Genomic DNA, 121,896 nt, shown 5'->3' with positions numbered 1-121,896 from the left:
CATGCTCGGAGGATGAGAAGCGTATGCGAGAAGTTTTCGCGGTTGCATGAGTCTCAAACGGATCTATACAGCTGCCTCCTACTTCCTACAACTCCCATCACATCAGCCGTCATCGAGCTGAGTGCCACTGTGTACAGAGTCTAAGCTGCGTCACTCGGCTGACGTCACCTAGGGCAGTAACCTATCAAGGGTTTGCCCATCTAACCAAGACTTAAGAGGGAAGAAAGGGATCATCACATATTTTGTCCAAGTTCTCACTTCTTGTATTATCATTGTCTAGCCAAGAAATATATTCAATCTTGGAAATCATATTGTTGCTATATTATTGCTTCCTATTTACATTGCTAATTCAGATTATTATTATTATTATTATTATTATTATTATTATTATTATTATTATTATTATTATTATTATTTGTATCCGTAACAAGCCAATCAACCTAATCCCGAGCTCGTTCGAGAGAGTCCCCGGGTCGAATACAACTTACTTGCCTTTAAACTTGTAAAAACAAATCTCTAACTTCGTTTTTTGATAGCTAACGATTTTACCGGAAAACAATTATATAATTAAGATTCCGAATTGATAATATGTCAACCTGTCAACTGTCATCAATATAAATTAGTTATTGGAAATCAAATAGTAACACCTAAGTAGGCGTTTGAACATGCGATTTCATCTCATGAGATGAAATCATGTCCAAACAGCTCCTAAGGAAACTCAGACTCCAACATCAGTGCGCCATTTTTTCCTAGTTCTTGAAAATTGAAATTAAAAGTCAATGGTCTAAAAATAAAATTTTAAAAATTCAATGGTTTTCTCAACGATTTTCTGAAATGTGAACTGGAAATTATATAAGCATGACTCTCGGATATTCCACTACTACAAATTAAGGGAAGTCATTAATTTCTTAATTATCCAGAGGTGATCTAGTGAATTTAGTGGTAAGTGCAATTTACTAATTAAGTAAATCAAGATAATAGGAATACAAAGGAAAAGAAATAACTATAACATATGAAATGATCATAAAAGGTAACTTATTTAACTCAAGGTCTAGATATTACTATACATATCGGCAATATTCACATGATCTCTCTATATATAGTATATGTAAATGATCTTAAACTAAATTGTCAGTACTAAAAATTTCGTGGCTATCTTGTCATCATGATTTTGCTTCTTCCAGTGACATTAGCTTTATTATTTGGTACTGTAATTTTGGTTTTAATCTTTCACCAATTTTTCTTAGTTAAACATCATGAACCTAAAGGCTTACCCAGTGGGACTATGGGCTTGCCCTTTGTTGGAGAGACATTTGGCTTTTTTACCCCTCATAAATCATTCTCCATAGGCAACTTCTTGCAAGAACATCGATCTAGGTACTTCATATTTACTTCTATTTTTTTTTTTTCAACTTCTCTTATGCTGTCAATTCTGCTCAGATGTAGCAAATGTTGGTGTTGGATTAAACCTGAGGAGGGTTAAAATGGTCAAATTAATAAACAAATTAACAACCTAACTTGTTCCACGTTTGTTTGGGTCAAAATGGACCAAATAACGAGTCATGACCCAAAATAACAGGTCAAAACATAATTATACAGTACAACATTACCCCATCTACCCTCTTTTTTCTTTTAAGATTTTTTTTTTTGGGTATTTGGAAAAAAACATATGTGAAAGCCAGTGTATTTTCCTTAAATTATTTGTTTTAAGTTCTTACCCAAATTTGATTTGGTATGTATGTGGATTTGAATTGCATTTTGATCCGTTACGAGCGAAGTTTAAGTTCTTAGGGGTCGTTTGGTAAGTAGACTAAATTATCGCGAGATTATAATCCTGAGATTATAGTCTTGAGACTAATTTATCCTACTTGGGAGGTGAGATAAATAATCTCAAATTTGATGGGATAAGACCGGATATTCTAGAGTTAAATTTGGGCTTCATTTTATACTTTGTTTGGTAGAAGCTATGAATTTATCCTACCTTCTACCAAACATAATATAAAATTAATCTCAAACTTAATCCTGAGATATCACACCTTATCCCGCATACCAAACGACTCTTACGGTTTGTCCCAATAATTTGAACCTGTTGGGTTGTGCAACGAATGGGTCAGAAGCCAACCTGTTTAAACTTGGGTGGCTTAGACATGTTACTAAAAAATAAGTTAGATTTTCTGTAACTCTAACGTACGATGCTCAAGATATATATATCTTCTTGTTTGTATTTCAGATATGGAGAAGTATTCAAATCCTATCTTTTAGGGTCTCCAACAATTGTTTCGTGTGACTTAGAGCTCAGTAGATTTGTCCTCCAGAATGAAGGCAAGTTGTTCCAAAGCTGCTATCCAAAATCAGTTAGTGACATTCTTGGTAAGTACTCTTTAATGATTGTCACTGGTGACCTTCACAAAAAGTACCGAAACATTGAAGTTGGCCTCATCAATAAATTCAAGTGCACACCGGATTCTCTCAGTAATATTGATAAACTGTGCGTCTCGTTAATGAAGTCATGGAGAGGAAATCCACTTGTTCTCTTGTCAAAAGAAGCTAAACAGGTCCGTCCCGAAGAAAATATCAGCTTATAATAATTTTTAGTTTCAACAAGATATTTAATCTTGTATCCTTGAATTTCTACTTCTCAAAAATATTTTTTTTCAAAATTAAATTCCTAATTAGCTTCCCCTCTATATCTGTCATTCGTAATTTTCTATACAAATGATCATTATACGTAGAAAATAATTTATCAACAAATATTTTACCAAAAACATCAACGACTTATTATCAGTTTAATTCAACACTTTGATCCAAAAAATACGTAATTGTTTATTTATAAAATTAATTTCAACACGTAAAGGTGCGTTTATCAGCACATAATTCTCATCAGCACACAATGCTGATCAACTATTTATAATCAGTGAACCCAAACAGGCTCTCAGTACGTAATTTGAATCTGTATTTGCAGTTTAGCTTTAATCTCATGTTGATGAATTTGTTTGACATGAAACCGGGAGAGCCACTTGGTTTGCAGTTATTAGAAGATTTCCACACCTTCATGAAAGGTTTTGTCTCCATTCCTATTAACCTTCCTTGGACACCCTATGCCAAGGCCATGAAGGTACTTTTTCTTACATAACGTTCTTTAATAAGAGATTTCAGGTTCGAATTCCCCTTTTAACGATTCTTTCTGCTGGCAGGCTCGTACGAGGATTTCATCAACCTTGAAACAAGTATTAAAAGACAGGGAAAATAGAAAAGATGTGGAAGTACTAAATGGGCCAGCCAAAGTGGACCCTTCTGATGACAATTTATTGAAAGAACACTTAAGGGACGTTCTATTTGCAGGTTATGAAACAACCTCAGGACTATTGTCCCTACTCGTCTATTTTCTTGCCCAATCACCACAAGCTCTTCAAAATTTGAAGGTAAAGCCAACTTTACCACTTATATAAATTAATAGTAGCAACTTCTGAAGTTTTTGATATATAGTTTAACAACTTATCATATGATCAGGATGAACACCGTGCTTTAAGGAGAAAGAAAAAGGAGTGGGAACCTCTAAACTGGGAAGATTATAAGCAAATGGAATTCACCATTATGGTAATTCCTAAATCTTGTACTCTTTCAATTCAACCTAATCAATTGGGCCATATATTAGAGTACTATTATTATCTATAGTTATTTTCTTTTATATCGTTATTAATATTTAAAATTTACCATTATAATTCAGGTTATAAATGAGACTCTACGTTGTGGCAACTTGGTGAAGTTTGTTCACAGGGAAGCTATCAATGATGTCGATTTCAAAGGTTTGTTAACAAGAAATCATTAAAGAGATCATATTGTTCATATGTATAATCATTTGGAGATTCTATATATCGCAACATGAAAAGAAAGAAAAAAGGGATTTAGGACGGCGTTGTGATGAATTCTTATTTTCGTCACATATTTGTGACAAATCTTCATCTCCGTCATAAATTGTGTCCATATTAATGATTTATGTCATAAGACTTGTCTGTCATAACTTTTTCATCACACATATGTGATTTAATTTATTTTTTATTTTTTTGTATTGTACTTAACACATATATATAATATAATTTTCTTTTAATCATTGTGCTCTGGATTCTAGGATATCATATTCCAGCGGGCTGGAAAGTACTTCCTATTTTGTCTGCAGTACATCTTGATCCATCGTTGCATGAAAATCCATCGGAGTTTAACCCTTGGAGATGGAGCGTAAGTTTCTCTATTTTTTTCTTTTCCCCATGAAGCATATTAATTTCAATGGACAATCATTAAGATTTTTAGAAAATATCTTTTAATTTTTCCAAACAAATTTCAGGAACCGGCCACAAGCAAGAAGGTGATTCCATTCGGAGGTGGATCACGGTTGTGTCCCGGGTGGGAGCTTGCTAAATTAGAAGCAGCTTTCTTCCTACACCATCTCGTCCTCAATTACAGGTATTTAATAGATGTGTTAAATGGGCGAATTATACATTTCAGTGGGTTAAAAGGGGTCAAAATAATAACGAATGTAACCATAACTCGTTCGTCATTTGCTTAGGTCAATTTGAACTAAATAATGAGTTATAATTCAAATCACCCACCTTACAATCATATTTTCATTTGTTTGTTTGTTCTTTTATGATTTGCTTAATTACCATTCAAACTAATAAAAATGGAACACTTTATATGTGAACATATAATTTCAGACATAGCAAACTGAACTTGGCCTAAAGTTCTAAACCTATTAACTTTAAATCCTGATGATTTGTTTTCTTTTTATATTAAAATAAAACATTATTCATCTATTGTGTAGGTGGACAATGAAAGAAGATGATTATCCAATGTTGTACCCTTATATGGAGTTCCCAAGAGGATTGCTAATATCTTTGGAGGCAGAAACTAGCGAATTTTAAGGATTGGATTGTTTGACAACATTAAAATTATAGATTTACCAAGTTGAGCGCCTATTGGATTAAGAAATATATATGATATTCATTTCTCCAATTTTTTGACGACTCTCTCAAATTCTCTTTCTAATATAGGGGGCAATTGTTAGCTATATTAAATAATACTATACGTTTTAAGTTATGCAGAATAAAATGTGGAATAAGAATATATTTACGTATTAACAGACATAAAATAATTCTCACGTAACTAGTAATTAAGTAAACCGAACAATCCCCTTCAAGATTTGCATGTATTTTGAAAGGTTAAGAAAATTATGTCACAGAATTAAAAATTGGCCTTTCCATTATCGCTACAAACATTGGACAAAAGAAAAGTCAAACCAGTCACATTTCTTACCTAAAAAGTAAGGAGTAGTCCAAAGACGAGTAATTTCTATCTTGGTAGGTCTATAAATCACATAGCATCAATATCCAACTCTAGTTGTTTCGAAAAAGATTGAACGGTGGAGATTAAGTTTGAATTCTAAATGACAAGAATATAAACGTAGTTAAATGCCATCATGTGTAAATTGTCTAAAAAATGTCTATGATATGAATAAATTTGTAAGTTATGTGCAAAATTGTTCAGACGTCAGAATAGGATAATAGGATAAAAATATTTTTTCTATGTATGAACTATTTCAATTTTACCATATGTGATACTTTCTACAATCACCCTTTCAATTAGCAAATTATCTCATATTTGTCCTTGACTTAAAAAGAGTTCCAACCTAAAATATAGCAGCGGAACTAAAATATAGACAAAAGTAAGATGAATTTGAACTTTGTTCGCAAAATATTCGGCGCATGAAATCTACTTTCAATATTAAAGGTTTCTTAAAAATAAAACAAAAGCAAGACGATTTGTTAAAGGAATGCATAATAAAAAAACAACAAATAATTGGAAAAAAAAAGTAGCGCGGTACACTAAGCTCCTGCTATTCGCAGGGTTCGAGGAAAGACCAGATCACAAGGGTCTATTTATGTAGCCTTACATTAGACTTCTGCAAGCATTATTTCCACGACTCGCACGCTTCACTTTTTGATCACATGACATAAACTTTATCAATAATAATATTTACGTATTTCGTATAATGGAGAGGTGTTTTATACGTTTACCTTACAAAACAAAAAGTGATAAAAAATGTAGGAAAAAACCAAGGGGTATATAACAAGGGGGGAAGTTCTTGTCTTGAAAGAAGATGCCTTGCTTATATAAATGTGTCTTCTCCAGAAATCTCTATACAAAATTAGGACGTCACCTCATACATTTCATTATTTTAGTTTTGTCCCTTTCCCCCTTACTCTATCATTTCTGCTTTCTTCCTTTCTTCATACTTTCGTGTCTCCTATTACGATGGATTGACTAGAAAGTGAAAAATTATGGCTCGAGAAGTTCTTATTAGTTCATAGCTAATCTATATACTAGAAGTTGCTTGAAAGATGGTGTAATCAATAGCCTACGTAAGATTTTTCGTAAGCAACGCCGGTATTCATAGAAGATACAACAAAAATATGAATATCACATAATTAAGAGATAGCCTTGACCCAATGGTTAAGTTATGCTTTAAGCTACAAGAAGTCGTGAATTCGATACTACATAACCACAATTTTTAGCCACATTGGTCATATTTGCCAAAAATACGCTTGAGTTAAGGTTCAACTCTGCAACCTCAAACAAGAAAATCATGCATCGAACCAACGCTCCAAGCGAGTCTCAATGTTAAGGGTGTCATTTTATTTCTATATATCGGGTGTCGCGTGACACCTCTCGGGTGAACATGGGTCCACCCTGGGCGTAATAGTTCCGTGATCGGCCTTATGTCCCACACATCTATCCAAAAAGTAGATATAGTTTACCCGAATACTCTTATTTCTTAGCAACGATGGTGTGAGTATCTAGTTATGCCAATGAATCCAAGTGATCTACTAAAATTGTTGGATTTCATAATCCTTATTTACTGTCTCTAGTATTTCTGGAAAAAAAATTCACCAACTATTCCTTTTTGGACACTTGTTTAGTATATAATCATCTTTTTATTTTCTTACAATTTATGGACCTTTTAGATTACGGTCTAAAGATTTCTTTTGAACAAACTAAAATTGTATGAGAAAATATTAGATCATGGTCTACATTTTGTAAGTTATTCACTAGACTACACTCTAAATTTTGTCTGTAAGATTAATAAACATATGAGCAAATATTAAACCTGAGTCTAATGTTATTTGAAGGGTAATTTTCTAAGGACTATATTGTACAACTTCCAAATTTGGGACAAAATCTAAATGATAACCTAAACAATAGACATTTGTGTAAATTGACCAAAGCTTCCCCACCAAACCCAAAGAGAAAAGCACAAAATTTTCCCTTTTGTCCCTATTTTGTACTGGTCTTAATTTTTATCCCTCAATTCAAAAACTTTTTTGTGGGACAAAATTTATATTTTCGCATCATAATATCTCACAACTTATGCCCACGCACGCCATTAAAGAACTTATGCCCCGCTAGACATAAGTTCAATCACAGTTAAAAAATTAAAGACCAACTCCTTTGAAGGCCAAAAATTAAAACAAACCCATTTGAAAGGAAAATCCTGCAATTTCTTCAGTTTTGTCCACGAGGCAAATGGGGTCTCAAACCCCCACCTCCAATGCCATTTGTGTAGATCACCCAATTTTCTGCTCCACCAAACCCAAATAGAAAAAAGCCCAAAAATGAGATTGGTAATCCTATTCCAAAGGCCCAAATAAAGAAAGCCTTGCCCCTCTTTGTTTTTTAATTCTTATTCTTGAAATTTTAGCTTTTAGCTTCAAACTAAGCAAATCGATTTATAGCTTGTTTGGTCCAAAGGTTTATCAAAGCCAAAAGTACTTTCTGTTGTAAGTGTTTATTTTAGAAAGTTGAGATGTTTGATTAAGCTTTCAGGAATAACATAAGTGGTTTTGAGCAGTATCATAAACTATTTTTTATAAGCTGGAAAAATAATAATTCAAAACCACTTTTGGAACATATTGGTCAGACACAAATTGTCGCTCTAATATTACTTTTCCAGATAAATAAATTTTAAAAGCTTAGCCAAACAGATCGCTTGTTTGTTGTCATCTCACGTCATAAAGTAAACTAAAAAACTTGTATGTATTTAATTAAAAAAAAAAAAAAGTGCAAATTTGGTCTCTTGCGCCTTTCCTAGTATTAGACTTCTCTTGTTCTTGAACATTTAGCTTCCAGTCTCAAACTTAGCAAAATTGATTTAATCGCTTGTCTATTTGACATTAACGTCCTCCCTAGCCTCCAACTGACTTGTCCATGTTGTTTGCCAAGAGACATAGCATGTGAAGGTTAATTAATAAGGAGATAGACACAGACAATAGTCCAATTTGTCCATGCATCTAAGTAAAGATTAGCCGAGTTCGTAAGGTTCAAAAGTATAAATAATAAATCACCAAGTGATGTATTTTAGACATTTTATATCGTACTGTTTTCCAGTTAATAATTGTTTATCATTTCTCAGTTTCCCGTCATTTGCTTTTTGCGTAGCTTCATTTTAGATTGTTGATTTGAAAATCTAACTAACCACCTTAAAATGATTTTTTGTAGGTAATATGTTCAAAGAAAAGGAAGAATGCAATCTAAGGCTAAATCTAACTTAGACAACTTAAGGTAGATAATAATCTACCTTTTGATTAATGTAATATAAGCTATATCTTTCCTACCAAAAAATAAAAAAGGCAGATAACAATCTCATTTAAGAATAAGAGACTAGGAACATTATAGAACTTAGGAGGTATCTAATCTAATGCAAGTAATAGTCACTTTTTGTACCACAAAGGGTTGTAATAGGATGCACATGATCCTTTCACCCTTAATCCGAGATATTGGGTTCGGGTTGAGATTAAAAGAAATCCTTTGACAAGAGTGTTTCTCTCTTTAATAAATTTTATTCAGCACAAATACAAATTAGTTGGGACCCAAAACAATACCGAACGCTGAATAAAAACATTTTCTGTTGGTCAATATTTCAACATGTAAATTATCATTAAAATTATAAATGTGATCTTAACTTTTTGGTCCTAGCTAGTAATATTTTTGTTTCTCTCTGAGCAGTAGGTAAAGAGTAACATCAATTAAAACAAACTACTGTTGATACAAAGGAGTGGATGAATGGAATTGCACCAATCAAAGTCGTCTCTTTGCTAAATATACCCCATCATTCCAAAATTACTCTGTTCATCTTCTTTTTAACTACCAGACGTTGATTTTACGGAAAAGGTTCTCTTGACTTTGCTCTTGAGATTTAGAATCGAAGAAAAGATTAACTAAAACTAACTAATAAGTGTCAAATAGTGTTGTCGGTTATAGTAGTGCTGCAGATACACTGTTGTTCGAATTTTTGCAAGGAAAAAAATAACACAAGCAAAGTTTAAGATTGTCGGATATATGGGGGTCACACAGTCTTAAATTTTTCTTTTCCAGTTAAGAAAAAAGTTCAGCTAGTTTTGTTAAATGAGAAAAAAATGTTTGAGAGCCCGCCTTAATATTATGGGAAAAGGTGCAAATATACCCCTCAACTTTGCGATATAAAATAGATATACCTCCATTATAAAAGTGGTATAAATATACACTTACTATTACAAAATGGTGCAAATACACCCTTTTTGCTGGCAGATTTTTTTTTTCAATCATTTAGTTTATTTTTAATTAAAAAAAATCACGTGGCTTTAAAAAAAGTCTACCATTTTTTTGAGTATGACATATTTTTCTAAAGTCGCATAATAATTATTTTTTGGAGGGTCGGGTCTGGTTCATATAAAAAATGGATAGAAAGTCACGAAGATATTTATTTAAACGAACCAGACCTTACTAGGGGTGGGTGTTCGGTTCTTTGGTTCGGCTATTTCGGTTTCGATTTTTCGAAGGTGGACACCGAACACCGAATCAAGCTAGTTCAGTTCGGTTCTTTCGATTTCGATTTTTTGAAGTTCAGTTCGGTTCAGTTTCGATTTTTTTAATATGATATTAGAAGAGATTCCATTTACACTAATTCATATTCTCAAAAACAATAAAACATAAAACTGATAAATTAAAATTAAAATCAAACAAACAGAATACACAAGAACAAAAAATTATAACTATGATATAGAATTACTAGGTGTTATATACATACCGTAAGAATAATTAGAAAAACACATAAAAGCCATGTTATAGTCTGAGCCCATGCAATAGTCTCATATTTTTGTATTTTTTTTATTTATTTTTTAAGCACGAGATGTCCAGTTTTGCTCATGTGAGACTGTGTTAAGTGCCCTACATTGGTTGAGGGAACTGACTGTTGTCTCTTTATATGGTCTTTGCCGATCCCTCACCTCACAAACTAGTCTTTGGGGTTGAATTAGGCCTAGAGTTCATTTTCTTAGCATGATTCTTTTATAACCGTGATGTCCGGATTGGTTGCACACACCTCGACTAATTCTACAGGGTACTCTCTACCTCCCACCAACACAGGTATTTGATAACTCTATCCACCCAGACTTGGATAGATGGGAAGAAATCACCAAATGTTTTTGCCTCCAATGGTATTAGAGCCAGAATCATCTCTATTATAGGTTTCCAAATGTTATATGCCCCCATGTAATATTCTCCACACACTAAATGTCTAGCCTTGGCCGTGCAAAGTATCCTCCATTGGCAGAGGAAATGGGAATGGACTGTTGTCTCTGGTCTTGGACAATCTTCACTCCATGAAGTAGCTCTTGGGATTAAGGCCCAACATCCAATGTCCCCTTATATGCTCTTGGACAATCCTCACCTCATGAGGTAGCTCTTGTGATTGGGTTCATTTTTTTCCAGCCAACAATCAAAGCAAAGAAAATTTTAATTTGACTAGTCAAAAGAATGGCAAAAATAAACATATTATTGGATTTTGTATGTTCCATGACATAGGTATTAGTCTAAACAAAGACATAAGCAAAGATTTTTTTTTTATAAGAACTTTCATGCAACTGCTGAAAATATAAATCTGAAAACATCAGGCAGTAGGTACTTTTCAAAAGTTGAAAATAAAAAGTGGCTAGGAGAACAACAGCTGTACTTAAACATGGAAAAATACTTCACAAGAAGGCAAATGGAAATAATCGATGTCTACAACAACGGCAAAGGCATCACTATTTCTTTTATCTTTTTCTTCATTTTGGGAAAGATGCACCTTGCTTACAGAAGGTCCAGAGATTAAATTCACTATCTAATAACAATGATAAATAGGAAATAGCTCGGCCAATAGCAACATGGAAAGAGGAGAAGGTAAAAACAGACAGATCTAAGGCATAGACCAGCTCATAAAAAAAGAACATGTAGTCAATTATCTTCAAAATGGCATTGCAGATCTCCTAACTCACTTCAGGTTATATCGCTGGCCAATACTGTTAAATAAAGGTTAAACAGAAAATAAGGTGTGTAATCAATTAAAGGCAAACGACGCGCACTGTTAATTTGGACAACAATGCAACCAAAGAATGTTGTAGTTTCATCAGTGAACTTAACAGTATGCAAATAATAGCTATTCCATGCTTGCTTAATCAAAAATAAAAGAGGTCATCGCTATGACATGACCATTCTTACTTCACTTCACCTTGTTAACATGCGATAAGGCTCTCGAAGATCTTTGGTTACAAGATCATCGATCAAAGTCCCTATAAAACTACTCTCTCTCAAGAACAATAAGTTGCTTGCCATCTGAGTGTCTAGCTGCATTAATTTCAGATATAATCCCCTACATCAGGAAAAATTTACCGAAAGAGGCTTAGAAGAACTTATCAGATAATAATCATAACGGCCTAGTTAAAAAGTAGGAACTAGTCTAAACACTTCCTATATCTATTGGATGCATAGGTAAAAATACATAAGCAAAAGTGAGCATATTGGAAGATAAAAACCTGGGCAACAGCTTCTTCATAGCCTGTTGTCCCATTGATCTGGCCAGAAAAGAAAAGACCCTCGATCCTTTTAGTCATTAGGGAGCTGGAGCACTGATAAGCAGGCAAGTAATCATACTCTACGGCATAGGCTGGCCTGAGCATTGTACAATTCTCAAGTCGGGTAATGTTCGTAAAAGTGACAACCGTAGTCTCTCTGGCAAACCAGTAGAGAATCCCTACAGATGAACGAATCATTACACTATGCAAATAGCATTGGAGTATTTACTCAGCAATACAGTGATATATAGCATCAGAGTATTTCATTTCCAAGAGAGAGCGTACTAAGAAAATGAAATTTTAACTATAAGAAATTAGTCAACAGAGAGCTTTAAGTAGGCTACATATCTTCCTACCAGCACATCTCCATTGGTTCTTTGGAAATGACCAAGTCATAGCAAATTAAAATCAATTTTATGGATATCACTAACCGGCAAAACCTTAGCACATTATACTCGGGAATAGGTGACAGACTTGAATACATTATTCTAAAAAGAGAACCACAAAAAGCCGACAAGATCCTAAGAGTGTACACTTCTTCGAAGTTCGAAGTAAAGCACCCAATCCTCCGGAAATACAAAAATTAGCTATATGTATGGATTTAGTACTTGTAACATCAAATTACAATAAATATTACTAATTTCAGCATCTAAGATATAATAAATGACAATGTTACTCCAACAACTCATATTAAACATCAGTAAGGGTGTGATTGGTATGACCAAAGATGCTTTTCTTAAAATGTTTTCTTGATGAATTGTTTTTGAGTATTCGGTTACTTTGACCCCTTTTTTTTTTTTGGATAAGCTAAGTGGTATTATTAACAATGGGAACGAAAACTCCCTTATACAGGAGGTATACCAAAAAGTAGAGAATCTACATGAAAACATGATACTCTAAAAAGACACCCAATCATCTATACAAGAAGAAATCATGAGGGTGCACCAAAATGCAATCAAAGAGAAAAGGCTATTTTTTAAGTGTGCAAACTCATTTTCGACCCCCTCAAAAGCTCTCATATTTATCTCTTTCCATATGACCCACATAAAAGCTAATGGAGCAACCTTCCATGCCTTTTGCCTTCTACATCTACGTCTTACAGCCCAACTGTGCAGAACATCTCTAACGGTACCCACCATTGCCTGTTGTACACCAAAATCATTCAGAAGCACCCTCTACAAACTCGACGCTACTTTGCAATGCGCCAATAGATATTTTTACCCCAACAAAAATATTTTTTCTTGATAGGTTATTGAAGGAAAATATTTTCCTCAAACGGGAGAAACCAAAGTCATTCATTTATAGGGAAAAGTCATTTTTCTTTGCAGTATATCATTTGCTTCAATTGCACAGTTCGAAACTCGGCGGATAACAGTTTAACATGTTATTTTTGCTTCTATCGTTCCTTTTTTCCGTTCTAATATTGTTATTAACCTTTAGTACTAAAATATTACCCAAACACAGTCATCATACACACTCCTCCACCTTCATGCCTATCATACTTTACCTAGTACACAATACGGGAACATGATGTGGGAAATGATTTCCCAAGATAAAACATTTTCACAATAAACATTCCCTTCAATACCAAAAGCACCCTATTAAGTAATTCAACAAGGTCACATAAAGATAGCTCCATCGCAAAATTAAATTTTCGATTTTCAGTTAATAAATTATAAAAAGAATCAATTTGCAACATTCAACTCATATTCAATTACTCTAGTAAGTGAAAGGGTTGAAGAGGAGTTGCACAATAAAAAAGAAAGAATCCTCACTTGAAGAAGAAAATAAGAAGTAAATTCAAAGTAGGCAAAAGGTACCAGTAGGAAAGGCGTTGTAAGGCTGAGAAGAATAAGAAAACAACGAAAAATAGAGTGCTACAGCTGAAGTGTATGCGGGGAGGAGTCCGAGGACCAAGAACTCAAAAGACAAAGGCCCTTTTTTTACTCCTTTAAAAAAAAAAAAAAAATACAACTTTTAAAGTCAAAATCGAAATATTTGCTGCTTCTAGCTGGGATCACTTTGCGCCTGACAGTTCGAAGAGCTCACCCATGAGGCGATAACCCCTAGTCGATCAATTAATACACTGCTTGAATGTAAAGGATTTATACCATAAACACTGCAGATTGTCAGCAAGATGACAATCAACGAAAAGCTGTTTTCCTCGTGTAAGGCAGTAATTAAATTAACTCAAAGAGTCAGCAAACCTGCACGTAGAGCTCAGGAACACTTCGACCGTCAGGTTCAAGGAATATTTGATGAGACTCTTTCTCTTGAAATCTTACAATCTGAAATAGTCAAAAAGATAATCATACTTCACATGGGAGAAATAAAAAGAAAATAAGAACAAATAAGTTTTCAAATCTGGAGCCATGATATTTGAACGAGGGAGTTGGTTACTAAATTTACGTCAACTAATACTCGTCACATACTTTGTTACGAGCAAGGATTCACCCTCCACTCACTAGATGAACTATAATAACATTAGCAGATTCTAGTATCAGATGGAATTAAATCTTCCCTCCACTTACTTTCTTTTCCCTCCAATAGCACAAGGAGCTTCCAAGTTACACAATAACTACTAAGAAATTTCAGTGGGTATAAATTTCCTCTTGTTGAAATATCAGGATATAAATTTTTGGAAGGGACAACATTAACACTTCATTGGAATCATGATCATTAACATTTCATCGAGATAGTGATCATTAATAGTTTCAAAACATAGCTAAGGTGTATATGATTCCAAGCTTGGGAAATAGTATAATAGTAGCCTCCTTTAACAATTGCACCATCTTAACAGAGCATTCGACAACATAGAATAACACCCTTCTGAGTAAGTGGTAACTAATTTGCACAATCCATGATGGATATCCACTTTAAGAATTTAAAATGTGAGGGGATTTTATCACCAACCATATCAATCAACTTTCAACTATGCCTCAGAATCACTCTAACCCACTATTGAACTGCACATTGATATGATCCTCACAAAATAGTAGACAAGCAACTTTGAAATGCTATACGCCTAAATGTAATAATCCAAATAATTACCCTTTTCTGTTGCCATTTGAGTTGAATCAAAGAAACATGAATATCAGGAAAAATAAGATGGAGATAAAAAATCCAAAGTTACAATTTATCCGTACTTCATTTGAAATTCTCTGTAACTCGAAATAAAGATATGCTGATATAAATTTGTCTCGGCAAAGTAAAGTTCGAAGGAAGATTAATCCTTTCCATTTCACATTTTTGGCTAAGAAATGTGCAGCATTCTCACATCAGTAAACGCAAGCATTCCGCGCATTAGGTGATATTAACAAGAAAATAAGAGCTAGAACGGAGAATTTAGTATGAGATGCCTCAAAACCAGAGAGAAGCTACATGGTCTGCAACATCATATAATACCTTATCCTCAATGGAGGGGCAGTATCGAGGGCCCTTAGCTTCCACCCACCCTCCATAAGTAGGAGTTTCGTGCAAATTATCTTTAATTAGCTGATGAGTGCTCTTTGTGGTACGTATAAGGTAGCAGCACATTTGTTCCCTTTCTATATGGTAATTAGCATCAAAACTGAACCAGCTTACCTGAGGATCAACGATAAATGTTGGAGCATATGAATGTAGACCCATGAGCATGTATATATATAAATTACAAATGAAAAAAAAAAAAAAATTAAGTGAACCTTACCAACAAATATATCGCACACTCTAAAGGGAATTTCAAGCCTCCAGATCTTAAACCCTCATGAGATAAAATGAAGGCCAGAAGCAAAATAAAAGCTCTACAAGTAGCTACCTATCAATAACGCAAGCCCCCTCACAATGTATATACTATTCTCTACGGTCTATCCCACAGGAGAGGGGAGCTGGACATCGTGTAACTTGTATTATATAGCACATAGCACTCAGAAACACATGCTTGCAGTTTTGTATTAGATATAAAATTGCTTATAATAAATTGGTTTTTGATCAGACAAACTTAACATCTATTATTATCAGTAAAAATCAAGAAATAACTGTTGGACTAGGGGAAAAGAGTATTAGATATCGCCTATCAGAGTACATTTGGAGGAAATCCTAAACCGGATCTAGGTTCAGAGAGATCCAGAGCATTTAAAGTGACAAGTAAGTTTATCCAGAGACAACTCAAATAAAAATCACATGCACTTCCAAGTGAAACTAGCTTATACTGTTATACAACATACTTAATAAATGAAACTCATCCAGAAGCATGCAATATTTGCAACTCACTCACAAAATACATTGTCGTAAGTAATATGCTATTGGATTGCACAAGTAGTTCAGCATGGTTAGAGATCATAGATGACAGTTAAGTCTACAGAACCTACATATTAAGAATAAGCAGAAGGACCTCTTCATCTCCATGTTGGGGTTCCAGTCCTGCGAAATCTACAGTACGACAGTCTACACGTGCAGGGGTTCCTGTTTTTAGCCTATCAGTCTCAAAGCCAAGGCGCTGCAAGTTTTCTGTTAGACCAACGGAAGCTGATTCACCAGCTCTTCCTGCAGGCATTGAAGTTCTACCAATCCATATTTTCCCACTCATAACGGTCCCTGTCGTCAGAATCACCGAAGGTGCATAGAAGTTCATTCCAAAGAAAGTACAGACCCCCTCAATGTTGTCATTTTTCCCCAACAAAATATCTGTTACCATTGCCTCTCTGATAAAGAGGTTTGGGGTGCTGGAAATGGGAGCGACAAGTTAGGCTCAAAAGATATAAAGGCCACCAATATGTTTGAGATATATAATTTGAACACAATGGAATAACTTGCAAAATCATGCACCGATGTGCAAGGAATTAATTGAATTTCTCCATACTTCTCAGTTTTCTGGTAAGTAAATAGATGTTTATAGCTCAGCCCTTTTTCCTTTTTATACCCAAAAAAGAAAAAGGAGGCGAGAGAAATGGATTAGTTCGCCTCGTAATAAAAGGTGAAAATTACATCAGCACAGCAATCGTCCCAGAAACCCTGAGGTGAATATTTTCATAGCACTTTGTAACGCAAGAAGATGACATTGTACAGGTACAGGTTTATATATTTCCAATAGTTTGTTAAATGAAGACATTGTACAACTTTAGCTGAGAAGTATATGAGATACTGCTAGAAAGAGCATCCAAGATGCCAGTCTAGTATAAGCGGTCCATGAACCTCTATAGTGCAGACCAGAATTACTAAGCTGGAGATATGACCACCACTCTAAGCATCTTCTTTCCTCTCCTTCACCAAGGCTTTCATGTTCTGGCTTCATGCTGCTCTGAACCTTTTTGATAAATCATGATAGTATCCTATTTGCTGCATCCACAAACAGAAACAGAAACAGAATAATAAGAGACCATGATCGGATTTAGCACACAATGATAAATACCTTAACTGTAAATGATACCAGGTCCCCGAATCAGAGGTACCTTGTCGGAGACAGATGGAGAAATTTTCTCCAAAGCACGTTTGAAATGCGACTCCTTGATGGTCGATGATATGTCACCACAACTTGTATCTATGGCTCTCAATTTATCTTCAAGTGCAACCATTGCAGCTTCATTCATCTAGCACATTTAAGCAACTGGGAAAAGTCAATAAAGGAAACACGCCTTTGATAAAAGTACCAACCATGAAAAAAAGAGATGTGACAAGTTCCATTGTTTTCAAGGTTTTTTTTTTTTTTGTGTGTGTGTGTGTGTGTGTGGGGGGGGGGGGGGGGGGGTTAAAGGCAGGTAAAACTAGTGGGTTAGAACAAAAGCTGAACAAACCAGTGCAGCTAGGTCCGCTCCACTTAAACTTTTACAGGCATCATCTCTTCCAATAGCCATCAAGTCGACACTAGAATCTATAGGTTTTTTCCGGGCAAGAGCTTTTAAAATTAGACCACGCTCATCTGGAGTAGGTAGAGGGACATATAGGAGTCTCCCTAACCTTCCAGGTCGAAGAATAGCTTGGTCCATGACTTCAGGCCTGCAAACATAATAACATGAATAAGAACCAAAACAGGAAGTGAATCATTTACTTCCAATGTTCATTCCAAAAACAAAAGGCACAAATATCCAGAAGAACAAAATATACCTATTTGTGGCACCAATCACATAAACACCTTTTCTCTGATCTGCACCGTCTAGTTCTATTAGTAGCTGCAATAATTAGAAAAATTTAACATTTGCAAAGGTTAAGAAGAATATAATATCCACCTTTATCAAGAAAACATGCTCCATCATACAAACCTGATTCAAAGCCTTTCCACAACCCAACCTCCTTCCTTACCACGCTTAGTTGTCAATGCATCCATCTGTAAAAACATGAAAAAATAAAAACGAATGTAAAAGAAAATAAACAAGAAGGTTGACAATCATGTGTTTTTCACAGAAGTTCTATTTTCTTTTTCTATTATTCCCTTATTTTTTTGTGTAATAAAACCATCAGTACAAAACTTAGCACTCGTGTCTGCACACTGTACTATGTATTAGACTTTGTGGCAATCATCTTATAAGTGCACAAGAATTTCGAAAGTTTCTTTTTTTGTCTTATTCTATTACTAATTTTGGGTACTGAAGCAACAGTGCAAAACATACTCTAATATCTGAACACTGTACTGTGTATTAGTCTTTGCAGCAAGCATCTTACAGGTGCACCTAAGTTTTCGAAGGAAATAAAAATGAGTAAAAGCTTTCTGCAGTACTATTGAAGGTGAGTGGATTATTAAACAAAATTAAAAGTGTTTAAGTTGTAAAGAGTGACAAGCACCTCATCGAAGAATAGAATGCATGGAGCACATGTTCTTGCACGGGTAAATAATGTCCTTATAGCTAACTCACTTTCACCAACATACTTGTTCAGAATTTCAGGTCCCTGGAGGAGATCAGTAAATGAGAAAACATGTCATGTTCAGTAGTGCAAAACTTTATGAAAAGCAGTCATTAGGAAAATAGAAATTTGCAGGAACCTTAATGTGTATAAAATTTGCTCCAGCTTCATTAGCAACAGCCTTGGCAATTAATGTTTTACCGCATCCTGGGGGACCATAAAGCAAGAATCCTGTTTCCAAGTCCACTCCAAAACCCTGAAATATAAAACAACTTCTAGAAGTTCTATACTTGGTGTACTCATAAGAAAAATTAACAAAAAAGTTGAGGTTAAGGCACTAAAAAGCCACACAGAACTGGTACTAACTTTGGACTTTTGCATTCATCAACTGATAGCTTACTAAACTTGTAACACAAAGGATGCTTGCTAAAGGAAATGCATGAATTTTACAACCAAAGGGCAAGCATTCATTTGATGGTGAATCCTCCCAACCTAGTAGCAGTGTTCCCGGTGAACATAAGTCCCACCGGACACTTGCAACTACAGTTGTGACAAAGTTGGACGCATTGGTAGGACCAAGGACACAATTATAAAGTTAAAGAAAATACAAGTGATCACACCAAAAAGAACACATAGTCTTCCAAGCACATTAAGATGCTCAAGAAAGTGGGAGAAGAATTACTCAAAAAAGATACGTAACAGTACAACTCTGGTATTCCCCATGCAAAGTTCAATAAAGATGGCAAGAAAACTCCACCTTAACATTGATAATTTAAAGATCCTCTGCAATGGAATAAACAGACAGCTTAAACTTGGGCAAAGAAAGAGATAAATGCCCAACGAAAGATCATGGACGAAATAAATAAAAGCGCCCAACATGAGATAAAGGGAAAGGAAAAGAAACATAACATAATGAGGTCTTAAATGAAAGTTATCAGCTCAGTCAGCTGACACACCAGTGCGGTATTTCTATCTGAATATTCTATCTGAATATTCAATATAATTTAAGAGAATTACTGACCATGTAATCATTAGGATTCTTTATACGCCTGACGATGTACCGGTCAAAGTCATGTCTTAATGAATCAAGGCCTCCAACATCTTCCCACTTTACATTTGGGATAGCGGAGAAACCTTCTCTTCTAGATGAGGGTTGAATCAGTTTAGCTGCTTCCTGCAGATTATCATAAGATTATTAGCAGGCTATATGAAACAGCTTGTTTCAGATTTTACATGGAAGATAATCCCATGCCAGAAAGAGAGTATCAGATACTAGATCACTAAAAAATAAAATATCTAATAATCATGCCAAACTTAATCCACTTTTTTATAAAGGCAGTGTTCGAGCCAACTTTCGTGCACCTTATTAATTCACTAGTTACCTGCTACTTCCACAAGAAAAGTTCCAGGGTAACTCTGTACACCAAAGACGAAATCAACTAACTTTTTTGTGCTTTTGTTGGAATTTGAACCCTGGTCTCCCATGGTCCACTCTATCTTCATTGATCGTTTTACCCATATATGTATTGTTCAATTCTTCTTAACACGTATAAACTTCATGTGATAATGCTCTTAAAGGATGATGCACCCTCCTCCTTTTAGACTGCCAAACTTGATCTTAAATTTCACAGTCTAAATGGAGTGTGCATTATCCTTTAAGAGAATTATCATGCAAAGCTTATAAACATTAAGAGAATTTAAAACACGGGTAAAGCAATCTATTATACATATTAAACTGTGAAACTCAAAATCAACCACTACAATTTTGAGACAATAGAAAAGCTGATTTTTGAATATGCATGTAAATGAAAGTCATGGTTCTTCTACTTGCATAGGCTGGTGTAGGGGAGGAGCATCTATAGTCTCAGCGACAGGGTATAAAATGCCAAATGCCAATTAGATCCAGCAATTATGGGTCAAAACCAAAAGAATATTTCTCATAAAGGTAAATCAAGATTCTCTGCATCATAGCGTGCACCCGAAGGGTAGCGGCTGCGGGTTCCCTCGTCATCAAAAAGATTCTCTGCATCATACCTCAAAATCAGCCATATTAATGCTGAGCTTTGCCATCTCTTCAGGTGACCATGGCTTTTTCCACCATTCTTCGGCATCTTCCCCTTCTGCCAATTCGCTTGAAAGCTCAACCTTCCTCACGTCTATTATCCTCTTCATTGCCAAGTTAACCTGCCTTGTTAGTTAGAGCAGCCAAGTCTGCTCCAACAAATCCTGGAGTTGAGCTAGCTATCTTCATGAGATCAAATGCACCCTCAACTCTTAGGTTACGTGTAAGCACAGACAAAATTTGCACCCTTGCATTTTCATCTGGAATACCCAAGGCGATTTCACGGTCGAATCGTCCAGGCCTCCTCAATGCTGGGTCAATAGCATCAGGTCTATTTGTGGCCCCAATTACTAGGACATAACCAGGTTCACCATTAGATCCGTCTGATTTTGCTTCACTATTTCTTTTATCAGTAGGTAGAGTAGTTCCCTCTTCATCATCGGGTTTTACAACTCTATGTGACTCGTCCATGCACGTCATCAGCTGTGTTACAATGCGCCGCTCCATTTCTCTCTGTAAATTTTCTCTTTTGGAAGCAATTGCATCAATCTCATCAATAAACACAATAGATGGTGCTGTCCGGTATGCTTTTGAGAACAGTTCCCTTATGTTCTCTTCTGATGCACCTGAAAAGGAGAACTACCCAATTAAATCCACCCAGAGAACAATTAAAAAACATACAAAAGACCCTAAACTAACAGCAACAAGAAAATAAACACCCACTCCTCCTCAGAACACTCAAAACTATCATTTTTTTTATTAAGCACCGGGTGTCCGAGGCTCTTAGAGCCCCGACTAATCCCGGGGGTGCACAGGCCCTCGGCAAGGAGTTTCCCGCAAGTGCACCACGGGTAATTCAGGGTTTTACCCAATCCAATGGCCCTCAGAAATTGTTTGCACCCACTGGATTTCGAACTTGAGACCTTGAAAGGGAGCACCCCAAGGCTCAAGCCAATTGCCCACAGGCCAACCCCTGAGGGTTCACTCAAAACTATCATAATACTGAATGATGCACCATAATTGCTGCTAAAATAGCAGGCTTACGGATCCCCAAGAATATGATACTCCACCGTGGACATTGGGAGCATATTCATTGTCTAAGGGCGGACACACTTCAAATATAATTAGTAACTCTATGCTACAAAATTTCCTTGAGTCGAGGGTCTATTGGAAACAACCTCTCTACCTCGCAAGGTAGGGGTAAGGTTTGTGTACACACTACCCACCCCAGACCCCACTTTATGGGATTACACTGGGTATTATGTTGTTGTCGTTGTCTATGCTACAAAATGCCAGCTAATAGGAAATAGTAACAGGAATGAAATCAAACATGAAACAGTTAGTTTCACCCAGATACCAATTCTATCATGACGTAAACGAATCAAAAAGATGAAAGAATGAGTTATTCACCTGAAACTCCAGAGACCAACTCAGTAGCAGAAAGTTTGTAAAAGGGAACTCGAGTCTCATTGGCAATAGCATGAGCTAACTTTGTCTTGCCACAGCCTGGTGGGCCATGAAAGAGTATCCCTGACATGGGCCTTACTCCAAGATGCTTAGTCAGCTGAGGAATACACTTGAAACATACATCAGTAACTCTAATACCTGCTAATATAGAAAATAGTAAGGCGAACGAAATCAAACATCACCTGAGGATGGTACAATGGAACAATAACCTCCATCTTCAATTCCTCTAAGACTGCATCCATTCCACCTAAATCCTTAAACTTTGGCCCATCATTAATATCACCAAACTTCTGTCCTAAATCCCTGGTGGCAGCTCCGTTCCTTTTTTGATCATTATTATTGTTGTGAACCACCTCGTATTCAATTTTTTTTGACTTAATATTGGGTTGTTGTTGATTGTAGGTATGTCGAAGCATAGACTTCATTAAATCAGGCTTCTCTTCAGAGTAAATAGCATCGGAATCCTCAGAGTCACTGCTGCTTTCTGCGATAGTAGACGAGTCTCCATCACCATCGCGACGATTCCAACGGCGTTCAGTGCTGTTAGTTTTGAGCTTCTTTCTGGGAGGAGGATTTAAAACATCTGGATTGGGGTTAGGGTTTTGGAGAATATTTTGGACCTGTTTGGTGAAGGGAAGTAGCTTTTGGCGGTTATAGTCAGAATAAGAAGAACGGAGGTGGTCGATGATATCTTCAACGGAGAGGTATTCCTTCTTACACGACTCAATGCGCCGCTGAAGCTCTCTATCCAACGCCGATGAAAGTCGCCGTCTCCTTCCCATCGTCTTTATAACATAAAGTGATTCTTTCCCTTGGGTTTTTGGGATGTGGTGTCGTTGTGGTTGTGATTTGGAGTTCACCGGAGCTCGGAGCTCCGGCGTGGAGGGGCTGGCGGCGGCTGTGGGTTGGAGAGGAAGAGAGAGATGTGGGTTTTGTTTGAAGAAGAGAGAGAGAGAGTGTGTGTAAAAAAATCTGAAAAATTAAGGGCCTGTTTGGAAAGCCACCCAGGTAATTGGAATTGGGTGTAATTACACAGTTTGGCCTGTTTGTTTGACCAAGTAATTACACAGTTATGTGGGAATTCGGTGTAATTGACAGGGTGTAATTAAACTCTCCAATTCTCAAGGGGGGCTGAGAATTGGGTGTAATTACACCTTGTAATTACAGGATTACTTTTTAGTTTGTTTATTTTTTTACTTTAATTTATTTTTATTTTTAATTTATTTTATTTTTTGATTTTTAATATTTTTTTATTTCTATTATTTTAATTTCTTTTTTATTTTTACTTTTTTATTTTTTTTTTAAATGTATTTTTTTATTTTTTTTTCATTTTCTTTCTTTTCATTCCCAACCTTTATTTCTTGTGATTCCATGTAATTGCTCCTTTTTTTTAATTTTTTAATTTTATTCATTTAGCATAACCGTGTTATTATTCTAATATTTGAAACTACACCTCTTAATATTGGAAAGAATGAGTTATTAATAAACTTGACATATAACGGGTGTCGTTGTTAAAGTAGAATTTCATTGTGAATGAGGTTATAGACTTATATTTTTCCTTTCTTTTGAATTATTTACTTAAGTTACGTTGGAACTTACTTATGTAATGTTGGAATTTGACATAAGAGTATTATGTTGAACTTTTTCTTTTGGATTTTGAATTTAGATTATATTTTCAATTTTAAGTTATTTGCTTTCACATTGCACGTTGTTTATTTTTCACTTACATTTGACGGATTTTTTGTGTCAAACATTTGAATAATGTTATGGCATTATATTTATTAATATTATTTTTTGTCAAACATCCAATCCATGACGTTCTCACAAAAAAAGTCTTCTTTTAAGTTTTATAATTAATTAAAATTAAATATTAATTTAAAAAATATATATCAATTATTTTTGTTACAATATTAGTTACAAATATATGATTATTAATTAATATATTTTCAAGAAACAATGTGTTATTAAATAACTAATTTAATATCATTTATAGAGGCAATATTTTTTAAATATTAATTTTAAATTTTTTATAATTAAATTTTATTTTTAAACTAAACTGACTGTGTAATTACACTTGTGCAACCAAACAGCACGCTTGTAATTACACTGTAATTACGTTATGACAAACAAACAGGTCGTTGTAATTACACTACTGTGTAATTACTAGGCTGTGTAATTACTACCCTAGTAATTACACCAATTCCAATTACCAGTTATGTGTGTATGTTAAGGGTGTTAACCGGTTGGAACCGGAACCGGTTATGGAACCGGTTAGGAAACCGGCCGGTTCCGGTTCCAAAACCGGAACCGCCTAACCGGTTCCGGTTTAACCGGTTCCGGTTTACCGGTTTTAAACCTCAAACCGGAACCGGTCCGGTTTGGAGTGATTAAAATCTATTTTTTTTTTGTTTTTTGTATTATATATATATATTATAGTATTTATTTGTATATTGTAGCTATATTTTCATATGTTATACAACTTTATAATTAAAGTTTAAATATTTACTGACTAACAGCCTAACAGCAAGTCAACAATACAGAATAGTGTTTTTCGTATACATATATATGTATAACTTACATATACTTATATATATGTATAACTTAATATACTATATATACTTATATATATGTATAACTTAATATATATACTATATATATATATACATATCTACTATATATACTATATATACTTAATATATATACATATCTACTATATATACTATATATACTTAATATATATGTACTATATACTCTATATACTTATATATATGTATAACTTAATATATATACTATACATACTTATATATATGTACTATATACTATATATACATATATATACTTATATATATGTATATACTTAATATATATGTACTATATACTCTATATACTTATATATATGTATAACTTAATATATATACTATATGTATAACTTAATATATATACTATATATACATATCTACTATATATACTATATATACTTAATATGTACTATATACTATATATACTTAATATATATACTATATATACTATATATACTTATATACTATATATACTTATATATGTGTATAACTTAATATATATACTATATATACTATATATACTTATATACTATATATACTTATATATGTGTATAACTTAATATATATACTATATATACTTATATATATGTACTATATACTATATATACTTACTTATATACTTTAGTTTTTTTTTTTTTTTTAATTTTTTACCGGTTTAACCGGTTTAACCGGTTCCGGTTCCGGTTTTACCGGTTTAACCGGTTCCGGTTTCCAAAATATTGGAACCGGACCGGTAAACCATTAAACGGTTAACCGGAACCGGTTAACCGGTGCTACCGGTTCCGGTTCCGGTTCCGGTTTAACCGGTCCGGTTACCGGTTAAAACCGGTAAGACCAAACCGGTTACCACCCTTAGTGTATGTATGTAAATGAAGATGTGTAGTAGCGTGTGTGTTGTGTAAATATGTGTGGAATGAAAAATAAAATTAAACCCTTCCCCTTCTTTTATAACATAAAATTATACCTATTTTCTTTTGGCTAAAGCTTTAATTCTTTCCCTTGGGTTTGTGGGCTGACATTGACCAGACTGTTTTGTGGGTGAAGAGGAGAAATTATATGTTTGGGTTTTTTTAGAGGAGAAAAAAAAAATCTGAAATGTGCTTGTGTGTGTTGTGTGTAAGTGAAGATGAAAAATAAAATTAAACCCCCCAACTTCTACGTTTATTTTAAGCACTTTAAATTAGTCAATTAAACACTCAAAAAAACTCAAAACAGTAGAAGCCAATCCAAATGGGCTCCTAACTATTTTCTGTTTTTCTTTTTGGCTGAATTTAGATCGGGGCTTAAACTATTTTTTCTCAGATTTTCAGCCTTTTTTTTCATTTTTTTATTTATTTCAAAAGATATAAATATTGAAGCATGTTTCGTCAAACTTCTAAAACTAGCTTATTTTGAAAAATATTTTTGGTGAAAATCAAATTGTATTTGTTCAATTAATTTTTTTTAAAAAAACTTTTAAGCAGTAACCAGTGTTTGATCAAGCTTTTAAAAAGTGTTTCTAAGAGTATTTTTCTCAAAAGTGTTTTGTGCAAAAGCTATTTCACTTAGCTTCTTAAGAATTGTTTATGCGGCTCACCACAAACACTTATTTTTTCTCAAAAACTTAGTCAGACACCTCACTATTTTAAAATAAGCATTTTTTAGGACAATTAAACTTGGCCAAATAAGCTAGAAGTTTGCGCTTCATGTGAATTTCATGTCGACTAAAATATTTTATATGTAATTACAAATAATTTATAATAAGGGTGTGCATGTTGTTTTTTGAGTACGGAACAGAGTCAAAAATGCTCATAAAGTATTAAAAATTACTCAAAAATGACCTCCTTTCATTTACTGGATCAAATTTACCCCTTTTTCCACTTAATGCCCTTAACGTTTTAGAAATGGATCAAAACGCCTCTTTCCCCCTACATTGTGGTTGGGATCCCCTCCGGTAGATTTGTCAAAACACCTCTCTCCCCCTACATTGTGGTTGGGATCCCTTCCAGTAGATTTTTGTCCAGTTTTTCTCAATAGGGGGTTAGATGGTTGCCAATTGTGCAATAGAAATTTAATGATGTTGATTTATTTTACAAAACCAAGAGTCCGATTGGATTAGTAGAATAAAAGTAGCTTTAAAGCACTTGGACTTAAAAGCACTTTTGAAGTGCTGGAGCTTAATTTAAAAAAAAAAAAAAAGTTAGGTGTTTAGCTAAAAGTGTTGAAGCTTAAAATAAGCAGTTAATGTCTTTGATAAAAAAGTGCTGGCAAGCACTGTTTTTGTTAAAATGACTAAGATGTCATTAAATCTATTAACACTTTATAAACTGATTATTGCTAGATTTTAATTCTAAAGTTATTTTAGTACAAGTTAATTTATGTTTTAATTTATTTTAAGTTATATATTTATTAGATAAAACTAATTTTATTTATTAGAAGTACTTTTCCCTTCACCAGACTGTTAACCCACATTATATATTGTATTCATCGTTAAAGAAAAATCATATAAACTTGTCATAAGCATAGTTGTAGAAATTGGTAATAAGGTAAATCCTAGTTTATAGTTCCTCTTTTAATATAATCATTTATTATATATATTATGTTACTAGTGTGCCCATGTAAAATTTGACTAATGAACTACCGTACTTCGGAATTCATTTTTTAATTGAGACGGAAGGACTATAATTTGTATGTTTGATACATTTTAAAAGTATTTAACAATGATATAAGTTATTTGTGTTTATTGTTTTAATTTAAAACTTAATCCTACTTGAAGTGAAATCTTTGTTAATCACTTATGTTTACTTGCATGTATGACATAAAATTACTGGAAATAAAAAAACATATGTTTAATCGGATGAATGGAAATTTAAAATAGAAAATGATAAAGGGTAAATAACATCAACAAATTATATATAATATTATAAGAATAATATTTTAATTCAATAATTAAGCCTATATTAAGATATAATTTAAATGACATGATAATTCTTTACATGTCTATAATAATGTTTTAAGGAAAAATATTATTGAAAATAAATTAATAATATTTCCACAAAAAAGACTCAAATATGTATGAGTGTGGGGACCACTATAATCTTATCCATGCCATCATCATTTTATTAGCATGAAAAAGGCCCTTAAAGTTCTTAAAAATTACAAAAATGTGTGAACATTCACAAAGGTATAAAAACTTCAAATAGGGGTAAAAAAGAGTCAATAAAAAATTATGCAAGGACTACAAAAAATGGGGAGTCAAGAAAGTTTGTTGGATAATGATCACAGTACTCAACTATACCTAAAAGGCTAAAATAAGAAAGTAACGAGATTTGACAATGATATATGCGAATTTTGGGCATAAACTAAATAGGTGAAGGGTAAAAAATGATTATAGACTGTGCGAATTAAATGGAATGATTTTGTCCACCTTTTTTTTTTTTATAATTTTAAATGTCTCGTTCTTACCTCTGTTCACTATCAAAGTGGCTCAATTGTGCTCTTATGGACTAACGACAACAGTTTAAGAGAAAATTTAGATCATTCGTAAGTTTAGGGCCAAATTTGAGTTTTTTTTTTTTCACACCTAGTATTCACTGCCGATGACTACAAATGTTTACCGCTAAGAGTACTTTATTTTTAGCCGTCATGCCAAAAATGTGAAAGACCCCTTTATTGATTGAGCTATTGATGTTGAAAATGATTAGGTAAATGAGTTATGACGCCTACGTAACGCAAGTACCGATATCAGCTCCTAGTTGAATCGTGATATATAGAATAATTTTTCAAAATTGTTGCCTAATACCATCAAACTCTTTGAAATTTTAAATGGCAATGGAGATCAGCCAGTACTTTTGTAGATTAGCATAAAGCATGAGTTAGTTAAACACTTGGAATATACTAGTGATGGTTGTTGCAACTTGGGATCAAAACCCAGAATCTAAGAATCAATACCATTTTCCGCACTTGGATTCTCTCAAAAATTGTTTTCGTGGAATGATTTACTAATTACGTATAGTCATCCACTAATTGCTGCCTTTTCTTGACTACTAATGCTTTATGATGTGTTAATATTTGTTTTAAATTCATCATTACCAACAGCATTGCGGAGAACACAACATTATATTTCATCCATCAATTTGAAGAAATAAGATTTTATATTTGTTTCACAAAAAGAACGGCTAGCATAATTCGGATAGAAATGCATGTCTTAGAAAGAAGTGATGAATTGGGTGGTCCAATTTGCAAATTTAATTGTACATTTGTGGTATCTTATGATGCTACAGCTGAATTCACAAAACCATTTGCGTGTTAGCTAATTAAAAGTAGTTGGTAAGCATCAAATGGTTTGGAAAAAAATACTTTTAAGTGAAATAATTTTATATAAAAACAGTTAGGTGCTTAAATAGAAGAGTTGAAGATGAAAATAATCAGTTAATGCGCTTGTAAAAAAGTGTGTGATAAATAATTTTTCTGTAAAAGTGATTGAAATGCACTTAAAACAATTTACAAAAGATATAATTTTAAAAGTTTTTATATAACAAAGGATGAATAACAGAAATAGAATATAGAGAATATTAATATTTTTAGGATGAGTATTTGGAGATCCAAAAGATATTAGGGTAAAAATGGTAAGCTTTTGGTCAAATTAAAGTGCTTAATTATAAGTTGTAAAATCATAAGTTAGGTGAAAAACTTATAATTTTTGGCTGATTTTGACTCATGCACTTTTAATAATTGTCAAAAGCATAAAATAAATCAAAAAAGGCTTATAACTAGTTTTACCAGCTTGTAAATTTAACCAAACATCGTACAAATTTAAAACATATGAAAACTAGTCAAATGATTGGTTCGCATCAGGCCCTATTTTTATGGACTCATGGTCTAAAAATCATGGAAATAACTTAAAAGTTTAGGCTGATGAAACATTAATTAATCACTGTACTCTTAGATCTAGTGTGAATGTTTACTAGATCGCGCAATACATATGCATAACAAAAACGAGGGTGCAAAAAAGAAAAGAAACAGAAATTAAGCATGACAACGATAGGTTTTGCCATATTGGTACTAGAATCTGTGATCTTTTAAGAGCCCGTTTGGATTGGTTTATAAGTTGCTTATAAGCTGTTTTCAGTTTTTTTTTTAGTGTTTGGCTGGCTAGCTTAAAGTCATTTTGTGCTTAAAATAAGCTCAAAAAAATAATTTGGTCCATTTGACTTAGTTTATCTAAAGCAGTTTATAAGTCAAAAAAATAAGTTAGACTACCCCAACTTATTTTTTTTAGCTTATGAGCCCGTTTGGATTGACTTATAAGTTGCTTATAAGGTGTTTTCAGCTTTTTTGAGTGTTTGGCTGACCAGCTTAAAGTCATTTTGTGTTTAAAATAAGCTCAAAAAAATAATTTGGCCCATTTGACTTAGCTTATCTAAAGCAGCTTATAAGCTGTTTTCAGCTTATAAGCCAAAAAAAATAAGTTAGACTACCCCAACTTATTTTTTTTAGCTTATAAGCTGCAAACAGCTTATAGGCATAAGCCCATCCAAACAGGCTCTATAAGCTGTTTGCAGCTTATAGGCATAAGCCCATCCAAACAGGCTCTAAATCAAATGATCATTTGATTTTGAAGGTAAGTCTGTATTGGTTCATATATCATATTACTTTGAGCACATATCTTTAATTTTGCATAATTTCCGCATTTTTGTCCAATTAACGGGACTTTAATTTTGATGGGATATTTCCAACACTAATGAAAATGTCATGTATTTTTGTACGTGACGTCGAAGCTAAATAATGATCGCAATCGAGGTGATCTAGCTCAAATTCAAACCTCCCCCTCTCCCTCCCCCCACAATTATAGTTTAATTTTGTTGATGAAACCTTCTTTTTTTTTAATAAGAAAAGTGACACAAAATTTGTGATGATTTTAATGTCAAACTTTTACTTTTATTTCCTGAGTTCTAATCTTTGTGGTAGTCAATGATTTAAGGGAGCTAGCAGTGCAACGAGTCACTAGCTTGCTTGTCACTTGCGTCATCTATCTTGATTCTGCACTTCGAGTGAGCATAACTTGCAACTAGTTTGCGTCTTTGCTAATTGCGCTCGAAAAAAAAAACATTACACAGCTTTTATGTGGTTTCTATTACTTGTGTGCATAAGCCCTATATTATAGAGTATATAACTTTGGCTTCTCAAATATGCATCTTCGAGTGTTTCATCGATCCCCAATCTCCCAATATCAAATTTCAATTGCTCTAGCCGGACAAGAAATATAAAATGAAATATTTTCATAAGGCAAGAAAGCCGACTAAGATAAGTAGAGTCTATGCACACTAATCAAATCTTTGGGAAAGGAAGTTCGTGCAAATTGGGTTGTTGTTATTGTCACTAGAGGTGAATTTGGAGGAAAAAAATGAAATTGGTTAACAAGATATTTGTCGAGATCATTTTCTTAAATTAGTTACATGATGTTTTCGCTAGATATAATGGCTCGTTGGAATTAATGTTCCACGGGGGCGGACTCACGTTGACCCGAGGAGTGTGAAGTGACACACCTTAGTCGGATTTTTTTTTTTAATATATATTAATATTTTGTATAGACTAACATATACTAAGGAAATGACACCTATTAGCGTTGAAACTCCCTTAGAGTGTTGGTTGGACGCATAATTTTCTTGTCCGAGATTGCATGTTCGAACCTCAAATTAAGCATATTTTTGGCAAATATGACCTCTGTGGCTAAAAATTGTGGTTACGTAGTATTGAACCCAAGATTGATATTTTTTTTTTTATCTTCTACGAACATCGACACTGCTTATGAAAAATTCTGCTTACGCTACTAGACTTCCACTTGAATCAAAAGTGCTTAGTTCTTGCAAACCTTAAAGCCATATGTGCTCAGAGTAATATAATATGGACTAAAATATACCTACGTTCAAACTTAAGAGACTATTTGACTTTAAAACTCCAAACTTTTCTCTATATATACCCATGAAACACCCACTAATAATCGACACACATACAAAATCACAAAAGCTTCACGCATTCTCATATATAGAACAAAAAAATATGATAGGTTTGGACGATATTTACAAGGTGAGGGTGGCCATGGTGCCACTCTATGTGGCACTTATTTTAGGCTATGGGTCAGTGAAATGATGGCATATGTTCAAGCCGGAACAATGTGATGCCATCAATAGATTCAATTGCTTCTTCATTCTCCCATTTTTCAATTTCCAATTTCCAATTCATAGCAAATATCAACCCATACAAGCTCAACTACCTCTTTTTAACCGGAGACCTAATCGGCAAAGCCTTGGTAATTTTAATTCTCATCCTATGGGCTAACTTTTACAAAAAAAGGGAGCTTTTCTTGGTCCATAACTAGTTTTTCTTTGGCCACTTTGAACAACACACTTGTTGTTGGTGTCCCATTGATGAAGGCCATGTATGGGGATTTAGGGGTTGATCTTGTTGTTCAAGCTGCTGTGATTCAAGCTTTGTTATGGCTTTCTTCTTTGCTATTTGAGTTTTGGAGAACAAAAATGCATAATAGTGAAAATGTAATTGGTAGTTCTGTTGAATCGGGGACTATTAGTGACTGAAGGAAATACTACTACTACTCAAGTGAGGAATAATAATAATAATAATAATAATAATAATAATAATAATAATAATAATAATGCGCTGGCGTTTTGGCCTTTGATGAAGACTGCCTCCCAATTCTTATGCTTGTTTTCTTGGTCTCTTTTTAGCTAGTATGTGTGTATGGACACACTTTTATTTATTTAATTATTTTCTTTAACATAATTTTTAATTATACGTGTGAGATTAAATGAATTCTTGTTATTTATTTATTTATAATAGGGGTGACGATCGTGATGTTGGAGTTCAAAACCTTTACTTGCTCTGATAACATGATGAAATGTTTAACCATTTTATTTAAAAGTTTAATATATTATTAGGAAGAACATATTTAACTGTTTGACGCTATGTTCAACAGCTCATTTTATTTTACTTTTTCCACGTAACTGACTAGTTGTTTCTAGTAAATTTCATCTACTAATTTTTTAGCAAAAAATATTTTCTCCGTCTCAAAATATTTGTCGCATTTATTATTTACATGCTAATTAAGAAAACATTTATAAAGATAACATTTTAACTGTTTTACCCTCTTAACATATTTTATCATGTTGTCTCTCCTCAATAAACATTTACTCTATTAATAATGAAACTTCTTAAATGTTGGTATGTGAATTCACAAAATTAGTCCATTGATGTAATTAATATAAGGGTAAAATGGGAAAAACTACTTAATTTTATCTTGGGTAAATAAAATGATAAATATTTTGAGACAAGTATTTTTAGTAAGGACGACAAATATTTTGAGACAGATGGAGTATATCTTTCACTAGTAACGTGTTTGGTCGTATTGAAGTGTTTTTCTTTTCAGTTTCTTATTATTTGTATGTTTTGGGTTTTTGGTTACAGGTGGAATTTTGAAATGCCAAGCATAATAGAGGGATCCATCTTGATAATGTCAAAGGCTGGTAGTGGTGTTGCAATGTTTAGTATGGGTAAGTGTTTTTAAACAGTTGGAACAACAATAAGGGTTCTTCCTTTTAATGTAAGCATTTAATAACTTTTGATCCTTAATTTAATGAAACAGCTAGCTTTAGATAACTCCTGATATTTTGTTTAACCAACAATCACTTTCGTTCTTTTATGAACTGTTTTTTATTAGTACTACTACTGAAGATGACTTTTCATTAAAAAACATCAAATTTAATGCAATTCTTTTTGCTAAACAACAGTGTTTTTTGAATTTTATTTTTCGGACTATTCATGGCTTTGCAAGGGAAGATAATTGCATGTGGAGCTGCATTGACAATTTATGCAATGATTTTGAGGTTTGTTGTTGGACCAGCAACAATGGCACTCGGCTGTATTGTATTGGGCTTACATGGAAATGTTTTACGCATTGCTATCCTCCAGGTAATTAACCACAAAACTAATGTCTATAATTTGGGATCTTAAAGCTGTGTAGAGATTTATCAGTAAGAGCCCGTTTGGATTGGCTTATAAGTTGCTGATAAGTTGTTTATAAGCTGTTTTCATTTTTTTTGAGTGTTTGACTGGCCAGCTTAAAGTCATTTTGTGCTTAAAATAAGCTAAAAAAATAATTGGGCCAATTTGACTTAACTTATCTAAAACAGCTTATAAGTTTGAAAAGCCAAAAAAAATAAGTTAGACTACCCCAACTTATTTTTTTTAACTTATAGTTGTTTGCAGCTTATAGGCATAAACCCATCCAAACAGACTCTAATTATCTTATACATCGTATGACAATGTAAATATTTTTTGTTCTGTCAGCGCATAAAATAAAAGGCTCGGGATTTCGTACTCGTGTTGTCGACCTCTATAGTTGTATAAAACTCCCTCCATTCTCTTTCAGTACTTGTCCTGCTTGCATTTTGCACTTCATAATTTTTTTTAATTAAATAGTTATTTTTCTACGTCACCCTCGTTAACTATGCGTTGGCTATCAAAATCTGACTATTCACATTCGCACTCCAATAAGTTTTAGACATGGAAGAGAAAAAGACCGGCGTCCTCCCGGGGGTCTAGCCGGTGAAGGCCAACTTAAGTACCTCATTCCTTTTATCGAACATAATGATGTGAATCGAGCTTAATGAGTTCTAATATGCAACGTCAAGCAGTTCCTCTTTCTCGCTCCGAGAAATGCATTGTTGGAACTGGGTTGGAACGACAAGCAGCTGTAGATTCGGGGGCTCTTGCTATAGCCGAACGCGAGGGAAGGGTCATTTATACCAATACTGACAAGATTCTTTTAGCAAGGAATGGAGTATTCCTCTATAGCCATTCATTTTCTTTCTTGTTCAACTAGTTTACTTCAAAGAAAGGCTTTGCAGGAGATAAGTCTTTCTTTTCTGTTAGCACAAGTGAACGAATCAGCTTCTTTCGGGTGCAGATGAATAGGATTGATTAGGATGACAGTTTCTCCTTTCGAGTCTGTAAAATCAGAATTTCTTTATCCACTATGAATTTTGCACATCCCTTAAGAAATACTCTCTTTGGATAAAAAAAGAGTATCCACTTATTAGCCATTAACTCTTAAAAAAAAAGGTAATTTGACTAAATTGCCACTAATTAAATATGTATTGGGATTTGATCACATAACACTTAATAGGAGCAAATCTGAAATAATAAAGTTAATTTTTTCTTAATTTAATTAGTGAACACTCTTTTTTACTAAAAAAAAAAAAGATTATGTGGACACTCTTTTTAAAAAATCAATACATACCTTAATACAGATAGGACACACATACAAGGATTAAGTTCCTATAAAGTACATGTTGGCACTGAATTGCTGCACTTCATGAATTCTTATCCATTTTTCGCACATACCATAAAAATTACTACGTGTCAACCCAAAGAAAGTTTGGTTCACCTTTTTTTTTTTTTTTTTTACATATGCTAGCAAAATACCTGATTTGCCTTTCTTTCTTGGTGGTTGTTCTTTTTATTGTCTAAAGTATGACTGCTTTGATGAGACTCAGAACTTCTTGAAAGTTTGACACCTTGATGAAACCGTCAATTGTAATGTTGACCCTGAGCGGTTACCAAAACAATTATATCTTCATGCTTCTTCTAGTTGTGATATTTTGAAATGCTTGTGAAGTACACGTTTCAACAAATAGTAGTTTAATTATTTTAAATTTTTTGAATATTGAAATAGCTGGAAAGGAGACATAGGATTCATATAACTGAAACAATTATCTGGATTGAGGCGCTTTTGATTGGTTGATTGATTTTCTTCTCGACCACTTGACATCAAAGTCACCTAAGTTAATTCAGCACGATCATTCTGCGATTTGTAAATTCTCAACGACAATCATTCTCAACGATGTCGATTTCACAGGGAAGCTATCAATGATGTCGATTTCAAAGGTTTGTTAACAAGAAATCATTAAAGAGATCATATTGTTCATATGTATAATCATTTGGAGATTCTATAATCGCTACATGAAAAGAAAGAAAAAAAGGGATTTAGGACGGCGTTGTGATGGATTCTTATTTTCGTCACATATTTGTGACAAATCTTCATCTCCATCATAAATTGCGTCCATATTAATGATTTATGTCATAAGACTTGTCTGTCATAACTTTTTCATCACACGTATGTGATTTAATTTATTTTTTATTTTTTGTATTGTACTTGACACGTATAGGTAATATAATTTTCTTTTAATCATTGTGCTTTGGATTCTAGGATATCATATTCCAGCAGGCTGGAAAGTACTTCCTATATTGTCTGCAGTACATCTTGATCCATCGTTGCATGAAAATCCATCGGAGTTTAACCCTTGGAGATGGAGCGTAAGTTTCTCTATTTTTTTCTTTTCCCCATGAAGCATATTAATTTCAATGGACAATCATTAAGATTTTTAGAAAATATCTTTTAATTTTTCCAAACAAATTTCAGGAACCAGCCACAAGCAAGAAGGTGATTCCATTCGGAGGTGGATCACGGTTGTGTCCCGGGTGGGAGCTTGCTAAATTAGAGCAGCTTTCTTCCTACACCATCTCGTCCTCAATTACAGGTATTTAATAGATGTGTTAAATGGGCGAATTATACATTTCAGTGGGCTAAAAGGGGTCAAAATAATAACGAATGTAACCATAACTCGCTCGTAATTTGCTTAGGTCAATTTGAACTAAATAATGAGTTATAATTCAAACCACCCACCTTACAATCATATTTTCATTTGTGTGTTTGTTCTTTTATGATTTGCTTAATTACCATTCAAACTAATAAAAATGGTACACTTTATATGTGAACATTATAATTTCAGACATAGCAAACTGAACTTGGCCTAAAGTTCTAAACCTATTAACTTTAAATCCTGATGATTTGTTTTCTTTTTTATATTAAAATAAAACATTATTCATCTATTGTGTAGGTGGACAATGAAAGAAGATGATTATCCAATGTTGTACCCTTATATGGAGTTCCCAAGAGGACTGCTAATATCTTTGGAGGCAGAAACTAGTGAATTTTAAGGATTGGATTGTTTGACAACATTAAAATTATAGATTTACCAAGTTGAGTTGCATATTGGATTAAGACATATATATGATATTCATTTCTTCAATTTTTTGACGACTCTCTCAAATTCTCTTTCTAATATGGGGGCAATTGTTAGCTATATTAAATAATACTATACGTTTTAAGTTATGCAGAATAAAATGTGGAATAAGAATATATCTACGTATTAACAGACATAAAATAGTTCTCACGTAACTAGTAATTAAGTAAACCGAACAATCCCCTTCAAGATTTTCATATATTTTGAAAGGTTAAGAAAATTATGTCACAGAATTAAAAATTGGCCTTTCGATTATCGCTACAAACATTGGACAAAAGAAAAGTCAAACCAATCACATTTCTTACCTAAAAAGTAAGGAGTAGTCCAAAGACGAGTAATTTCTATCTTGGTAGGTCTATAAATCACATAACATTAATATCCAACTCTAGTTGTTTCGAAAAAGATTGAACGGTGGAGATTAAGTTTGAATTCTAAATGACAAGAATATGAACGTAGTTAAAGGCCATCATGTGTAAATTGTCTAAAAAATGTCTATGATATGAATAAATTTTTAAGTTATGTGCAAAATTGTTCAGACGTCAAAAAAGGATAATAGGATAAAAATATCTTTTCTATGTATGAACTATTTCAATTTTACCACATGTGATACTTTCTACAATCACCCTTTCAATTAGCAAATTATCTCATATTTGTCCTTGACTTAAAAAGAGTTCCAACCTAAAATATAGCAGCGGAAATAATATTTAGACAAAAGTAGGATGAATTTGAAATTTGTTCGCAAAATATTCGGCGCATGAAATATGCTTTCAATATTAAAGGTTTCTTAAAAATAAAACAAAAGCAAGACGATTTGTTAATGGAATGCATAATAAAAAAACAATAAATAATTAAAAAAGGCCGCTATGCGCGGGGTTCGAGAAAAAACCAGATCACAAGGGTCTATTTACGCAGCCTTACATTAGATTTCTGCGAGCATTATTTCCACGACTCGCACGTTTCACCTTTTGATCACATGACATAAACTTTACCAATAATATTATTTAAGTATTTCGTATAATGGAGAGGTGTTTTAAACGTTTACCTTACAAAACAAAAAGTGATAAAAAAAATGCAGGAAAAAACCAAGGGGTATATAACCGGGGGGGGGGGGGGAGGGGGGAGTTCTTGTCTTGAAAGAAGATGCCTTGCTTATATATATATATGCGTCTTCTCCAGAAATCTCTATACAAAATTAGGACGTCACCTCATACATTTCATTATTATAGTTTTGTCCCTTCCCCCTTATGACTCGAGAAGTTCTTATTAGTTCATAGCAAATCTATATACTAGAAGTTGCTTGAAAGATGGTGTAATCAATAGCCTACGTAAGATTTTTTGTAAGCGATGTCGGTATTCATAGAAGATACAACAAAAATATGAATATCACATAATTAAGAGATAACCTTGACCCAATGGTTAAGTTATGCTTTAAGCTACAAGAGGTCATGAATTCGATACTACATAACCACAATTTTTAGCCACATAGGTCATTTTTGCCAAAAATATGCTTGAGTTAAGGTTCAACTCTGCAACCTCAGACAAGAAAATCATGCGCCGAACCAAAGCTCCAAGCGAGTCTCAATGTTAAGGGTGTCATTCTCTTTATATATATCGGGTGTCGCTTGACACTACTCAGGCCAACGTGGGTCCGCCCTGGGCGTAATAGTTTTGTGATCGGCCTTATGTCCCACACATCTATCCAAAAAGCAGATATAGTTTATAATTTTATCCGAATACTCTTATTTCTTGGCAAAGATTGTGTGAGTATCTAGTTATGCTAATGAGCCAAGTGATCTACTAAAATTGTTGGATTTCATAATCCTTATTTAATGTCTCTAGTATTTCTGGAAAAAAATTCACCAACTATTCCTTTTTGGACACTTGTTTAGTATTAAAACAAACCCATTTGAAAGGAAAATCCCGCAATTTCTTCAGTTTTGTCCACGAGGCAAACAGGGTCGCAAACCCCCACCTCCAATGCCATTTTTGTAGATCACCCAATTTCCTGCTCCACCAAACCCAAATAGAAAAAAGCCCAAAAATGAAATTGGCAATCCTATTCCAAAGGCCCAAATAAAGAAAACCCATATAGAAAGCCCAATTCAACTAATAGAATTAAAGATATTTAAATACCTAGCCACTCACTCATTTCTGTCCACTTGGTTGACATTCCTAGGTTTGTTCACACACACACACAGTGAGCCCACTAACCACCACCACCACACCTTAAACCCTAGCCCTTTCTCCTCCTCTTCTTCTATATAAACCTCTCAGTTTTTGGCTGTACCTGAAAATAACAATGGAGCTGTGCACACCTACAGCCTTCTCAAACCTTCCAAATCACAAACTTATCAATTCAAACCAATGGAGACCCTCTCTTTTAATCAAGAAACCCTCTAAATCTCGCTTCAATCCAGGTTCTTGTTTGTATTGTGTTATGTTGTTAGTTTTTATAGTACAATGTTTGTTTTGGTTGTTAAGTGTGCTCGCGTCGTTACCTTATTCTTTTTTTTTTTTCTCATTTTGTCTATACTTATTACTATCTAATAGTCTTATTTTATTCTTTACCCAAGCTTTACCTTTTTCTCGTAGGTTTATCTTTCAAATTGCTTATGTGTAACATTATGTATTGATACAACACAACACAATACGATAAATATGTATTGTTTTACCTACATTATGAAACAATCAGATTCTTATATGATTTTAAAGTTCAAAACTCTGGCGAAATTTTTATAGAATTCCCGAACACTTTAACATTCGAGGACGAATGTTCTTAAGGGGCGAGAATGTTACCCCTCGGAAAATTTTCCGTTGGTACGCAAGTGAACGATCTAGTAAGGAATAGCATCTGATGACCCTAGTTGAGATTTTAAAGATGTTAGAGATGAGGGAAGAGGATTTGCCAAGAGAAGGCAAAAGTATTTGATAAGTATCGGAAAAAGAGTGTATTGTCTGTAAAAAATCTGTTTTTTTTTTTGTGTTTCTGTATGTTCAGCATTTACCTTTTGTTTCTTCTGTATATTTACGTATTTTCTTGATTTCTAGAAGTCCATTGTTCTTTTTAAATTAAATTGTGTTAAATTTAAATACTTTGTTGCTGCTTTTGTGCTCCAATGCTAATTAGGACTGTCTAATTTACTGTTACATAGTTTATATAAATTGGATGTAAGATTGGATTTTTTTTTTCATTTCTAAGAATTGGGTGTAAGATGTTGTGCTATATTCCTAGCTTTGTGGGTCAATTTTTTTTTTTTTTTTTCGTTTTTTTTTGTTTTTTGTTTCTGTAGCGGCTGCGGGTTCCCATGTCATAAAAAAAAAGCAGTGTTAAAGTTAAGATTGGATTTTTTTCTTTCTAAAATAAGTTTTTTAAGTTCTAATTTATGATACTTGATACACTGAATGACACCAATGCAAAAATAATTACAATTGCGTAGTTAATATTTTCATTAGTTTTATGTAATACCGATATGCTCATAAATGTTTTCAAGTTGTGTTTTTGTTTTCTGGGTTAATGACAGAATTCAATATTTCTACCTTATAAAAAATAAAATAGTATATTGGTTCTTGTTAAGAGCTGCTCAGATTTGTCGTAATATATGGCTATGTTTTGTAATTTGTCTGAGAGCTCTAATAGTGACTTTGTCAAGCGTTTAGTTCTGTGGTATTGATTTTCTTGACTTGTTATATACTTTTACTGATTATGGAGGTGGAAGAGTGTTTGTTTGACATATTACGCTTGCGGTTATATTTCAGGGTTGTTTTACCGGAAAAGCTCAGCTATTAGATCAAAATCAGAGACAGAGGCTTATGAGTTATATGTACCTCCTACGGTTGAGGAGAAAGATGACAGAGCTTTTAAGAATGAAGCGCCAATAGAAGAATCTAGGAAAGACAAAGAGATAGATGATTATACGTCTATGATATATGAACCTTCTAAGTTCGAAAATACAGACGATGGAGCTGTTCAGAATGAAGCACCGATAGAAGATTCTAGTAAAGACAAAGACACTTTGACATATGAACCTCCCAAAGTTGAAGAGAAAGATGATGCAGCTGTTCAAACTGAAGCACCAATAGAAGATTCTGCTCTGGACTTTGATTCACAATTGTCCAAGTTATTTGACAAGCTAAATATTAAGGTATCTTCCATTTTATTGGAGTTTTCTGTCTCAATAGGAGATGCTGAAATTAGAATTTGCTGTGTTTTAGCTCTTTGAGTAGTCATTCTGGTGTACCAAGTAATTATACATTTAAACACCAGATCATAAAGTCGAAAGAATGAGAACAAAGAGGTTAAAATTGCAATATCTGGAGAAAGAGAGAAAATGATCTATACAGAAACAAAAAATAAACCGGTATATGTCTTACAAGTATGATACCAGAAAACTACCTTTTTGGGACATCATTTCCTTCAAATCAAAGTATTAAGGAAAAATCAATACATACCTTAATACAGATAGGACACACATACAAGGATTAAGTTCCTATAAAGTACATGTTTGCACTGAATTGCTGCACTTCATGAATTCTTATCCATTTTTTCGTACATACCATAAAACTTACTATGTGTCAACCCAAAGAAAGTTTGGTTCACCTTTTTTTTTTTTTTTACATATGCTAGCAAAATACCTGATTTGTCTCTCTTTCTTGGTGGTTGTTCTTTTTATTGTCTAAAGTATGACTGCTTTGATGAGACTCAGAACTTCTTGAAAGTTTGACACCTTGATGAAACCGTCTACTGTAATGTTGACCCTGAGCGGTTACCTGAACAATTATATCTTCATGCTTCTTCTAGTTGTGATATTTTGAAAAGCTTGTGAAGTACACGTTTCAACAAATAGTAGTTTAATTATTTTAAATTTTTTGAATATTGAAATAGCTGGAAAGGAGACATAGGATTCATATAACTGAAACACCTATCTGGATTGAGGCGCTTTTGAGTGGTTGATTGATTTTCTTCTCGACCACTTGACATCAAAGCCACCTAAGTTAATTCAGCACGATCATTCTGCAATTTGTAAATTCTTATCCAATCTCTTTACATATGCAAGAAAAACACTTAATTTTTCTCTTTTGTAGTCGATTGCTGTGATGAGACTCAGAACTTGTTGAAAGTCTTGGTACTTGATGAAACCGTCAACAGTGATGTTGATGCGGTTACCTGAGCAGTCATATCTTAATTACTCTTTTTTTTTTTCCTAGTATTCATTTAATGAAGAAGTGGACTGCTGTGATGAGACTCAAAACTTGTTGAAAGTCTTGGTACTTGATGAAACCATCAACAATGATGTTGATGCGGTTACCTGAGCTGTCATATCTTAATTACCTTTTTTTGCTAGTATTCATTTAATGAAAAAGTGGACTGCTGTGATGAGACTCAAATCTTGTTGAAAGTCTTGGTACTTGATGAAACCATCAACAGTGATGTTGATGCGGTTACCTGAGCAGTCACATCTTAATTACTTTCTTTTTCTAGTATTCATTTTCATTTGGATCCAAATGATTTTGCAGTTTAAATTCTGATTGTGAACATGTCCACCTTGTGACCATTTCCCTGTGTGTGTCATCATGCAAAATTTCATCTTTTTCTTCTATTTTTCACTGAATTATTCCCCATCAGATGTAATAATTAGTGATTAAATCTGGTTGCTGTGATGAAAATTCAGTTTTTGAAAGTCGCAAGGCTTTTAAGATACATCGGCGATCATGTCGATTCTGAGCGGTTACCTGAGCGACCTCACCTTCCATGCTATTCTTTAAGTATTATACTGTCCTGTCTCCTGTCCCTTCTCATAATTCACCCTTTTTCTGTGATATGTGATATGGTTGTGGCTCCTTGAAGTATGCAATGCTCCTTTCTTCCCCCTCCATTATGCAATGTACTTGGTGCATTTTGTAGTGCTCCTTTTTGTTTTCTCAAATTTGTTTGTGTATGGCCCTCTAGTGCTTGCTTTAGGGAGGGCTAAACGTAATAAAGATAGATGTCCTCAAGCTACGTTGTATATGATACTCATCTTGTAACAACTTGGAAACTTTAAAGATGCTAACCATCATTGCTATCATTTCGCTTTTTCGTACTGTTGAATATAAATTTTCTTGCCTTGTCTACATCTGAGGTTTCCTTCCAATTGTTGACACAAAAGATTTCCTACTTTCCAGTATGATCCTGAAGATTCCTCTTCAATTATCCTATTTGGTGGTGCTGCTGTCACTGCTCTTTGGTTGACAACTGCTATTGTTGGAGCCATAGATTCTATTCCTTTGGTTCGTACTTTCCTCTCTATCAAGATTGTTTCTTTCTGTTGTCTTTTAAAATATGTTTTCTTCGTTGCTGACAGTTCTGTGTTGTATGACTTTCAGTTTCCTAAATTACTTGAAGTGGTGGGTCTTGGGTACACTCTCTGGTTTAGTACCCGTTATTTGCTTTTCAAGGTAATGTCTGCTACTATTGCTCAAGTTGCTGCCTAAGCAAATTTACAACATTTTCTATAAGATGAATCAGAATTTTTGAAATTTTAATTCCAGTGGGCTCATCGACATGTTTTTACCTACATGTCAATGCAGCTCATTATCCCTCGTGCATCCCATACGCTGTAGTGGAATGATTCCTTGAATTTGGATTTCGAAAATACTGATTCATCGCTTAGAAATAATCTGCGTAAATTTTATCTCTATTATCGTTCTAACTGTTTCAAATGATATTGTATCTGCAGAAAAATAGGGATGAGCTAGCTGCTAAGATTGAAGAGCTTAAGCAGGAGGTATTAGGTTCAAGCGATGATTAATTTACTTCGAAAGAACTTAACGTTCCTTTTAGTTTTGTGCATGAGGGAGCGATATCTTAGTAGAAGAGATTTATGCATAGCAAGTCAATGGCAGTCTTTCATGCTAATGTGAATAATAGAAACTTTAGTGTATATGATTCTCTTTTCTTTAAAAGAACGAAGTCCTTTTTGTTGTTGAGATAGTTCAAGGTTTTTCACTTTGAGAAGTCAAATTCAATGATTCAGCTTTGAATGGGATGGATAACAAACTTCACTTTCAGTCAGAGGTCTCGTGTTTGAGCCCTTGAATGGAGAAACCCGGCTTTTCTCCTTACATTTCATCTAAGTACAACTTCTTTTTGAAAGGGAAAAAAACATCATAAGGTTTAACAATCAGAATATTGAAAATATTTAATTCTAGAGATTGCTATCTTTTTCATGGCGTGGACTGTTGGATAAGGTCTGAGTTAAGGTAGAAAGTGGAGCTATGTATGCATTGTTAGAAATGTTACATGAACAAAAATGATAATTGAAAAATCATTCTTCCTTAATTTCCCTTGATAAAAGAGGCTATGGTACTAGGGTAAAAAGAAGCAGAAATAAAACGAGCATTAATTTTCAAAGTACCTGGTGTACATGTTTTAAGTTAATTGGACTAATACTGTTTCTAGAAATTGTTTCATTAGTCCTATTATTTTTTCAAGATCTGAGACATTCTTTCTCTGAAATAGTAGTAGTAGAAAATAATTTTTGACGATTATTATATACTTGTCCAGTTGTCGGGATAGGCCGCACATTTTGACCTCTGCATTATTTCCAATTGTCATGTTTCTTTTAGTTTGGAAGTGTTGCAAAAAGGTATAAAAATACAAATATTATTCCCTTAAGTTTCTAGTTTTATGCGGATCAAATATGAAAAACGATCAAATTAAGTGAAATTACCGATACTTTCTTTTTAGAAATTTGTAAATGTTCATATGTGAGTATACATCAGGTTACCCGCAAGGGTGACTTAGTTGGTTAAGCATGGAATTTTCATAATAGAGGTCTCAGGTTCGAAATCCCCTACCTACAACAGCAGGGAATTTGCCTTCTGAGTCGAGCTCGTTGCACGGGGCTTGCCTAGGGATTATCTCTCCTGTGTGGTTTGTGAGCTATTACACAGGAGCTGGGTTTACCCTGTGCGCACTCGAAGGGTAGCGGCTGTGGGTTCCCATGTTATTAAAAAAAAGAAAAAAAGTATACAACAGGTTAATATCCACGAACAGGGAGAAAAAACTCTTATTCAAATAGGACCCTGTAAGTCTCTAACTATGAAGGGGCAGTACCACTTTGCTTAGGTTACATGAATGGTAAAGAAGCATGAAAGCAAAAAAGACGGATGTCCAAATTCCAAAAAGGAACAAAAATTGAAAGGACGAAATGGCGCATGAAACATCTACATTCACATAGGGTTCGGTAAAAGGCCACATCTCAAGGGATCGTAATATAGGCAGTCTATCATGATGCAAATATTAGTGACTGATTTCGCAGCTCGAACCAGTGATCGATATGCATGGACAGAGCTACATTGCCACAAAGGAGATTCGAGCCCCCCTTTGTTAGAAAACTATATATATATATATATATATATAATAATAATAATGATATGAAGAGCTCTGGTGGGCTCATTAACAGAGAAATTAGAGAAAGAAGGAAGAAAAGAGGTAGAGAGAGATAGAGAGCAAAAGATGATACTTTCCATTCTAGATATCCCCTGGCTACGATTTACAGAGGTTTTTTGAAACGACTTAAATGAAAATTAATCCCAATTATGGACTAAACCGTAAAGATAACAACTCCTAACTTCTCAACACAAATGTGTCACTCCTTTTGCTTGCTGCAAACATCATATTGACTAATATATATAAGGTTAAAATTATTGTATATATATTATAGATGTTGACTCCTTTAACTTCATCGTATGTTTACTTTTTTATATTTTGAACTTCTTTAGCTGAAATTTAGAACCTTTTTAGATGAAAGTCTAGCTCCGCCACTACTTATATGTTATATGGAAATAAATTTACCATCATTCCAAGGCTCCATTCAGGCAGGGGTGGAGCGAGCTCATCGTGAGGGGGTTCGGCCGAACCCAGTAGCTTTAGTCCAAACCTTATGTTTGTATTAAAAAATCTATTGAACATATACAAATTATTATAATTAAGAATCCAATAACTTTAAAAAACTAAAATTACGAACTCATAAACGTCAAATTCTGGCTCCGCCTCTACATTCAAAAGGGGTAATATAAGCAACCTATTCTGACACAAGTATTGATGACTGATTCCATGCTTCAAACCCGTAACATATCAATAATACGCAACAAAGATATAAAAGGGTACAAAATCTAACGCGAAAACAGGGCTTTTCCGATCGTATAGTGCATCATTTTTTTATTGCACTCTATCAGCAGTTTTAACTAAATAAACAATTGTCACCAACGCTTAATAAGTTCTCAACTGACTCATTAAATTCCCAACTAAAGATGACTGTGTAAATAACTTCATTAATAAGGTAAGCATTTATTAGCTCAATTCTTTGCACTTAATGTTCATTTGACTTGTTTAATGCATTGAATACAGAACCTATATTAATTTGGACTGGCATTATACCAGTACTAATTTGGACTATTGATTTCTTAAAAAATCAACACACTTAATATTTTGAACTTTTATGCATATGAATGTAAATGACTGTATGTCACGTATATATTGGACTGGAAGAATATACGACTTAGGGAAGTGCAAACTTAAAAATTTCATCTCTCATTCTTTGGACCAATCTATAATTCGTATAAAAGTAATAAATTATAATTATCACTCTTTCTTGCAAATACAATGAAAAAAATGATACAATAGCGAGATTTCCTTCACCGAAATAGCTTCTACGACAAGTAGATTACAACCAGCCATTTATTCTTGCAAGTTAGCTAATTAAACTCGCTCTAGCAATGCAACAAATACTAAAAGCTTCATCCAAAAAATATTTTTGACATCCTTGTGTGTTAGGGATATAGCTGATATGCCCTAGATCCAATCTCACATATGATGATTTGAACATATTTTTGTGATTTTGGATTCGAGATTTTCCATAGAAAATTCCATAAAGTTAATTTTGGTAAATAAACCTTAACCAAATAGGAAAAAAGGTGCATAAGTGATGCTATATAAGAGGTGATGAAAAATGAGATACTAAAGTGAGGGAATACTACACCAAACCAAGAGAGAAAAATCATTCACAAGAAAATTATTTTTTTGTGCCATTTATTGTATTCTAAATTCAATTTTTTTCGCGCATCTTGTTGATCAAGGAGTTGATAGCAAAGATCGGTCTTGGTGTTGATTTGCATAAAATCTTAGTAATCGAAGAAATTTTAAATTACGACTCTCGTTACTAAGTTTATCTTGAAATATATTCATTGAGATGTAAATAAATTTTAAACACAATTAGATCTGTCTATCTTCCGCTATGTGTTGTACACCGTGCGATCCGACATCGTGTATTTAATTACTCTTTTTCTAGTAGGCATGCAAAGGAAATGTTAACTTCTTGTGGGGTGATTCTCCTATTTCTAAGAAGTTAATAGATGCAAGTAAAGTAATAAAAAACATTAGTCCTTAAAGACTACTTTAGTACTCAAAAGGAATCTACATTTAGATCTTTCCAATCACATAACATTTTAATAGTTTTATTCCTTTTTGTGAATCCTTTCTTAGTCAAATAAGATAAAGCACCGAATACTCTAATGTTCTGTCCAGTCATACGTTCTTTCACTCTTTTTTGTCGACTTGAAAGTAGAAAATATAAAGAAAAAGAATTGCACTAACGTCTGTACCAAACTAGTAATATGACATTATTCTCTATATTATTTATTATTTAACTATAACTAATTACTTCACTATCTCATTTTTACGTGTCACACGCTATTGTTTAGTCAGTTGAGAAAAGGTCATCTTTTATATCATCTCTGATTCAATTTATGTGAATCTATTTTTTTATTAGTCCGTATAAAAAAGAATGACCTCTTTCTATATTTGGAAACAATTTATCTTTATGCAATGATTTATAGCCACACAACATATATGTGATTCATTTTACAACACAAATTTAAACGTCTCATCTACTTTCTTAAACTCCGTGCCCAATTAAATGGGTTCACATAAATTGAAACGGAGGGAGTATTTAAAGTATTCTTACTTTAAAGCTTTCATTTTATGTTTGATAAGATAATTTCCGATGAAGACGTTAGAAGTTTCACTAAGAATGTTTAAAATTTAATATAAATACGACATAATTTTTTAATGTCCTCAACTATGGCTACTCGCAATGTACTCACCTATGACTTTTCACTATTATTTTTAAAAACAATAAAAAGTAAAAGAAAAAAATTATCCATCGAAAGTTGAATTTTCTAGTAGTAGTGATTTTTGTGTGTAAGGTGTAACTTTTATATTTTTTCCGCTACAAAATATAGTTATATGCTTTGCTTAAAACAAAAACACAATTTCTTGACCATATGTCAATTTACCCGTTCAACTTCACTTTGCATTCTATGGCCCTCTTTGTCGCTAAATATCTATACTTAGCCATAATTTTCTTTTATTGATTTGACATAAACCTGGCGTATTTTTTATTTTTTTTATTATTATTATTTTATTTTTTTGTAAAAAATAATTAGCACCAAACATACAAACTTTGTGCACTCAAGTGTAACTAACACCGCTCCTCCTGCGGCAAAAAACGCGCCACTAAACGACCAGTCGTTATTACAAGACAAACATGCCCTTGCCACGTCACACTCACGTTACTTTTCTGACATCCCCGTCAATCTCTTTTTTTCATTTTTTATTTATTTTTCTTTTCGGCGTCAATCTCTGCTTTTTGTTTTTCTTTGTAAATAAAATTATTAGAAAAGACTAAAAAAAGGAATCTAAAGTGAAAAGAAAAAGGGGACAAAAGATTGACTTAGACTGGACTACTTGTGAAATACATTATTATTTAAAAATTGTATTAACATAATTTAACCTTTTTTAGTATAATATATTACTTACCATTTATTGTAAGTACTACTCCCTTCGTTTCAACTTATGTGATACTTTTTGCTTCTCAGAAATCAAACGGTATGAAATTTGATTAACTTTTTAAGATGTATTTTTTCGCCAAATTGACATGAGAAAACTTACAACTCATAATACATTTCATGCAGTTTTCAAATATATAAATTTTATTCTTAAAATATTAAGTTAATCTAATTCAACTTAACTTCAAAATTTAATCAAAATAACACTCAATAAGCGAAAACTACCACATAAATTGAACAAAAAGAATAATAAGGTATTGTAAATAAAATAGTTTATAATTTTTCTCAAATGACTCAATTGTTTAAATATTTCTATAGGTTATAATTTATATACTTTAAACTCTTTTTATTTCCATTTTCTCATTCCAACTTATTATTTATTTGTTGAAGTGGGAAAAAAAAAAGAAACACAATTATGGTTTATGCTTAGAGTGAGAAAAGGTTTTTCTTCTAACTTTCTGTCACTTTTACACTACAAGTGCATTATAATCTGTCTATGACTGTGTAAATACAATTATATACATGCACATAAAGTGAAAAGTTCCAAGCTTTTGCTTATTTTACTTATTTTTCCTGTCTTTTTCTATGCCCTTTTTTATAATTTTTTTTTTTGCTTTGCTCTATTTTCCACTTGCTGTGTATTTATGGGAAGTGAACTTTATGTGTACACTTAAATCTTGTTTTTCTTAGGAAAGATTGGAAAATTGGGTTTTCCTTTCTTAATTCTTTGTTTAAACTGTGATTTGCTCATCTTTCTCATTAAAGAACTGGTCTTTCTTTGCTCATTGTAAGTTCTATATACTTATATTGGTTATTTCTGCAAACCCCATTTTATTTTCTCACATTGTTTATGTATTTATGTGTGGTTATGTTAATGGAAAATCCCTAATGATAATGTTAACAGTAACCCCTTAATTGGATTTGGTTGATTTGATTAATGTCATATGTTATGATTGTCTTTTTGTTTGTTGGAATAGAAAAAAGACTGTCTTTTGTTTGTGGGGATAGAAAAAAGACTGTCTTTTGTTTGTGGGGATAGAAAAAAGATTGTGTTTTGTTTGTGGGGATAGAATAAAGATTGTGTTTTTCTTTGTTTTGTGCTTGTTGTGTTTGAGTTTTTTGTGTTAAATTGAGTACTCTTTGATTTGAATTAGGTAGGAGATAGTGTGAATACAATGTATACTCAGAGGATGCAATCTGATCCTGTTTTTGGTCGAAGAAACGATGGATTAGGCTTTGGAATACTATGTGGTTCTAAGTTTCAAGCTGGGCATTTGCCATCTGGTGTTATTTCTGGTTCAAGAACTATACCTGTGAGAAGTAGCGGTGGCAATGATAATGGGTGGGGTTCTGATATGGATACTGGTTTTGATTCGGATGATGAGGTTTATGCAGTTGAGAGTCCATCAAATTCTATTGCAAGTTCTAAAACTACAGATTCGGTGCCATTTTCGTTCAGTAATAAGAGCGCCTCATCCTGGGAGCCGAATGGGAGGTCATCTAGGCAGGTTAGGAGTTATACTTTTGCCTCTTGGTAAACAATGTAGGACTAATGAGTAGAAGCTTGAGATGGTAAACTACTTGTTGAGTCGGTGGTGGAGCAAGAAATTTTAGTTAATGGGTTTTGAACCACAATCTTTTTTGTTTAATGAGTTCTGGATAGATTATTTATACATATTAAATAATTTTCCTAAAGCTAAAGTTACTGGGATTGTAAGGCTGGCTCCGCCCCTGCGTTAAGTATAAAGAACTGAAGCACTGTGAAATCTTCTAGGAGATTACTTTAATGCTCAAACTGATATTGCTGTGAATGAATAAGACTTGAGATTTATGAATTTCCTATTTTGAGGCAAAATTTATGTTTGGCCTGTTTATGCTTCTGCTTCACATGAAAAACAACAGTTATAGTCTCTTACATCTAGCTAAGATTGCTATGTGAATGTGTAGAGGAATCCCATTATTTTTTCTGAACTTATTTTCCTTCATGAGTAAGCTGCTAATTGCCACTACCTTTATGATACCAAGTATCTTGGGTTTCTTTTTGGCATAAGTTGCCCAAGAAGGTGGACTGAAAGTTTAAGCCTTTAAAACCATTTGTAAGAAGGTCGACTGGAACTTCAAGCCTTAAAAACGGTTGTCCATACTGAATGAGGTATTTGTAGTGAATCAGGAATATCAGTAATTTTTGGAAACCTGAGGGACTAGATGAAAACAAAAAGTGGGTGTAGATGCAGCAGCTATGTGAGCATCTATCATTGATTAAAAACCAGAGCTTCTGTCCATCCTTCTTGAGGCTAAGTAGTTTGTGCTGACTGCTGATAGTTAAGGGATTGAGATTCCTTATTAGATCGTTGTTTGAGTATAAAATCTGATCATCTGTGCCTCCACAACTACGTGTCTGCATAACTATTACAACGAGGATCGAGCACTCTGTTCTTTTTTCTAGTCATCTTTCATATACGAAGATGCACTACAAAAGAAACTGAAATTGGCTACGAACTTTGTCGCTAATCTTAGCTAACAAAATTTTATGATAATCCGGCGCTAAATAGGATTAGAGACGGATTTTGCTGCTTAGCTACGAAATTTGTCTGTCACTAATTCCTGTTATTTTGGTAGTGATGTTATTCTTATTTTCTTTACTGATTATGTTCTGTTATGAAGCAGAGCCTGAAGTTGTCCAATGGTGGGATTCCGAGTGCACCCCCGTTAGGTGATTCATTACAAGAACGCGATCAAGTTGCTAAGCAGCGTAAATTTTTTTTGTCAGATGACATATCAGGTTGTTCTGTAGCAATGGATGAAGCTAAAGCATATAAAACTGCAACCACAGGTTCTGCAAAAGACGGACAGTCTGCTCCGTCTGGAAGGTATGCATCATAACATTTTCTTATTGAATAATCCTCAAGGGATTTGAAGACATAAATGACAACCTAGTTATCATTTTCAGGGCCAGTGATGTACCTTCTAATTCTTCATCTGCCCTCTTTCCAACATATCATGCAAGGTATTTCACTCAGCAGTGGTCTAAATTGGTCTATCGTAAAGTTTCTGTTAAGATTATAGTACTTGATTTATTCATCATCTTCTTTTGTAATTTGAGTTGGATACAGTGGACGAGGTAGTTGGCAAGGTTTCGTTGCTTATGAGGCATGTGTTCGACTATGTCTTCATTCATGGGCGAAGGGTTGCCACGAGGCTCCAGCTTTCTTGGAAAACGAATGTGCCTCATTACGAGATGCTTTTGGGTGCGTTTTGTTCCACTACTCGCGCTCTATTTCTTTTTCCATGTTCTATACATCCTACTCGGTGGAAAAATACTGTCTTTTAAAGAAAACAGTAGTATGCTGCCAGAAATTGCAGAAATTGCCTGTTGGATTACGAAAAATGGTATCATAGACTGTTCAATTTAGGAGGTTCAGAAGCTGAGACTTATCTGATACCAATTTGTTCTCAACTTATAACAGAAAGCTTGAATTGGCTTTTGTTTTAATAATGATTTTGTCGCTGGTGCTCATACTGAGTCTATGTGGTGTACGATTTTGCTTTGTAATATTTTTGCATATTATAATATCATTTCAGTTCATCCTGTGCATTTTATTTATATGTAATTCTCTACCTCTTATGTTAAAATATTTCAGCGCAAGGCAAGTGCTGTTACAATCGGAGGAAGAACTCTTGAGGAAAAAGTCCTTGGAACTTGTCGGTGAGGGAGCCTCGATGAAGCCGAAGAAAACTTTTGGCAAGCTGAAAGTACAAGGTGCGCTTTAGTGGTTTCATTTTAAAGTTTTGATGACTTCTCACAGACAAATCGGTTGTCAAACTGAACTGTATGACTTTCTTGTAGTGCGTAAAGTGAAAATGGCATTGGACCCACCCACAGGCTGCAGTTTTTCCACTCTGAAACCACCAAAAGTGAAACTGGAGGCCATACGTGCTCAGTTGTCCAATGTGAAATCAACTGTCAGTTCTGAATGGGGAGCCATACGAAAAGTACGTATCACTCCAAGGGTACCTTCAAATGGTTCTTTATCACATCAAAGCTTGGCATACCTTCATGCCGGTACTCGTTATGTTAAAGACATTTCTGGGATTTTGAAACTTGGTGTAACTAATTTACGAAGCAGTTCAGCATCGTATGATGTAGTTCCTGGTATGCAATTCTTAGCTGAGTTCTTGGAGTGATGTTTATTAGCACATTTGCTTCCCTTTTCCTCTATTCAATTGTCCTCGGTAATGATTTTTCGTCTTGATGCAGAGACATACTTTTGTTCGTTGAGGTTGAAAAGTTTACCTGAAGGTGATACAGTGAAAATGCTAGCTGGATCCGCTGAAACACATCTATTGTACGTGGAATTGTTTGCTCAAATTTTTGGTTATTTCATATTTTTCATCTTCTCGAAATTGATGGTTATATTACCGATAATACAATGCAGCTTACCGGAGGGTCTGGGGGATGACTTAATTGTTGAAGTACATGACTCAAAGGGAAACTATTGTGGCCGTGCAGTAGCTCAGGTTGCTGATATTGCTGATGATCCGGTATACTTTCTGTGGATCTCATATGTAATTTCTGTTATTGAGGTTTAACTTATATGGAGGAAAACTTATTTTTGATTGCGAAAATGCAGGGAGACAAACTCCGTTGGTGGTCCATATATCACGAACCAGAGCATGAACTTGTTGGAAGAGTACAACTATACATAACTTATTCTACTAGTCTTGATGAAAGTAGCAACACTAAGGTATCAAACTCCTGCAAGGACCTTATTTTCTGAATTAACACACACAAAATTTCACTTGAGAAAGCTCAAGTATCGTAGCTTTCTCTCAAGGATATCTTGATTCATACTGTATGCATCTCTAAGTTGCTTTGTTTGAATACTTTTATACTACTCATGCTTATATATAACCGTATGTGTGGTTGTTATGCACATGTTATTGGTGAATGTCAAATTGTTGTTATTAGGAGTTAGTTTTAAGAAAATGTTTGCTGTTATGTTCTCCCTGTAAGTAGTCCAAATAATTGAGCATTTTATTAATTAGATCATCCCCTGGAGAATATTGTCGTTAGAGAAACATCTTTCCACTGTTTGGCCAAGCTTCTCCAAGGCTTTTTTGTTTTTTGTTTTGAAAAGTGCTTGTGTTTGGCCAATCTTTTAGGAGAAGAAAAAGTGCAGTAAGCAGAAGCTGTTTTTGAGAAGCTGAAAAAGTACTCTTTTGATAAGCACTTTTGAGAAAATACACTTAGAACTACTTCAAACGCTTTGGCCAAACACTAACAGCTGCTCGAAAGTGCTTTTCAAATTGATTAGCCAAACATGAACTGCTTCTCACCAAAAGTCTTTTTTGGCCAAACAGGCTATTCGTTTCATAAAAATGCCACTGCAATATCTGTTCTAGATATATTGTGCCACAAGCTAAACATGGAATATATTTATTTATTCAATTTTTCTCTGTATGTTCACAATTATGTGGTATGATAGATGACCAGAAGTTAGGTTTCTGAAGTTGATTTGTTGCCTATTCTTGTGCCAGTGTGGTCCTGTCGCAGAAACCATTGCATATGATTCTGTTTTGGAAGCAGCGATGAAAGTTCAACAGTTTCAGCAGAGAAATTTGTTGCTCCATGGTGCTTGGAGGTGGTTAGTAACTGAATTTGCATCATACTATGGAGTCTCAGATGCATACACAAAATTAAGGTGAGTAGATTATTTTGGATTTTTTTTTGTTACTTAGCATCACTCAGATATTTGCTAAATGAAAAAAAATTGGGGGTTCTCCTAAAAAATTCAATTTGTGTGTTTAGATATCTTACTTATGTCATGGATGTTGCGACGCCTACAGCGGACTGTCTGAACTTGGTATATGATTTGCTGCTACCTGTGGTCTCTAAACCTAAGAATAGCCTAAGTCATCAAGAGGTAAGAGGATTTGGTTTGAACTTCTTTTTTTCTCTTAATCAGTAATTCTTTTGGTTTGAACTTTTTTCTGGGAGATTTGCTTTCTTTCCTTTACTTAATTGTCATATGTATAGAATCTTTAATCAACTCCACTTTCTATGACTTTATGTCCTATATTTTAGTTTTTTTTTTTTTTTTTCCAAATTCACATTTCTTTCAGTTTCTTTAACATTTATTTCTTTCCAGAGTATTTTTAACATGTTATGCACACTCAAGTTTGTGGTCCAGAGTCTAGTGTTATCTTGTTACTTCTCAGTGTCTCCGGGACTACAGAACGTGCTTATATTCACTGCAATCCTTTTTTATCATGAACCAGAATCGTATTTTAGGAGAAGTTTCTGAGAAGATCGAGCAGATCGTTGCTCTAGTTTTCGAGAACTACAAGTCCTTAGATGAATCGTTACCATCGGGGATAGAGAATATGTTCAAACCTGCTACTAGAGTTGCAGCTCCTGCACTCTCTCCTGCTTTGAAGCTGTATAGTCTTCTTAACGATATACTTTCTCCAGAGGTCCAGTTGAAATTATGCAGATATTTCCAGGTTTGGGAAAAAACTATCTTCAAACTTATTTTATCTTATTAAAAGGAATGGAAGATGTGAAACCTTCACACTTCTGCACATTTTTTATATGTAGACTGCTGCGAAGAAAAGATCGAGAAGGCACTTGGCAGAAACAGATGAATTTGTCTCCAACAACAATGATAACGTATTAATGGATCCTATGGCTCGGTCCACAGCTTACCAGAAGATGGTATCACTTTGTTTGAATATCAGCAATGAAGTTCGTACCGACATAAAGATCAATAATCAAAATATACTTCCGAGGTACCCTACCGTCCCTCCCCCGCTCTCCTGGAGTCAGTCTATTTAATACTTTTATTGGTTTTAATCAGGGTTGAATGTGCATATCTTTTGATTATGATTTTTTGCATATGTTATCACGAACTCGCCAACTGCTCCACTCTAATATTGCATGCTCAATGCCTTTATTCAAAGCATGATAAATTTGTAATGAAAGGTGTGAACTATTTCCTTCCATATATTTTTTGGAGCTTGGCAGCCTGCTTAGGAAATTAGACACTTTGTTGTTTGTGGTCCGTGTGAGGAAATAAAAAATTATTGCCACTCACCTTCTTTATGATCTGTTTTTTTGTTCTTATGGATAAATGTTGACCTAGTCTTGTTAGTAGAGATTAATTTAGGAAGACATTAGAGAAAGACAGGGAAAGATACTTCTGATAGCATGTAGATATGTTATTAGGCAATTACTAAATGGAATGCCATTACTCATAGCTATTTCTGCGTTAATCTTGTGTAGTTTCCTGGACCTCCCAAATCTTTCGTCATCCATATACTCCACGGAGCTATGTAGCAGATTGCGTGCATTTCTTGTTGCATGTCCTCCCACTGGTCCCTCATCTCCTGTAGCAGAACTTATTGTCGCAACAGCTGATCTTCAGAAGGATTTTAGTGCCTGGAGCATCAGGTAATAATTCATGTTCGTTAGTTCAGTTTAAACTGCTGGTCCTGTGTGTATGATTTTGACAGAAGTGAAAATTCTTTCTCAGTCCTGTCAAAGGCGGAGTTGATGCAAAAGAGTTGTTTCATCCGTATATTACCCTGTGGATCAAGGAGAAGCGTCTTGCTTTGCTCGAATTCTGTAAACCTGACAAGGTATGTCAATCCTCACATTGTTGTATGCAGATGTGTTTGTTCTGAACTTCTTTTTAGAATTCTGTATTTGACTCTATTTGTATTATCTGCAGATAAAGTGGCCGTGTGTAGATACACAGCATTCAACAACTCCTTTTATTGATGATATCTATGACCGACTAAAGGAGACATTAGCTGAATATGATGCTGTCATAAGACGCTGGCCTGAATACCTTTTCTCGTTGGAAACTGTATGTACAAACTTTGCTCTTCAAATTCTTCATCTTCAATTCCTTTGTGCACTTCACTTGTTTTTTTAAGTTGACAGCGATAACTACTTTTTGGAGGGGGAAAAAGTTCGTGATCTTGTCTTTTCCCTTCCCTTTGTGCTGTGGTTTCTCTTGTTAGATATGTGTAATGTCTAAAAACCTAAGATTAGATGTGTGTATTGTCACTTATTACTCACTAAAGTTCAATTAGTTTCTCGTATGTTTGATGGCTTTTTACTGACTAATGCCACTTACACTTTCAACATCTTTTCAAAAGGCTATTGCAGATGTAGAAAAGGCAGTTATTGAAACTCTGGACAAGAAGTATGCAGATGTTTTATCTCCATTAAAGGAGAATATAATGCCTATTAAATTAGGTCTCAAGTATGTCCAGAAAATTACCAAAGGCACAGTATGTCCGTTTGCAGTCTGCAAAGAGGTGAGTTCCATGGTTTTTCTGCAATAATGTACAAATCGATTTTTCTTTTTTCTTTTTTTACTTCCAAGAAAACAACCGTTTGAGTTATTTTTCAGCTGGGAATTCTTTTGAATTCCATGAAGAGAATGCTGGACGTTCTACGGCCGCAGATAGAACTGCAATTCAAGTCATGGGGTTCTTGCCTGCCAGATGGTGGACAGGTCACTCCAGGAGAGCGAATCAGTGAAATTACAGTCATGTTGCGAACCAAATTCAGAGGTTATATGCAAGCAATCATGGATAAACTGGTGGAAAATGTAGGTATTCTATCAGAACGCATTATAGTTTCACAGTTTGGGATAATTACATTTCTGGACTGCTCAAAAAAATAATAGCCTGCAAATGTATAGGTTTTCTATATTAAGTATATATACATAATATACATATTGTATTACATACATATACATATAATATACATAATCAGTGTATATGTTTTGTATAATTTGGCTAGCGCCCGTAAATATTTCAGCCAGTGGTCCAAATTTATCGGTGTTTGCAAGAGTTGTGATGATTGTTTCTGTATACAGACAAGATTGCACAGTCCCACTAAACTGAAGAAAATTATCCAAGATGCTAAGGAAGGTACACAGGATTCTGATCTACAAATTAGGATTCAGCCGTTGAAGGATCTGCTGGATAATACAATCGAGCAACTTCATATGGTATTTGAGACGCAAGTTTTCATTATTATTTGCCGAGGCTTCTGGGATCGGATTGGGCAGGTTGGTAAATAGCTTTCTAGTCAAACAGCTAATAATGACTTTATCCAATAAATATTTCCTACTTTTTCACACTTTTCAAATGAGTCACACTTGTTTAATTTCAGGATGTGCTGAAGTTTTTGGAAGAGAGGAAAGACAATAGGTCTTCGTACAAAGCATCGCGAGTTGCCGTATCTGTGAGTTTGATGCTACTCCTTCTCCACTCGTAAAGTCTGTTTTGTATTCTAGGATCATCACGTAATTAGAAACTCTTGAGTTGCATGCAACTTATTCCACCAGGAAAAACTAAATTGTACGTAATCTAGAATCTTCATGTGATAGTAAAATAAAGGGGATGCTGATCTTCTGGTCTTTTATGGGTTCATAACTTTCATATCATAATTCAGATTTGTGAATGAATGACTGTAGAGGAGCTAATTAGATGATTCATATCTGTGCAATTTTCTTTATATAGATACAGTGTTCTAACCAGTAAATAATGGACCTTAATTGATGTGTTTCGACATGTTTGGACTCTTATGCTATTCTTCCTCGGTGATGCCAGCTCGGCTTTTTTACCTTTGTGGTTTTCTTCATACCTCAACAAAATTGTATGACGTATCTGACATTTCCCTTTTGCATCCTGAAATAGAAGCCTCCTGTTGTAAATTGTTTTTGCTACTTTATCCAACTTTTCTACAGAGAATAAAGGTTCTATCAATTCCTGTGGAAGAAAAAAGAAAAAAAAAACAAAGATAAAAGAAGAGGCGATCAGCTTAATTTATTTGTATGCCGTTTACATTTCCCTTGATGGTTTTGTTTTCAACTTGCAGATATTAGACGACATATTTGCATCGGGAATGCAAAAATATCTAGGCAATGTACTTCAAGAGAAAGACTTGGAACCGCCTAGATCAATTGCAGATGTTCGAGCCATGCTTTGTAAAGACGCTGTGAATGACAACGACAACAACTACTTCTATTAGTGTATTAATAACTTGTACATAGCATATACCAAGTACTTATAATTTCTTAAGAAGCATAGAGATGAAGAGAGGGTTCTGTCCAATTTTGTTAGGTACTATCTTTTGGTTCTTCTTAATGGCTGCTGTTGAGCAACTGATCATTTTTTATTCATTTAGAAATTTGTACTACTAGTAGTAGTTTACTGAGCTTGTAGTACTCTTGTATATTTCTGAATTTATGATTAAATAGTTCTCTTGAAATTTCTTTGAGAACAATGTATAACAATATATATAGAGGCAATATGTTTATATCCAAGCAATCATATTCTAATTTGCCTTTACTTTGCAAAAGGTAAGTAACTGCCAATTTATTCATTGCTTATAAGCTATTGTGTAGCTATTTTCCCCACAAAAACTTCCCAAGTGGTTTTTTTTAATATACATAAGTTTTGGTGGGTGGAGTTATCTAAGGTTATTGGTATCTCGTGAAATGGTTGTGTTGCACACATGTAAATGACGATTGAATGAGTGTTTTCGGAGGGGTACGCGTTTAATCTCTTTTTTGGTTTCTTATCCGGTGTCTGGTACTCATATTTGGGGTCTGACTAATTCGAATTTTGCGTCAGAAAGTTTCACATTGAGGGCAAAGCGCTTTTAATAAAGATGGTTTTATGCTATGACTCAAATTCGAGACATCTGATTAACAATGAAGAAATATTTATTACTACCGGCTACACTACAATCTTTGTTGGTTACGTGTTCAATATTAGTAGGTTATTTGATCTTTTTTTTTTCTCTCCTCCAGATAGATGGATAAACAATATTCCTATTAATGATTGTGACAGCTTTTATAGGATATGTACTACCTTGGGGTCAAATGAGCTTTTGGGGAGCTACAGTAATTACAAGCTTAGCTTGAACACATTGTCCACCCAAGATTTTAGGATTGTTGATGACCCTTCCATTAGACGCTTGAACATATAGACACAGCATGGTTAATATTAAAAGAAATTCCGGTTTAATGATCTGGTATTCTAAGTAGACTAGTATAGATTTGTGTCGAGTAGGTCTACAAATGGGATAAGACGCTCTCTGCTGAAAAATTCTCCATTCTCAGGCTCGAACATGGAATAAGAGCATGATTTCGTACAAGTAATACAACTTAAAAGAGTTGCATCATTTTCATGTTAGTTTTTATTACTGTTATCAATATGTATCCAAGTGTTTAATGGAGATTAATGTGAGATAATGAAGTAACTAATTTGTTGGAAGCTGACGGTGACTGCTAAATTATGCACTAGATGGTAGCTGTCCTAGTAATTAATATAATGTTGTTTCCTCTGTCCTGGTTCAAGAGAAAAAGTATTACCAGTTGGGACCCTGATCTTTTATTGTTAGTATAATTATTGTGCTAGGCTTAATTCAAGTGGTCAATTTTCTAGTCTGTGAATCTAACCGTTTGGATTGTGACAACTATATAGTAATAAAATAATAATAATAATAATAATAATAATAATAATAATAATAATAATAATAATAATAATACTGTTAGGTCATTTAAATGAACAACTGCGTATTTACCCCTACAAATGAGATTAGTAAACTAAAGAATAAGGTAAATTGTCTGGTTAAATGCACTGATAATGTCAAAAATAAGTTGTTAGTTATAAATGTTAAATGATAAATTATCACTTCTAATCCCACAAATATTGTTAAATTCTGATTTTGGCCATTGAAATTTATAGTTAAGCACATCAACCTTAATTTAATTGAAGTGGTAAACATTTCAATTATCGATGTCTAATGTTAAGTTTGTAATGTGAATCATCACAAATTTAATGCAAGAAGATTAAGTGCTAAACCATTCAATTATCGATGTCTTATGTTAAGTTTGTACCGTGAATCTTCACAGCTTTAACGAATTATTAAGTGTTAAATCATTCAATTATCAATGTCTTATATTAAGTTTGTACTTTTTATCTCATACTCTAAATGTAATTTTCCTAAAAATAATCTAAACATCACATATTCCCTATATAAAAGGAACAAAAAACATACATGTAGCTAATTATAAAAGTTATACATGCTCAACCAAATATTACAGGGATTAAAATAAAAAATCTACTAATAACTGAGTCAACAGAAATGAAATTATCCCAAATTAAATCATTTTCCTACTTAGTCGCACATAAATGACCTGGCAGATAATCATAGGACTCATTAAAAATCAGACAATACCTACCATTCAACACGTTTTGTTTTTTAAATTAATACTCTCCGTAGAAAAAATGCTTTCTTCTATAATAGGCTGTCCCTAAGAATCTAGTTTCTCAAATAAAAATAATACAAGTGATGTTACTATATGCTAGTGGCAAACAGAATAACAAATTATTTTTCGATCCACAGGAACAATCTATGTGGAATGACATGATCTAAAAAGTTGTAGAAAGAACTCATGTAATTTTTTGTTTTGTTATAATATTTTTTCATCCAACCATTAACATTAAAGTAACCAATAAGGGTTGTGGAGGGATAAAAAGGATCTCTAAACCAAAAGTTTCGAGTTTGAACTATGGATATGAAAAAAAAAAAAAAAAAAACAGTTATCCCCTTATATGGGTCTTAGGCTGCGCGAATTTGAATTAGTACTGGGGGCCCTAACGTGGACACTGGAATAAGAAAATCATTAAAATACGTTATATGACATTAGTGAAGATTTTAATTAATACAAAATGTGTTAAGTCACCATGTATGAATTTCATATATCATCCCTTTTCAGGTATATATAGATGGATATATTACAAAGTTTTTATTTTACTTTTCTGATTTTCTTATTGATATTTTCAAAAAAGGAACCAAGAGAATATTTCATTAAAAAATAGAATGAAAAAAGAATAGGATTCAATGGATGTATAGTCGATGAGGGCCTCCAATTATAAAAGTATCATAGCATGTGAATAAGTATATGTTCAATGATTCATCGAGATCTCTTAGGATTTGAGGCACATTCTAAGGAATGGAAACCAATCTTCATGACAAGTCTTTAATTTATAAAGAACCAAATACCATTATGCCAAGATGCAATGGAGTCCGGAGCCAAAATGACATGTTTTTGGAGCTAATACCCCAAAATAGGATGTTTTTTTTTTTTTATACCAAAATGAGTATTTCGTTGGATAACCAACGAAATACCCGCAAGTAGCACTATTCTGGTCCGGTATTTGTTGCATTTCGCTACACTTGTAGCGAAATGTAACAAATAATTTTTTTTTTTTGCATTTCGTTGGTATATGAACGAAATATGATTTTATTTTTTATTTTTTTGTATTTCGTTTTTTAAAAAACGAAATATGATTTTTTTTTTTGTATTTCGTTTATTAAAAAACGAAATATGATTTTTTTTTTTGTATTTCGTTATTAGAAAACGAAATATGAATTTTATTTTTTTGTATTTCATTTATTAAAAAACGAAATATGATTTTTTTTTTGTATTTCGTTTATTAAAAAATGAAATATGATTTTTTTTTTATTTCGTTTATATAAAAACTAAATAGGAAATATAATTTTTTTTTTTTTTTTGCATTTCGTTGGTATATGAACGAAATAGGATAATTTTTTTTTTTTTGCATTTCGTTTATATTCCAACAAAATAGGAAATTATAATTTTTTTTATTTCGTTTATATAAAAACGAAATAGGAATTTTTTTATTTTTTTTTGCATTTCGTTTATATTCCAACGAAATAGGATTTTTTTTTTTATTTCGTTCATACCTTTTTTCTGCTCTCCACTTTTACTCTAAATTATTTTACCTTATCCTCTCCATTCTCCATTTTCCATTTTCCCTTCTCCATTCTCCATTTTCCATTTTCCTTTCTCCATTCTCCCTTCTCCCTTCTCCCTTCTCCATTCTCTGTTCTTCCTCTACCTCCATGGAGAGCAGAAAAACGGTAAAAAAAAAAAGGGTTTTTCGTTATATACCTGTGAAATGGAACAAAACATTTCGTTGGTATATAAACAAAAAAAAAATTATTCTCCTATTTCGCTTTTATATAAATGAAATACAAAAAAAAAAAAAAATATTCATTGGTATATAAATGAAATACAAAAAAGAAAATATATATATATATATATACTCCTATTTCGTTTTTATACAAACGGAAAAAAAATTATAATTTCCTATTTCGTTGGAATATAAACGAAATGCAAAAAAAAAAAAAATATCCTATTTCGTTCATATACCAACGAAATGCAAAAAAAAATAAAAAATTATATTTTCCTATTTCGTTTTTATATAAACGAAATAAAAAAAAATCATATTTCGTTTTTTAATAAACGAAATACAAAAAAATAATAATTCATATTTCGTTTTTAATAAACGAAATACAAAAAAATAAATAAATCATATTTCGTTACAAAAAAAAAATCATATTTCGTTCATATACCAACGAAATACAAAAAAAAAAAAAAAAATTATGTGTTACATTTCGCTACAAGTGTAGCGAAATGCAACGAATACCGGACCGGAACAGTGCTACTTGCGGGTATTTCGTTGGTTATCCAACGAAATACCCATTTTGGTATATAAAAAAAAAGGCATCCTATTTTGAGGTATTAGCTCCAAAAACATACAATTTTGGCTCCGGACTCAGATGCAATGCATGAGGAAACATCACAAGTAACATAGAATTATGCCTTGCCTGAAGAACCCCCTCACCCCTACCCACTCACCTTTTTTGCGCCCTACTTTCAATTATTTAAAAAAAATAGGATTGTGTTCGCTAGAAGGAGAGATGGTTGCCATTTCGCTCAACGGAAATGAGAACAATCTTCGAATTTTATCTGCTATTATGGTGAATTTACTTATCTTTTTAGAAATGCAATTGCGCCAACAAGTAATCCTTAGAATTTACATGACGCTTGTTTTAAAAAAATAGGTAAAAAAAAAAATCATTTTTTTTTAATTTTCTTTCAGGAAAATTTTCTTCAAGAGTTTTTTCAACAAAAAGCCACATTGAAAAAGTAGAAGCTTTAGGGCATATATGCATGTGCCTTGCACACGTTCTCGTACTTACTAGGTGACAACCAATGAACCCATGCAATTAGAACCTTATCTCAAATTGAATTGATTATTTGGGTAAAAAATTGGATGATTTAAGGGAAATATTAATGTTAACCATTAGAGTGGAGCCCATCAATTAACCAGATGTCCCTTGCTTTTTGTTTTTCTCTCTCTTTCGGGCCTCCACTTTTTTTTTTTTTTTTTACTCGACCAGTATAGATTTGTATCATAGCGAGTCTATTAACGAGGAAATGCTTTCTTCCAGGAGGTTTTTATTTCCGGAGCTCGAACCTGAAACCTCTGGTATAAGATGGAGAGATCATATAGAGGTGGACACAAAATATCATTATGAGTTAATCTAAATTTAAATAACTTTAGCTGATAAACACTGCATATGAAATAAAACTTCACTAAAGAAATACAACTAATAGAGTTGAAACACAATAAATTGAATATATTGTAGTAGGATTTTGAATTTAATCCCATAAGATTCAAATCATGAATCGGCCTATGTTCTTCTTCACATACATCCCATCACACTTTTAGTTGATTTTCCTTGCTTTCATATTTAAAAGCTGGCTTTGTTGTTTAAGCCCATAACCATTAAGTGATAAAACAAGGAATATTATTTATTAAATTAGCGTTGACAATGGGATTTGATGAGATGAGACTGAAATGGGCAAACTTTGGTGAACATTACCTCTTAACAAATCCTGAAAGTTGCACCCCCACCCCCACACCCCCAGGTTATTTCTAGTTACTTCTTGACCTTTATTCTTCTTTGTTTTTTTTTTTTTGTTTTTTTTTTTTTTTTATCAAAGAGATCATACCATTTGGGAGTAACATATAAACATTGAAATGATCCTTTAGGAACTGCTTTTTAGTTATTTTTTTTGGGGTATTTTCTAACGAATAAAAAATTATTCAGGTGACATATCAATCATTACTAAATGTAAAATTGAAAAAAGAAAATGTGAAATTGGATTCAACACCGTTGAACATTTACAAGAATGACCAGAACTTTTTCAAAATTTCTTAGCTCAAAGCGTCGTCTTCTACTTCTACTATCCATCTACTACTAATATATAAGGGGGATAACCAGGCCTCAGGGTCAACATGCCTGCCTGGTCATCTAGATAATTGTTGAAAATTAGATGAAATGTCATTTATGCCGGCTTTTAGCTTATAAACTACTTCTAAAAAGCCAATCCAACACTCACTTAATAGGCATTTGGAAATAATATATGATATTTGAAATTAAAAGAACCAGTATTTGAAGTTAAGTTGAAAGAGGATATCTTGAAGTTGAAATTGTATTTGGACATGCATTGAAAAGAAGTAGTATTTAGAGTTAAGTTGAAAAATGATATCTTGAAATTGAAATTGTATTTGGACATACATTTAACTTTCAAAGAAAATTGAAATTAGATTCTTCACATGAAAAAATCACCTTCAAAAATACTTCAAAAAATCAATCCAATGTGTATAACCAAACATTATTTTGAAAAAAAGTTTTTAAAAAACAAGACATTCTATAGACAAACGGCTCCTAATGATCAAAACTTAATAAAGTAAAGCAACACTCTTTTTATACTCATTGCCGAAGAGAATGGGAATTTATAAATTGTTCATTCCCCAATATACTATAGCCTAAACTTTCAGGAAATTTAGAGAAAGTTTGGATAAGCTATTACACTAGAATGCATTTTATTTTTAGGTAAAATCTAATCAATTTGAGTTAATACTGTACGAATCATATCAATATATTATATATTTAAAAAGTAGATCAGATTTAATCTCATGTGTAAAGGTTACTAACTAAAGAACCTGAGAAATTTATTGTGAATAGAAAAATTTACAAATTAAGAAATTTTGAAGTTGGGCCCGTGCACAGCACGGGCAATTCCTTACTAGTATATACTTACACTATACATATTCCGGACAATATTGTAATTTATGAGAAAAATAGGGTATTAAGTTATATGTGCACGGTCTCAACGATCATACCGTCAAATTATTGTTTAAAAAAAACCAAAGCCAAAGTGGCGTTGATGCAGGATTTCGATTCTGTCAGATATTAAACCCTGGTTTTTGTCCTTAATTACTTATATTAATCCTTTTTTATTGAGTTATTAATGGTTAAAAACATATACGAACAATTACTTCCGGGTTTAGGTTTTTCAGGTATGAGAGGCGTGCTATAATACATAGATGGTGATAATTCAGGTAGGAAAAGGAAATAGCTGATAGTTGAGATGTGAAACTTGCGAAAAAAGCAATAGTTTAGATGTGTTTTAGAAAATTATCTCTTTTTCGTTTCTTCAAAATAAAAGTGGTCCTGACACCATTTATATCAATTTATATGACACGCTTTCCGTTTATATTAAGAAAATATTTCTGAAATACTTACAACCTTTGAAAAGGAATACCACTTTCATCTCGTTGTCATGTTTAACGTGTGTACCTCGTATTAACAAGAACAAAATTTTAAAAATAACATAGATGATATTTAAAGTGTTTGCCTAATAATATAAAGTTTAGTAAGAAAATATATAAATTGGTAAATGTTAAGTTTAAAGGTTTAATCCACTTCACTGGTTCTTCCTCCAGTTTGCTCTAATACATATTTCATTTTGTGCAAAGGTGTCGTGGAAATAGCATTTTATTGAAAGGTAAAAAAATCTTCCACCTTTATTTGAATACGTGTATTGCTAAAAATCTTCCACCTTTATTTGAATACGTGTATTGCATGAAAATTTCGTGTTAGTTACATAAAATTTGTATCTAATAGTTTCCAAACAATTGAAAAATCTTTATCCACATTGTACTCGTTTTATGAGGGTGCTGAAACTTCTATCCTTGTTCTATTCGTACATTAGTAATTGCGCGGGCATCCAAATTCCAAAGTCGACAAGTATTAATTGTTCTTTTTCGGCTTGATCATTATATTATTCACTCTACATTTCCCCCCCTAAAATACTTTATTGACAGACAATCAATTACATAAACATGTCATTTTTCTAATTTCTCGGCACGTGCGTCGCACGTGATACCAAGTCATGTAGTATATATTTGTGTAAAATAACATTAGTATCATTACAAAAAATTAAATACATAATTATACATGAAAGGAAAATGTAAGTTCCTATCAACGTGGATCATCGTATAATGATTTGTTTGTTTGTATCAAAATGATTGAATATCGTCTGAAGCTACAAAAATGAACAATATAAATTTGATTAGGTCCATGTTTTTTCTTATATTTGTTTTATGAGGTACAAACATGTGATTGAACGTATCCTACATAATACTTCTGTATAGGCGATATTCCTTGTGTATGTTCATTTCAGTCTTTTTAATTTCTAGGTTGGTATAATGGCTTTATAAGGTAGTGTATGTTTTAATATTTTAAAACTCTAACTTCACAAAAGCCTAGGATTGATTCATCATCTTTCATTTTCTTTTCAAGAAAATCATCTTAAATCTCCCCATAAAGTAACAATTGTATGATCACATTTATGTTTTAGAATCATAAATTGTACGTGTGTTGCACGCATATGCCGATTCACGTAGTATAAGATTTTGTAAAATAGTTCATTAAAGATGATAGCAATTTGTCCTCTTCCACTCTACTTTTATTTTGATTTTCCACGGAGTTTCTTATATTTGTAGTGGAGCTCGATTAAATGTGAATACGAGTCAAGAATAGAAGCAGAGTCAAAATTTTCACTAAGAAGATTTAAAATATAATGAAGTAAATATAGGAAGAAGGGGAGTCAACATCTATTATATATATATATATATATATATATATATATATATATATATATATATATATATATAAAATAATTTTGATCTTGTACATATTCTATATTGAGGGTAAAACAATCCCTGGTCTAAAATTTTAAGATTATTGATGCTCTACTACTATTAAATTAAATTCAAATTTACTACAACAAAAAAAAAATATTCGCACTCAATATTTCATAGAAAATTGATGTAAGTACTTAATTAAGGTAAAATACAATTAATAATGGATGTTCAAGCACCCACGAGTTACTACATGGGTTCGTCCCCGACCAGACCCTCACAAAAAACATAAACATACATGTAGGCAATAAACTGAATTATTAAGATTTATCATTACTTTCCTCAATTTCGAAAAGTAAATTTAAATAAACTTCCTCCACATTCTTTTTTCTTTTTGCGAACTTGAAAAAAGTGATCTTGCATATATTCATATCGAGAATAAAACACTCCCTGATAAAGGCAAATTTTTTATGTAAGGTTTAAATTTGACATCTCTAATTAAAAATGATGATATACGTACGACTCCACACAATCATGACAAGTATACCTCTAATAATTGCTTTTACCCCATTTCCATTTTGAATGCCTTTTATGTTTTTTTTTTTTTTCCTTCTTCTTTCTTCGTTTCTGTTTTTGAAGAAACTACTTATTTCTTGTAAAAATATTTGAATATAATTTTAGTGTTTGATTTAGTTTGCGTGCATCTAAAACTACCTCTGATCAATACATGTACCGAATAATGCTACCTACCAAACTTAGATAGATAAGAAAAAATCATGTGAAATTCATCAACCTCATACTACTAGGTATGATTTAATAGTCGGAGAGTTTTAAAATCTTTTACAATTTTTTATTTTATTTTATGTCTTTTTTGTAAGAGATATTTTTATGTATAAGAAGTTTGAAATTAACACACAAGAAATCTTTGCAAAGTCATTCTTTATTTGAATTAGTTTCTCGACACGTGGGTTGCACGTGATACCGAGTATCAAATTTGTAGCTTGTTGTATCCTGAAGAAGATTGTCAGTATTTTCCCTAAATCTATGTACGTGCAATATCTTCTTTAAGGAAAGTCGTTCTCATGCCTCAAGCCTTCTTTGTTTTCTGTTTTCTTCTTATAGTTTTCTAACAGATTCAAGTGCAACATTAATATCAATAATTAGGGGAGCGCATCAATTCGCTAGATATCGCTTGTTTTTTTCTCACTATCATGCTACAAATATTTGAAATCCATTGATTCACTAATATAAATTTGTATTGTATAAAGCCTATTAACGGGGAAGTGCTCTCCCCAGGGAAATTTTTCATTTCAAAGAGTTTGAATCAGAGTCCTTTGACATGGGACGGAGAGATCACACAGAGGCGGATTTGAAACATCAATTCATATGAATTCAGTAACTTTAGCTCGCACATTGTATATACATTAAAATTTTCACTAAATAAATATTAATAATATATTTCTAACACAATAAATGAAGTGAATTGTAGTAGAATTTCAAATTCAATATGTAATATTCAAATTTTGGATTTGCGTCCGATCTTCACACTCTTCATTGATTTTCCCTGCTTCATGTTTGCAAGTTGGCTTTGCTGTTTATTAAGCCCATAAGTGATAAAATAAGGAATATTAGTATAAAAAAATAAGTAGGGTTGACAATGGATTTGATGAGGTGAGACTGAAACGTGCAATATTTAGTGAAGTTAGCTTAATTATATAAAAATCAAGTTATAGTCTAACAATGGACAAAGCTTTTCTCTATCATAAAACATTAGATTTGACTATTTGTTATTGTAAGGAACACTAATCGCCTCTTAGCAAAATCTGAAAGTTATATTTGAAAAATAAATAAATAGAAGAGAAGAGAAGAATAAAGGTCAAGAGGTAACTAATAATAACCTTTTCATTTTATCAAAGAGACCACCCCTTTTGGGACTAAAATATATATATATTGAAATGATCCTTAAGTAACTCCTTTTTTATTATTTTTTGGGTATTCTCTAACGAATTAAATTTTTTATTTCAGGTGACATGACATATCAATCATTACTAAATGTGAAATTGAAAAATAATGTGAAATTGGTTTCAACACCTTTTGACTTTACAAATATGACTACGACTTTTTCAAATTTCTCAGGTCCAAGCGTGTGAAAACAACAGAGAAAATATAGACTCTTATTTGGCGGCCAAAGAGCCATTTTGACATTATTTTTGTTGTGTTGTCCTTTGAAGGTGCGCATGATATATTGTTCCCACATACGTAACATGGTGTTACTTGTTCTTCCTCATTAATTAAATAAACTAATGAATCCATAATTTCGGAATTAATTTACTTTTATCTATATTTGCTCCATTCCAAAATATTCGTGATGTTTGACTTTTGAAGAATCAAACTACATAAACTTTGGCCAACATTTAAGATGTATTTTTTACCATATTGATATGAGAAGAATTGCAACTTATATTACTTTTCGTATAGTTTTTGAAGATCTAAATTTTAATTTTAAAATATTGAATTAATCTAATTCAATTTAGCTCCAAAAGTTCGTCAAATTAATTTTGGAGAAGCGAAACGTGACAATTATTTGAAATTGAGGGAGTAAATGTCTAGAAGCATTACATCAGAAAGACGGGGTTGAAAAATAAAGTAAAAATCTTATCACTAAAAAAGGAAAAAAATCTTTATAATTTGTACAGACAACAATTTTGAAAGTTAGTGCTACTCCAATTATCCCATAAATGGAACTTTGGGATGTAAAGCATGCGGTTTACATATTATGAGCCCGTTTGGATTGACTTATAAGTTGCTTATAAGCTGTTTTCAGCTTTTTTGAGTGTTTGGCTGGTCAGCTTAAAGTCATTTTATGCTTAAAATAAGCTCAAAAAAATAATTGGGCCTATTTAACTTAGCTTATCTAAGCAGTTTATAAGCTGAAAATAGCTTATAAGCCAAAAAAAAAAGTTAGACTACCCCAACTTATTTTTTTTAGCTTATAAGCTGCAAACAGCTTATAGGCATAAGCCCATCCAAACAGGCTCTATATCGCGTCTACTTGGTGAATTGGGGTGCTATACAATTGGGCCAAAGTAGTCTTATGTATAAATTAGGGTAAGTGATATGCACATTTTATACAGCTGACTTGTGCATACTTTTGTTAATGAGTCATACCATATACCCCTTTCGTTCACTTTTACTTGTCCACTATAGATTTTGTACCTCTTAAAAAATTATAAATTAAGTACATAATTTATCATAATACCTATATTAATTGGTGTATAGTGTTAATGATTTTGAAAAAATGATTTGAAATTAGTGATTAATGCTAAGGGTAAAACAGGAAAAATAAATTATTGTGCTCTTGATATGCGAAAGTGGACAGGTAAAAGTGAAAATATAGTTTTGGAATAGTGGACAAGTAAAAATGAACGGAGGGAGTATAATACTCTCTCTGTTCACTTTTACTTGTCCACTATGGACTTTGCACACCCCTTAAGAAATAATAAATGAAGTGCATAATTTATCATGATATCCATATTAATTGATGCATTTTTAATGAACTTGAAAAATGATTTGAAGTGAGTAATTAATACTATGAGTAAAATAGGCAAAAAGAAATTATCTTTTCTTGATATGCTAAAAGTGACAAGTAAAAGTGAAATTGTATTTTTAGAATATTAGACAAGTAAAAGTGAACAGATTTTTTTGGCCCAACGGACAGTTTTCAATTTGCTCTTTGATCTATGCCACATCAGGCTCGAGCTCCTACATAGCATATGAACTTTTTTTTTTTGGTCATGTATAGTTCGGGGATTTTTCGAATGGAGAATTCGCTTAAGGTGTCATGTATATGTACCTCAACTGATTTACGCAAATATTTCCTTTTTATATTACTCTCTCCGTCCCAAAAAGATTGTCTTACTTTCCTTATTAGTTTGTTCCCCAAAAGATTGACACATTTCTATAGTTAAAAATAATTTAACTTTATGAGATATTTTACCGCCACACAAATATTTAAGGCTTATTTTAGACCACATATTTCAAAAGTCTTTCTTTATTTCTTAATCTCCGTACCAAGTCAAACTAAAACATTCTTTTTGAGACGAAGGGAGTATCATTTGGATTAATTTCTATTTTTAAAAGTTGTTCAAATAATTCTTGAGAAGTCACCCTTGTGGACAACATTAGATTCGGAGTTAAAGTTTGCTAATATATTATTCAACCTTACCGACAAAACAAGTAAATTGTCATCGTATAAATAAGCCAAACTCGATTTTCAAAAATAAGCTAAATATCATAAAAGGAAAGGTGCTCCTTTCCCTAAATAGTTTCGGTAAACAGCAAAGCACAATAGACATTTCTCTGAAATTTGGAATTAATAATATTGTGCTGTATTAATGGGTGATCTTTACAAAGTCAGAAAGAACATAACCTTCAATAATGACTTTGGTATGATGTCCTTTGAAGCTAAATGCCTTTTATTAGGCTCAATTGAATTCCAATTCATGCTCTCTTTCCCAATAACAACAAACATCAGGAATTAAAAGAAAATATAACAGTTGCTTCAATCAACAGTAACTTAATCAATAAATCATCCCACCAAACAAGAAATCATTTTTATATAGAAGTAATTATAGTATATGATCTAAGAACACAACATTTGGCCATAGACTTGGTATTACTTCTCTCCCAAACTTAAGTAACAAATTTAAACTTAAAAACATCAATTAAACGAAACATTTTTTTGTTAATTCGTGATACTAAATTCCACTTTTTTCTTCGTCGTCATCATCAGAAATCCTTGAGCAATTTGCGGACTTGTTCCAGTGTAACAAAGAGCACAATAGTAAATGGTCCTTGCCTTGAGATTGTAGGAATAAACCCCTTGTAAAGAGCCATTGGCCCCTCAGCTTTAATAGTTTTCATAGCACAATCAAGTGCCCCATTATAAGGTGGGGCCATCCCTGGCTCCACCTTCATATTCATGACACGTGTCTTAATCACATCCACAGGATTCGACACCACAGCCGCCACAAATCCCGCCGCGAAACTCGCCGTCACGTGGGTCCCAAGCCCGTCTTTCATAAGCCCCTTCGCTAGAATTATCTCCTTAAACTCATCATACGATGCTAGTTGCGATGCTGTTACTAGCATAGCGCGATTCACTGTAAGGGATGAACCGCGCCACAGGCTAGTAACACCTTCGCTTTTACTCATTTGAGTAATGGCATCAACGACGCTCTTGTAGTTGCGTCGTTGCGCCAATGGGAGACGACCGTCTGCCTGCATGCGGACCATCGCCACGTCAGCAGGATTACCGACGGCCGCTCCCACCCCGCCGGCTATCAAGCCAGCGAGGATCTTCCTGGATAACGACATATTACTGCCGTTATCCGGGTCGCTCCATTTCTGTTTCAACATATCGTACAACCCCATTCGGGTCGTAGAATAAAGTGTTTGCCTTAGCATAGTTGCTGATACACCGGAAAACAAAGCCTTAACACCTTCTTGTTGTATTATTTTTACACCTACTGAAACGGGTCCCACACGGGTCGGAGCAACCGGAATATGGATATTGGTAGTAGCAGTGTGGAAGGCAAGTGCTGGCCGGAGATTCTGAACAGAGGCCGGAGATTCTCCTTGAAGTTGCATTCGGACTTTAATTAAATCAAGTGGGTGAGTACTACATCCAGCAATAATAGAAGCAATGCCTCCTTCAACAAATCCTTTAACACCCATGTTTCAAGAAATCAAAATAAATTTGGTAGCACTAAAAAAAAAAAAAAAAAAGAATGATGGGGAGGGTATATTTTGACAGAAAGTATAATAGAAGGGGTATATTTAAACTATTTCTAATAAGAATTTGGGGTAGTGAAAACTGAATAAATTGATTGAAGAAATAGTTAAGACCAGTTAGAATTAGAGGACATCTCACTGGAAACCAGGAGATGAGAATGGAGACCAAAAGCTATAGATGAGAAGTGTGGAATGTTGGGTCTGTGAGACATATGTTGTAAGAGATTGGAAAAAAAAAAATGAATTGTGAGTTGAGGAGAAGGGGAAGAAAGGAATTTATAGGGGGAAAGAAAAGAAAGGAGAGGGAGTGGAAATTAGGTTTTCTTACAAAGCACACGCGGGTTTGATTCTGTCTCTATATTTTTCTCTATTTTTTGAACATGTTACCAAACGGCGGAAGGAGAGTGGATCCCAATTAATGAATGTGACAATGGTAATGTATTACTAGTTGGAAATTTCCTTTGGTTGCAATATGTGAATACACTTGAAAAGAAAACAAAAAGGTACTTTCCTACCAATGAAGTTAAAAGAAATTTGGTTGAATACATCGAGAGGCAAGAGCCTCTCGAGCTTGTTAGTGTATTTTAATATTCGAATTATAGTATGTTCAAATTTAGTATCTAAACACATGAGAAAGTATTTATATTTGACATTTTCGTCAAAATTTTGCAAAATCTTTTATTTGTGTTTTCAAGCACTCATTACGTAGACAAGTTAACTAATTAAAAGTTATCCTTTAATTATACGCTTTAGTCTAACTAATCCGTAAAACCTCATGCGTGTCTCAATTGATGTTCATTTGTATAACTAAAGAAGGACGCATATTTAATAATGTAATTAAATTATTTATGTAAAGGGTGCTTGTGGACTTGCGCATAATTTTTTTTTCAAATTATGAGTCGAATGTGTTCAATAGGAAGACTTTTATCATGTGTTCATTACTCAATTGGAGCACATCATAGTTCCAGTGTTTAGATGAAATTTACTGACAAGTTCAAGAAATTATTGATGTATTAAGTCAAGGAATATTAGAAAATACGTACAACTAGCTATTTTGTTATGCTTTTTGTTTTCCTTTATTTTTTCCTCCATCCTTAACTAGATATTTCGAGTTTGAGTGTTGGGTAAGATTATTTTTTTTTAGGTAAAAAACGCTTTCTACTTTAATGGGCTTTATGAATCACGAATCCAAATTTATCGTGATCCAAATATTGGACACCGGATGAAAACCAAAAAGAGAACCTATGATTAACACCTCTATCACTAGTTGATAGGTGCGTGGTAAGTAAAAATATTACTATGTATTTTTACGCTATCACATCCGCTTTAGCAAGCATACCAAAGTTCTAAGTAACTCAGTAATTATATTTTCGTATTTTTTTACAATACCTATTACTAATATATTTTAACCAAACTCATATCAAATCCCTTAGTTGAAATTTCAAAATTCTTATGGGCATTGAAGGAAAACCCTTTCATTATTCGAGATTTTGATGCGAGGATTTAATAATATTGACGTTTGGATTGTTTAGAAAATAATGTGCGTGTTTGAAGTTGGTTTTTGTATGTATTAGTTTTGGGAAGTAGCTATTTGACATAAATATTACTCTGTTTATACTAATTTGGACATACTTCACCTCTAGGAATTCCTCTACTAATACGTGATTCCCAACAACTTTTATGTTTAAATTCTTTGTCCCTTAAGCAATTTTGCCTTCTTTAGCATATTTTTTTTTAATCTTTCTCAATTTGGTTGTAGTTTTGACCAATAACTAAAGACATTATTTTAGAATTTTTTCAACCTACTCAGAGTATAAAAATAGTGAATAAATGCACGTACATATCTATTGAATGGCGGACTTTGAATCTGTTTTAGAACATGTCAATTGCTAGACTGTTTCTCCAGTAAACCTTTTGTTTTAAATTCAAGCAAAACGAATATAGTTAGCAAAATATATCATTAACCATAAAGATGAATGATAAGTACTCTTTCATTTTAAATAGAGTTCTCAATTTGAGTCCTAAAAATTGTTCGCCTTTGATAGGGAGCCTTTACTCCCAAAGTGAAATGTTATGATGTGATCGGATCAGTTGACTGTCAAAATGGGTATTACAAATCAAGTGAAAAACCACAAAAATAGCGAAATATAGTAATGGTGTTTTCGGGAATTTGATTTTGCTATGTATTGTAAAAGCTCAGAGGTAAATAGAAGTCACGGATTTTGCACGATTCGGTAGCTTTATTCAAACTTTGTATTAGTTTTAAATTTTTTATTTAATATGTATAAATTATTAATTTAAAACTCGGTAACTCAAAAGATTTCGAAAACATACCGCATAAACATTAATAGCCTATTTGGCCAAACTTATTTTTTTTCAAAAAGTGCTCATTTGAAAAAAAAAGTGAGGTGTTTAGCTAAGCTTGTGGGAACAAAATAAGTACCATAAGCACTTTTTCAGAAGCTAAAAAAAAATAGATTTTCCCCGGAAGCACTTTTTTTAAAAAGCACTTTTGAGAAAAATACACTTAAAAACACTTTTTTTAAAGCTTGGTCAAACGTTAATCGCTGTTCAAAAGTGCTTTTTAAATTAATTGGCCAAAGACAAACTGCTTCTCACAAAAATTACTTTTTTGAAAAACACTTTTTTTTTAAAATGTTTTTCAAAATAAACTGATTTTAGAAGTTTAGCCAAACCGACTATAAATCCTAGATCCGTCTCTGTAAAAGCTTACTCTTCCCCCATGATTAAACCAATCCATATGACTCATGTCTTCACATAATACTCTAATCAATAAATCACGGTTACATATTTTTGCTTTAATTTATGACTTAATGATGATAAATTAATATGATTTGGTGTAAATATCGAGTTCAAATAAATTTTTACTATGTGTTAACCTCTTTTTTTAATGACTTTTTCGTGTCATGTGTCCAAGAAATGTGAAAGCATCTACTGATTTTTAATTAATAATATAATTATCTTTATTACCAGAAAAAATAATCGAAGAGAATATTTACCGTTTCTCCTATCAAATTAAAACTAAAAAAATAAGTAAAGGAATTGGCTTTTCTTTTCTCCTTTGCCCCCTTGTGGTACATGTTTTGAAGTATTTGGAAACTTCATCTTTCCATTATTTTGTTAAGACAGACACACACTATTGTCTAATATTGCACTAGTATATTTCACCAAATTTAAGTTCCGTCTAAATCATTAACTTATTAAGTAAGACATATGAATTATTTGTATCCAATTCGATTACTTTTTGTTACAATATGACAAATAGGAGTAACTATATTTGAACAAAAATCGTTAATCAGAAAAGAGGTTTTTTTTTTTTTTTTTTTAATAATTTTACGTGAGGAATTACGCCTCAAAAAGTTGAAATCCGTAATGTGTCACTAATGGATCAGAATGAACCTTTCTGCATAAAATTCATGGTGCATATAGGTTGAGAATAAACTAAAGAGCCCCCAAAGTTTTACTCGGCACTTTGAAACTGCACAATCAAAAGCGTTAGCATATATTCCATCACCTCACCATATTTGACTGAACGTGAAGTTTACGGAAAAAAATAGTTAAAATTTAATTGTGATAAAAAATATGTCATTAATATTTTGTAAAATGACCTAATTGCACTCGTTGCACAGGTTTTTTAAGCAGGCTTCCAAACATATGAATTTTTTCGATAATCATGGTGTTCGGATCAACTTATATCTGGACTAATTTTCACGAGGTACCTGCTACTTGCTACCAGCATAGGTGTCAGACAATTTTATCCACATAGGTTGAATATATGAAGAGAAACCATCTTAGTATATTTGTCTATAATGTGAGTTGAACCTGAGATCTCATAATTTTAAATTCATTTATTTGACCTCTAAACCACACTCGCAGGAGCATTAATAAATGTCTCTGATTGTCGACCATGCTACATATATTTAAAAAAAAAGTGTATCTAACATGGAACAGAAGGAGTACCCATTTTCAAAACCAAAGATCATTGATCAACTTGGCATTTGATGCCCCAATTTGGCCTTTCGGGCCATCCAATTGTGTGGTCAACTGTTAATGGAAAATGGAGAAAAGCTATAGCATCTTCATTTTGTGGCTTGTTTTACATGCGTAATATTTACTCCATGTTACTTTTACCCAATATATATATTGGGTATATATATACATACAAGAAAACTATATATATATATATATACACACAAGAAAACTAAAATAAAATAGACTATGATATGGTCACCATCCTTTTTATTTATTCCTAAGTTTTTAAAATTTTAGTACATTACCTGCCTTGTCCACATTCAATATCTATTGATACAAAGAAAAATGATGATGTTTTAAGGGAAAAGGTTCAAATATACCCCTCTACTTTAGTTTATTGGTTAACTTTGTCATTCGTTACCCAAAGTAGTCAATATACTCCTATCGTTAGTAAAGTTTCAAAAATACACCTCATTTCTAACATATTCCCACATAAGAAAGTCTAGTCATTGGAATTGTGTGACATGGACGCCACATGACATTTAACTTATTCTATGTGGTGCCTACATGACAATTTTTTTAAAAACAATCTAGAAAATTGATTTTTTTAAATAAATCTGAAGAAAAATGGACTTTATTAAAAATCTGAAACTTTTTATTTTAATAAAATCCGTTTTTTTAAAATATATTCTCGAAAATTGGATATTTTAGTTAAAAAATCTGGAAAATGATTTTTTTTTTAAATCTGAAATACTGTAAAGTTTTTTTTTTTAATATGGATTAATTTAAAAAAAAACATTTTCCAGATTTTTTAATAAAAAAATCCAATTTTCCAGAATATTATTTTTTAAGAAGCGGGTTTTATATATAAAAAATCAGATTTTTAATAAAATCCATTTTTAATAGATTTGTTTTTAGAAAAATCAATTTTCCAGATTGTTTTTTAAAAAAATTGTCAAGTAGGCACTACATAGAATAAGTTAAATGTCATGTGACGTCCATGTCACTCAATTTCAATGACTAGACTTGCTTATGTGGGAATATGTTAGAAATGAGGGGTATTTTTGAAACTTTGCTAACGATAGGAGTATATTTGGCCCCAACTTGTAACGGGAGGTATATTTGACTACTTTGACTAATGGAGAACAAGGTTAGTCAATAAACTAAAGTAGAGGGGTATATTTGACCATTTTCCCTATTTTTAAAGGTTGTTATTGTGGTCATGACAAATGTAGTATATTTTAATAAAATTTAATAAGTATTTATCCCTTCCTTTTCAGTAAGAAAAATAAAATTAGACTAACTTAACACCGTCTATTGATTTTAATAAAAATAATGTAATTGCCATATTCTTAATCTCAGTTCCAATCTTGTCCATTCAAAATCAGTCTGTTAACTTATTGGCATTACAAATACAAACGAGGAAATACCTATAATTTTGTGTCAACCTCCTTACAATGTAATTTTAATCTACTTCACAATTGAATCAAGACTCTGTCATAGTGGAAGATTGACCACCATGGGGTGAGATGAGATGGATACGGGATAATATTTCTTTATTTTTAATTAGAGATTTCATGTTTGAGATTTGAAAATAGAATTTTTTTTAGTAGGGAATATTTTCCCCCTAATGAGTCTTATGCGACCCAACTTAATTCTGCCATTCGAAAAACTTCTATTGTTGCTTACCCCTAACGGAGCTCTAGCTTGAATGTAGCTTTAAACAATAGTGATAAATTTGAATTATTTTCTTGAAAATCTGGACATATGGAGTCTGCCCAATTCATGTTGGATCTGTATTAGACAACAAGGGCAAATACAAGATGATTTTGTTACGATAAAGGTAGGAACAGTGGCGGATTCAGGATTTTCATTCAAGGGGTTCGAAAACAACAACAAAAGTTAAATATGAAAAATAATGTTGTCAACGGGAATCGTACCTAAGACACTAAAGACAATTTTGAACATCTTGAACTGCTTGAGCTAACCGTTTGCATTTGTTCAAGGTATTCAAAAGTTAATATATATATATCAACACAGAAAATCTAGCCTCGGCACTCAAAATCCCCCCGGTTAGGAAGAACCAAAAGTGTAAACAAAGTAATTTGTAGACAATGGACATTTTCCCAAATGTTAATTTTATTTTATGCGTAGTGATGATCTCACTCAAAATTAATAAAAAGTCATGATAGACTTAGAGCCCGTTTGGATTGGCTTATAAGTCGCTTATAAGCTGTTTTCAGCTTTTTTGAGTGTTTGGTTGGCCAGCTTAAAGTCATTTTGTGCTTAAAATAAGCTCAAAAAAATAATTGGGCTCATTTGACTTAGCTTATCTAAAGCAGCTTATAAGCTGAAAACAACTTATAAGCTAAAAAAAATAAGTTAGACTACCCAACTTATTTTTTTTAGTTTGCAGCTTATAAGCTGTTTGCAGTTAAATCCATCCAAACAAGCTCTTAATGAAAATGATAAGAAAAAAAGTTTTAAAAAGTCCAAATAAAGGAAATTTACCAAATAATTACAGCTTGAGTGCTTGACTTGGACTTCACTTGTGAACCGTTCACACTTGTGTGACACCCAAAAGAGAATGACAAATAAGTACTGTTTTGACGCAATCGCCTAGAAAGTTGGAAAGAACAGAACCGAGTCACCGCATTTGGGCTTGGGTTTATCAGGGGGAGGTGTTGATTGACGACTTTGCCTTTTGCCAGGACCACTTCTGATAGAGGAAAGGGAAAAAGAATATTCGTCGCCTGAGAGATTCGAACTCTCGCGGGGAAACCCCATGTACTTAGCAGGCACACGCCTTAACCACTCGGCCAAAGCGACTTCTTGTTTATGCTGGACTAGTATTGTTTCAGAAAACATTTGTAACATAGAATTTAACGAAGAATAAGTTCAAATAGTTGCAATCTGTATCTGGTCAAATCATTTTATAAGTGCTAATGTTAGTATTGTACAAGTAGTTTGTGTTTGGAGAATCTTGTCCTGAAAAAACCAAAACTAAATTGTGCTTCTACTACTGAGAAGAATCTTGTTTTTCAGCTTCTTTCGTGTAGCAGAAAAATAATTGCTACTTTTTAATATTCAAAGGTGTCTTTTTCGTTCTTTTGCAAAGTTTGATCAAGCAACTAACACCAAAATAAGTATTTTGCTTTCTAAAAATTTGACCAAATAAATTATAATAGTGCACAAATATTTTCGCTACACATACTACTCAAATTCATTCTGGATATTTTTTTCGTCAAACGTAATAATATGGACTAAAGTAAACCATCAGTCAGCTAAAAAGTTGTCAAACCTTGTGACCTTATCACTTAAGTTTATACTTGTATACATAAATACTACATCGTCCAATTAATGCCTAAAATGCCAAAACATCTTCACAAACTGTAACATCAACAACAACATACCAGTGTAATCTCACAAGTAAGGTCTACGGAGGATAAAATGTGCGCAAACCTTACCTCTATCTTCACAAACTGTATTAAGTATTAATTGTACCATCACTTTGAATATGATACACAAGTATCTTCTTACAATGACTCTTCAAAGCAAGTTGCATTCTGTGAATTCATGTTTAATGCACGAATGAAGGAAAACTGTTTTATTATAAACAGAAAAGAAGGTTTCGTATTCTTTCAAATCTCAAATTCTAGTGGATTGGAACATGTATAAACCTATGGTAAATTCCTATTTGGGCCTTGTCTTGCTTTTGCCAATTGTTCTCAGCATTTGGGAACATATGCTATAGTATCTCACCTTCAATTATAGCTTGAAAGTTTTAAAGAGAAATTAAAGAAAGAAAAAGAAAAATGAGAATGATTTACAATTGATGTGCTTTTGGTTATATTTGTCTGGTGTTCAAAATATATTAGTTCGATTAATTTGAATTCGCGTCGTACCTAATTTATTAAACAAAAAACGTTTTATATTCTTAGAGCTTGAACTTGAGATCTCTCATTAACGAGTGTCAAATTCTTATCCCACCACACTCGTGAGTGGTTATAACTTATCATTTAAGCCTAGGTGCATAGGTCTTTCTTCAAAACAACAAAATAGAAAATCTTTTTTTTTTTCTACCATTATATGAAAAAAAAACTTTTTAAATTTATTTTTATTCTTATAGTGAAACGACAGGCATTTTGGAGGATGCTCTTTTGCACATACGTTTCATAATGATTTTTACTATTATTCTCAGGAAGGATAGTTGCTAGTAGGAGTCGTGCTCGAACAATATAATTATAACAAAGAGTATTCGAAGCTGGAGTTAAAAGTTTAATAATATTTGATTAGTTATGTTGAGTATGAATTTCTTCGAGAAAGATTGAAATTTTGTGAGCTAAAATTATTATTTCACTTGAAATACTCTTCAAATCGGGCTTTTATATTTTAAATTCTCTATCCCAAGTTTCATAAATCAACCAAATTATAAAACAAATATTGATTCAAAAATAATATTTCTAGTTAATATAAAAAAAACCATAAAATTGTAGAGATCTAGTAGCTCAGTTGGTTGACTACTTGAATTTTCATCTTGTTGATGAGAGTTCGAATCTGCACGTTGTAATCCGCTTCCCCATTTCTCCTTCCCTTACCCCCATGTAATAAAAAAACTTTTTTTTTTAAAAAAAAAAAAGAAGAAGAAAAAACCATAAAATTCGTATTACCAAAACAAAGTATTATGTTTCTCACAATTTCATAAACTAAATGGGTAAAAAAATCAATTTTACTCTTTTTATTTTTAATTTTCATAGAGCGTAATTTTCTCTTTTAAATTCTCTATCCCAAGTTAAAGTTGCACTAATAACCCAAATTATAGCAAATGTTGATTTGAAAATAATACTCCATTTTAAAGTTAATTTTGAAAAACATGATAAAATTCATGGCCATGTTAAAAAAAAGAAAAAAGAAAAAAAGAAGATGAATTCGTAATTACCCAAGCCAAGTGGTATATTCCCACAATTTCATAAGAGCCCGTTTGGATTGGCTTATAAGTTGCTTATAAGCTGTTTTCAGTTTTTTTGAGTGTTTGGCTGGCCAGCTTAAAGTCATTTTGTGTTTAAAATAAGCTCAAAAAAATAATTGGGCTCATTTACTTAGCTTATCTAAAGCAGCTTATAAGCCAAAAAAAAAAGAAGTTAGACTATCCAACTTATTTATTTTTAACTTATAAGCTATTTTTAACTTATAGGCATAAGCCCATCCAAACAGGCTCTAAAACTAAATGGGTTAAAATTTCAATTTTACCCTTTTCTATTTTCCACTCGTACCAAACATCCTCAATCTTGACGAAATAGCTGCCATAGATGTCTGCTTCTTGGTTATTATTTTTCACTCCTATTTCAAAGCTTAATCATCACTTCTACCTTCGTAATAATTTCAAACAAATGGTCACTACTAGCAGTTCAAATCCTAATAGAGGTGCATTTACAACACTCAAAGAAAGAGTTATTTTTGAAAAAGAAATCAAGAAGAGCAAATTTATTGCAATTGCTGGCCACATTCCTGATGAGCGTTCTGCTCAATCTTTCCTTTCTGAGGTACCCTCTTTGTTTTTGGTGTCTATTGAATGTGTAAAGATTGAATCTTTGCAATTTGTTTCATTCTTGAAATTGTAATCTTGAATTTGTTTTAGTTGGGGTTTTGGTTGTATTTTGTGATGATTGATTGGATTTGATTTTAGGTACGAGACCCTAGAGCTACACATAATTGTTGGGCTTACAAGGTATGTTCTTGTGGCCAAAATCATGTTTTTATTGCTAAATGTTTAGAATTTTTTTGGGATTTGATGACTAAAAGTCGTTTCGTCATAAAAAAAAATGGCTGAATACATCAACAGCCTCTCAAACTTGCCACCAAAACTCATTTAGACACTCGAGTTGTTCCTATTGAGCGATAAAGTGTTCCTATTAGACACTTTCAGTTCGAATTTTGGAAGATCTTTTGTGCGTGATCTCAAGTTCTCATTACGTAGATTAGTTTACGACATAAAATATGTCATCATCACCTTTAATAGACATATCATCCTCAATTGAAACATGCCTGAGGTTTTACTATTTGAGACTAATTCGTATAATTAAAGGAGATGACATATCTTAAATGATTAGCTTATCTACGTAATGAAGAATTTGAGAACACACGCAAAAAAGTTTGAAAATTTGAACCGAAGGTGTCTAATAGGAACGCTGTATCATGTGTTCAGGAGCTCAATTGGAATAAACCGTAGTTCGAGTGTCTAAATGAAAATTGCTGGCCAGTTTAAGGGGTGTCAATGTATTAAGCCTAAAAAAACAGCTACACTTGTTGAAACACTATTAAGTGTATGCTACTGGTATTATAATTGAAGTGTAGTTGATACATTGGTTGATTGGGACTCATATGGTTGACTTAGGGATCGTTTGGTTGGAGGGATTAAGTGGGTTATCCTAGTATAAAATTTGGATTGAATCTATCATGTGTTTGGTTGGGTATTATCTATAACCAGGATAAATTTTATACCACAGTCATGGGATTATAAATCCCATATAAAAAGTGGGATAGATAATCCTGATTATCATCCCAGGATAACCTAGTTTTGAACCAAACAACCCCTTAGTGACTAGCATTTTGGGTTATAATTGCTTCCATTTGATCATAACTGCTTATCCTTACACGGACAAATAAGAAATAGCGTCTCTCTAGTTTTAGGTTTCTCCAGATTTGTTTATATCAGTCTTGGCTCTTACCTTACCATGCAAAAAATATTATCGTTCATTCTATTTAGGTTGGAGAACAATATCGGACTAATGATGACGGCGAACCTTCCGGTACTGCTGGCAAGCCGATACATTCTGCAATTGCATCCTCAGGATTGGATAGAATCATGGTTGTTGTGATCAGGTACCCAAATTGTTCATAATTTATGAGGAGATGTAAATTAGATTTGCATCTTTTCTTGAGGTTAAAAAAATTTCATGTGCCTAAACTGGGAAATGTTTGCAAGAAGTGAAAGCATGCATGTATCTTTATCTTGTTGATTTTCTAAATTGCAGGCACTTTGGAGGAATTAAACTTGGCACTGGAGGTCTAGTTAGAGCTTATGGAGGAGTAACTTCAGAATGTTTGCGAAATGCTCCTACATTTCTCATAAAATCTAAAGTATAAACATAGTTTCAACTCCACTTGCAATGTTGATTCTATTTTTCTCATTTCGTTCAGTGCGTTTAGCATAAACCTGAGACCAAACATTGATTAAGCAATACTTTTTGGTTTTAGGTCCCGATGGGCTTGGAGGTTACTTTTGAATTATTAGGAGTTCTATACCATCAGGTAATTTTGATCTTATGTGTGAAAAAGATACTACAGTAATATTTGTCAATGTTGCGCTATTCGGTAATAGTTTTTGGTTCTTCAGTTTCGTTCTTTTTTCGGTTCATTCTCTTAATCAAAAGCTGGATGCTTCAAGAGCATAATTGGAACGCATTTACTTCCGTTAATGCATTTCTGAGAATCTGTTTCCGGATTTGCAGTTACAGTCTTTCCAAGCAGAAGATATCAAGCAGGATTATGATACCGGGAAAGATGGAGTCACCATGGTTACATTCAAAGTTGATTTTGACCGTGTACAAGGTTTAGAAGAAGCTATTAAGGCCAACTGCAGTCGTGACATTGTATTCTACAAACACTAGAATTTTTCCATATTAGTTTGTCTGGTGGTTTTGGTTCCATCTTGCTGGAACTTATGGAGATCTGAAGTATCTTTTGCTCCAGAAGCAAGCTGCACGTCAAGATGGTTAATAACATTTGCTCGTTCTTGAAAGGTTCATGGCATTGCTCTTGTTGACTCCAAAGTCTGAGCTAACTATTTAGCATGTAGACTAGCTTTACCTGATCGATGCACTCTAGCTGGAAGCAGATTGTACTTTTCTGTCTCTTTTATCTTCCTTCTGAGATTGCGAGTCGCTATAGGAGAGGTGGATTATCCCCATTTGCTTTTATGTTCATACAACTTCCAGAAAGATATACTTGTACAGTCTCCCCATACTTTTTGTTTCACTTTTCAAGAATAACACTTGGATGCTAGCCTTAGCTAGCTGTAATGATGCTGTGTATACAAATCCTTCGTTGCACATTATGATAGGGGTCATTCGTCAGTTTAAAATTGCATAGGCTTTGTGTGCTACTGTACACAGTGCTACCATTTACTTAAGCAAAACAAAGATAAAGAGAGGTGATATATACTTTCTGCAACTTTTAGAATGAATATTGTAAAATTCCCAGTCACACAGCAACAGAGGAGTCCGTTTAAGTAGCTTCTTTTCTAATTTAGCTGTCTTTTTCCTTTGTGTACATTGGTAAACAGGACAAATAATGTCCTTTTTCTTTAGCACATTTCCCCCCCGTTTTATCCTTTAAATGTATCACTCTTTTCTTTCCTCTATTATTGAAGCAAGTTATAGTAAAAGTTAGAGAATTGGAACTATATAGCAGCAGTTTTTTCAATTTGATCTGTCAACTGAAAGTGTTGACATCCATTAATGCCTAGCAACTACCAACGGTGAAAGGAAGTTATGTCCGTTAACTATTGTCATAATTTGTTTATCATGTATAACCTCTGTGATTATCATATTTGAATCTGAATACATGATATAAAATCTAAAAGCATGTGCAGTATTCTGAGTTTCTTCTGAACTGAACATGTTTTAACTGTAGTAGATAAGAAGAATTTTATTTGCTGTGACAATGTGATAGGCAACAGCTCATGTTTTCAGAATTGACTAATCTTTTCATGTGCTCGAGCTCATTGTATCCAGTTGCATCTGAGTTATGTATCATTTCTTGTTGTGAGGTTTGATTCATCTGTATGTTTATCAAATTTTGTAACATATTGTGCATAAGCTATGCAAACCCTGTAGTGTAGCAATTCTTATGATGTTCAGAAATTCTGAGGCCATGTAATTCATCGAAGTATTAGTTATATCTGGGACAATTCCTTAGTAGAGTTCACAAAGCAATATGATACCAAAGCCTTTATCCTCATTTGCTTGATAGGTCTTATTGCTATGTTGTTCGGACTCTCCAAAAATGCTACCGCACCCGTATTGGGTCCTCCAAAATACACTACTTTTAGAAGATCCTACACGCACTAGTCGACATTTTTGAAGAGTCCGAGCAACATAGTCTTATTGTATTTGATCTCCTTATACCTTTACTTAGCAAAAAAAGGTCTTATTGTATTTGATCTCCTTATTCAGAGGTATGATCAACATCTAGTCAACAGTTCCTGATAATTCAATGGAGTTGGAGGGATGTGCATCACATGTTTTCTTTTTTCATCTGCAATTTGGAGCTGGAGAAATGCCAGTCTTCAGTGAGAGTTCAAGGTAAGAATGTTAGGTGATATCATCTTTGTTGGTATTTTCTGCAAAAAAAATTGAATGCTCATAACTGATTGTCGAGATTGTTGTTTGATTCTGCCATTGATATATGTCTCACGATGCCGAGCAAGTCAATGCTAGTCCATTGTTTGGTGATTATACTTTGTACTAGTGATACTTCATTATAGGTAACGGTGTGGAAACAAAATACAATCAGGTTCTTGTTCATCTGTGCAACTTTGATTTGCGTGTCATGTTTTGACTTTTGACGCAGATTGTTAAAAGAGTTGAAAAACATAAGTTGTTTAATATTTGTTTTTATTGTTAAGTTGTTTAATAGTTGTTGAGAAACTTATTTGGTCATATTTAGACTTTTTTTTATTGAATATTAATATACTAAGGATTAATCTATGTTGAGTAAAAGTGGTTGCAGAAAAGTTTTGGGATAATCAAAATGTATTAAGACTTTCCATATAATGAAACTGGAAATTATTGTGCATAACCCTATAATAGGAGTATAGGACTAAAAATTTGGGACAGGGAGTATATCAGGAGGATGACATTGATGGAAGTTCTGGTATAGTTGATAAGGTAATTTCTATCTGCCATCATACATGTTGAAGTTCTAGAATTAAACATATAATATGCTGCAAATTTTGCAACAATTGACATTGGTCATCTGGTCTCTAGGCGATACAATTACACCTTCTACCTCCCAAGGTGGGTAAGATCTGCGTACACTCGACCCTTCCCCGACCCCACTTGTGGGATTACACAGGGTATGTCGTTGTTGTAGATAGACACCTTAACTTGGGCTCAACTGGCAAGTAAACACCCCAACTTTGAAAATCCACATCTAGACGCGGCTAAATTAAAGTTATCTGCTGGAAAAGTGTGTTTACGGGTCCAACTTAAACCAAGTTGAGGTGTCTAGATGTGCATTCTCAAAGTTTGAGGTGTTTACTTGCTAGTTGGGGTATTTACTTGCAGGTTGAGGCCAAGTTAAGGTGTCTAGATGTGCATTCTCAAAGTTTGGGGTGTTTACTTGCCAGTTGGGGTATTTACTTGCAGGTTGAGGCCAAGTTAAGGTGTCTATCGAAGTGTTAACTGACTAGCTAATCTGATCTGTTCTTACACTGACATCAAGGATGCCAACATATGGCAGGTGAAATCTGTGATTGAAGAACATTTGCCATGTTTCCTGTTTAATAATCTTGATGCAGAAAGGTTGAAGTTCTGCTTCAGAGTTTTGAGATATAATCACATAGTAACTCCAGAGTTTGACTTTAGACATATGCTAGGGGTTCTTTTAACCTTATTGAGGGCTATCATTTTCAACTTCATCAGCCTATATGTATCTGCAGGCCTCCCCCCTCGTGAATTTAGGGCTCTCTATGATAAGATGTAAATGCGTTAAGAGGCTTCTCAAGATGTGGTTAATGAAGTGAGAGGAAAATCATGAGGTCTCAGATTCAAAATCCCATATGACGCAAAAAATGTTAGGTGATTTTCCCCCATTTGCATAAGCCTTGATAGACAGGGTTATCCTATACTTATGCTGGTAGGAGGTATCAGGTACCAGTGAAATAATCGAGGTGCACGGAAGCTGGTCCGGGCATGACCGTCATTCAAAATGTAGTTATGCATTAAGAGGATCAGATTAGCCAACAAATATATACTATCATGTATTCATGTTCTATCATCCTCTTTGCTGTTATGGATTTTCCTTCAATATACTGTAAGATATCCATTCAAAAAAAGAAAAAAGAAAAAAAAAAGGTTGAAAATGAGATGTCTCATCGCATAAAGTTGAGAATTAAGTTTATCTACATGACAAAAACAAATTCTGTTTGTTGCTATTATTACAAAAATATTCTGGATTGATCAAAAGCTGAATTTCAGATTGACATTTATCCATGTTCTGTTTAGCTTTTCTGTTTATATTGCTCAAGAATTCAAGATCATATAAAGAGGCAAACAACCCATTTCTACACTGATGTGGGACTTTAATACTTCTGACATGCTTAAGATTAGACATTTGAAGTGTGAATTATATAACATGAGGGCTCAACATTAGGTAAATCAAAAATTCGGATGGTCTAACTCTGATACCATGTTAGCAACGGATCCGTGACTTAATTCAACTCCAATAATTAGCACATGATGATAGCTATCCAAGACTATATAAGGAGGTAAATGGTCCATTCTCACACCAATGTGGATTCTAACAAGGGTCCTCATTGCTACGCTCTATAGGGCTAGACTATTGATGCTACATCGTGATTATCCTTTAGCTACTCTTTGAGTATTTTGGTTGAATGTCCTTCAAGCAGTGACAAATCAAGAATTTTTGGCAAAGAGATTGTGAAGAATACGGAAAAATCACATACAAATTTTAATTAAAAATTCACATATGTGCCAAAATTTATTTTAAAAATTCATGTATGTGCCCAAAAGTTTATTTATTACCTTACCTGCATAGTATGACTTTGCGATGAAGAAAATTCAATTAAATCCTCTTTATTCCTGTGATTGTGCCGCTGTCTTCAAGACCAAACAAATACTAGCTCATTTGCTGGATGCACAAGGAGAATACTTTTTAGGACACGTACATGGTGCATGCATCCATTTACGTAATACGTCCAGCAAAACGGGGATATTTTTGAGGATACATGCATCCATATGCTGATGAAAAAATGTAGAAAAAAATCAGAGTATTATCATGTACGTAATATATTTTCGGTTAAAATTTATTTGTATCGGTTGTTTATATCAATTCAACGAATGTAAGACATACAATCTTGCATATACTTTTCTTAACATGGTTAAGTGATATGTGTTTTGATGATAAATTGTCGATTCTTAAGATTAATTATTAAGTTAGATGTAAACACCCGAATAAGTATTGTATTTTTTTTTAAAATTATAATATGATCAATAAAAGCAAACCTCAAAGAGAAGAGTACAAGCAAGGGGGTAGGCCTTACCTGACTAATCCTAATGAGGTAATGAACCTCTACTAATTAACAAACATGAAGAAAATAAAAGTTAGAGAAAACTAGGTATTCTATGATCATCAGAGAGTTTATAATACACTCTATGATGATATTGCAAATGAGAATGCTTAAGTAATGCAAAAATAAAAAAAATCAAGAATAAAGTTGAGTTACCAACCTCAAACTTTATTTTATATATGTATGACCTAATAAAGATAGATTGCCCGTCTAAAGTAACTTGAAGCATTTTCTTCTTGCCTTCTTCTTCAAATCTGTCCAACAACACTTGATAGTTCATCACTTCTTCTTAGATTTATTGGATCTTATTAAAGTTGTTGACACTGTCATATGATTCTGCTTTGCCAGTCGCATCGGTAGGTGCCTTGGAACAAATTCCTCGTTCACCTTACCATCGCAACTATGCTGTCTTCCATGTGTCTTCTTTTTGCTTTTGTTGCTTTCACTTCTTTGTTGCTTAGATGAGAGATCCCCATCTTTAACCACCTTATCAAAGCATATGTCCAGCATATCATCCTCATCATCTCCATCGATGTAAGTATTGTAATTTGAAACTTAATATGGGGTCGATGGGCTAAATCTTCCGCTGAAATTAGTATATTTCAAGTGTATCTATTTGGTACAATGTATTGAAGAAAGTAGTGAAGTTCATCACACGAGTACTTAGTAATTGAGTTCTAAACATTATATTTATTAAATAAATTTTTTAACACAAATATAAATTTTCATTAAAATTATTAATTTTGTCTTGTAGTATACCTTCTGTCTCCTCCCCTGCTTATAATTTTGTCAGACTAATTTTTACAAATTGCTGAAACACAAGAGTAGTTTGATATATGCATCCACATGTCCTCTCCATCTCATCTCGTAGTCGCTTTAATTTGAGTATTCCTACTTAAAATATGATTAGTTTTTAAAAAGTATTTAAAATATAGCGAATTTTGGCAAACTTCAGATTGCTTTGCTTCTTCATCTTCTTTAAGCTTTCAGGTCAACTTCAGACTGTGCAATAAAATCAGGCTTTGCGAGAACTAACAACATTTAAACTTTAGACTCGAGGGCAAAACTTAACTTAGCTTCCAGATTCATAATTTTAACTTCAAATTCAATAGTCAGAAGTTGATTATGAAATAAAGTAAAAGACTTCAAATATTTCAACTATTCCTTATATAGGAGTCGTAAAAACAGTTATTGGTGCACTTTCCTCCTAATAATAATGAAGGGGTTTAATCAAATCCCTTTATTATATTTTAGGTCACAAGTTTAAATTTCGAAGTATGGCATCATTTCGTATTTCTTTGGAGTCGGTTTTATCAGAATTATACTTCGCCACTTCTCCGCTTACCTCAATATGTTGAAAATGAGATACAATGATACAATGATTAACAAAAGAATCCAATATATTGACTATATGGAGATAGTGACAAAATTTTTCTTTGTAAGCAGCATCATCTCAAATTCCACATGTAAAGCCTCCAAATTCACCACGTAGCTTGGCTCAAGCTTACTTGTTTTCCTTTTTTTTCTTCCAAGGCCCATAATCAGTTCGTCATACAATGAAGAAAGTTTCTAAATGTATGCTTCCTCCATTTCAATTTACGTGTTACTACATGAAAATCTTTAATTTAATGGATATTCTATCAAAATTGACTTGACGGTAAGAGATTTTCGATGGAGAATTCATCAAAAACGTTACCAACAATAACAACAACATGCCTAGTATCATCCAACTATGTGGAGTCTGAGGCTGGTGACGGACTTTATTCCTAGCTTGTTTGGAGGGGGAGGGGAGAAGGGGATAGAGAGATTGTTTTCGATAGATCCTCAGCTTAAAAAAATGTTTGCAAAAAAAAAAAAGTGCTTTGACAAATACAAAAGTAAAAGCTATGGTGAAATTATTGAAGAAAAGAAAAGTACTGACAATAATAATCAGAAGGGTAACTCAAGTAAAAGAAACAACAATAATAACACAATTTGAAGAATAAGATAGTAATATAATGTCAATAATGATACTGATAAGTAGAAAAGGGAGCCCAAGTTGCTCTAAGCAAAAACCATACTCACCCAAAAGAAAGTGAAATTCTGCTGACTACCTACTAACTCTCTACCCTAATCTACAACCTCCATATTTTTCTATCTAGGGCCATGTCCTGGGTTGAGGAAGATGAGTTATGTCATGTGTAATCACCTCATCCCAATTCTTCCTAGGTCTACCTATACCTCTCCTTATAAGATCTACCACTGTCAACCTCTCGACCTCCTCACCGGGGCATCTGTGCTCTTCCTTCTTACATGCCCGAACCACCTCAACCTTGCTTTCCACATCTTGTCTACCACTGAAGTCACTCCTACCTTACCACGCATATCTTCGTTCCTAATCCTATCTCTCTTGGCGCGCCCACACATCTATCTAAGCATCCTCAGAAACGTTATCGACAAGCCAAATTTTGACAAGAAATTCGTCAAAAGTTTCTATAGAAAATTAGCACTTTTTTGATAGTGTTTGTATAAAAAAGAATACAACGTTCTCTATTTAGAATCCGTTATTTTTAATATCACACTTGACATATTGAAGAACATAAAGTTTAAAGACATTTTGATACATTATACTATTTTTTATTTAACATCAATTTTTTTTTTCATATTCCATTATATATCAAACTAATTGGACACGTCAAATGAAAAGGATAGACTAGAGTTCAGAGCCAGATCATCACCAGAAACACTTCATAGTTTATGTCTCCTAGTGGGATTTTTTGGTTATAAATTGAGGCTAAGTAGAAAGCCAGTATCATTGTACTCTCAAAAATCTCTTGTTGGATATTGAAAAAAGTTGCAAGATATGAAGCTTAATACCCTAATTCTCGGAGCACTTTTGTGTGCTTTCCTTTTTCTTGCTCTAGCAGTTGATGAGAAGAAATCTCAAGATGACACTAAAGGTAAAGGCTGATTTACCCAAATGTCCTTTTTTAGATTATCATTTAGATTTTATCTTTACTTGTAAAAGTTTTATAAATATGTCTTTATGAGATTACGCTTTGCGGCAATATTATACTCAGATCTAACATTACTCATATATTTTTAGCCTTAGGAACTTACTAAAGATTTAAGTAAGATTAAGACTATATTAGTATTTCTATCTTTCTTAAACATATGGATTTATTGACGTACATAGATATATTCATGGAAATTATGTAGTTCGTTTTCGTCCATCATGATGTATATTGTGAACAGACCTTTTCACTCGATGACAAGAAATAAAAAATAAGTATTCATAATTTACACTTTATATGACGCCCTTTCTTTTTAATTTGTTCTAAAATGATCTTTGTTCTCTCTTGGAAAAGATTTTAAAATTAAATATCACTTTTTACCTATAATGACATGCTTTCAGAATAATCAGAGCCGGATTCAAAACTTAAAAATTATAAATTCGTGATTCTAACCCGTTTGAGTTATTGAGTTCTGTGATAATAATTTATATATATTAGATGAATCTTTAAAACAGATACAAAGCTTTATTTTAACCAAAACTATTGTAACATGCCGAATTCATATCTTCTACTCTACCTCCGCTTCTGCATGCATGCTCTCATAACTATACAAACAGACGTATTTGTGAGACCACAATTAAGGATACTCTTTTGACGCGTGTTAAAATTAAAGTCAGTATTTTTTTCCACAAATATAGTATCCAGTCAAATACCGTCATACGACAATATATATAATTTGTTGTATGTATGTGTATGTAGCAGCAAATGAAGGCCAGTTAAATGCTGCAAAACAAGGCTATGGTGGTGGCGGTGGAAGCTATGGCGGTGGAGGCGGCAGCTACGGAGGAGGCGGTCACGGAAGTGGTAGCTATGGAGGAGGAGGCGGTCACGGTGGCGGCAGCTACGGAGGAGGCGGTCATGGTGGTGGCAGCTATGGCGGTGGGGGCCACGGAGGCGGCGGTCGTGGAGGCCGGGGCCACGGTGGAGGGTGCAGATACGGATGCTGCGGTGGATATGGGAGAGGAGGAAGCTGCACACGCTGTTGCAGAACTGCTCAAGAATCTCTGGAAGCCAATAAACCTTAAATAAATGAAGAACTTCAACTTCAAAGTACTCCATCCACCAGTGGTAATTTAGTCCATAATAAAGAAAATTAGTACGTACGTTTTTGGAGTTCTAGCTTTAGGCCTTAGCCTAATGCAAGTTGGATCATGCATGCATGTGTTATGTGTACTGGAAATGATGTACTAGCAAATATGAAATAAGTATCAGTGTTTTATTTTCTCCAATTCTAAAGTTCGTCGACAATTACTAGTGTATTTCCACATATTATAGCTGTTAACACTAATCTTATTATGGTCAACATTTAGATCATCATAAAGACGAGTACAAACAAATTGTTGAAAGTAAAAGCCATATTCCAAATTTAACTTTGAGATTCAATTTTTGGAGCTCCCGAACAGCTAAAATTACTTTGTAATGACAACTAACTAACAGCATATATTTTATAAACTTGTATTTAGTGGAAGATATGATAGTCCGTTGTGAGGTTTAGGGTCCTAACGTTTGAGGAGGTGGTTTAATCAAGATGTTCATTGGGAAGTACCCAAAGGCTTTCCACAGGGTATGACTCTGGTCTATATGTAAAGATGGTTCAGTGTTAATGTGGAGTTGATGGATATTCATGTTGAATTTGATTTTTTACTGTCAATTTATTTTGAAGGGAGTAAAGTAGTTTATAAGATATGTATATATTTTGTATATCTATGTATAAATATGTATATAGATTATATATCCACGTATCTATACATGCTAAGAGTTATACAAGATGATACACATGTATACATAGTTATACAGTAAATACAGTGTATACGTACGAGAAGGATTTTTATCTTTTTCCTTTTTGTAGTGTATATTCACTATATAACAATGTATATTCGGTGTATGAAAGTATATAGCCAATGTAAATTTATGTATAACATTGTATACAAGGTGTTCAATGGTGTAATTTTGAGTCTTTCAAGTGAAATAAGTATTTTTACTTACTACATCTTTAAATTTTGTAATTTTCTTCAAGTAAAAATTCAGCACTTAGTGCTTTGAATTAATTGCACCGTCACTATTGTAGTGATACGTGAAGGTGACGTGAATCATTAAATGCGACATGGACATTTGATAATTTCTTCAGATATCGTAAATAAGAGGTTCGCAAAGAACTTCAGGCCACGTCAGATGCAAGTAAAGATGGGCTATAATTGTTGTTATCATTTTCCCTGGCATGTATATCTTCGTAAGAAGCCCATTAAGTTATCCATTCGATATTTACATATAAATATTATGTTTTGAATCTAGTTATTATTATATATTAATTTGAGGTCATGGTAGAATAAATCATCAATCCGCCTTTATTTTTTCCTTTCAAGAAAAGTTTTAAAGGAAAATTTTAATGTAGAAGCAAGTAAGAATTCAAGAAAAAAATAGCAAGAAATTATAGTAGCATTATAGATTCATGTTATGTTTCGATAGATTGAGGGTTAAAAATTCTTAGATGATGTATTACTAATAGTCAAGTTTCAAGTTCTTGCAAAGTTACAAAAATGTAAACATCAAACTAAAGATAAATGTTTTTCTCTATGAGACACTGATACGCAACGGTCAATCAGAAAGGCCTTCAAAATCGAGGCTTCCAGCAAAATTCCTCTTTTTTGACCCCACAAAAATGAGTTTTGATAGATGAAGTGATTTAATCGTTCAATCATATGAAACTTAATTTTTACATTTTAAATTTTTGCAAGGCTAAGGTATTAGAATGCAGTGAGCATAAATTCTCGAGCAGTAAGTGGTGAGGGACACGGGTTAGGGTAGAAGGTGAACATTTTAAAATTTTGCAAGGCTAAGGTATTAGAAGGTGGCCGAGAGTTGCAATTATCAATTCCTGAAATCTGCCATAATCAGATAAAACTGTTTTTTTTTTTCTTCCAGAAATTCAAAGTGGGAGTTCTTTTATTCGAATTGGTGGAATGGATATATATAGGGGAAATTGTGGTGAAGGATGTAAGGGATTGAATGAGATGTAAATGTGGAATATTTTTTTAGTTCAACTTCACACTAAGACTCTCAATTTTTTTTTTATGTAATATGGAGTAGGTTGGGGACACGGGTTAGGGTAGATGGTTAGTAGGTAGTAGAGCGTTGTCTCACACACTTCCCATACTAGTAGGTGTAGCACTATCCTGTAGCTTATTGCCTTTTGATTTCTGCTACTATCTAATGTCTCTTGTACTTCGATTATCGTATTAGTTTTTGTAGTTACTGTTTACTTTCTACATAATGCTTTTAATATGCTTTCTTTTATATTTTGCGATGACTTCTTTATTTCTATTAATTCTTGTCTGACTTTATTTGAAATGTCAACTTCTCTGCCTCCCAAGATAGGGGTAAGGTTTGGGTACACTCTACCCTCCCCAAATTTCACTTGTGGGAATATACTGGGTATGCTGCTGTTGCTGATATGGGGTAGTAGGTTTTGTTTTGTTGTTTTAAAACCTATATTAGGTTGACCAACACCACCAGTTGAGAAAAAAAAAAAGACATGGTTACACAGCTAATTAGTCATCAAAAATATTTAATTCATGGTATATACCTATATATATATATATACACTAGAGATTCTCATTTCTCATCTCAGAACACAAATTAAATCACTTCTCTAATCTAAAGCATAACCTCAAAAACTGTGAAAAAACATGCCAGAAAGGAAAATGACTTATGTCCCACCCTTCAAATTAATGATCATAATCTAGCACCCCTTATATATTTAATTCTGCATCCTTGAGTTGTGTCTATGTGAGTTCTTTATTGTTAGCCTTATGGGATATAGTATAATTTTACCGTCATTAATTCCTATAATTTGATTATATATATTTTTTTAATTTCATGAGAGATTGTATTGAGTGCCATGTACTTCCAAGATTTGTCTTTATAGTTATATAATGTTTATACTTGGTCTTTTATGGAAGAGTTTATATGATCTTCAGTATTAAAGCAGAAAATTTAAAATAAACAAAATGTTCTTGACGCTATAAAATGCATACAAGTATCGAAAGGCATTCAAGAGAAGGAATTACAATTACAATACCACGAAACAGCCAACAAAAGTAACGGATACAAAATTTAAAGAGCTGCCTAAAAAAGGTCATGCAGTGCAAATAATCCTAAAAAGTAGTTGGATGATTTTTTAGTTTTTGCGGACTAGCTTATTGAGCTAATGGAGGACAGAATTTAAAGAATAGCCTCAAAGAAGAACATTTTTGCAAATGCCTCAATACCTGTTACCCTCACTAGAGGTAGGATCAACGCTATCCACCAAGACTTAAGTTGATCTGATGGGAAAAAATTAGTATACAGAGTCCGATTCAGGATTTAAGCTTTATTTAAGGTTTTTAGCATTGACGCTATATTATTTAAAAGTTGTGAGTTTATATCACCGTTTGTTGCAATTTCAGTGAACTTTCACATGTATATGCTCCACGTCAGAAGTACTGGGTTCAAATGAACCCGGTACCGATATGTTGCCTCCGCCTCTGTTAGAGCCCGTTTGGATTGGCTTACAGCTTAAAGCTGTTTGCAGCTTATAAGCTGAAAAAAATAAGTTGGGGTAGTCCAACTTATTTTTTTTGGCTTATAAGCTGTTTTCAGCTTATAAGCTGCTTTAGATAAATTAAGTCAAATGGGTCCAATTATTTTTTTGAGCTTATTTTAAGCATAAAATGACATTAAGCTGGCCAGCCAAACACTCAAAAAAGCTGAAAACAGCTTATAAGCTAACTTATAAGCCAATCCAAACGGGCTCTTAGTATACCATATTCTTTATTTACTAGCCATATCAAAGATGGGTGAAGGCAGACAAACTAAGCAACACAGAGCGCAAAAAAGTGTATCATGCAGCTAAAGCAGAAAGAAGAACAAGATGTAAAAGCAAGTTCTGCTAAGTGAACAGCGTAACATCTATTCAGTCCAACCATATACTTGGAACACATAAGCAAAATCCAAAGAAGACACTCTGTGACCTTTTCTTTTTCAATAGTCGTGTAGTTAGGGCGACTTGTACGCACCTCGAGTAATTCAGCTGGTACCTACCTACTACCTCACCCTCATGATGGATTGTATAGATGGGAAAAAGTCACCTAGTATTTTTGTCTCCGCCGAAATTTGAATCTTGAACCCCACCCCATGATTCTCAACTTTCTTCTTCTGTTTGGTAATTACTAGCTAACAAGCAAGCTGATGTTTTATTATTATGAGCAAAATCCTATAGACAGATTATCTGCTTCAATGCTTTTTGAAGCATTTTCGAAGATCCAAGGAAAAATTAATAAGGACAAGAACTAAACATCATTCTCAGGAGGCGCAAGATAACAAAAAATCCCAACAAATGGTGAACCAGCTGCTCAAATACAATGAGTCAAGAACAGAGGCTGAATACAAATCCATAAAGCTCAATCAAACAACAACTTTAACATCTAATATGTAGGAGCTGATCATTTTTGAAAATTGAAATTGGGAATTGAGTAGAATAGTAAATGTTGCAGCAACGAAATAGAAAGAATAGCAGACAAAGAGGGTAACTAATTAAAGTTCCGACCTGCTTTAAGTTCAACAGTGTTCAATACCTATTTGGTTCAGAAGAGGCTACGCACCTTTCGTTGTCTAGAGGATTGAATAATTTTTTTTTTTTGAATGCCAACAAAATGCATGAGTTCTGGGTTAATAAAAAACACAAGTATAGGCTGGAGGACTGATACTATAAGTGGGACAAAGGCCTTCAAAAGAGATATGAATGGATTGTTCTTTGGACCAACCTATGACCAAATAAAAATGAGTTCGTCACTCTTTTTCACATACACGGGGAGAAAAGGTTACGATAGCAAACCCCTCCCTAGCCGGAGAGCCTTCGGGACAAATCTATTTGCCTAGAAATTAGAGGAGGTTGACTTGAAAGAAATCAAGAACTTTATCATTGATTTCAAGTCCTCTTTCAATAGAGTCAAATGGAAGTGATGATAAGCTGTCAGATATAATTTTACTCATTTTACTCTTAAAAAGTAAATCAACAAAGACAAAACACATACATAAATGGTCACACTATTGAAGAAAGCATGCCTTAAAAAAGGACTATTTTGGGTTTAGGGTCCTAACGTTTGAGGAGGTGGTTTAATCAAGATGTTCATTGGGAAGTACCCAAAGGCTTTCCACAGGGTATGACTCTGGTCTATATGTAAAGATGGTTCAGTGTTAATGTGGAGTTGATGGATATTCATGTTGAATTTGATTTTTTACTGTCAATTTATTTTGAAGGGAGTAAAGTAGTTTATAAGATATGTATATATTTTGTATATCTATGTATAAATATGTATATATATTATATATCCACGTATCTATACATGCTAAGAGTTATACAAGATGATACACATGTATACATAGTTATACAGTAAATACAGTGTATACGTACGAGAAGGATTTTTATCTTTTTCCTTTTTGTAGTGTATATTCACTATATAACAATGTATATTCGGTGTATGAAAGTATATAGCCAATGTAAATTTATGTATAACATTGTATACAAGGTGTTCAATGGTGTAATTTTGAGTCTTTCAAGTGAAATAAGTATTTTTACTTACTACATCTTTAAATTTTGTAATTTTCTTCAAGTAAAAATTCAGCACTTAGTGCTTTGAATTAATTGCACCGTCACTATTGTAGTGATACGTGAAGGTGACGTGAATCATTAAATGCGACATGGACATTTGATAATTTCTTCAGATATCGTAAATAAGAGGTTCGCAAAGAACTTCAGGCCACGTCAGATGCAAGTAAAGATGGGCTATAATTGTTGTTATCATTTTCCCTGGCATGTATATCTTCGTAAGAAGCCCATTAAGTTATCCATTCGATATTTACATATAAATATTATGTTTTGAATCTAGTTATTATTATATATTAATTTGAGGTCATGGTAGAATAAATCATCAATCCGCCTTTATTTTTGCCTTTCCAGAAAAGTTTTAAAGGAAAATTTTAATGTTGAAGCAAGTAAGAATTCAAGAAAAAAAAATAGCATGAAATTATAGTAGCATTATAGATTCATGTTATGTTTCGATAGATTGAGGGTTAAAAATTCTTAAATGATATATTACTAATAGTCAAGTTTCAAGATCTTGCAAAGTTACAATAATGTAAACACCAAACTAAAGATAAATGTTTTTCTCTATGAGACACTGATACGCAACGGTCAATCAGAAAGGCCTTCAAAATCGAGGCTTCCAGCAAAATTCCTCTTTTTTGACCCCACAAAAATGAGTTTTGATAGATGAAGTGATTTAATCGTTCAATCATATGAAACTTAATTTTTAAATTTTAAATTTTTGCAAGGCTAAGGTATTAGAATGCAGTGAGCATAAATTCTCGAGCAGTAGGTGGTGAGGGACACGGGTTTGGGTAGAAGGTGAACATTTTAAATTTTTGCAAGGCTAAGGTATTAGAAGGTGGCCGAGAGTTGCAATTATCAATTCCTGAAATCTGCCATAATCAGATAAAACTGTTTTTTTTTTCCAGAAATTCAAAGTGGGAGTTCTTTTATTCGAATTGGTGGAATGGATATATATAGGGGAAATTGTGGTGAAGGATGTAAGGGATTGAATGAGATGTAAGTGTGGAATATTTGAGGATTATTTTTTTAGTTCAACTTCACACTAAGACTCTCAATTTTTTTTTTATGTAATATGGAGCAGTAGGTTGGGGGACACGAGTTAGGGTAGAAGGTTAGTAGGTAGTAGAGCGTCGTCTCACACACTTCCCATACTAGTAGGTGTAGCACTATCCTGTAGCTTATTGCCTTTTAATTTCTGCTACTATCTAATGTCTCTTGTACTTCGATTATCGTATTAGTTTTTGTAGTTACTGTTTACTTTCTACATAATGCTTTGTTATGCTTTCTTTTATATTTTGCGATGACTTCTTTATTTCTATTAATTCTTGTCTGACTTTATTTGAAATATCAACCTCTCTGCCTCCCAAGATAGGGGTAAGGTTTGAGTACACTCTACCCTCTCCAAACTTCACTTGTGAGAATATATTGGGTATGCACTTGTGGGAATATACTGGGTATGCTGCTGTTGTTGATATGGGGTAGTAGGTTTTGTTTTGTTGTTTTAAAACCTATATTAGGTTGACCAACGCCACCAGTTGAGAAAAAAAAGACATGGTTACACAGCTAATTAGTCATCAAAAATATTTAATTCATGGTATATACCTATATATATACACTAGAGATTCTCATTTCTCATCTCAGAACACAAATTAAATCACTTCTCTAATCTAAAGCATAACCTCAAAAACTGTGAAAAAACATACCAGAAAGGAAAATGACTTATGTCCCACCCTTCCAATTAATGATCATAATCTAGCACCCCTTATATATTTAATTCTGCATCCTTGAGTTGCGTCTGTGTGAGTTCTTTATTGTTAGCCTTATGAGATATAGTATAATTTTAGCGTCATTAATTCCTATAATTTGATTATATATATTTTTTTAATTTCATGAGAGATTGTATTGAGTGCCATGTACTTCCAAGATTTGTCTTTATAGTTATATAATGTTTATACTTGGTCTTTTATGGAAGAGTTTTTATGATCTTCAGTATTAAAGCAGAAAATTTAAAATAAACAAAATGTTCTTGACGCTAGGGGTGGGCGTTCGGTTTTTCGGTTCGGTTTTATAAAACTTCGGTTTGGCTATTTCGGGTTCGGTTTTTTGAAGGTGGACACTGAACACCGAACCAAACTAGTTCGGTTCGGTTCTTTCGGTCTCGGTTTTTTAAAGTTCGGTTCGGTTCGGTTTCGGTTTTTTCAATTCGGTTTTTTTGATATGACATTAGAAGCGATTCCCTTGACACTAATTCATATTCTCAAAAGCAATAAAATATAAAACTGATAAATTGAAATTAAAATCAAACAAACAGGATATACACGAATAGAAAACTATAAACTATAACCATGATATAGGATTACTAGGTGTTATATACGTACCGTAAGAATAATTAAGAAAACACATAAAGGACATATATTAATCCTAAAGACACATCCTAGTTGCCTTCCTTAACATATTTGATTTTCTCAACTGAAGTAGAAAATTAGGGATATAAATGCAAAAGAGGGCTTGTTACAATTGAGTTTTTTTGGCTTTAAACTTAATGGGCCTGGACTATTTTAATTTTTTTGGGTAATGTATTAAATTTCGGTGTGTGTTCGGTTTTTCGGTTCGGTTTTATCAAACTTCGGTTCAGCTATTTCGGTTTCGGTTTTTTGAAGGTGGACACCAAACACCGAACCAAACTAGTTCGGTTCGGTTCGGTTTGTTGAAGTTTCGGTTCGGTTCGGTTCAATTTTTCGGTTTTCGGTATTTATGCCCAATCCTACTTGACGCTATAAAATGCATACAAGTATCGAAAGGCATTCAAGAGAAGGAATTACAATTACAATACCACGAAACAGCCAACAAAAGTAACGGATACAAAATTTAAAGAGCTGCCTAAAAAAGGTCATGCAGTGCAAATAATCCTAAAAAGTAGTTGGGATGATTTTTTAGTTTTTGCGGACTAGCTAATTAATTGAGCTAATGGAGGACAGGATTTAAAGAATAGCCACAAAGAAAACCATTTTTTGCAAATGCCTCAATACCTGCTACCCTCACTAGAGGTATGATCAACGCTATCCACCAAGACTTAAGTTGATCTGATGGGAAGAAGTTAGTATACAAAGGCCTATCCAGGATTTAAAATTTATTGATTCAACATTTAAGGTTTTTAGCATTGAAGCTATTATTATTTAAAAGTTGTGAGTTCATCACCGTTTGTTGCAATTTCAGTGAACTTTTACATGTATATGCTCTACGTCAGAAGTACTGGGTTCAAATGAACCCGGTACCGATATGTTGCCTCCGCCTCTGTTAGTATACCATATTCTTTATTTACTAGCCATATCAAAGATGGGTGAAGGCAGACTAAGCAAGACAGAGCGCAGAACAAGTGCATCATGCAGCTAAAGCAGAAAGAAGAACAAGATGTAAAAGCAAGTTCTGCTAAGTGAACAGCGTAACATCTATTCAGTCCAACCATATACTTGGAACACATAAGCAAAATCCAAAGAAGACACTCTGTGACCTTTTCTTTTTCCATAGCCGTGTAGTTCGGGCAACTTGTACGCACCTCAAGTAATTCTGCTGATACCTACCTACTGCCCCACCCGCATGATTGATTGGATAGATGGGAAAAAGTCACATAGTATTTTTGTCTCCGCTTAAATTTGAATCTTGAACCCCACCCCATCATTCTCAACTTTCTTCATCTGTTTGGTAATTACTAGATAACAAGCAAGTTGATGTTGTATTATCATGAGCAAAATCCTACAGACAGATTATCTGCTTCAATGCATTTTGAAGCATTTTCCAAAATCCAAGGAAACTAGGAAAAATTAACAAGGACAAGAATTAAACATCATTATCAGGAGGCAAAAGATAACAAAAAAGCCCAACAAATGGTGAAGCAGCTGCTCAAATACAATGAGTCAGGAACAGAGGCTGAATACAAATCCATAAAGCTCATTCAAACAAGAACTTTAACATCTAATATGTAGGTGCTGATCAATTTTGAAAATTGAAATTGGGAATTGAGTAGAATAGTAAATGTTGCAGCAACGAAATAGAAAGAATAGCAGTTCAATAGTGATCAATACCTATTTGGTTCAGAAGAGGCTACGCACCTTTTGTTGTCTAGAGGATTGAATAATCTTTTTTTTGAATGCCAACAAAATGCATGTAATGTGTTCTTGGTTAATAAAAAACACAAGTAGTCAAGTATAAGCCGGAGGACTGACACTATAAGTAGGACAAAGGCCTTCAAAAGAGATAAGAAAGGATTGTTCTTTGGACCAACCTATGACTGAATAAAAATGAGTTCGTCACTCTTTTTCACATACACGGGAGAAAAGGTTACGATAGCAAGCCCCTCCCTGACCGGAGAGCCTCCGGGACAAATCTATTTGCTTAGGAATTAGAGGAGGTTGACTTGAAAGAAATCAAGAACTTTATCATTGATTTCAAGTCCTCTTTCAATAGAGTCAAATGGAAGTGATGATAAGCTGTCAGATAGAATTTTACTCATTTTACTCTTAAAAAGTAAATCAACAAAGACAAAACATACACATAAATGGTCACACTATTGAAGAAAGCATGCCTTAAAAAAGGAAACAAAAATCTGCTCATGTTAGTCAATAATAATGAAATAAAGGCCCATATCAATTCTCCTACCATTTCAATCATATATCTTTCTTGATCAATAAAGAGGCCTATCGCTATTAACATCAGTATCCACCTATTACCCAATTTTGGCAACAGTAAATTGCACCACCCAATAATAGTACTACTAACATAATAACAAAACAAAAAAGAGAGAGACAGAACTTCCTAAATTACTCAAAAAAACAATGTCCCAATATCTTCAACCCCCATATCAAAATCTTCTTGCAAACCAACATAGATATCATCATCATCATCATCATCTCCCACAAAAAACTCAACATTATTATTCTCCTTAGTCTTTTCTCCCACATTACCAAAAAAATCATCATTTCCCACAACTTCAGAATAAACAACCTCATTCATGTTAACTCTGTTCCCCTTCCCTAACACCTTCTTTGTACACTTACCCACCATTTTCATCCTCTTTTTCTTACCTTTCTCCACTTCACCACCATTAGTTTTCACAAATTCCTTTTCAACCCTCAAAAATTCCTCTTTTTTCCCATTTCCATCCTCCTCAGCCTCATCATCAGTAATGTCAATAAACTCATCAACATTAAATCCCTCCTCATTTTTATACACAAATGGGGACCACAAAGATTTCCCTTTCACACCCAAAACAGAAAAACCAAAACAATAATACTCACCCTTCTCTGCCACGTCAGCAGGTGGAGGTGGCCCCACAATTTGCAAAGCATGAAACCCTCTTTTACAATTCTGACACCTCACCAAACAATCCTCATAAACCTTAAAAAACTCATAAACATAGTAACAATAAGGACACACAGTCCAAAAAGTATTCATATAGGTCCCTTCTTCTTTTTTCTTCTTGATTTTCAACCCGTTATCAAAACGGGTCTTATGGGTCGGGTTAGAAAGCACAGACCAAGCTCTTAGTACAACCTTAAAAGCCTCAGAAGCAAAAGGGTACAAATTTTTATTAGGGTTTAAGAGATTTGTGACATTCTTGAAATTGTTTTTGATGAGTTGTTGGTCTTGAGTGTAGTTTGGAAGGTCAAGGATAGAATAGTAATTTGGGTCTTCATCTGAATGTAATAAAACTTTGGCTATGGCTAGGATTTGTGAAGTTTGGGTGTGATTTGGATTAATTTCAATGGCTTTTAAAGCGTATTTAATGCAATCTTGAAAGCTGCGTTGTTGAAGAAAGTGTTGAGATGCAGTGAGATAAATTTGGATTTTTGGATGATGGGTGTTGTTGTTTGTTTCATATCTATGCTCCATTTTTTTTTTCTTTGGTTGCAGAGAGTGTTTGCAGAAGAGAGAGATGAAGATGGAAGGAGGCAAGGAAGTTATATAAAGGAGTTTATAAAGAGGTGGGAAGTGGACAAAATTGAATTTTTCTTGGACGATTATGGACATGGAAATAACCTCTCTATAACAACACTAACATATATCATCACCTCTCCGTAACAACCAAATTTTTTCAAAACCGATTTTTTATGTTATATTTTACTTCTCTGTAACAGCAACAACCAACTTTTAGTAAAATTATCCTATATAACAGTTATCTTTTTTTTTTTTGTAATATAATAATTAACCATCTTTACACAAATAGAGTACCTATGATTACCAATAATAAGTGTAGAGATTTTGACCAAATATTTAATCATTTAATACACTATTTATGAAAAAATAGATCATATGAATATATATATATATATATTCATCATTAAACGAACTTCTTTCGTTATTTAAAGTGTGATTAACTTTAGAATTTGACAATTAAAAATAAAAATTAGATTTTATGCATCTTTTTTTGCCTATAACAACGAAATATTATTTAAATGTCAATGTTGTTATAGCTGTATAACAACTATTCTCTATAACAGCTGAAATTTTTTGAACTCGACGATGCTGTTATAGAGAGATCTGACTGTACATGATTAATTTGGAAATTTAGTAATTATTTATCATAAATTCTGAATATGTGACTAAGATCAATGGTTAGTCGATTACCATAAAAAGGAGATAGATTGGAGTACTTATTCTAACAATCCGAGATGTTTAATTTTGGACATTATGATTGGATCAAGTGGATCAATTTTAACATCTCAAGAGTGAAGTACTCTGTCCAAGTCAACAGAAGCCCGGTTGGCTTTTTCTCCCCTTAAAGAGGCTTAAGGCAGGGAGATCTTCTCTCTCTCCCTTCCTTTTCATTCTTGCTATGGAAGGACTAAGCAGACTACTAGACACAGCAAAGCATATGCAATGGATCAGACGCTTTGATGTGGGTGTCGGGGACACAATCAACATCTCCCACCTACTGTATGCCGATGACACACTGATCTTCTGTGGTGCAGACAGAGATTAGGTGCTCTATTTAAATCTAACCCTTCTTATTTTTGAAGCTCTTTCAGGTTTGCATATTAACATGCACAAAAGTGTGATTTATCCAGTCAATGAAGTGCTAAACCTAGAGGAGTTAGCAGGAATTCTGGTTGCAGCATTGGCACATTTCTTACCACATATTTGGGCCTCCCATTAGGTGCAAAATACAAGTCTACTGCTATATGGGATGGAGTGGTGGAAAAATTTGAGAAGAGGTTAGCTTCCTGGCAAATGCAATACCTCTCTATGGGAGGCAGACTCACTCTAATCAGTAGTGTCCTGGATAACATTCCCACTTACTACATGTCACTATACCCTATGCCAACAAAAGTGCTGGAACAGTTGGATAGAATAAGAAAGGAATTTCCTCTGGGAAGGTAATAGCAGTGAGCACAAGTTCCATTTAGTAAAGTGGGAAAAGATTATTATGCCAAAGCATCAAGGTGGCAGCCCATAACAAGTGTCTTTCGATGAAGTGGCTCTGGAGATACACACAAGAGGATCAACCTCTATGGAAGCGGGTGGTTAATGCTAAGCATGGTTCTCAAGGCAACTGGTGCACCAAACTAACTAGTGCACCACATGGGGTAGGAGTTTGGAAGCATATATGCAGGCTATGGGGAGAGTTCTCAGAAAATCATCACTTTTTGGCAGGCAATAGTCAGCGAATCAGGTTCTGGAAGGACAAATGGCTGGGAAACTCAACCTTAAGACATGACTATCCTGCTATATTTCAGATTGCTTGTCATCCTGACTCTACCATCACCAAAACAAGATTGGGCACATCTGGAACATCACACTGAGGAGGAATCTTCAAGACTGGAGGTTGAAGATCTAGTCAGGCTTCTAGCCACACTGAACGACATCCTACTAAATGAGCATATCACAGACAAGTTCAAATGGGGAGGTGCAAGTGATGGCAAATACACTATGAGGAAAGGATATAAAATGATTATGGAACAAAATGGAATTACTGATTTCTAGCCTTGGAAACTAATTTGGAAAACCACTGCTCTTTATGAGGCATTCTTGACCCTGGACAACCTTATGAAAACGGAAATTCATATGGCTAATAGATGTTACATGTGTCACAGGAAGGCAGAAACCAACAACCATCTGTTTCTGCATTGTAGATTTGCATCATATTTTTGGAACATGTTCTGTTCACTTTTTGGAATCAGTTGGGTTATGCTTCGTACCATCAAGAATGCTATCGAGTGCTGGAGCAGCTGGAGGGTTGATAACACCATCAAGAACATTTGGAGAATGATACCTGCTGCAATTTTTTGGAGCATATGGAAGGAGAGGAATAGAAGATGCTTTGATGGATTATCAACCCCAACACCAACCTTGAAAGCAAACTGCCTTTTGTATTTATTTAGTTGGGCAAATGTCTCCCCTGTAGATTCACCTGAAAACTTTTTGGACTTTATTAGCTCACTGTATTTAAGATAGTTTGTTTTAACTGTAGAAAGCTAACAAGGTGATTTTTGCTTTTTGATGCTACTAGGTAGCTCTAACTTTACCTGTAATTTGCATCTTCTTGATGCCTGATGCTAATGATAACAATTGTTTCATCAAAAAAAAAAACATTATGATTGGAAAGAGAGATTATTTAGAATTTGTTCACAATGCATTTGCACTCCTTTCATGAAACTATTTATTAAACATTTATTTTATTAAACGGAAAAGGGCCAAAATTACCCCTGAATTTTGGGAAATAGTTCATCCATATCCTTCGTTATACTTTAGGATCAATTATACCCTTACCGTTATACTATGGGGTCAATTATACCCTTATGTCTAACAGCTGCCACGTGGCATCATCCTAGCCCTTCAAAATTATTTTCCCCTCAAATAATTTTTTACCCACTAAAATAACCCAACCCGACCCAAATTTGTTTTTCAGCCAAGGGGTAATGGGTTGGGTCCGTATCACTTTGGCTGGAAAAAACAATTCGGGTCGGGTCGCGTTGGGTTATTTTAGTGGGTAAAAAATTATTTAAGGGGAAAATAATTTTGAAGGGCTAGGATGATGCCACGTGGCAGCTGTTAGACATAAGGGTATAATTGACCCCATAGTATAACGGTAAGGGTATAATTGACCCTAAAGTATAACGAAGGGTATGGATGAACTATTTCCCAAAGTTCAGGGGTAATTTTGGCCCTTTACGACTACAACAATAACAACAACAATGTATCCAGTGTAATCCGATAACTGGGGTCTGGTAAGGGTAAAATGTACGCAGACCTTACTCGTACCTTGAGAGGTAGAGAGGTTGTTTCCGATAAACCCTCATATTTACTATACTTTAAAAATTAAAATTTGGGTATTAGTCTTCCAATAAGTTTAAGAAATTGTTATTTATTTAATGATAACAATAAAAGTGAGGAAATAAAAGAGAAAATATATTTTTAGTATATTGGGACAGAGGAGTATTATTTTTACTTAAAAAGAAATGGTGAGTTTAAAGTATAGGGTTAACTAATCCATCTAATTTGCTTAAACTATAATGAACTCAGCCTTAATTAAGAATTATCTCAACAGTCTAAATATCAGACTTCATAAGGCAAAGAATCTTCAATAAATGACTTTGAAGATTACTTACTCTGTTAAAGAATAGAACATTCTTTGATAAATTCTGCTATAAAAACTAGGGAAGTTCACATAATTCATTTAAAGATTACATGGTAAAGTACATATTAAACACATTTTGAAGTACTAATATAATGGAAATGCTTTAACAATCTACTTTAAGATAATCAATGTAAGAACCAACCAATCTTAAGTTGATAACTATGAGGGTAAACTTGGTAACTCACCAAAGTGTGAGGACGTGTATCCGTCCGAGGCTTCCTTAAGAAGCAATTAACTTTTTTTCTTTTTGAAGAGAAAGAAGCAATTAACTTTGTTTGTACTGCAATTTGCAAAATCTCAACAATAAAGAATCAAGAACAGCATTTCATTTTCATGATGTTAAGTTAAAGTGGAGCTATATATCGGTTTAGGTCCAACAACTATTTGAGTTTGATGCACCGACTTTGTAAAACTATTTACACTTATTAGGTAATTACAAATAATTTTCTCTAGATATCATCAATTAATAATCCGATAAAAATGGTATTTTATCTATTATCCCAAGTTAAAAGTCATTGATAGTATAATAAATTGTTTATATAGTTTGTTTACCCCGAATTTGGATAACCAATTAAATTTGTGAGTAGGTATAGGATATGTGGTTAAGCCTCAATTTATTTGATGGAGAAAAGAAATATATGAATATACTATGAGGAAGCAGCTAATAATCGGTGGTCTGCTATGCACTTGTATATTTGTTAATATATGAGTGTTACTTGATTGAAGAAACGTAAGAGATAAGCACAACGAATATAGACCGAATCATATGTTTGAGAGGGAGATTTTATATATATTTTGCTATTACAAGAGTTCTTGATATGAAGGAGCCAACCCTTTAAGAGGAGGACAATGCCTCTTATTTATAGTGTTGCCCCATGGGCTTCATACAACATGAACAATAAAATAATAATGAAAAAGCTCTGAGTTGGGTTAGGTTGACCGTACGATCTGACACCCGTACGATGGGCAGTTGAACATGACAGGACGTTATCGACGCGTGGCAACTGCGCAACGGATCTCCCAGACCACCGGCCACGATCAAACGGACTAACGGCCTCAACCAAACGGACCAATGGCAACGATCAACCCGGTCATGGGGGAACTGGACCAAATGATGCCCTTCCTTTGCTTCGGTCCAAACATTCCTCCGGTTCAGAACGGGAGCCTTCGTGCACGTTCTTGTTCCTTTCTTCCTTCGGTCTTTGGTCTCACCGGTTTAACATATATCCGATTTTTACCCTATACATAGTTGGTGTTTATAACTTTGGTCCAAATTAATTTGCGCAAGCTCTATTATTAAGCCTTTCTTTCCGAAAGAGATTACGATTTATTACTCATAAATGAAAGTATTTAATAATCTCATTCTTTCATATTTTCAATTCTTGATTATACTACTGGAATTTGTGATATAGCGCTTATAATTATCTGAAGGGGTAATACTTTCTAGAATTTTAGTTTTAGTGAAGAGGTGAAAATTTTGTTAATCAATGTATCACAATTGGATGACAATTGAATAACATTCTACTATTGCACCATAAATACTGAAAAATATAACTAAAATACTACACATAAAACTAAAGAAACCTAATGCACGATATGGTGAAGTTGAACTAATGACCTTTTTATTCAACGTGCTAATTTAACAATTTAACCTCAATCTCACCCCCCATTAATATTATACTTTGTAATTATGATAATCCAGGATGGAAGCAAGTGTTCTTCTTCATTTTATTTTCTCTAGGATAGAATCTCTCATATTCTGCTCGTTGAAAGATGTATACGTGAAGGAGAGGTCCTCTCATCTCTGTTAGGAGAGGAATTTCTGATTTTCTGCTCGTGGAGAGAAGAATATGGGAAGGTCGCATCTTCCCATCTATGTTAGGACATATACTTTTGCTTGTGGGGAGAAGAATACGGGAAGTGGGGTCCTCTCGTCTATGTTAATTAGGATAAAAAATTTCAATGTTTTGCTCGTGGAGAGAGGAATACGAGAAAGTGGGTTCCTCCCATCTATGTAAGGGCAAAATTTTCAATGTTCTGCTCGTGGAGAGAGGAATACGGGAAAGTGGGGTCCTTTCATCTATGTTCGCTTATGTTTTAAAAGTCAGATTGAATTTTCAATCGGAGTAAGTTAACACAACCCTATTCCTGTAACAGTGTCCTAGTTTTCGTTTCTCCAACAAAGGAAAATGTTCGTTTATAGGCCAACTAGATATTTTATGTTGGCGCAAATGTTAAAAACTCCTAAAAAATTAGAACTCCTTATAATTTGTGTGTACAATCTTTCAAAAACCAAAGTATTGATAAAATTGAGCAGCTATATTCATATCATCACTTTTTGTACAGGGGCGACTTATGAAATTGGTGGTCTAAAGCCAAATCTTAATAAGAGGTCTAAAGTATACTCAATAAACTAGTTCCTGCGTGCGTAAGACGTGCATCTCCTTTGATGCACATGCATTTCATGTCCGGATGTGCATCCCGTGAAATAAATGGCTTTTAAAGCGTATTTACAGCAACCTTGAAAGTTGCGTTGTTCAAGAAAATGTTGAGAAGCATTGAGATAAATTTGGATTTTTGAATGATGTGTGTTTTTTGTTTCGTATTGCCGCTCCATTTTTTTTTTTTTATTTTGTTGTTGCAGGGAGTTTTGCAGACGAGAAAGAGATGAAGATGGAAGGAGCTTATTAAGGAGTTTTTGAAGAGGTGGGATGTGGACAAAATAGGAAGTTTTTTACTTTTTCATTGACTATTTTGGACATGAAAATTCATTAAAGGGCTTATTTATAAATGATTACTGTAAAAAGAGATAGATTGGACTACTTATTTTAAGGTTTTAGTTAAGAGGTGAAAATTTATTAATCAATGTATGACAATTGAATAACATTCTTCTATTGCCCCATAAATACTGAAAAATATAACTAAAGAAACCTTATTCACGATATGGTGAAGTTAAACTAATGATCTTGTTTTTTCAAACTGCTAATTTAACAATTTAACCTAATCTCGTCCACCATTAATATTATACTTTGTAATTATGATAATCGAGGATGGCAGCAAGTGTTCTTCTTCTATTTTCTCTAGGATAGGAATCTCTCATATTCTGCTCGTTGGAAGACGTATATGTGAAGGAGAGGTCCTCTCATCTCTGTTAGGAGAAGAATTTCTGATGTTCTGCTCGTGGAGAGAGGAATACGGGAAGGTGGGGTCCTTTCATCTATGTTTGCTTATGTTTTAGAAGTCAGATTAAATTTTCATTTGGAGCAAGTTAACACAACCCTATTCCTCAAACAGTGTCCTAGTTTTCGTTTCTCCAAATAAACAAAGGAAAATGTTCGTTTATAGGCCAAACTAGATATTTTATGTCAGCGTAATTGTTAAAACTCCTAAATTAATTTGTTTGCCAAATTAGAACTCTTATAATTTGGGTGTACGATCTTTCAAAAACTAAATTATGACCAAATTGAGTAGTTGTATTCATATCATTAATTTCCGTACAGGGGTGGCTTAATGAAATTAGTGGCCTAAAGCCAAATCTTAACAACAGGTCTAAAGTATATTCAATAAACTAGTTTTTGCGTGCGTCACATGTGCATCTCGTGGACTGCACGTGCCTCTCCTGCGCTGCACGTGCATCCCGTGAAATAAATGACTTTTAAAGCATATTTACGGAAATCTTGAAAGTTGAGTTGTTCAAGAAAGTGTTGAGAAGCAATCAGAAGATTTTGAATTTTTGAATGATGGGTGTTGCTTGTTTCGTATCGTCGCTCCATTTTATTTTATTTTTTTGAAAGTTTTGTTGTTGCAGGTAGTTTTGTAGATGAGAAATAGATGAAGATGGAGGGAGCTTATAAAGGAGTTTTTGAAGAGGTGGGATGTGAACAAAATTGAAAGTTTTTTACTTTTTTCATGGACTATTTTGGACATGAAAATTCTTTAAAGGGCTTATTTATAAATGATTACTGTAAAAAAGAGATAAATTGGAGTTCTTATTTTAACATTATGAGAAGTTCAAATTTGGACACTATGATTGGGGCAGAGGAGTATTATCTGCAGTGGTCATACTTTCTAGAATTTTAGTTTTATTGAAGAGGTGAAAATTTATTTAATCAATGTATGACAATTGAATAACATTCTACTATTGCCCATAAATACTGAAAAATATAACTAAAGAAACCTAATGTATGATATGGTGAAGTTGAACTAATGATCTTTTTTCCAACGTGCTAATTTAACAATTTAACCTAATCTCATCCACCATTAATATTATACTTTGTAATTATAATAATCGAGGAGTGAAACAAGTGTTCTTCTTCATTTTATTTTCTCTAGGATAGGAATTTCTCAAATTCTGCTTGTTGGAAGATGTATACGTGAAAGAGAGGTCCTCTCATCTCTGTTAGGAGAGGAATTTCTGATGTTCTGCTCGTGGAGTGAAAGAATATGGAAAGGTCGCGTCTTCCCATCTATGTTAGGACATATATTTTTGCTAGTGGAGAGACGAATACGGGAAGGTGGGGTATTCTCATCTATGTTAATTAGGACAAACAATTTCAATGTTCTGCTCGTGGAGAGAGGAATACGAGCAAGTGGGGTCCTCTCGTCTATGTTAGGAAAAAAATTTCAATGTTTTGGTCGTGGAGAGAGGAATACGGGAAAGTGGGGTCCTTTCATCCATGTTTGAGAAGTCAGATTGAATTTTCATTTGGAGCAAGTTGACACAACCCTATTCCTCTAACAATGTCCTAGTTTTCATTTCTCCCAAAAAACAAAGTAAAATGTTCGTTTATAGGCCAAACTAGATATTTTATGTTAGCATAATTGCTAAAACTCCTCCACGTGCATTTCATGCGCGGCACGTGCATCCGGTGAAATAAATGGCTTTTATTTAGCCTTCCGGTATACAAAAATCTACTGACCCGACAAATCTAAATTTGTGTCATGTAGTTCATTAAGGGGTAAAATGTTCCTTACCAAGAAGTTTTCCATTTTTAGTGTTTGAAACCTTTGACTAAGAGTAAAGGGGCCCAACCATCCCACTATAATTGTTGATGGTATTTATCATGTTTATGCTACTAATAATTAAAAATATAACCGGATAAGGTAAGATAAGTGATAAGATAATTAACATGAAAGCGTATTTACGGCAATCTTGAAAGTTGTGTTGTTCAAGAAAGTGTTGAGAAGCAGTAAGATAAATTTTGATGGGTGTTGTTTGTTTCATATCGCCGCTCCATTTTTTTTGAAAATTTTGTTGTTGCAAGTAGTTTTGTAGACGAGAAAGAGATGAAGCTGGAGGGAGCTTATAAAGAAGTTTTTGAAGAGGTCGGATGTGAACAAAATTGGAAGTTTTTTACTTTTTTTCATGGACTATTTTGGACATGGAAATTCTTTAAAGGGCTTATTTATAAATGATTACTGTAAAAAGAGATAAATTGGAGTACTTATTTTAACATTATGAGAAGTTCAAATTTGGACATTATGATTGGGACAGAGGAGTATTATCTGCGGTGGTCATACTTTCTAAAATTTTAGTTTTAATGAAGAGGTGAAAATTTATTAACTAATGTATGGCAATTGAATATTCTTCTATTGCCCCGTAAATACTGAAAAATATAACTAACGTACTATACATAAAACTAAAGAAACCTTATGCACGATATGGTAAAGTTGAACTAATGATCTTTTTATTCAACATGCTAATTTAACAGTTTAACCTCAATTTCATCCACCATTAATATTATACTTAGTAGTTATGATAATCGAGGATGGAAGCAAGTGTTCTTCTTCATTTTATTTTCTCTAGAATAGGAATCTCTCATATTCTGCTCGTTGAAAGACGTATACGTGAGAGGTCCTCTCATTAGGAGAGAAATTTCTAATGTTATGCTCGTGGAGAGAAGAATATGGGAAGGTCGAGTCTTCCCATCTATGTTAGGACATATATTTATGCTAGTGGAGAGACGAATACGGGAAGGTGGGGTCCTCTGATCTATGTTAATTAGGACAAATTGTTTTCAATGTTTTGCTCGTGGAGAGAGGAATACGGGAAGTGGGGTCCTCTCATCTATGTTAGGACAAAAAATTTCAATGTTTTGCTCGTGGTGAGTGGAATACGAGAAAGTGGAGTCCTCTCATTTATATTAGGACAAAATTTTCCAATGTTCTGCTCGTGCAGAGAGGAATACGAGAAAATGGGATCCTCTCGTCTATGTTAGGACAAAATTTTCAATGTTCTGGTCATGGAGAGAGGAATATGGGAAAATGGGATCCTTTAATCTATATTCACTTATGTTTTAGAAGTCAGATTGAATTTTCAGTTGGAGCAAGTTAACACAACCCTATTCCCCTAACAACATCCTAGTTTTCGTTTCTCAAAGAAAACAAAGGAAAATGTTGGTTTATAGGCCAAACTAGATATTTTATGTTGGCGTAATTGTAAAAATTCCTAAATTTATTTGTTTGCCAAAATTAGAACTCCTTATAATTTGTGGGTACGATCTTTCAAAAACAAAAGTATGAACAAATTGAGCAGTTGTATTCATATCATCACTTTTTTGTACAAAGGCGGCTTAATAAAATAGGTAGCCTAAAGCTGAATCCTAATAAGAGGTCTAAAATATATTCAATAAAATCAGCTTTTGTGTGCATCACACGTGCATCTAGAGGGCTGCATGTGCATCTTGTGCGTTGCACGTGCATTTAGTGAAATAAATTGCATGTGCATCTCGTGCGTTGCATGTGCATTTCGTGAAATAAATTTAGTTGGAATTATAATGCGGGATCTAATCTACCCATATTTTCTTGGATCAGTACTTGATGGGCATGAAATAAACATTTGGAGCTTAGTATCCAAATAGATGTATATCTTTTCTGAAGAATATCACAAGTGTTATTTCTCATGCATGAGATATGAACATCGTTGGTTTTACCAACCAATTTCTTGACAACACTAGTTATGACTTGCTTGGTATAACCATGACTTTTTGATGGCATAACTCGGCCCGCAGCCAAGTAGTCCGCAGATTCTTCTTGTTGGTAGCTGCAATCACATTGTCATGTACCGTTACCGCTGTGTTGAAGAAAGGCGTACGTGGAAGAGCCGCAATTGAACAAACTCCATCTGTCCTCGACCCATACTTCCCGAATTCTCAACTATTTGTAGAGCCAGCTTTCATTTGATCTCTCTTGAGACATTGTTAATCTTAATTCTTAAATAAGATTTTATCAATTTTATTCTGAAAACTTATTTCCAAAAATGCAATTTTTATAAGAATTGTAAACATTATTCTAAAAGCATTATGCGTTTGAAAAATAATCAAAGTAGTTTTATCTAACTGAGTATACTAATTAAAATATTCTTATCTACTTGTACCGTTTTCCTTAAGATTTTTATTTTTAAGAAACTTTTGCGGTTAAGTTAATGTTTTTTTCATATTCGCATCACCTAATGACCTCAAATTATATTACTAAATAACAAGCCAAAAATATTTTTCATATGCTTCGAATTGTTCATATTTATTTTGAAGTTTTCTTTTATTTTTAAATTAAAAAATTGTACTTTTTACTTTAAAATACTCAATTTTTTCAAAAATTAATTCATAAACCTATAATAGTGAAAAATGGGAAACCCTTTGCTTTATCAGCTTCACCCTAAAGCCGGCACTGTTTCTTTAATCCAAATTGAGCATGAACAAATCTACATTATGTATCCAAATTGATAAAATAGCAAACTATAAAAGGAACACCACAATTTACAAATTAAAAGCCTTTCAAGACTAGAAGGTATGTGTTCACGGACTAAAACTTCCACACAGATATTACATTGAAACTGCCAAAACTCATTTTAACCTACGCGAAAATGGCAAGAAAACAGATTCGAACTAATAATCAACATCTGCATCTCAATGTTCTCAGTTTCCCATCAACCATTTTGGCCACTGAACAGAAAAAAGAATCATTTACCTGCTATGGTATAAGTTTTCCTATCAAAATTGTATTGGTTGAAGTGTGGAAGGCTATGGCGAAATCTAGCTTTCGGCGTAGTATGCTTCCTTCTAATTCACAACAACTTCCCCAGAATGTTTAGATCACCTTAAAGGCTAAAGCAACTGGCATACCTCTCGATGGAAGAACACTTGGATCCGGTTAGTTGTATGCCACGCTCTTTCTTGAGACTAGTCTGTATGAGTGTGCAACTTTTCTCGGGATGCCAATACCAAACAGATATAGATCACAGTTGAAGCTACAACAGATACACCAAGACAGACACAAACTGTCATAGCACAAACGTACATGAACCTGAACAAAAGAAATGTCACTCTTAATCTCCAAAACAAATTCAAAATGAGACAAATAACAGAGGACTTAAAAGGATAACTGGAATAGTATGATTGGCCAAGCTTCCAAGATCTACTTATTTTGAAAAGTGTTTTTTGAATGGGGAGTGGCAGTTCATGTTTGACTAATCAATTTGAAAAGCGTTGATGCCTATATTCGAGCAGTTACTTGAGCTTGGCCTAGGTTCTACAAGTACTTCTGCAGGAAAGCTATTTTTTAGCTACTGAAAAACAGTTTCTGCTACTGCTCAAAAACACTTGCAGTTTTCGAAAAGCTATGCCAAACACCTCAACTTTCTTAAATAAACATCTTTTTTATATATAATTAAAAAAAGCACTTTAGGCTTACCAGAAGCTTGCCCAAGCAGGCTAGAAGCCTAGAAAGAACAATAACTATTTTAAACAACTTGTCTTACAATGAAAGAGTTGGATATATGATGAAGCAAAATTTATACATGCATACTGATTGAACTTGTGGTGACACTTACTTGGGCGAAAATACGCTCCAAACAAATAAATGATTCCTCATTAGCAGCAACACAATTGTGTAAGATATCAAAAGGACAGAATTCAAGCCCAATGGGACCAGACAAGGAAAACCAAGTGTCCTCTTGAGCAACGATCCAAAGTCGCCTTTCTGGGAAACTATGAAACCACTTGCAGAAGAGTACATCACCATGCTAAGGAGGTATAACATTGGTGAAGCATACGTAATAATGAACATTAAGATGCCGCAAAGTACAGTTGAGTGATTCAAGACACCCTGGCAATCAAATCAACAGAGAACATAAGATTGGATGATTTCCGATATGAAGCACACAGAAAATTTAGTATGAAACACAATATTAAGATTTTTGCGCAAGAAACTTACAATAAAAGACCCAGCAACATCGATTGTAGCTAGGGTGTTGGTGTTGCCGAGACCAAAATGGCCTGCCATTCCCATAAAATAAAGTGCAGCAACCTGACAGGGGAAAAGGAGAAAAACAAGACTTGTGAAACTAGTATTGAGCAGTTATAGTATTAAGAGCTGTTAACCACATAAAATATTATGCATATTGAACAATAGGGGAACATGAACAGACTAATTCATGTTGAGGGTGTGTTAGGTATGAAGGAAGCGTTTTCCAATTTCCCATGTTTGATTGGTCAAAAATTTTGGAAAATATTTTCTATCGGAAAACAAGTTCCCACAAGTAGCATTCCACGTTGATTGTATCCTCCCTGCCCTCCAATACGCCTCATCTTCACCCCTATCCCCTAGCTTCCATCCTCACCACCCCACACCCCGTCCCCTCCCCCCCCCCCCCCCCCCCCCAACCCAACCCCCCATAGTATTTGTCTAGATTATATACAAATGTTTTTGGGACAATATTTTCCAAGAAAACATTTTGCTTCATACCGAACACACACTGAATGTCAGTGAACCTCGTTAGAATTATAGAAATTGATAGCAATGGAGAAGCTATACATCTATTTAGCTGTTCTAGAATCTAAGACAATTGATGTTACCCTCATCCAAGCAAAGGATATTTTCCTGCATTAGTACTAAAATAGATTGAGGATGAACAAAGATACTTGTTGAATTTCGTAATATGGAGCCTACAAGTTGATTCCTGGTCATTTTCATCAAATGAAGTTTGCCTTCTTCTTTTCTCTCTTTTTTCTTTTTGGATCATATTTTATTTGGCAATATTACTGATGTCATTGTTGTTTTGCTTTTTCTTTTAATCATATATTTATCGTCATCATTACTCCTTTTGTTCCCATTCTAACTATCCCTTTTAACTTTCCAATAGTCGACCAACTTTAAGAGAGATTAGTAATAGCATAAATCAAATTTTGACTATAAAACTTAAATATTTAGGGAGGAAAACCAACAAAAACATACCCAGTGTAATCCCACAACGTGGGAGCCAGGGAGGGTAGAGAGTACACAGAACTGACCCCTAACTTGGAGGTAGAGAGGTTGTTTCCGATATGCCCTCAGCACAAGGTAAAACAATTCAAAGCAGTTCGGAAAAGGAAATAACGGATAGAGAGTTATCTTTGATGTTAAAAAAACGTTTCATAATGTTTTGAATTCCAAAGCGGGTAATAATCTTTCTAGGGTTTTCTTCCTTCAAGAACAAGCTAGGTCAACTAGGAAGTTACAACTTGCTCGTGTATTTCAAAGACAAAGACGTCGTAAATTTCAAAAAGGAAGAAGCAAAACGAGAAACTTGGATAAATACTTAAAAGATCTGACTGACCTCAACCCATTGCCTTAGATGCTGGTTGGAAGTAGAACCATGACAAATGCTAGCTAGTACTTGTAGGAATAGAAATAGTACAGGCATTGAGTTTATAGGCTGCTGCAGCAATAGCTGTAAAAGAGACCAATAGTACACGTAACTCAAGCCAATCACATATGCAGAATCCCTAAAACATGAACCCCAAGCCTTTCTTTGGTGCACAGAAAGCGTATGATTTTGGAGAGGAATACACCATGGTACAGCAACAACGATACTAGTTGAACAGAAACCTAGGACTGCATAAATTATCTGAGCCATTAAAGTAGCATCATAACTACCTGTACTGAATGCAACATCTTGATATTTAGTGATATAATGCAGAACAAGCAACCCTGGGAATAAGTGCATCAAGGCAACCACAGTCACAAAGTTCTTTTTCAACTTTCGGGACCACAGAAGAGAAACTAAGCTTATGCTGATTAAGAGGTTCCCGGAAACCAGCTGGAACAATTTTATATAAGGGCTTCCTGCTTGCTCCAACCATTTTGAAATGTCAGGAAGATGAGTCCAATTAACACCACCTTGATGCCATCCTCTCAAAAATCTCCCAGAAATTAGAATCACAAAAGTTGACCAAATCTGGATATAATTATTTGTATTTTGCTGCATTACTTTTCGGAGAGATAACAAATAAAGCGAGGATGTCATGAAATGCCATATGTATTGCTCTTCCTCCACCAGAGAACTAGATCCCATGCTCATGACAACAATAATGATTACCACCACAATAAAAATTTCATCCAAATGCCGCCAGCTCAGGTAGTGATTGGCACTAGAAAACTGTTGATTCTGCTCAGAAAAAACTTGCTTCCCTAGAAGAAACAGAAGGCTTAGCAGTATCAAACATGAAACGAGCATAGCTGCTACTCCAAATATAAGCCGGCCAACAGGTTTCTGAAAAACATTAAATTAAAATTATAAGAACGTTGCAAAAAGGTACTCCCTCCAGTCCACAATAATTGATGTTTAGGCTTGGGCACATGGATTAAGGAATTCACTTACTCCTAAGATTAAGAGGGATTTTGACTAAAATATCCTTAATTATGTGTTGTATACATCTTTAAATTTGTACATGAATTAGGAATGTATCAAGGGAAAACGTGGGAAAAAGAATTAAATACCTTCTTGGTTTTGTGAAACATCAATTATTTTGGACCAACTTGTGAAGGCTAAAACATCAATTCTTGTGGAGTGGAGGGAGTAATAATATGGGAGAAAAAAATGGAACACTCTGCTCTATTACTTTCTGGAAATGCAAAAAGAAAACTTTTATAAGGTTAAACTCACATCAGTTGCTCTATGAGATAGCCACTCACTTGCAGTTCTTAAGAAATTATGATATGCCACAAGAGTACTGTGAAAATTGTCCTCACTAGCCAATCCACACGAAATATAAGAAAGCAACACAAGAATTAGCATTTTCCCCTAAGTTCTGAGAAAAAGTATATCAAATTGGATTTTACAAACCATCAACCACCTTTTCTGTTCCCCAGATTTGCGAGATCTCTGAAGATCTGCAGCCTTCATATACAAACAACAAAAGGTCTCTTCCAGACTACTGTAACCTCTTGTCCTCTCAGATTTATCATCCCTGAAGTCGTCGCATGAGAAGTTTTCACATACTAAACCAGGTAATTGCGCTTCAAGTAGCCTAAGCAATTGCCAAGAATTCAACTCCAATAACCTCAGCTGTTGGTCAACTGAAATACTTGAAAAAAAAATGAAAAAGAAACATGACTAACTTTATAAAGCCATATATAGTTTAAAAAAAGATGAGAATACATGATTTTAACAAGACGGTCACAAAAAATGACAGGACTGAAAATAATATTGGAAAGTGCCCCGTGTAAAACTGTGGTTACATCAATTAGCAATCACATCAGATTAAATTGCATTTAACTCCCATGATTAAACATGCCAAATTTTGTGCCACATCAACTACATGTTCAATCAGCAACAGCCAAAAAGAATGTAGTCGGAGTATATTAAAT

General features: G+C 33.6%; 8 protein-coding genes, 7 non-coding genes and 2 pseudogenes across 22 annotated transcripts in view; 12 read left to right on the top strand and 5 right to left on the bottom strand.

Moving 5' to 3' along the window:
- Nucleotides 1–870: 870 nt before the first annotated feature.
- Nucleotides 871–36,984, top strand: LOC132614523 (cytochrome P450 724B1-like). Of its 2 annotated transcripts, none has more exons than XM_060328988.1 (9): nt 871–1,377; nt 2,231–2,555; nt 2,963–3,115; nt 3,195–3,422; nt 3,511–3,597; nt 3,728–3,806; nt 36,112–36,218; nt 36,325–36,442; nt 36,803–36,984. In XM_060328988.1, the coding sequence occupies exons 1-9, from the start codon at nt 1,166–1,168 to the stop codon at nt 36,811–36,813; spliced, it is 1,320 nt and encodes a 439-aa protein (XP_060184971.1). In that variant the 5' UTR covers nt 871–1,165; the 3' UTR covers nt 36,814–36,984. The 2 variants fall into 2 exon arrangements, with proteins under 2 accessions (XP_060184971.1, XP_060184970.1); XM_060328987.1 differs by lacking the exons at nt 36,112–36,218; nt 36,325–36,442; nt 36,803–36,984 and adding exons at nt 4,130–4,236; nt 4,343–4,461; nt 4,820–4,978.
- On the bottom strand, nt 10,067–16,644 carry LOC132615133 (uncharacterized; annotated as a pseudogene).
- On the bottom strand, nt 16,903–23,222 carry LOC132613516 (cell division control protein 48 homolog C-like). The gene is given in 12 exon segments (XM_060327557.1): nt 16,903–17,237; nt 17,351–17,488; nt 17,693–17,894; nt 18,003–18,067; nt 18,154–18,222; nt 18,678–18,782; nt 18,877–18,993; nt 19,759–19,911; nt 20,772–20,918; nt 20,920–21,425; nt 22,210–22,363; nt 22,449–23,222. Coding segments are annotated over 12 exon segments (2,304 nt in total). The 5' UTR covers nt 23,049–23,222; the 3' UTR covers nt 16,903–17,189.
- LOC132614524 (auxin efflux carrier component 5-like) lies at nt 31,887–32,668 on the top strand (annotated as a pseudogene).
- On the top strand, nt 35,380–35,470 carry LOC132616410 (small nucleolar RNA snoR128). The gene has a single exon (XR_009573191.1). It is a non-coding gene; the product is annotated as a small nucleolar RNA snoR128 (small nucleolar RNA).
- Nucleotides 36,985–39,133: 2,149 nt separating the features above from the next.
- Nucleotides 39,134–44,035, top strand: LOC132614673 (uncharacterized). The gene is made up of 5 exons (XM_060329189.1): nt 39,134–39,405; nt 40,745–41,130; nt 43,151–43,255; nt 43,352–43,423; nt 43,705–44,035. Exons 1-5 carry the CDS (start codon nt 39,288–39,290, stop codon nt 43,774–43,776), a joined length of 753 nt encoding a protein of 250 aa, XP_060185172.1. The 5' UTR covers nt 39,134–39,287; the 3' UTR covers nt 43,777–44,035.
- Nucleotides 41,673–41,763, top strand: LOC132616408 (small nucleolar RNA snoR128). The gene has a single exon (XR_009573189.1). It is a non-coding gene; the product is annotated as a small nucleolar RNA snoR128 (small nucleolar RNA).
- Nucleotides 42,075–42,160, top strand: LOC132616409 (small nucleolar RNA snoR128). Its single transcript, XR_009573190.1, has one exon. It is a non-coding gene; the product is annotated as a small nucleolar RNA snoR128 (small nucleolar RNA).
- On the top strand, nt 42,217–42,302 carry LOC132616415 (small nucleolar RNA snoR128). The gene has a single exon (XR_009573195.1). It is a non-coding gene; the product is annotated as a small nucleolar RNA snoR128 (small nucleolar RNA).
- LOC132616411 (small nucleolar RNA snoR128) lies at nt 42,354–42,439 on the top strand. The gene has a single exon (XR_009573192.1). It is a non-coding gene; the product is annotated as a small nucleolar RNA snoR128 (small nucleolar RNA).
- Nucleotides 42,638–42,726, top strand: LOC132616412 (small nucleolar RNA snoR128). The gene has a single exon (XR_009573193.1). It is a non-coding gene; the product is annotated as a small nucleolar RNA snoR128 (small nucleolar RNA).
- A 5,430-nt stretch (nt 44,036–49,465) lies between the features above and the next one.
- Nucleotides 49,466–59,230, top strand: LOC132613924 (uncharacterized). Of its 3 annotated transcripts, XM_060328221.1 has the most exons (23): nt 49,466–49,664; nt 50,032–50,385; nt 51,545–51,563; nt 51,648–51,747; nt 51,828–51,884; nt 51,991–52,125; nt 52,519–52,637; nt 52,725–53,030; nt 53,136–53,223; nt 53,314–53,419; nt 53,509–53,622; nt 54,416–54,579; nt 54,687–54,801; nt 55,157–55,381; nt 55,476–55,666; nt 56,160–56,327; nt 56,410–56,515; nt 56,608–56,745; nt 57,041–57,202; nt 57,298–57,498; nt 57,769–57,963; nt 58,068–58,139; nt 58,776–59,230. In XM_060328221.1, the coding sequence occupies exons 2-23, from the start codon at nt 50,053–50,055 to the stop codon at nt 58,926–58,928; spliced, it is 3,267 nt and encodes a 1,088-aa protein (XP_060184204.1). In that variant the 5' UTR covers nt 49,466–49,664; nt 50,032–50,052; the 3' UTR covers nt 58,929–59,230. The 3 variants fall into 3 exon arrangements, with proteins under 3 accessions (XP_060184204.1, XP_060184203.1, XP_060184205.1); XM_060328220.1 differs by having other exon boundaries at nt 49,467–49,664; nt 51,545–51,747; XM_060328222.1 differs by lacking the exon at nt 50,032–50,385 and having other exon boundaries at nt 49,470–49,664; nt 51,545–51,747.
- Nucleotides 59,231–72,368: 13,138 nt separating this feature from the next.
- On the bottom strand, nt 72,369–73,916 carry LOC132614287 (mitochondrial uncoupling protein 5). The gene has a single exon (XM_060328701.1). The coding sequence runs from the start codon at nt 73,511–73,513 to the stop codon at nt 72,566–72,568; it is 948 nt and encodes a 315-aa protein (XP_060184684.1). The 5' UTR covers nt 73,514–73,916; the 3' UTR covers nt 72,369–72,565.
- A 6,394-nt stretch (nt 73,917–80,310) lies between these two features.
- On the bottom strand, nt 80,311–80,392 carry TRNAS-GCU (transfer RNA serine (anticodon GCU)). Its single transcript has one exon. It is a non-coding gene; the product is annotated as a tRNA-Ser (tRNA).
- A 2,417-nt stretch (nt 80,393–82,809) lies between these two features.
- Nucleotides 82,810–88,287, top strand: LOC132614847 (uncharacterized). 3 transcript variants are annotated; one of them, XR_009572464.1, is made up of 7 exons: nt 82,810–83,106; nt 83,250–83,291; nt 84,330–84,445; nt 84,598–84,703; nt 84,821–84,874; nt 85,075–86,928; nt 87,994–88,287. XR_009572464.1 is itself a non-coding variant. In XM_060329398.1 (6 exons), the coding sequence occupies exons 1-6, from the start codon at nt 82,873–82,875 to the stop codon at nt 85,231–85,233; spliced, it is 711 nt and encodes a 236-aa protein (XP_060185381.1). In that variant the 5' UTR covers nt 82,810–82,872; the 3' UTR covers nt 85,234–88,287. The 3 variants fall into 3 exon arrangements, 1 of the variants encoding a protein (XP_060185381.1); XR_009572465.1 differs by having other exon boundaries at nt 85,075–87,701; XM_060329398.1 differs by having other exon boundaries at nt 85,075–88,287.
- Nucleotides 88,288–92,715: 4,428 nt separating this feature from the next.
- On the top strand, nt 92,716–94,218 carry LOC132615490 (glycine-rich cell wall structural protein-like). 2 transcript variants are annotated; one of them, XM_060330094.1, is made up of 2 exons: nt 92,716–92,875; nt 93,692–94,218. In XM_060330094.1, the coding sequence occupies exons 1-2, from the start codon at nt 92,779–92,781 to the stop codon at nt 94,012–94,014; spliced, it is 420 nt and encodes a 139-aa protein (XP_060186077.1). In that variant the 5' UTR covers nt 92,716–92,778; the 3' UTR covers nt 94,015–94,218. The 2 variants fall into 2 exon arrangements, with proteins under 2 accessions (XP_060186077.1, XP_060186076.1); XM_060330093.1 differs by having other exon boundaries at nt 92,717–92,875; nt 93,689–94,218.
- Nucleotides 94,219–116,983: 22,765 nt separating this feature from the next.
- The window catches only part of LOC132613874 (GPI ethanolamine phosphate transferase 2), a 12,904-nt gene continuing 7,991 nt past the window's right edge, over nt 116,984–121,896 (bottom strand). The window contains exons 12-17 of one of the 2 annotated variants that reach the window (XM_060328159.1): nt 121,383–121,605; nt 121,193–121,277; nt 119,864–120,799; nt 118,483–118,575; nt 118,100–118,374; nt 116,984–117,573 (exon numbers count right to left, since the gene is read on the bottom strand). In XM_060328159.1, the coding sequence (XP_060184142.1) occupies nt 117,450–117,573; nt 118,100–118,374; nt 118,483–118,575; nt 119,864–120,799; nt 121,193–121,277; nt 121,383–121,605 (1,736 nt within the window). In that variant the 3' untranslated portion in view covers nt 116,984–117,449. Of the gene's footprint in view, nt 117,574–118,099; nt 118,375–118,482; nt 118,576–119,863; nt 120,800–121,192; nt 121,278–121,372; nt 121,606–121,896 lie in introns of both variants that reach the window. The other variant, XM_060328160.1, reaches the window with a different exon arrangement.

This window comes from Lycium barbarum, chromosome 10 (assembly GCF_019175385.1).
Source record: "Lycium barbarum isolate Lr01 chromosome 10, ASM1917538v2, whole genome shotgun sequence".
Lineage (NCBI taxonomy): Eukaryota > Viridiplantae > Streptophyta > Magnoliopsida > Solanales > Solanaceae > Lycium > Lycium barbarum.
This window is presented reverse-complemented; position numbering and strand designations above follow the sequence as displayed.

Coding starts and splice junctions, on each gene's coding strand:
- LOC132613924 (XM_060328220.1), top strand. CDS start 50,053: ATGTATACTCAGAGGATGCAATCTGATCCTGTTTTTGGTCGAAGAAAC. Junction 53,420..53,508: donor CTGATATTGCTGATGATCCG/GTATACTTTCTG, acceptor GCGAAAATGCAG/GGAGACAAACTCCGTTGGTG. Junction 55,667..56,159: donor AATCAAAATATACTTCCGAG/GTACCCTACCGT, acceptor AATCTTGTGTAG/TTTCCTGGACCTCCCAAATC.
- LOC132615490 (XM_060330093.1), top strand. CDS start 92,779: ATGAAGCTTAATACCCTAATTCTCGGAGCACTTTTGTGTGCTTTCCTT. Junction 92,876..93,688: donor ATCTCAAGATGACACTAAAG/GTAAAGGCTGAT, acceptor ATGTGTATGTAG/CAGCAAATGAAGGCCAGTTA.
- LOC132614523 (XM_060328987.1), top strand. CDS start 1,166: ATGATTTTGCTTCTTCCAGTGACATTAGCTTTATTATTTGGTACTGTA. Junction 3,116..3,194: donor CCTATGCCAAGGCCATGAAG/GTACTTTTTCTT, acceptor TTCTGCTGGCAG/GCTCGTACGAGGATTTCATC. Junction 3,598..3,727: donor AAATGGAATTCACCATTATG/GTAATTCCTAAA, acceptor ATTATAATTCAG/GTTATAAATGAGACTCTACG.
- LOC132614287 (XM_060328701.1), bottom strand. CDS start 73,513: ATGGGTGTTAAAGGATTTGTTGAAGGAGGCATTGCTTCTATTATTGCT.
- LOC132614673 (XM_060329189.1), top strand. CDS start 39,288: ATGGAGCTGTGCACACCTACAGCCTTCTCAAACCTTCCAAATCACAAA. Junction 43,256..43,351: donor CCATAGATTCTATTCCTTTG/GTTCGTACTTTC, acceptor TATGACTTTCAG/TTTCCTAAATTACTTGAAGT. Junction 43,424..43,704: donor CCCGTTATTTGCTTTTCAAG/GTAATGTCTGCT, acceptor TTGTATCTGCAG/AAAAATAGGGATGAGCTAGC.
- LOC132614847 (XM_060329398.1), top strand. CDS start 82,873: ATGTCTGCTTCTTGGTTATTATTTTTCACTCCTATTTCAAAGCTTAAT. Junction 83,292..84,329: donor ATAATTGTTGGGCTTACAAG/GTATGTTCTTGT, acceptor CATTCTATTTAG/GTTGGAGAACAATATCGGAC. Junction 84,875..85,074: donor TAGGAGTTCTATACCATCAG/GTAATTTTGATC, acceptor CCGGATTTGCAG/TTACAGTCTTTCCAAGCAGA.